This window comes from Sorex fumeus, unplaced genomic scaffold, assembly GCF_029834395.1.
Source record: "Sorex fumeus unplaced genomic scaffold, SorFum_2.1 ptg000044l, whole genome shotgun sequence".
Taxonomy (NCBI): Eukaryota; Metazoa; Chordata; class Mammalia; order Eulipotyphla; family Soricidae; genus Sorex; species Sorex fumeus.
Genome location: NW_026606101.1, coordinates 30,565,180 through 30,709,358, shown reverse-complemented (window position 1 = coordinate 30,709,358; position 144,179 = coordinate 30,565,180).

The following is a 144,179-nucleotide window of genomic DNA, read 5'->3' as shown; positions in this document are numbered from 1 at the left end:
ATATAGCTTTTAAAATTCTACACAGGTGCCTTATGGATGAATATGTTTATTGACTGGATTCCATGCGCATGAATATTTGGCTTCTAGGTGAGCTCACATAAGCATAACTAACTCCCTGTCATCTTGGATTGTGTGGTACCATTCAAGAGGACTGTAAGAGAATAAATGAACCCTACCTAATTGCTTCCATTTTCAGGAGATATCCTGAGAATCCCCCCCTTAATATTAATGTTCCTTTACCACTCTTCTCACCATATCAGCATCCAAACTCTATATCTCCTTTACATCACCTAAGAATTTATTGTTCTTAAAATGACATCATTTCTATATTTGTGAAAAATAAGACTAATATACACTGCAACAGCCAGAGTTAAATCAAGGAAAGAGAAATATTATGTGTGTTACAGTTATTTGACTTGTAACAATTCACTTACGGTTTATTAAACTGTGTTGAAAAGATATAGTGTTTTCAGCACCTGATGCTAAAACTTCAAGTCTGAGGGTAAGCTGTTGGTTAACGTTGACAGAGGTAAAATAGTAGATGCACGAAAAAGAGGCACTTTACTTCTCACCTGGGTGATATAGGTGTTTGACAGAACTGGGTTTTTTATTACTAGCTCTCGGACCCAAAAATTAAACAACGGGAAGTTCTAAAGCAGAACAGTTGCAAACCTATGTGCCTCCCCAGGACAGTATGAACCAGAAGAAAAACTTTGTGAATGACAAAAACATTTTCCCCAAATTTTATAAAGTCCAGGTATATAACAAACTCTTTTTGTAGCTTTCAGGTCTACAAAAATTTATGTGATGAGTCAATATAATCAGAATCACAAAGGAAAGAAATTCTGGGAAATGTAGTTTAGCCCAACCATGTTGATACATTTTCAAAACAGTATTTATAAAATCATGCTGATCTTCACCAAAACACCTTGATTCACATTCTAGATTAATTTGAAACTGGAGACTGACACAGAAGTTGGAGAAAGTGAGTAATTCTAGTACATAAGGAAAGTAGCACCAAATCTAAGAATATACACCATTCTCTATAAGGCAACCAATTCCATGCAGCTATTATGAAGATCCATCCTGCTCCATTATCTCATGCCTCCTTAGTTTTATTTCCAAAATCAAGTACATATATTTAGCCATTATCAGACACACATAAAGTTGGTTATTGTAGAAAAAAAAAGATGAAACTCACCTCGAAATATCTGAGTACTCTGATACAGAAGTTGTTCTTTTGAAAAATGAACTAATATCCTCTTCTAAACATCACACATCTTTCCTTAAGATGCTTATTATTAGACCAAGTTACTTGTGCCGTTGCTAAATTGTTTTACTATTTGATTTTGAGCAGTTTTTAAATACATTCATAACTCAGATTCTTTTGGGAAGTTTTAACCAGTGGAAAGTAAGTACAGAATCAGTATGAATGCCCCATAATTCCATTTACTATACAACACTACAGTGACTAAAAAATTCTTATGACATAACTTTGTGGATAATATATGTGTGTGTGTTGTTATTGCTATTGGTGTCAGTGAATGTGTAAATAAATGCAAGAATTTGATTGGTGGGAAAGAGTCTTAAATCTTATTTAAAAGTGAAAAAGTGCTTGAAAATGTAAGTGAAAGAAATAGGTGGATAATAATATTAGAGGTTGACAATAGAAGAACTATGAAAAATATTAACATGCATAAAATCAGGCCTAGGTTGATAATGTGAGTATCTAGCTTTTCTTACATGAAACCCAGTAATTGAGATAATCTATTAAAAAATCTAAGGATATATTTGGAAATTTAGAAATTATTTGATGGAAATTTTAGATGAACATACCAGATTAATAATAGAAATTAACAGAAATTATAAACATGAGAGCTAGTGCTGAGATACATTTAATATAGTAGGCATACTGAAGATATGGCAAGACTAGGAAAGTAAGAATTCATTATTCACCAATTTGAAAGGCAATTTAAAAAAAAGACCTGGTCATCAAATAATGGACAAATAATTCTAAATTCTTCTCTATTCTCAACTGGAAGAGCTTAGTGTTAGACTCTCTCCATAGATATAGTCAACTGCAAAGATTGTTGGCAGGTATTTGGTGAAAAGGAACTCTCATTAATTGTTGGGAATACAGTATGGTTCAGCTTCTATGGAAAACAGTAAGGAGATTTCTCAAAAAAAGTAATAATGGAGTTCCCTGATAACCCATTGTTTCCACTTCTTGGCATCTATACCCCAAACACAAAAACACAAATTTTAAAAGATATATGCACACCTATGTTCATCGCAGTACTTACTACACTAGCTAGGGTGTGAAAACAATCAAAATAGTCCATGGTAAATGAATGAAAAGAAACTGTGGCATATATACACAATGTAATAATATGAAGGTAAGAGAAAAGATGAAACTTTGCAGTTAATTGTAACATAGAAGGAACTGAAGGGTATTATGTTAAGTGAAAGAACTCAGAGGGAGAAGAATAGATGTCATTTAAACTCACTCATCTGTGGTATATAGAAAAACAAAACAAGGGAATGGACAGCAAAAAATTATGACAAATTCTTTACCCTGACTTACAAAATCCTATGGTGAGGATTAGATGGGATGAAATTAAGATGTGAACTAGAAGTAATATAAGGATATTGGTGAAGGGTATTGGTGGTAGTGGAGTGTGATAACTATATATAAGATCCATGAACACTATTATAAACATATTATCCTAACTACAACAATAATAAAATTAAAAGTATCTCTGCATATTAATTTATAATGAATGTATTTCTATACATATATAATATATATACCATTCAAAATATGCCATGTTATATGTATATCCATATGTATGTGTGTGCGCGCGCGCGCGTGTGTGTGTGTGTGTGTGTGTGTGTGTGTGTGTGTAGTCTCTCTTCTCCCTGACGAAAGGTCATTTTAAGTAACCAAGAATTAAGGGGGAAATTGTTCCCTATTCACCATAATAATGTACTGTGTCAAAGGGAAAGAGTGATTGTTCTTAAGAATGATAAAAACATGAAATTTGCTACAACATGGTTGGAACTGTAAGGTATCATGTTGAGTGAAGTAAGCCAGTAGAAAAGACAAACATAGGATGATCTCACTTATCTGTGAAATATAGAATACTGGATCAAGGAACCGGGCTGGAGTGATAGCACAGCGGTAGGGCATTTGCCTCACACGCAGTCCACATGGCCAACCTGAATTTGATTCCTCCACCCCTCTAGGAGAGCCCAGCAAGCTACCGAGAGTATCTTGCCCGCACGTGAAACCTGGCAAGCTACTAGTGATGTATTCGATATGCCAAACACAGTAACAACGAAGTCTCACTATGGAGATGCTACTGGGCCTGCCCAAGCAAATCGATGAACAACAGGAGGACAGTGTCAGTGACAGTGGATCGGGGAACCAATTGTAGAAAAAGGGGGATGTTTAGATTATCATTCACTCCAGTGTTTAGAGAGGAGACAGATAGAGAAGGAAAGAAATCAAAAGAGGAAGAAGAAACAACAAGAATGGTTTAACGGGCATCAGGGACTCAGGTATATCAGTGATATAAATAAGGGGCATAGCTATAGACCAAAACAGATTCAACAGAACTGAAAACATGAGGTTTAAGTCACAACCTCTAAAACTTTGCAATGTGCCTGTCAAGTTGGTAGGTAGGGTAGAGTGGGGGTTGGGATGGGAGGAAATTTGACACTGGTGGAGAGATTGGTGCTGAATTATTGTATGTCTAAAACACAGCTATTAGAAACTTTGTAAATAATGGATTTTTAATACATTTTTTAAAAGAGTGGTTGTTCTTTATATTCCTCTTTGGACTTGGTTGAGACATGACAAACTTTATATTCAAAAGTGTGTCCATATTGAACATACTGGACCGGATACTCCTCCAATGATAAGTGGGATCCTTTCTCCTCCTTAAGATTGGTAATCCTATGGCTATGACAAAATTTTTGCTACATCTCTTTTGAAGCAACATTAAAAAAAAGACAATGAAGGTTCATTTTTAGGCTCATTAATATTTTTGTCTCTTGGGACTTCTAACTGAAATCTCTAAGATGTCACATAATAATAAATCACCTTGCCTAAATCATCCATAACTAAGACATTATGGGAGAAGATGACACATTTACAAAGACACACTCAGAGAACTTCATATGTATTAGTCCTCAGCACAAACCGTAGGCACTTCTGAATTATGGAAATGTAATATATGCCAAAAGCAAGGATGGAAATGTATGCCCAACTGCAGTAGATGTGATATAATATGTATTGGTAGAGGTAGAAATCTTATTAGGAGTTTCAGTAGTAGTAGCAACATGATAGTAGTTTCATGACGATCACGACCATCCTGTTGTTCGTCGATTGCCTTGAGCAGGCCCCAGTAACGTCTCCTTCGTCCTAGCCCTGAGATTTTTTTTTAAAGTGCCATATTCAAGGCTCTTTCAGGGTTAGGAGAATGAGACCCAACATTGTTACTGGTATTTGGCATATTGGGTATATCACGGGGAGTTTGCCAGACTCTGCCGTGTGGGCAGGTTACATTCAGTAGCCTGCCAGTTTGTCTAAAGTAGGAATGAGATGATAAGATGTCGCTTCCGGGAGCTGAGTGTGATAATCTCTGGATCTTGGCCGTTGTTGGGGTTACACGGCAGTTGGTGGTTGTAACTGTCTAGCTACTGGCAGGTCCAGTCCCAAACCGTGCAGGCTTGGAGATCTCAGCCCCGGCTCCCACACACCTGGGTTCCTCTGCCAGTTCTTTTATGCGTGAGGCTCATCCAAGTGTGTGGAGAGTGGTCCCAGCATGGCCTTGGCTGGGGCCCTGAGGTCTTCAGCTGTTGGGCCCTGATGCAGACAGTCAGGCACAGGGTAGGAGTCTCTGCTTTGTTCTCTCCCGGGAGCTGAGTGTGATAATCTCTGGATCCTGGCCATTGTTGGGGTTACACGGCAGTTGGTGGTTGTAACTGTCTAGCTACTGGCAGGTCCAGTTCCAAACCGTGCAGGCTTGGAGATCTCAGCCCCAGCTCCCACACACCTGGGTTCCTCTGCCAGTTCTTTTATGCATGAGGCTCATCCAAGTGTGTGGAGAGTGGTCCCAGCATGGCCTTGGCTGGGGCCCGGAGGTCTTCAGCTATTGGGCCCTGATGCAGACAGTCAGGCACAGGGTAGGAGACTCTGCCTGTAGTTTAGGCAGATAGTAGTTTAGATTATAGTAATTGCAGAATCAAAATTAGTTAATACATCACTGTATCACTGTCATCCCGTCACTCGTTGGTTTGCTTGGGCAGGTACCAGTAACATCTCCATTCATCCCTGATGCATTCAAGGTCAGGGGAATGAGGCCCATTATTGTTACTGTTTTTGGCATATTGAATATACCATGGGTAGCTTGCCAGGCTCTGCATGCAAGATTCATATAATACATATAATATTATATGATATATGATATACACATATATCATATGTATATGTAACATACATATCATATGTATATGTAACATACATATCATATGTATATGTAACATACATATATGTGTATATCATATATAATATGAATATATATATTATATGAGTTAATACGTGGGCTGGAGCGATAGCACAGCGGTAGGGAGTTTGCCATGTGTGCAGCCGGCACGACTGAGCCAGGTTCGATTTCTCCACCCCTCTCGGAGAGCCCAGCAAGCTACCAAGAGTATCTTGCCTGCACGGCCAATCCTGGCAAGCTACCCATGTCTTATTCAATATACCAAACACTCTAACAACAAATCGCACGATGGAGATGTTACTGGGCCCACTTGAGCAAATTGATGAACAAAGGGAGGACTGTGACTGTGAGTTAATATCTATAATATAAATACATCAGATTTGTTCTTTGATTCTTTTCTGGTGTTGTTTTTGGGTCACACCCAATGTTGTTCCTGGCCCTCTGCTCAGGAATCACTCCTGATAGGGCTCAAGGGACCATGGGTGGTGCTGTGGATTGAACCCTGGGTCAGCCAATTGCAAGGCACGTATTCTACCTACTGTACTATCTCTTGAGGTCCTTATTTAATCTAATTCTTAAAACAATCTGAAGAAATATGGTACTTTTATTATTTCCATTTGACTAAGGAGGGAACTGAAGCAAAGAGAAATGAAAAATATGAAGGTGCTTATAAGTGGTGGTGGTTTCAGGTAGTCTGACTAGAATCTGCATACTTAGCTATAAATAAATATTTGGAGGTACTAGGGATATTAACACTGAATTGATAATAACTACCATTTGTTTAATACTCACACAGACTCCCTGCTAACTGTAAGATTAGGAGCATTGAAGTAACTTTCTCAATTGGAAATACAGGTTCGACTGCTGGTTAGGAGTATAAATGAGCTCAGAGGCCTGAATGGACTCTAGGGCAGAAGAGACAGGTGAGAAAATTTACTTTTCTTTAACTCATGAATTTTGGAAACTACTTAAACTAATGAAGAATAGGAATGCCTAAGAAGGTCATCTAAAGTCTAATAATCAGAGAAACAGTCATGAATATGCAGCAATAGCAGTGAATTTGAGAATTAAATCCAAGTTCTCCAAGTCATAGACAATATATGTGGCACTCATTAGTATCTTTTTATTCTAAGCTGACATTCTCAATAAATTTGAATAGTGCTAGAAGAGAATCTAATATAGAACCAGCCTGCAGGCCTAGTTGAAAAAAATCATTATTAATATCCAATGATGCAACATTCATTGTGAGTCACTCATAATAAATTTCAGGGATAGAATAAGATTATATCCTTTCTCATTTAGTAGAGCAACTCTTAAACATTAAAGTAGATGCAAATATGTGACTTGCCACACATTATAATTTTGCTATCTGACAAATCAAAGCCTCCATATAAATTATCATTTACTGCAAGATTAAATCTGGGGAGATGGAATAAGAGTTTTTCTCACTGCAATATATGTCATTTTAGTTCTCCCCTATATTGTGATATCTAGTCATGCCATTATTGCATTTATTCAATGTCATTGAATTTAGATTAAATTATGAACTTCTATAAGGTAAGTTATGCTTAATATATTCTTCATATTTCTTAGCTTTACACCTTATGAAGAAAAGAGCTATAGTAATGGCGGTATATGCTGTGGCACTTTTAGTTATAACTATAACTTCCTTACTCCTTGACACAGGGTATTTTTTTTCTTCAGATCAATTCTATGCCAGACATACAAAATGTATCTTGATTGACTTGAGAGCCTAGTCTATTAGACTTTGCCTCTTTCAGTTCTCCACTAAAACTACCATAGTAAGAGGGCATCAAAGAAAGAATCTGCCCTTACATAAAAAACTCTATACTGCCTACTCTTCTCCCTTCCTGTTTGGCATAATGCAGCAAGGAGATGTTATGTGTTTACTTGCCACAATGGAAAGAGAGTCTAAAATTTATAACAATAAATTAGAGAAGCACTAAAAGGTAAAATGATCCTGGGTTCTCAATAGTATCATCAAGCAAATGAATCTGTCATGATCATCACAGATATCTCATTTCCCATCTCATGACTTCTTATTTTATGTCACATTTGCTCCAATTTAATATTATTTGAAGTCAACCATATTATAAAGAGTGCAATGCTGCTCTGAGTATAGAAATATCATCAGTGAAATCAATATTAAAGAAATAAAAATTAGCATATTTCAAAACTGTATATTGTTTCTATATTTTCATGAAGATGGAGAGAAAACTTTGTAACCTGTGGTAGGAGGATAATTTTATCTGAAAGTGGATGTGCAGGATTCAGTGATAGTAAAGCAAGTAGGTCCTTGCCTTGCATGTGGTCATTCCAGTTTTGTTTCCCAACCCTACAGATTGTCCCCAGGCACTACCAAGAGTGATTTCTTAGTGCATAGCTATGAGTAGGTTCTAAACATTGCTGGATATGACCCTCAAAAACAAAAACAAACAAAAAAGTGGGTAAATAATGAGGTTCATAATGCTTTGAATTTTTGGCATGTATCTATTTCCAAAATTTCAGTTGTACATCTCATTCCCTTTCAAACAAATGAAAGATTCTACTCTAACATTCTCTAAGACACTACATCACTCTTAGAATCATACAATGTTTTCAATAATTTTTCATAGGCTTTAAGGAGTTACCATAGCGCTTTATAGATATCTATAATTAATAAATGGCTGTTAAAAAGTCTCAAATAGCTACACACATACAGGGAAGATCAAGTGTTTGCCACACAAGCAATCAAACAAATTGATGAACAGGAAGAAAATGACTATGGGACTAAAAATGTTCTATTATTAACCAGCAATCTGCATATTTTTCCCCAATTAATGCTTAGTATGGGATCTGAGTCAGTTGAAACCTAATTACTGGCATATCACTTTGTTGATTAGAAGACCTGCTGCAGTCACTGCTTATGCTTCATTTGCATGAGCCCTGCAAAATCTCCCCAATAAGATGTCAGTCACTACTCTGCCACCAGAAGTCTGGCTGCAAGCTAAACTTTTTTAGGGGAAAGTGTACCACATCCCCTGTCATTGCAAAGAAAACGATCGATCACTCAGTGTACCTATTCACTTAAGATGAAGACATCTCATGAAAATATTTTTTTCTAAGAACTCTTCTTATGCAATGAACAATGAAATACTCATCGTTGGTTTTCAAAAGTTGATAAACAGTAGTAGTTCTGGAGGATCAGGGTTTTGTAGCTGGTGTATATCAGATCAATAAACACATAAAAAAGCAAATCAAAATTTTTTTCCACTGATAAAAGATTCTATGGATAAATACTACAGGTGTATTTACTTTCATGGTCTAGGATATAGTTAACTGGTTACAGGTATAGGGGAACGAATACTGGCCTTACACTAGCCATACTCATAGGCTTTTCATAGCTTTTCCACTCAACTCTCCCTACGTGCCCCAAATTACCTACTTTATCTTACTTTATTTTCTTCTACCATCCAAGTGGAGTTTCCATTCATAGTGTAGTTTATTATTATTATTAATATTATTATTATTAGCGGGGTAAGTGGGATGGAAGCATAGGATGCACAACTGTGCTCAGGGCTTACTCCTGACTCTGTACTCAGGGTTCACTCCTGGAGGATCAAGGAACAGACAGTGTGCCAGGGATTGAACCTGGCTCCTCCAAATGCCAGGCAAGTACCCTACCCACTGTACTATCACTCTGACCTCAACAGTGCAGTTTTCTGTCCAACATAATGGGGATACTGAAGATAGTAGGGAAGTATAGATAGATTCCTTTCCTGCATATGCTCTGATAATTTCCTTAGCTATTCCCTTTTGTCTTTTCCATTTAATTTACTTAGACCTAGAAAATCTGTCTTTAGTGTCTCTGGATTATGCCTATTGCTAACTACCCCTTATGGAAGACAAAGATGTGAACAGATGTGCCTGCTTTAGGCAGGGGTTAGGCGGCATCTAGGGGATAAGAAGTGTTTCACTGCATCAAGTAAGCAGGCCTATTTGTAGGCTGAGCTTTTCTACCTCTTCAACAATTTTATTCACCCAGTTGTCTCATTCTGTGCACAGTGGCCACCTGTGTTCCATTAGTTGCTAGCATTGCTCCCCTAAGCCTGGTCTGGTCTCAGGACTTCTCAGATTGGTAACTTCTCTGTCTGATTATTATTTTCTGCTTCTTGAATACTGTCTTGACTTCAGTATTCACCTCAGATGCTAATTCCTCTTAAAAGTCTTCTTTGGCCCCCACTAACCACAAAAATCTAGGGAAACTATTCCAAAATGCTTTTGAAACTTCTCCTATGCTATGATCCATCAATATTTTTTGCTGTAAGTCTTTCACATGAACTGCAGTTCCATAGGAGCAGGATCATGTCTTTCAAATATAAAATGCCCGCTATTAGGCCTATTACTTGCCACAAGATAAAGACTCAATGCAGAGTTCATTAAGATATAAATTTAGACACTCACTGAAAATGTACTTTATACAAACTGTATTAACTTAATAAAAGAGTATATAAGTATATAAACAGTATCATGTTTTTCTTTTCTTTCTCTAAATAACAAACATGCTATTTAGCATAAAACCATGCATAGAAACCCTCAACTTAAAGGAGTTGAGATCTTGGGGTTGGTGATTCCAGACCTGCTATAGTATAGGAGTTAAGGTACTTAACTTGCATGCGGCTGACCTGAGTTTAACTCTCAGGACCTCATATAGTCCCCAGTGATGACCGAGAGTGATCCTTGAGCTCAGAGCCAGAAGTAATTGCTAAGTACTGCTTGGTGTGGTCTTCACCTCCCCCAAAAGTATAGTCTTCTATACAAGGTAACCAGTTTTCGAGTAAGGTCATGAAAATCAAACTCTTATGAAGAAGAGTCCCCTAGATCTATCAAATCCATCTACATTGGGTTTGATATAAATGGATATGCATTATTGTTGGTGATCTCAATAACTGTCATCTCAAATATCATTTTAAAATTATAAGCACTTAAAATAAATTTTTACATTATTATAATTGATCCCATCTCATTTTACAAGTAGAAGTTTTTGTGTCTGTAATTTTTAAAGTGTTTGTATAGAACCATACAAAATGTGCTAGCTGGTTGTAGATAAAAAAGAAAAAAAGGGGATTCTCAGCAGAAAACTCCTTTGTAGTTTTCAGCTTTTTACTCTTATTTTGAAGGGATGACCATAATATTAAAAAAATAGTGGAAAGGCTACAAAATATTTACCCACTTAAAAAAAATTACAGTATCTATCTGGAAAATAACATAGGCATTTTATCAAAGAAAATATATTCATTCAGTAAAACATGGCCTCTTTAGAGAAGTATAGATTTTCCTACCCACAGTCCCTAGGGAAAAAAGTAGCTCCCTGGAGCAGAGTGGAACACAATAATATCTAGTCACAGGAGCATACAGTCCTGTCATTTTCCGACAAGGGTGTTTTGAATGTAATCATAGTTATTAGTTGAAATCTTGCAAGGCAATCCAAGCAATAATACCAGCTCATCCTGAGCCCCTTTAGAGCCTGCATGCATGTGCTAGAAGGCTCCTTGGCAGGGTGGTTAGTACTTACATTTCATATAACCTCAAATATTGCTTCCTTGCCTCAGGACTGATTGATAATAGACTTTATACACCAGAGAAAACATTTAATGAACTCGATTCTTATTTTCTATAGCTGTCTAATCCTGAAACACCAAGCACCTCACCCAGAGATGTTTGCAGGTAATTTTTTTTTCTGCTGTCAGAGCATAACTTAAAATGGGGAATGAGGTTCACCCTTAATTCTGGCAGGAGAAGAAGGCAGTGCTGTAGTTTTTGTAAGCTCTGTACTTAATATGACTCAAGCATTTGGGTTATCATGGTGAGGGGTGGGCCCCAAAATAGGGAGTGTGACTTCGGAGGTGTAAGTCTTTACAATCAAATCTGGTTGCAGTGTGACAGACTATGGACCAGGAGAATACATATGATTTGTAGATAAAGTTTCTCTATAAAAATAGCTTGATGCAGTTTTTTAATAAGTAAAATAAAGCAAACTTAAGACACTGGTGTGCAATTTACACTTATTAAAAATAGACCAGCACGCCTTATAGTTAAATTATCATAAATTGGGATTTTAAAAATATTTTGACATGATTTATTTTCTTAACTAGGATTAATGTAATATCTAGGCTTTCATTTACTCCATTAATTTTTATAGTAATGTGAAAGAGTTGCACCACAGAAAGTATAAGTGTAGACTCTTTATTATTATTTTATATATGTGCATATATATGTGTATATATACAAATATATCCACCCATATATACATATATATGGTTGCAGAATCATGCCCAATAGTGCTGGCATTCAGTATCATATACTCCTTCAGTAAAAGAATGTGCTCAATACTTTGATTTATTTCTCTGCACCCGTCCCCCTCCCCATCCCCCCCCACGAGCTTTAATTATTTTTTTCCCCTACTGAGTTGTCCCAAGAAATTAAGGGTTTTCAATGGGATCATGGTCAGAGTATCTATCTATGAGGGTGGCAAATCTGAGATATTTATTGTGCATTTTCCATGTAGTTCCTTCTTACTGCTAGAATCAGTTCAACTAAGGAATCTAGGAAATTCACTGATTGTCTCATTGCTGCTGTGAAACTTCCAGTTTCCAATTGTTCTAGGCTTCAGTCCTGAGTATGACTTCCCTTATAAAGGTCAGACAGTGGCTACAATAATACCACTAGTGGCAGAATTCACCCAAATGATAGAATACTGGTCTATAAATAGGCTGCCCTTTCTGTTGGCTATAATCATAAGGTTCTATTTCCCTGAGTCTGATATTTTTTGTTTGTTTCCTAGGACAGATATTGCATTGCTTTCTAATCAGACTGTTGTTTGTCTGTGACTGAAGTTATTTACTCCACATCATACTTTCTTATAAATGGCCCAGAACTTTACCTAAGTGACCCTTTCCAAGTGAATGCCGTTCCGTTTTCCTACAAAGAAGCACTCATGAAAAGTCAGTGTCAGTTATCTTTGGCAATTAAAAAGGACTTCTCCTTGACAAGGGAGAACCGTTAAGATCTAGTACTTGCCAAAGTACATAGAAAGATTCTATGCCCTATTTGATATGAGATGAAGTGGTTAATTTCACTGAACTTGTCAAAATACAGAGAGCTTTTCTTGGGGGGATAACAGACCCAGGATTACTTGGAAATAACTAATCCCATACTCACCTTCTAGTATTTCCAAACTGGTGCAATTTCAGAATTCAAGAATAAAATAGCACAGTGGGTAGGGCGTTTGCCTTGCATGCAGCCAACCTGGGTTTAATTCCTCTGCCCCTCTTGGAGAGCCTGGCAAGGTACCGAGAGTATCCCGCCTGCATGGCAGAGCCTAGCAAGCTCCCCGTGGCATATTCAATATGCTAAAACCAGTAACAAGTCTCACAATGGAGACGTTACTGATGCTCACTTGAGCAAATCGATGAACAATGGGAGGACAGTGACAGTGACAGTGACAAACCAGGTCATGAGAAACAGCATTAAAAATAAGACTATTATATTTTGGTCCTCAATTTCTCCTCCTTTCAATATGTGATAGGCTTTGGTCCTCCAAGAGAAATATTATTACTTTAGGTGCTAATGAATCCAACACTGCATAAATATGAAGTAAAGTGTAAAATAAATAAACTTGTGGCTTTATTTTCAGTTGGGAACTTTAAAAAATTGGAGAAAATAGCTCTAATATAAGTCAAAATTGTCGCAAAGGCACATTTGGATTCTGGGATCCTCAAGTGAAGGTGTTCTACTTCTAATGTTACAAGTAGGGCAAAAGACAGAGGCAGGGATCTGTGGAAGGTGAAAGCCTCTATGGGACTGAGACTCAACTCATTTAAGAGTTTCCTTTTTCCTACTGTCTTCCTAAATAAATTTTTATCCAAATGGTGATTAAGTGGGGTTGTTTTGAAAGGGTAGTGTATGTTAATTTTCTAATTGAAATGTCTAAACTTCAGTATTATAATTATTATATATGTAAATGCCTGGGTATTGCCACCTGTATTTGTAAAATCACCAGCATAAATGATCTACAAGGTGTTTTCCTCTCAGTGTCGCAAAATATTTTGAATGATGTTTTTTACAGTTACATAGTTGTTCATGATTGGGTTTCAGTAATATAATGTTCCAACACCTGTCCCTTCACCAGTGTACTTTTCCTACCACCAATGTCCCCAGTTTCCCTCCTGCTCTGCCCCCTGTGCCCTGCCTCTATGGCAGACTCTCTCTCTCTCTCTCTCTCTCTCTCTCTCTCTCTCTCTCTCTCTCTCTCTCTCTCTCTCTTTCCTTTTGTGCACAATGGTTTACAATAAAGATACTGAAATCTTTACCTACTTTCAACACTCAGTTCTTGTCCAGAATGATTATCTAAATATAAATGTCATACTGGTCCTTTCTTTATCTTAACTGCCCTTTGTCCCCACATACTTATGGCAAGCGTTCAACGATGTCCAGTCCTGAGCCCTGTTTTTCCTGGACTTGGATATTAGTGAAGTGTTTTGGTTCTATGATCCTTTATTTGGATCATAGAAAATTAAATTTAAAATTCAAAAATGAAATAAAAAATTGCTTTCCTGTCTCTGTTTAAAAGTTGCCTTTTTTTGTGCAGAGAATCTTTTTTTTTTTCAACATTTTTAGCAGAATCTGAGTTACTTTGTTGTAGTTAAATACAAAATCTTAAGGGAAAGCTGTTATAAATCAGATAGATGTTAGAAAATTTCTTTAGAAAAGTATTATTAAATGCAATTTATTACAAGTGGTAAGATTGTTAGCAATCATTCTAAACATTAAGAATAATTTTGGTTAGTGGGTCACTGCTCTGATATTTCTCATTGTACCAGGGGCAGGTAAGATTCCTGTGGATAGTTAGTTCCTGGTCTCTGTGAGATGACTATAAAAATCACCATGAATATAAACAGCCCTCAGAGTCAGAAATTCTGATCATATGCCAAGACTCTCTGCAGGCAGGAAAAAAGTAATCAATTTGTGAGAATGAAGTTGAAGATACGGAATGAAAAATCCTTGATCTTGAGATGAGCAGATGCCCTCCATCTTGGGCCTACTCCAATTAAATCAAGAATTTGTTTGACTTTGTCTTTTAGGATGAAAAAAAAAAACCCTTGGCATTGAGTGCCTCTGAATCTTTTTTCAAGGTTGTGAATATGTATAGATGTATAGCACAGTTTCATCATTGCCATTCAGTTATGATGGGCCAAAAAGATGCTATAAATTTAAGCCCTAATATTATGTCTCTGTTTCCTGAAAAAATGTTTTAAGCTGAGTATTAAAACTGGTTTTATGCTTTCACTGATATTTTAACTCATCCTATAAAGTCAAAGATAAGGAACAGGGGAAATCAAGAGATAATGCATTTGCCTATCAAATCTTGACATCAAAAGATATTTGTTATTTGCTTATTGTCTGTAAAATTGTAAGACTCTCTCTATCAAAAGAGGAGGTAAGTCCTAACTCCCCAGTTCCTACACACTGAGTCTTGAGGAGACGTTACAGAAAAGGAACACTCTAGTAATGCTTCCATTCAATTATTATATATATTTTTTTATTTATTGAATCACTGTGGGAAAAGTTACAAAGATTTCAGGATTAAGTCTCGGTCATGCAATCATCAAACACATTTCCTTTCACCAGTACTTATTTTTTACCACCAAGAATCCCAACGTACCCCCCCTCCCAACCCTCCCAATGTTTGTGAGGCAGATGAATTCTAGTTACCTCTCTATCTACTTTGATTAGATTCATCGTTTCAACAAAAGATGCACCATTATTATTTAGAGTTTACACCCCAAAATCAAACCTGCTGAAAAGGCATTGCAAAACAATTTGTTTTATAAAGCTGGTTACAAAAACCAAATGATGTCGCATGGCCCCGATAGTGGCTGCGCGATTTTGGATTTCTGATATTTTACTTTTTAAGCCTGGAAGTATTTCTGCCGAGAGTCACATAATTATAAGATTGGTTTCTATGGCTCTAGAGCCATGGTCATGCTGGAGAGCCGCTCGTGGGGGGCAACTTGTGACCTTGGTATGACGTGAAGGATGAGCCAGGAATGCCCCTCTTCCCATGAGGTTTCAGTCACCCCATCACGACTGAATCATACCTGGCTTTCCAAAAAACTCCGAGGCGGCTGCCATCTTGCTTTCCAGAGGGAACCAATTTTTATATAGTTTTAATAGGAATAAAAAAGTTTCTGTTAGAAGACACATTGAACATGGAAAAGTCCATGAAATAACTAATTTCATTTTGCTTAGTTTTGTTCCTGTGTTTTGAAATGCCAATCAGCAAATAAATCAATAAATGTCTGTTGAATACACATACACACATGCACACATGCATATGTATGCAAACGCACACACAATACACACACACATACACAAAAAGCTCCTCAATGAGTTTTCTTTTTCCTTTTATTTTTTAACTCCTGAAGAATAACCCCTGACGGTGCTCAAAGCACCCTATGTGATGCCAGGAATGGAACCCAGGTTGGCGGTGTGCAAGGCAAGCACATTACAGACTGTGCTATATATCTGGCCCATGCTCAGGGAGTTGCTATTGCATTATGTAAATATACAAGCCAATAAAATGTACATATAAATATTAAGGTAGTATAAATATTTACATATTTATATAAATATAGGTATTTCTGTATTTATAAAAATATAAATAATAATTTTTATCTCACTAGATGAATATTGCTTCTAATACCATAACTTTTTTTTAAATTTTATTGAATAACTGTGAGATAGTTACAAGTTTTCATGTTAGGGTTATAATCACACAATGATCAAACACCCATCCCTCCACCAGTGCACATTTCCCACCACCAATATCCTCGGTATAACCCCCCTTGACAACCCTCCCTCTGCCTCCATGCAGACATTATTCCCCCATAATCTTTCTCTCTGGTTTAGGGCATTATGGTTTGCAATACAGACCCTGAGAGGTTATTATGTTTTGTCCTTTATCTACTTTCTGCACATATCTCCTATCCGGACTGATTCCTCCAGTCATCATTTTCTTAGTTATCCCTTCTCTTTTCCAGTTGCCTTCTCCCCTTTGCTCATGAGGCAGGCTTCCAGCTATGGAGCAATCTATCTGTCTTGTGTATGTACTATCCTTAGGTGTCAGCCTCTTGTTATGTTGTTTTATACTCCATAAATGAGTGCAGTCCTTCTATGTCTGTCCCTCTCTTTCTGACTCATTTCACTTTAGCATGATACTCTCCATGTCTGTCCATTTATAAGCAAAGTTCATGACTTCATCTCTCCTGACAGCTGCATAGTATTTCATGTGTAGATGTAGCAAAGTTTCTTTAACCAGTCATCTGTTCTAGAGCACTTGGGTTGTTTCCAGATTTTGGCTTTTGTGAACCATGCTGCAATGAATATATAGGTACAGATGTCATTTCTACTGTCCTTTTTTTAATCCTAGGGGTGTATTCCCAGAAGTGGTATTTCAGGGTCATATGGAAGCTCAATTTCTAGTTTTTGAAGGACTGTCCATATTGTTTTCCAGAGAGGCTAGACTAGTAGGCATTCCCACCAACAGTGAAAGAGTGTCCCTTTTCCCCCACATCCATGCCAGCACTGGTTGCTTTTGTTCTTTTGAATGTGTGCCAGTCCCTGTGGTGTGAGATGATATCTCATTGTTGTTTTGATTTGCATCTCCCTGATGGCTAGCGTTGTGGAACATTTTTTTCATGTGCCTTTTGGCCATTTGGCCATTTGGCCATTTATATTTCTTTTTTGAGGAAACTTCTATTCATTTCTTCTCCCCATTTTTGATGGGGTTGGAGGTTTTTTTCTTGTACAATTCTATTAAGTGTCTCTTATATCCTGGATATTAATCCCTTATCAGATGGGTATTGGATAAATATTCTTTCCCATTCTGTGGGCTCTTTCTGTATTTTGGTCCCTGTTTTTTTTTGAAGTGCAGAATATTATTAGTTTGATGTAGTCCCATCTTTTATGCATGAGGCTCATCCAAGTGTGTGGAGAGTGGTCCCAGCATGGCCTTGGCTGGGGCCAGGAGGTCTTCAACTGTTGGGCCCTGGTGAGGACAGTCAGGCACAAGGTAGAAGACTCTGCCTTGTTCTCTCCCGGGAGCTGAGTGTGATAATCTCTGGATCCTGGCCGTTGTTGGGGTTACATGGCAGTTGGTGGGTGTAACTGTCTAGCTACTGGAAGGTCCAGTCCCAAACCGTGCAGGTGTGGAGATCTCAGCCCCGGGTCCCACACACCTAGGTTCCTCTGCCAGTTCTTTTATGTGTGAGGCTCATCCAAGTGTGTGGAGAGTGGTCCCAGCATGGCCTTGGCTGGGGCCCGGAGGTCTTCAACTGTTGGCAGAGGAACCCAGGTGTGTGGGATCCGGGGCTGAGATCTCCAAACCTGCACGGTTTGGGACTGGACCTGCCAGTAGCTAGGCAGTTACACCCACCAACTGTCGTGTAACCCCAACAATGGCCAGGATCCAGAGATAATCACACTCAGCTCCCAGAAGCACGCGGCCACGCAACATTTTATCATCTCATTCCTACTTAAACCAAACTGGCAGGCTACCGAATGTAACCTGCCCACACGGCAGAGTCTGGCAAACTCCCCATGGAATACCCAATATGCCAAATACCAGTAACAATGAAGGGTCTCATTCTCCTAACTCTGAAAGAGCCTTGAATATGGCACTTTTAAAAAAAATCTCAGGGCTAGGATGAAGGAGACGTTACTGGGGCCTGCTCAAGGCAGTCTACGAATAACAGGATGGTTGTGATTGATTGTAGTCCCATCAAACTATGGGACTCATAGTTTATGTTTGCTTCCACTTGCATGGTCAGTGCTGCTTCATCCTTAAAGATGTTTTTAGCCTCAATGTCGTGAAATATTCTGCCTACATTTAACTCTGTGTACCTTATGGATTCATGTCTGATATTGAGGTCTTTAATTCACTTTGATCTGACTTTTGTGCCTGGAATTAGAGGTCAGCGTTCATTTTTTTGCAGGTAGCTATCCAGTTTTCCCAGCACCACTTTTTGAAGAGGCTTTCCTTGTTCCACTTCACATTTCTTTCTTCTTTGTCAAAGATTAAGTGGTCATATATTTGGGGGTCTATGACAAATATTTAACTCTGTTCCATTGGTCTGCAGGTCTGTTTCTAGCCCAGTGCTATGCTGTCTTAATTATTACTGCTTTGTAGTACAGTTTGAAATTGGGAAGGGTGATGCCGCCCATCTTCTTTTGCCCAAGGATTGTTTTTTAGCTATTCGTGGAGGCTTATTTTTCCATATGAATTTCAGGAGTGTTTTGTCTACTTCTTTGAAAACATGACATGGGTATCCTGATAGGGACTGCACTGAATTTGTATAGTGTTTTGGGCCGAATTGCCATTTTGATAATGTTAATCCTCCCTATTCATGAACATGGGATGTGTCTCCATTTCCTACTGTCCTCTTTTATTTCTTGAAGTAGTGTTTTGTAATTTTTCTTGTATAGGTCCCTCACCTCTTTAGTTAAACTGATTCCAAGGTACTTGATTTTCTGAGGTACTATTGTGTACAGGATTGTTTTTTTTTAATGTCTATTTCTTCTCTTTTGTTATTTGTATATAAGGACGCCATGGGTGTTAATTTTTTAGCCTGCTACTGTACTAAACTGACCTATTGTTTCTAGGAGCTTTTCTGTAGAGTCTTTAGGGTTTTATAAGTATAGTATCATATCATGTGCAAATAGTGATAGCTTGATCTCTTCCTTTCATGTCTATAGGCTCTTGATACCTTTCTCTTGCCTAACCGCAATGACCAGGACTTGCAGTGCTATACTGAATAGGTGTGGCGAAAGTGGACAACCTTGTCCTTGTGCCCAATCTTAAAGGGAATGCTTTTAGTTTTTCCCCATTGAGAATGATACTTGCCGTAGGCTTGTGGTAGAGTTGTCTAATTTCCAGGTATTTGATTTATTTTTATGCTTGTGTGTGTGATTTACTTTTAATTTCAGTGCTTTATGTTCTGAGAAGATTGTTGATACAATCTCTATCTTCTTAATTTTATGGAGGTATGTTTTGTGGCTCAGCATGTGGTCTATCTTGGAGAATGTTCCGTGCACACTTGAGAAGAATGTAAATTCAGCTTTTTGAGGATGAAATGTCCGGTATATATTAAGTTCCTTTCTACAATTTTTTTTCCTCAGATGAAGTATGTCCTTGCTAAGCTTGATTCTGGTTGATCTATCAAGAGGTGATAAAGCAGTGTTGAAATCTCCCACTACCACCATTTGTGGTATTGTGTTGCTATTGATGTCTTTCTCTTAAGTCTATGAGCAGTTGTTTTAAGTACTTTGCTGGTCCCTCATTATGTGTATATACATTTAGTATTGTAAGTTCTTACTGTTGTACAGATCCCCTGATCAATAAGAAATGGACTTCACTGTCTCTTGTGACCTTATTCAGTCTGAATGTGGCATGATGCTAGGATGGCTACCCCAGCTTTTTTATGGGAGTCGTTCTCCTGTAGGATTATTTTTTAGTCTTTGACTTTGAGCTTGTGTTTGCTCTGACTATTGAACTGTGTTTCTTGCAGCAGCAGAATGTTGGGAACAATTTTCTAATCCATCCTGCCACTCTGTGTCTTTTTATTGGTGCGTTTAGCCCATCGACATTGAGAGAGATTATTGTTATGGGGTTTTGTCCCATTTTTCTGTTGATATTTTATGTATTTGAGGGGCCTGTCTTGTCTTAAAATTAGTTGTTCCCGTAACCATGGTTTTGAGCCTATGAAGTTCCTGAGCTGTTGTTTGTCTGTAAAACTGTGTGTTGTTCCTTCTGTTATGAATGAGAGTCTTGCTGGGTAAAATATCTTTAGTGAGGCATTTATTTCATTGTTTTTTTCACTATATCCCACCACTGTTTTCAGGCCATTAGGGTTTCATCAGACAAATTGGCTGTGAATCTTAAGGATGCTCCTTTATAAGAAATTTCTTTCTTTGATCTTGCTGCTTTTATAATTTTTTCTCTATTTAAGGTTTTGGTCATTTTGATCAGGATGTGTCTTGGGGGATTTTTATTCGTATTTCTTCTAGCTGGTATCCTTCGGGCCTCCTGAATATTGTCACATGTTGTCTTCAGCTCTGGAAATGCCGTAGCAATGATGTCTTTGACAGTTTCTTCTTCATCAGGGTTTTCTTCCTGTCCCTCTGGGACTCCAATAATTCTTATGTTACTCCTCTTGGTTTCATCACGATCTTCTCTTGCCATCTGTTCCCAGATTGAGCCTCTTTTCCATCTTCTGCTCTTTTCTGGAGAGTCTCTGGACTTCATCTTCGAGCAGCTGTTACTCTGTTGCTGAGGCCTTCCACTGAGTTTTTCAATTCTCCTAGGAGGTTTTTCAGGTCTGCCATTTCCGTTTGTAATTTTGTTTGCATTTTCCTCGTTTCTACCTTCAAACCTCTTGTCTTTTATTGGCATAATTTTCCATTGGTTCTCTTAGCTCCCTAAGCATCCTCAGTAGCTCCCTTCTAAATTCCTTGTCAGAGAGGTTGTCTAGCAATTCATTACTCTTGGAGTCTTTTGGGCTAGCCTCTTCAATAAGTAAGCTTGGTGGGCTTCTGTGTTGCTTTACCATTGTGACCTGTGTGGTTTAGACATTCATGCTCACTGTTACTATTCTGCTTATAATGCAGAATTAATTGAGGTGGGCTTAATGAACTATTGGCTAATGTGTTTCTCGTGGTTAAGCTAACCTAGTGAAAGTTCCATCTAAGAGGGTAACTTATGGTTTCTATGGGATATGTAGGGGGAGAATAACTTGCAGTCATGTTAGCGGCTGCTGCTCTGGGAAGGGGCCCTGCTTCCGGGTGGGTACCTGGTTGAGTGATCAGAAGATGCCCGGAACAGTTCAGCATTGATTGGGTGTGGTGTACCTCAATTCCTGTCCCCCAAAGACCAAGGATGAAAACCGTCCATTCTCTTGTGGTCTAGTTAGACACACAGCCCCAGGAAGGAGCCCTGCCACCAGGCGGGTACCTGGGTGACTGAGCAGAGGGCGCCTGCTGGGACCACCAGAACATTTTCTTTCTTGTCTTTTATAGTCAGACTTCTTTCTATCCTTAGATTTCTTCATGTTATTGATCCCTCAAACTTTTCCCTGTTGCTCAATCTTTTTTCTAAAACGATATCCCAATATCTTGTTCAAGCACACTCTTTCCAGCAGGTAGGGTGTTTTCCTGCATGCTGCTAACCCGTGTTCAATTCCCAGCACCCCATATGGTCCCCTGAGCACCGCCAGGAGTAATTCCTGAGTACAGAGCCAGGAGTAACCCCTGTGCATCACCGGTGTGATCCAAAACAAACAAACAACAACAACAACAAAAAAAAAACAAGCACACTCTTTCTCCACTCTGCAACCAGTAGTCTTGTTCAGTACTTTTCCCCATAGATTATACATACCATATTCTGTGTCATTGTTATATCTCGTATATGTATCCCATAGTACTCCTGATAGATCTTTAGAAAAAAAAGATTAGGGGCCACAATCAGTAATGCTCGGGGCTTATTTCTGGCTCTGCACTCAGGAAATATTCCTGTCAATTCCTGGGGAACTGTATGGAATTTGGGGGATTGAACCCAGTTCAGTCTGGTGCAGAGAAAATGCCCTACCCATTTTACTTACTGCTCTGGTTCTAGATCTTAAATTTGTTTCCTTGGTTTCCTTCTGTGACTTTCGCTAGAAGGAAACTTTTCCAGGAGGAGAATTTTTTGTTGCTTTGTTATCCCATTTATATTACCCCATCCTCATGTGACCAGTGCCTTGGACAAAGAAGGTGTATTTATAGGAACTCATAGAGACAAAAACTTGACTTTAAGTAATTTGTATGGCTATATCCCATGGAACATAGGTGAGGGAGAGGGAAAGTTAGAGAGAGAGAGGGAGGAAGTACAGCTGATAAAGACTGTGCCATTGAGCTATTACCATTAGGTGTGACTGGAGCTTAACTCCATAGATCCTTCGGCAAGACTGTATGGAACCCACTTTACCTCTTATCTCTTTGATTCATGTTTTGTATAGAAAGCGTTAAGTCCTCAGTCTCTCTGAGAAAGTCTCTAGCAGAGAGTTCCAGATGCTTAAGTGAGGATTGTAAAATAAATCTGCAGATAATTTTTAGGAGAGCTAAGGGGTTATGACACCCTCATATCCTCTACATTATTAAGCAAATATGTGAGTGAATATGTAAATTACCCATCTGCATGAATAAGGAAACCTTGAGCATGTTTAAGAAATGATATGACTTATTACCAAAAATACAGGCCAAATGCAATAAAGACTTTTTTTGCTGATGTTTTGCAGAAAGACCCAAGAGTAAGTAAATAGTTGTGTTTTTTTTTTTCAGAAATCTTTTACAAAAAAAGCAAATTATACACTAATGGATCTGCATATTGCTTTTAGAGACTTATTTGACAGGGTATGTTTACATCTATAAAAATTAAGGACTAAATTTATTTAATAATTGATTGTCCATTTAGGAGCAATGCTTTGTTCTCGAGATTTTGTTTTATGAAGTCACTTCTGAGATGCTCATTCTCAGTCTGTCTCAGTTTGTTTCTTGCACTGAACATCATGAAGTGCCTGCTCTATGTTTTGAGTCTGTACTAAATTCTGGTCAAAGGGAAAAAGATCTAGTCTGAGGCATGAATCATGGCTGCACTTAGAAGTGATACACAAGGAATTTATCAGCCTCATTATGTCCAAGGTGCTCTTAAGTATTAATTAAAGCATTCCACTCTGAATAAAAGTAACACACATAAACACAGCTCAGCCTCATCCGATCCACTACTATTTCCATAGACAAAAGAAGCTACTACATTTTCATCATATAAGAACTGTGGAATGCTCTTTTGGATTAATTCTTTGTGGCTCTAATGTAAATTCTCAGATGCACAACTATTTCATTTAGAATTCTCTACTGGTGAGAACAGCATATTGAGGTAGTAGAGCAGATCTGTATGTGTGAACTTGAGACCTATTAAAAAGGTCCTAACATTTGTGGGGGTTTTTTTTGTCATTTTGGGTCACACCTGGCAATGCACAGGGGCTACTCCTGGATCTGCACTCAAGAATTACTCCTAGCAGTACTCAGGGGACCATATGGGATGCTAGAAATCAAATCCCGGTCAGCCACGTGCAAGACAAATACCCTACCGATTGTACTATCACTCCAGCCCCACATTTGTGTTTTTTAATTTTAATATTCAAAATTTTGTATGAATTTCAAATTTGAAGAAAAACTATAAGAATAATATAAAGAATATTATGAACTTGATACAGATTTTTAAATTACTAATATTCTGCTTCATTTATTTTACCTATTTGTTCTGAATGGTTTAAAACAACAAAACAATTATAAATATCAATAATCTACCTTTCAACACACTATTTGCTTTTAATCTATAGTACATAATTAATTTCAGTAAGTATGGAGCTATAGCACAGTGAGTAAGGAGTTCGCCTTGCACGTGGCCGACCTGGTCAACCCGAGATCAATTTCTCTGGCCCTCTCTGAGAGCCCAGCAAGCTACCGAGAATATCTCACCTACATGGAAAAAGCCTGGCAAGCTATCTGTGACATATTCGTTATGCCAAACACAATAACAACAAGTCTCACAATGTTAGTGGGCCCGCTCGAGCAAACAGATGAACAATGGGAGGACAGTGACAGTGACAATTCTCCTTTTATTATTCTTCATAAAATATTGACGCTTTTAAAAAGAATAAAGTCATCACACAGTTTTCAGGGTTTTTTTCTCTTTAACTCTTAATCTGGGACACTTAGTTTCTTTGTCCTTAGTAACTTTTTACATTTTTTAAAAGTAGACTATTGACAATTTGTTATTGGATGTCTTTCATTCTGTCTGGGTATCAGCCACTGTTGCAAAGACATAGAGATACATTCAAAATGCATTGCTACATCACATCATCATATAACAAATTAAATCAGCATTGAAAGTGAAGGTGATCAAATAACAAATTTTCAATGCATTGCTCTCTTCTCCAAAGATGTTACCATCTTTTTCCCTAGATATAGTAGCATTCTCATCTTAGCATCTTTGACATGGATAAGATTGACTCTTGTGTTCATGAATCTCATTGATCAAAACATATTCTTTAATAGTAATAAAAAATGGTATGTCCAGGGCATCAAGACTGCTCTCTAATTTACAGTGGACTTGATAGATCGCCTCCTTTTCTAGCTCACAATAAGGCACAAGGACCATTGTAAGTAATTACTCAAATATCTTGGTTTGTACCATGTTTTTGTTTTGTTTTTGTTTGATTTGTATTAACTCAAACATCTCTGTTTTCTGTGAGCAGCTATCAGGCTGACTTTAATCTCACATAAGGATTCCTTGAACAAAATCTCACACAATAAAAGTCTGATACATTAAACTAAAATATGTAAACAAAATTGGGTTAAGACTTTCCAAATACTTCAGCATAATTACAGTTGAATGTGAAAGTTGAATTTAATTATTCAATTGAAATTAATAAGCGTACTACTAGGCAAGTGTGCTGGAGTGATAGCACAGCAGGTAGGGCGTTGGCCTTACAAGCGGCCAACATGGCCGACCCGAGTTCAATTCCTCCGCCCCTCTCGGAGAGCCCGGCAAGCTACCGAGAGTATTTGATATGCCAGACACAGTAACAACAAAGTCTCCAATGGAGACGTTACTGGGCCCGCTCGAGCAAATCGACGATCAACGGGAGGGCCTTTACCTTTACTAGGCAAGTGTATACTGAAGTACATAGGAGGGTATATACTTCAGTGTGCATCCAGAACTTCTAGGTGGTAGTTTTTCTATACAAGGGCATGGATAGTTAGAGAATCACCAAATTGGAAGAGATGATGAGGAAGCTAGTAATTATGATGGAAGATAAGCCTTATGCAAAAAACTAAAGAGGAAAGAAGTTGGGAATATCAGAGGAATTGGAAGATTTTTTATAACAATAACAGAAACTATTACTATAAAAATGCTGTATAACAAGATATCTCAAAATTCAGTGACTTTCTACCCTTTAAGAACTTATTCTCAATCTCTAACTCTATGGACTATAGTTTGGATACCTATAATGAGCCCAACTAAAATGGGCTTGGATACAAGATTTGAATTATATACAGATATTCTCCAGTGTGATTATTCTGGAGATCATTATGATGGAGAGATATCCATCCACACAGGCATATTTGTTTCATTCAATACACAGAAGCATAAATCATAAAGCATATTTAAAATTCTTGCTCATATTGTGAATTAAGATACCTTATTGGCCAAAGCAAATTATACCTAAAAGCATAAACCAATTTGATTAAGAAATATAGTAGAAGAGTGTATGAGAATAAATATTCAATATAAATATAATCATCAGAACTAGTATGTCTATATAATATAGATTACAGTTCTATGTTGTTACTGTGTCTGGCATATCGAATACTCTCGGTAGCTTGCCAGGCTCTCTGAGAGGGGCGGAGGAATCGAACTCAGGTCGGCCATGTTGGCCGCTTGTAAGGCGAACACCCTACCGCTGTGCTATCACTATCTCGGAGAGCCCGGCAAGCTACCGAGAGTATTCGATATGCCAGACACAGTAACAACAAAGTCTCCAATGGAGACGTTACTGGGCCCGCTCAAGCAAATCGACGATCAACGGGAGGGCCTTTACTTTACTTTTACAGTTCTATAGTGCTACAGTGCTACTATATAGACTACAAAGAAATGGAGATATGGGGTCATATTACCTACTTTAGATTTTATTTATACATTTTCCTGTTAGAAGAGATAAACAGATTTATGGTTTAGTGTGATCAAATTGGTTATGATTAGGGTAAGAGTAAACTCAAGCTATGGCAGATACACAGAGGCGGGCTAGGGGCATGGGGGATGGGAGGGATACTGGGATCATCAGTGGTGGAGAAGGGGCACTGGTGGAGGGGTGGGTACTTGATCATTGTATGACTGAAACATAAGCATAAAAGTTTGTAAGTCTGTAACTGTACCTCATGGTGATTCATTAAAAAATTAAAAAATTAAAAAAAAACTATGGCAGATATATGGAGTATATTGATGCAACAGAATCACTTTTGAAACACTCTCCAATGAAGACAATATTTTAGCTACAGGATATCCCTATATTTATTGATTTCTTTACTTTCCAGACAGATTAAAACAGAATTCAGCAATAAAGGAAGGTTTAAAGTACAAATGCACTGATTCGAAATTAGGGACAACAAATTCATTGCATTATCCTTGCACTCTTTTACTGTTTTGTTGTTTAATATTAAGATGCCTTGCATTATTATATCCTTACTTTGTCATTTAAAGGCAATCATCATAATTGTGTCTTAGAGGATATTACTATTTAACCTATGGTGCCTCCATGAGAAGCATTGGTATCACTTGAAACTTTTCAAAAGATGCAGAATCTCTTGGTCCTTAAGGTAGACAAACAAAATTAGAACTACTATTATTCATGAAGAATAGGTGACTACTATGCTGATTAAAGTCTGATAAGAATAGTTATGATTTATTTAAGGGGCAAATACACATGGAATTTCTGGGTAACTTCAAAGTGAGAAAAAAACAGGCATAATTCAATGCAGAGAGGTGAATTCAATTCAGAGAGGAAGAACAAATACCTGCCAGGAGTGATCTCTGAGCACAGAGCAGGAGTAAACTTAGTACCATGGGCTGTGGCCTAAAAACAAAAAAAATTTCAATTTAAAAAAAAAAGTTTTTGTCTGTGATATTTGTATGCCTTGAAGGTGTAAAATCCTGTAGTCAATTTCCAGTTCTGAAAGAATATCATCATTTTGAATTTGGGGTCACACACAGAGGTGCTAAGCTTTCACTTTTGGTGGGCTTGGGGGAATCCTATGGGGTGTCAGGGATTGAACCTGGGTCAGACCAGTGCAAGGCAAGCATTCTACCCTCTGTACTATCTCCCCAGTCCCCCCCAAACTCTTAATTAAAATGTGGGGAAGAAAACAGAAATGTGCTAGAATCTTTTGCCTCTGAGTAAGAGTTGGGTTTGTTCTAATTCTTATTCTTAATTGTACTTGCCAAGGAATCTAAAATAAACACATTATTTTCATAATCTAATTTTTAAAAATCTGCAGACAAAAAGAATGTCCAATCTTTCGAAGTACTCCATTTTTATGTATCTCTTTTGAGTTTTGAATGTCATTCAACATTAAGTAACTATCACGTTCATTATAGGTACTAGCACCCACCAACATCATCAGGCTACAAAAATCAGTATCTTGGAATATCCTTCTCCAAGCCATGGAGACCCTATAACTCTCCATAAAGACACTTACAGTTGATTAAAAACCATGCAGAGCCTCTATCACTTTCACTTTCAAAACCACAATCTAAAATCCACTCCTGGCAGGCCATAGTGATACAGGGGATTGAACCAAGGTTGGCGTGGTACAAAGCAAGTACCCTACCTGTTGTATGGTTCTGATCCCTCAACATTTTTATTTAATATTTTTGGTTTGGGGCTGGAGTGATAGCACAACAGTAGGGCATTTGCCTTACAAGCAACCAACATGACCAACCCGAGTTCGATTCCTCCGCCCCTCTCGGAGAGCCTGGCAAGCTACCGAGAGTATCTTGCCCGCACCGCACAGCCTGGCAAGCTACCTGTGATGTATTCGATATGCCAAAACACAGTAACAACAAGTCTCACGATGGAGACGTTACTGGGCCTGCTCGAGCAAATCGATGAACAACAGGAGGACCGTGATATTTACTGTGATTTTTGGTTTTAGAGCTGCACTCGGCAATGCTTAGGGGTTACTCCTGGCTCTGCACTCAGGAATTACTTCTAAGTGGGGCCTGGGGACCATGTGGATCTGGGAATTGAATCCCAGTTGTTTTGTGCAAAGCAAATACCCTATTTGCTGAATTATCAAAACTCTCAGGCCCCACAATATTTTACTTTATTTGTTTGTTTTGGGGCTACACCTGGTGGTACTTAGGGCTTACTTCTGGCTTTGAATTACCGGGTCATTCCTGATGGTCATTCCTCAGGGGAATCATATGGGGTACCAGGGATTAAACCTGGGTCAAAGCAAATGCCCTACTGCTGTACTATCTCTCTGGCTTCCCCAATTAAAAAGAAAAAATTATATATGTATGTATGTATGTATGTATGTATGTATGTATCATGGCAGAGCCTGGCAAGCTACCCGTGGCATATTCGATATGCCAAAAACAGTAACAATAATAGGTCTCATTCCCCTGACCCTGAAAGAGCTTCCAATACGGCAACGTTGGGAAAGATGAGTAAAAAGCACTGTAGCACTGCACTGTCCTCCCGTTATTCATTGATTTGCTCAGTGGGCTCAGTAATATCTCCATCATGAGATTTGTTGTTACTGTGTTTGGCATATTGAATACGTCATGGATATTTTGCCAGGCTTTGCCGTGTGGGCAAGATACTCTAGGTAGCTTGCCGGGCTCTCTGAGAGGGGCGGAGGAATTGAACCAGTTTCGGCCAGGCCGGCTGCGCGCAAGGCAAACGCCTTACTGCTGCAAGGAGAGGCAGCTAAAATCTCAGGGCTGGGGTAAACGGAGATGTTATTGGTGCCCACTCAAGAAAATCGATGAACAATGGGATGACAGTGATACAGTGATACAGAACAAATACCGGCCTGTGAACAGAAGACTTGCATAAATATACTATCTTATAAAACAGGAATTGGAGTGTGCTTTAAAAGTTTAAATTAAATTACAGATAAAAGTGTAATATAGAAATAAAGAAACTAATGAGATTCTATACAGACTATTGATCTAAAGAAGTGGGAAAATATTCTGCCAAGGGCCATTTTGGCATTTATTTGTTTATTGATTTATTTATATATTTATTTATTTACAGAGCACTACAGGTACTCTGTTACTGTTTTCTCTTTAGCTATGATTATTGTTTCATTCCTCTAAGTTATACATGAGTGTTTGCTGCAGTTTCATTTGTATTCAATCAAACTAAAGACAAAATAAATGCCCAGTAACAAGTTCATTCATATTATAGAATATTATAGCATAATGTTACATAATAACAGTTAACAAGTAAGTGACCATACAATGCATACAGTCAAGCTACAGGCAGCTGAGGAGAAACACAAGTGCCTGTCCTAGCACATACCAGGGCGAGCGATATATTTCCCACTCCTGATATAGAGAGTGTATTATTAAGTCAAGGGAACAGGAACGAACTTTCTCTGTACTACAAATGTGATCTTTGGTAGTCATTAATCAAAGCTCCTGTTTCTTCTTTGGTGAAATGAGTCATTGTACATATCCTCTTTTAGTTTGCTAGAGAAATTGACCCTAATGAATCTTACTTTCTGCCTCCCATATCTTTATTTCAGTCCATCTTAACTCTAAACTTAGTCAATGGCTTGCAAATATAATGTAGGCAGAATCCTGTTAAGTTCTTACACACTGGGGTTTTCAATTTGAATGATTGAAAGTTCATGTGGAAGAAAGATTCAACCATTCCAGTCTTGTTCGATAGGTGTGATCCTTAGCCAACTTGCCACAAGAATGCAGCTGCATGAGTGAACATAGGTAGGAGAAGCAGAAAAACATCCTCGTTTCAATAAATGACTAAAAGAAGAATAACTAAATCATATTGCTAAGTGTAGGTTTATAGTTTGTTTGCTTTGGGACCACAACCACTGTGATCGGGATAATGAGATGTCTCCGTATAATGCCGTGCCAGAGATGAAACACAGGACTCCAGAATGACAAGCATACACTCATTACAGAACTCTGAGAAAAATCCTGAACTCCTTATATATAATATAGGACATTCTTAATCATGTTATAATTTGTATGTCTTGATATTTCTAGACTCTTCAAACGCCTAATAATATTGTGTCTTATATTCATTTGTTATCTCTTATTTTTCCCATCAGAAATATTGTTCAAAAATTTTCACTTTTGTTTATTGCTGTTTCTTTATTGGGTTTTGTTCTGGATATAAGTCCATTTTCAGGTGCCTTGTAACTGTTTTCTCTTTAGCTATGATTATTGTTTCATTGCTCTAAAACACACATGAGTGTTTGCTGCAGTTTCATTTGTTTTAATCAAACTAAAGACAAAAGACATGCCCAGTAACAAGTAAGTGGGTCAAATAAATTCTATCACATCTATTCAATAAAATGCTCCCTAGCAACAGGAAGAAATAATGTATTTTTATTTTTTGTATTAACAAAACATTTATTGTCTTAAGCCATTCACCTCAGGGTACATATCTCATAGATTGTTATACAAATTATTTCATCCGATCTTGATAGTATACATCTGTGCTATATTTGCATTCATAAGAACAATTAGTATATGTGCTGCCAAAGTGAGCAATTAAATGCATATTTAAAAATCTCTTTTTTTGAATTTTGAGGATTCCTCTTTTTGTTATTGCTGTTTTGTTTAGGGGTCACTGGCTATTCTCAGGGCTTATTCCTGATTCCACTTTTAGAGATAAATCCTCAGTGGCCATATATGATTGTGGGAATTGAGCCTAGTCTGCTGAATGCGAAGCAAATGCCCTACTCTCATACTCTCTGGGGCCTGAAAATTCTACTTTGAAAAATACTGATATTTTATAATAGGAAACTCTATTTGCTGTAGTCCAATATACCTTTTCTCTTTTCTTTTGTTAGATCGTTTTTAAAAAGTGAGGTGCTGGAATTAATAATGTTGTTAACAATAGTTTTCGGTTTTTAAGCTTACATCATTCCAGTACCAAACTCAACATCAGAGAGCCCCACTTCCCTCCACCAGTGTTCCAAGGACCTTTTCTCCCAAGCATATAATCTCTTGTCACTAAACAAAATCTCTTCTAATTAATTTGATCATTTGTTTTTCCCTTATTATGTTTTATTTTTATTCCACATATGGGAGATGTCTCTCTCTCTCTCTCTCTCTCTTTCTTTCTCTCTCTCACTTTCTCCTCCCCTCTCTCTTTCTCTCTCTTATTTTCGAGGTGGTGACACCCACGTGCGTATAAATTTTATCTCCTTTTATAATTGACTGTATATCTCTTGGGGATTTTTTCTTGTCTGCACACAGAGCTCTACCTCATTCTTTTTAATTATCTAGTATTCTATTCAAATGATGTTTCATAATTTATATAGCAATTTTTCTGCATATGAGTATTAGGTTTCTTCTCATTTTTTAAACTATTGTGGATCATTTTTCAGTGAATACATTAATATATATATTTCCGTGTATATTTGTGAATATAATTATAGCATAAATCCCTAGAAGTAAAAATCATGGTTTAAGGTGCATGTATATTTTATTGTGTGATAGATTTAGTCTATCACATTCATATTCAATGAGGTTGAAGCAATTTATACTCTAATGAAGATGATATGAAGCTACCTGATTCTTTAAACCAATGTTAATAATGTGATAAATTATTAAATCTTTTGGTAGCTTCCAATCTGATAAATGAAAAATGAGGCATCATTTTTGTTTTAATAATCCTTTCCTTGGTAGGAATGAGATTGAGCAACTTTATAAACACAGAACTATTTCTGGTCAGATATATTGCATATTTTTCCATGTCATTCTTCTCTTATTGATTCAGAAAGCTATTTCTAAATTAAGAAAACTATCCTTTTTATTATATGGTTAGAATATAACATATATAAAAATGCCTGTCCCACATTTTAATTTTATTTAAAACATGGGATAGATGTTACAGAAATTTTATATTTTGATATAGTCAAAATTATCAACATTTTATGACTCCTATTGCTATCTTTTTAGTTCAACTTCACTGAGGTCCTTTAATCTTAAATCATATTTTCTTTTAATGCAACAATTTAGATAGTGAACTACTAAATCATGATTTCAAATATCTAAGCAACTTGTCTCAGCTTCATGTATTAAAAATATATACATCAATCCACATTGATTTAGAAACATCACACTTCTGAAATGCTGAATCTGTAAGCATGTTTTGACCTATTTTCTATCATTGCTTCTTATTTCCAAACTGTGGTACCAATTAACTTAAATTGAAGCATATTAAAGTCATTGTCACTGTCACTGTCACTGTTCTCCCATTGTTCATTGATTTGTTCGAGCGGGCCCAGTAACATTGTGAGACTTGTTGTTACTGTGTTTGGCATATTGAATATGTCACGGGTAGCTTGCCAGGCTTTGATGTGTGGACGAGATACTATCAGTAGCTTGCTGGCCTCTCCAAGAGGGGTGGAGGAATCAAACTCGGGTCAGCCCAGTCTGCTGCGATGAGGCAAACATCCTACCCACTGTGCTATCCCTATTAAAGTCAGGTTAGTTTATTATTTGTTTTCTTCTCAGAATTGTATTTATTAGTTCATCAAGTGTATATTCCCATAAGCAAGGCCAATTTTAAGTGGGATAGGTAGTATAGGATTCAAAGCATTTACATTGCATGCATTTGACTTGGGTATAATACCCGGCACCCCCATATGGTCCCTGAGCACTGTGAGGAGAGAAGTGATCATTGAATAGAGTCGAGTCAGATATCAGAACTGTTCGGTTTGGCCCTCAACCTAACAAACAAAATAAGGCACAACTAATGTAAAAAAGAAAGAAAAAAAATGGTATTTGTTTTGCAAGTGCCTTACCTATTTTACTTTTTCTCTAGCCAAAGAGAAATGTACTTTTTTTTTTCTTTTTTGCTTTTTTATGTTACACCCAGTGATGCACAGGGGTTACTCCTGGCTCTGCACTCAGGAATTATTCCTGGAGGTGCTCAGGGGACCATATGGGATGCTGAGAACCAAACCCGGGTCTGCAGCGTGCAAGGCAAATGCCCTACCCACTGTGCTATCACTCCAGCCCCGAGAAATGTGCTTTTACAGAAGAAATTTAACTATACCATAAAATGGCAAACTATTATCACCAGGACCCATGTTCCTTAGCAGTGGCCTAAAGACACACTTGTTTTGGAAATGAAAAAAAGCCTTGTGGAGTCAAAAGGTAAGTAGTGAGGGGCTATGATGGTTACTTGTTTTCTGATAAAAATAAAAATAAAAAATAAAAGATTATTGCTGAATGCGACTCTTCCTGAATCTTTTTAAAATTAATTCTGAAGGTAAGTGAGAGAGCTTGTACCAATGTGCAAGTTTTATCCCAACATTACATGGCACCTGGCATCTGAGTGTAGCCCTCGTGTCTCCCCAGCACTGGGAGGCTGAGCTCTGAACTCTCAGGTCATTAGGCTTCGAGCCTTTACTGCTAGGCTCAGAATCACCAGAAGCCCCTAACAAGACATTAGTTTGGAGAATGTTTCCAAATGAGGTGTTCTAAGTGAATCTCAGCAACCTACTTACAACAGCTGCTTCTAGTAACAGCATTGGAGGAAAAATACTTCGCTGCATGTGTAACTTTTAATATACTAACTTAACCACCATTAAATGATAAAAACAATATAACGAGCAAACATGCTTAGTATGCTAAATAAAAAATACAAATTTTACATTCACCACGATTGTCACTAGTTAAAAATTAACATGTTGATGACAAAAGGGGGAAAAAAAACTCAAGGATAAAAATGGGGAGATTAGAAGAGATTTATTTTTCTTTCTTAAAATCTCAATTAATGTGGCTATAAAAGTGTTTATATAATAAAACAAATTAAGAGCTTAATTACTTTATAGTCTTATCTGCTGAGGAATAATCCTATGAGGCATACGAAGTGGAGATGTGATAAGGATTCTTATGTGTGGAATGGCATCTTAATGTAATAGCACTCACACAGAAACTGCAGTCTAGAGCTATGCCTGCTCCCTGGAACTGACCTGGCTCTTTAGATTTCGTAGAAAATGGTATAATTTGAAAAACTTTCTAGGGTTTATGGAGACATCTTCTTCCAAGTGTGTCCAGAAAACCAGCAATATCAACATCCCCTGAGATGTGTTTAAAATGAAGTCTTTGGACCCCATACCTTTAGCATTGTAGCACTGTCCTCCCATTGTTCATCGATTTGTTCGAGCAGGCACCAGTAACATCTCCATTGTGAGACTTGTTACTGTTTTAGGCACATCGAATATGCCATGGGTAGCTGCCAGGCTCTGCCTTGCAGGCAGGATACTCTCAGTAGCTTTCTGGGCTCTCCAAAAGGGATGGATGAATTAAACCCGGGTCGGCCGTGTGCAAGGCAAATGAACTACCCGCTGTGCTTGGGCCCCATACCACACCTCCATAATTGTATTTGAGGCTACACCCAATCAATCCGTTCTTTTCACGCCTCTCTTGGTGATGTTCAGAATATGTTAAAGTTTGAGCTACAGTGCCTTAGAGAACTAAAGGGATCTCCTATAACTGTAAAAGGAACATACCAGAAATAATTATCATTAAGTCAAACATACACAGTGAAAGGATAACAATGCAGGCTGGATGCTAGATATAATCAGTGTTCCCAACTTGGAAACTTGGTTCTGCATTTTTTAGAAACAACTATTGAGACATGGACAAAACTATTTAACATTTTGACATTTAATCTTAAGCCTTGATTTAAAAGTTGAAAGTTGAGCTGTGAAGATCTACATGGTGCTTAGCTTCTTGGAGCTTTTAGCTTCTTGACAGGCAGTAAGTCAATCCTAACATATGTAGAGATGTTTATAAAGGAGTCACCAGTTACTATGAAAACAACTAGTATGGGACTCTCATCAGATGAAATCGTCTGGGATCCCTGATACTTTTGGCCCTTATTTTTCTTATCTTTGGGACACATGTATATATAGATTTTTAATGTTCTGTAGAGATAGTTTTCAAGTATTTCTTGAAATTCAGATATTTTAGGTTCTTTGTTGAGATCAACATTGCTGGTCAGTTCATTATCATAGTGTTTATTATTTTCATGAGAAAAAAATCCATTTACCTCTTCTCTGCTAAGAATGTTTACTTTAGCCAGAGTTATCCAAGAACAGATGCCAAAATATGTATACTCTGCAGAATAAAGAGAAATATCTTTTTATTCCTCAACCATGAAAAACTGAAGGGGAATTCTCACTAGGCATGTACTCTGTCAGACACATAGCTGCATTGCTTTATTGCAAGGTTTAGATGTAGATGAAATATCCTAAGATGAGCTCTTAAAAGGACCCTTTTTGATATTTACCCAATACTTAATTCACATTTCTTTGAGATATGAGTGGTTCTTGGGATGTGAGCTTAAAACTCTCTCAGTTGATTAAAAGCAATGCTCAAATCCAGACCAATTAATAACAGAGTCCCCATGGGGTTAATATTAAGGGTGGCTGTTATTATGTTTTTCATCTTCATTTCTGTCTCCAAGTGGATTAATCAGCCCTCGTATGTTCATTCTACAGCCAGAGCAACAATTCATTCTGATTACTGTGTGGCAAATACCAGCGACATTCAATAGACCTTGCAGAGAAATTTTTTGTGAATTTAGGAAAATATCTAAGGAAGATCAGATAATAATAGCTGCCACAGGTTCTAGAACCTCACAATGTCCCTCAACAACATTCACTGAATTGGAATGTCAGCCTTGTGATTTTGTTCATACTCATTATCTAAATTGTCAAAAGTACGGATAGATATAGTTATGTGTATTTAAAATATTGACATTCATATTGTTATGCACTCCTGGCTGCTCACATAGTAGATTTCAAAGAGCTTTGAAATTAATTCCTAAATGCCAATAGTAGGAAGGTATATAGAATTTAACCCTGAGTCTTCTAAAATCTATGGAATATTTAACAACCTCAAATATGCAATAACCCAATTGCTTTTAATTTTCTCAGAACTATCACAGGCCATTTTCAATGAGCTACAATGTATTATAGCTGCTTGAAGGTTAGGTAACTTTCAAGAGAAGTCTCCATTGATGGATTGGATGGTTTCCAAATTGACTCAGGGGTCATCTCCATTTTTATCAAGTCCCTTCTACATTTCCAATAGAAGAATCAAGAGCAGTGGGCCTTTCACCTTGTAAGGTCTGGACATGCCTGGTTGGATAACAGTTATTCAGCTTGTGAGCCCAAAAGAATCACTGACCAATTAGCTGCTTCATGTATATATAGATTATCATGTTGAGTGATGGCAGTCAGAGGAAGAAGGTCAGATTGAGAATGATCTCTCTCATAAGTGAGATATAAAGAAACAGAATAAAAAATCAAGTAAGTGAAAGGAACCCAAACTGTGAACTGATCTTCAGTATAAAGCTTAACATAGGGGAGAAGGGCCAGAGAGATAGTTCAGCAGGGAGGGTGTTTGCCTTGCCCTTGGCCGACCCAGGTTCAATCCCTGGCATCCCATATGGTCCTCCAGCACCACCAGGAGTGATCCCTGAGTGCAGAGCTAACCCTTGAGCATTGCTCGGTGTGACTCAAAAAGACAAAAAAAGAAAAAAGGTGAGATAAAGGGAGGGTAACAGGATAAGGAGGGGGTGGGGCACTCTGGTGGAAGGTGTGATGTAGGACTGTGTTGTACATGAAGTCCTATCATTAACAGTGTTGTAAAATACATTTCCTAAACTAAAATTTAAACAACACACAAAAATAAAATAAAAATAGTTTACTTAAATTGAAAAAAAATAGAAACAAAATTACCTAGGGTTCTCACTACTTTTGTTTCTGGTGCTTTTATGAGGGCATGGATAGAGAAAAGGTAGTACTGACTCTTTAAATAAAGGTAAAGGTAAAGGCCCTCCCGTTGATCACTGATTTGCTCAAGCAGGCCCAGTAACATCTCCATTGGAGACTTTGTTGTTACAGTGTCTGGCATATCGAATACGTCACGGGGAGCTTGCCAGGCCCTGCTGTGCGGGCGAGATACTCTCGGTAGCTTGCCGGGCTCTCAGAGAGGGGCGGAGGAATCGAACTCGGGTCAGCCATATTGGCTGCGTGCAAGGCAAACACCCTACCGCTGTGCTATTGCTCCAGCCTCTTTAAATATCCTGTTGAATTGCATAACTAGTTCCATTATTTTGCTTACAGCCAGTGCCCTGAATTCTTCCACATCTCTGGAATTAAAAACACATGGAAACAAACCCAGATCCAACTCCATGCTGCAGGCAGATTCACTTTTACCCTGGTCAGACAGTCCAGAGTTAGATGGGGAGTCAGTTGACAGCAGGTTGTTGCTCTTCTCTCCCTTCCTCTCCAACTGTTTCTAGGAAACAAACAAAGAACAAAGAAGCACAAAACCAATGAAAAATATTTTCATCCCTTAAGTAAGAGACAGGAACTATAGGGCAGGGCCCTGTTCTTTTCACCCAGATCAGGGCTTCTCTGCAGGCACCCTGAACTCAGTCATGTTGTTTCAGAGAAAGCTTGATAATTTCAAAGAATCCCTGACTTTTATGCCCAGAGAGAAAAGGATAGAACTTCAGTGGGTTTGTATATAGTCATTTGAGACCCTTCATAGGTAAATCTGACATGGGCTGCATTATCCAGTAACAATGATTGCCAGGCAAAAGTGTTTTTGACACACAATCTCTAGACAATGAAAAACTGCATTGCTTACACCGATTATGTTCAACATGCTATTATTCTCGGATTTGCATGGGCATATTCTTTCAAAATTTCCTTCCAACTACATAGGAAATATGTAGCCTAATAAAGCTGTCATACAATACTGCAAACCGCAGTGCAAAACTTATTTATTTTTAAGAGAAAAGCCTCTAGTAGAAGCAGACTGGTGAGTGAGAGACAATTTGCAGAGGGGGTCATTGGTAGAGGGACGTGGACACCAGTGAAAATATGGGTGTTGAAATATTGAATGCCGGAAACCCAGTCAGGAACAATGTTGTAATTTCACAGTGACTGAATAAAAACATATTTCCCATCCAAAAACTAAGTGAATAAAATGAAGCTGTCACAAATTCAAAGAGCAATGACAATTGAATGAAAGAAAACTCAGCATAAGCTGATTCATCCCCCAGGTGCAGTATACCTAGCTTCGTGATTCAGCCAGAGTCCTGGCAGGTGGTCATAGTTTGGAATCACTGTTCAAGCCGCCTCATGTCAACTTGAGAGAGTAAAGCAGGGAAGTATAAAAAAAAGAAAATCAAGACTTATTATATAGGTAATGTAAATCCTGTGCTTTCCATATGGGAATTTGAACACTGGTGAGAGGAATGAGTCTCTCCTATCCCCTCTGTCGTGTTCTAACCTTTTCCTATCCTTTGTTCTGTCCTGTCCTTGTCCTGTCTTCTCCCCTCCTCTCTTCCTTTTCCTTCCCCATCCCCCCACACCTTTCTCCTCCCTTTTCTTCTCTCTCCTCTTTATCTTTTCTTTATCTTTCCCTCCCTTTGCCTCTTTTCCCCTTCCCTTTTTTCTATCCTCTCTACTGTCTCCTTACCATTCCTCTCTCCTCTCTTTTACTCTCTCTTCCCATCCTCCCCTCCACTTTCCTCCCTCCACTTCTATTACTAAGGAAACATATGTACAAACCTTCATCAGTTAGGAGTTGTAGACTGTATGTAAGAAACACTATGTGTTTTGCTAGTCTAACTTCTATCAGCTGTAAAATTAGCTCTTTAGCAGCCTATGGCCCAGTTAGACAGAAGGCTGGGCTTCTTTCCATCCTGCCAGACTTTTATGGTTTTCACTCTGTATAAGCCAGGAGAGAGATGATTCATGAATTCAATCAGAAATACAAACAGGGAAGAATGTTCAGGTATGTTGACCTATATTTCCTACAATCAAAATCCAGACTTAGTCCTGTTAAAGAATCATGTAAATTTTTCCAGTGTAATTTTTTTCAATCAATGCTATGAAAACCAAAAAGATTAACCCATTTTTGTTGTACATGGGATAAATTGCCTATATTGAATATACAGTTAACCAAAATTGGGGAATTAAGTTCAGGGTGTTAAATTACTATAAACATGTGTCCATGATCTAAAAGGAGAATATATTTTAAAGATTCCAAAATTTACTTGTCCTTGTTAAGCTCACTATGCTGTTCCTGAAGTTTCAACCAGTTTCTTACTTGATATGCCGAGTCCATATGGTTTTAGAGGCTGTCATGTATCGAATCTCCAGAAGTAGGAAAGCCAGCAACACATAGATAACTCTATTTAACACATACAGACTGATGTTTCCATTATGAGAAGAAGGCAAGGAAGGAAACAGATGAGGATGTTTGGAGGAGATAGGTAAATAGACTGTCCTCAGGAGATGGCCCTTAGTGGTGAAGACAGAATGGAAGTACTAATTTAGGCCACTTAGACAGCAATTTTTTTACCTTCAAGTTCAAGAACCCCATTCCCACTTACATAATTTTTATATTATATAATTTATTATCTCCTGGTTCACCATTCAGTATTGTCTTGAAATAACCTGATAAATAATTGCAAATGTAAAATGACTATGTATCAATTTTATAGCCTTTTATTTTATATCTTTTCTATATAAAATGCAAACTGAAATTAAATATTTCCCCAATATGCTCAGATAGTAAGACAATGTCACACTGGCATTGATAAGTCAATGAAACAAATCAGAGGAGCACATTAAGAATTATACTGTAGACTTGGGTATCTGGATTTATTCTCTCTTTCTTTACTCATTTTTTTATTCCAGGAATGACAGAAAGTTCCAGCTTGCCTTTCATTTCACTTTTACTTGATAACTGCACAAAATATATATCCATATCAGAAATTATAGAGAGGTCTAGATGTGAAAGGAGAATATTTAAGTTATTGTTTTGATCCAACTGTGTTTTATGTGACTTTGAACAAGGCAGCTAACTTCCCAAAGATTCAGTCCCTGAAAGTTTAAAATAGATTTTTCTATTACACAACACTTAGAGCTGTGTTTATACTTTATTGAGATGAACTGATTCCAAGGCTAGAAAAATAAAAACAACACAAGATAAAAAAGGTATAATTGTTCAGTTCTTGGTTCAGTCATAAATAGACTGGGAAATTCCTGTCTGTACTATACATTACCCCACCTATACAGCCTTGCTCTTACAGCTTCAGTGAATCTCAGTTCAACCCAAATGCTCAGTGTCCTGTATTGCTTTGCCTAAGGTCTTTCTCTAATTGCCGGAATCTATAATGACACCAGAGTAACATGAAAAAAAGTGCTGAAGGTGATATACACATATCAGAATGGTTTAAACCAAAGACTCATGGGGATGAATTATCCTTATATCAGCTCCTTCAACTCTCCGATGGGATAGCCTTAGGTATGTATTTTATGTTTCTTAAAGGTGATTAGTTTCTATTGCTCGTTGTGTAAATTTGAAAATAGCTCTCTCTCTGCCTTCTTCTTGTTCTTGCCTCCCTATACTCATGTCCCAGAACTCTCCCTCTCAACTAATAGGATAGCTGCGATAAATTTCTCTACTATTAGTACAATGAAGGTTTTTTTCATGGTCAGCTTCTGGAAGAACATGATCTAAATAAGATGCTGTTGGTTTTAATATTCTGCAAAGGGCCATAGTAAGAAAAAAATAATTGTTTCACTTTCATAACTATTTATATGCTGATCATCCATTCAATCACTAAATTTGTAAACATACAGCCAAATGTTCAATTTAACCAGCCAAAGTGTGTTTACTTAGTAAATAGTACTATTTACTAAATATTCTATTCTCTTTTTCACAAATATCTCAGAGTTATACATAATTTTTATTCTATACATTTCTTTAAAATGTTTATTGAGAATAAAGTGATGGAGACTGGATTTACTTGAGAATCAAATAATTTGGATTTAAAGTGCAGATTAGTTTCTCACAAAAACATTAGATATAAATCATACTGTTTAGAGAATGTAGTATATGACTCAAGCAACCCAGACTTACGTAGTTTCTTTTTTCCTCCTTTTTCTCTTTATTCTTGAGCAAGAGAGGAAAGGCAGAACATGGGGCTTTTGAATATTTGGTAATAATGAGTAAAGAGAAAGTCAAGGTTACCCTCTAAAGAAGAAATCTTGGGCAAGAGATGACACATGTGTTTAATGTTCATGAGAAAAATTATTAAATAAAATATTATGCAAAATTGAATCATTTTTGGGAAAGATCAGATATTTTTTCCAGTGAATCTTTATTCTATGTGTGCCTGGAATTTTCTCAACAACAATGGACACTCTGTTAGGGTTGAGAATAAAATCGTGTTTGTTTAGTCAAAAGAGTTAAATCTTATTCCATTTGTTCACTCACCCCTACATCTCTGACAATATTCTTTCTTCCACTCCTCCCAACTATTCTTTTTATCTTTTCTTTCAGTTCTAGATCCATAAAAAAAAGGTAAAGGCCCTCCCGTTGATCGTCGATTTGCTCGAGCGGGCCCAGTAACGTCTCCATTGGAGACTTTGTTGTTACTGTGTCTGGCATATCGAGTACTCTCGGTAGCTTGCCGGGCTCTCCGAGAGGGGCGGAGGAATCGAACTCGGGTCGGCCATGTTGGCCGCTTGTAAGGCGAAGGCCCTACCTGCTGTGCTATCACTCCGCACCTCTTTATATTCATGCTTTCATTTTGTTCAATGCGTAATTTCCTTCCCCTTCCTGTTCATTATCATCACTTTTTTCATTCTTTTTCATTCAGGTTTTTCTCTCTTTCTTCTGCTAATAATTTTTTCTTTTCATTATTGGCCAGGGGAAACAAGTCTACATCCAGCTCAAGGACTACATCCAACTCAGTGCTAGGATGCCACTCCTGGCAGTACAAGGAGGACAATTTGGTTTTAGAAATCAGACCAGAGGCTTTGTAATGAAAGTAGATTCTGTAGTCCTTTGAGCTACAAGACCTATAAGCTATGTGCTCCTCATAGCTCCCATGAAACTCTTAGGTGTGTCATTGAAACATGAAGGTCAAATACCACACTATAATCAAGATCCCTGGTTCAATCCTTAGTCAAATATTTGCTATACATATTTCCTGTGCAATTTTCTTAGTCTTCTTACATAAGAGTCCTGATTTTTAATCTATAATTTATAACTAATAATAATCCTTAACCCACTGGTATATTTTGAGGAGTAAATTAATTTATAATTTTGGGAGACATAATAAACTGAACTTCAAGTATTATAAATATTAGTTGTTATTAATATACTTCTAATATTTAATTAAATCAACAAAGATACATTTTTAAGAAGACCCTGGCTTATAAAGAAATTCTTATATATGAAGAAAGCTAGTACAGCCTCCAAGTATGAGCAAACAATTCTCTTCTCAATAGAAAGCTAAACCATTCTTTTCATTTCTTAAAGTGTGTAATTCCACATTATCACCTCTGATGAATAATGAACTATTTGAGGGTTTTGTGTTTCCAAAGCACAGTTGCTCTCTTACAACAGCTGACCTTTGCCCCATTCAGTTCCATTCTATCAAGTGTGCTCATATAAACCTTGATTTGTACACTCATTTTCTTGCCAGTCCTCTGAAATACAATTTAACATGAGAGGCAATATAATATCCTTGTTGGAAACAGCAGCTGTTCAATAGAATGGATCAGAACTCTAGCCAATGTGAGCATGATTTAGGTCTTGTTATAGGGGAAGCTCTGTGTGCTTTCTCAGCTCTATTGAAACAAAGCCTTTTAAACAGTTACAACTGATCTCATACCCTCAGTTAATTATTTTTGTCCTTGTGGCACTTCATGGCATTAACAATGAAAAAGGTGCAGGACTTGAATACGTTGAGAATTCCAAAATAACATATAAGAAATGTTAAGTGTTAAAGCTAGGTCAACAGCTTAGATAGTAGAACACTATGCCGACCTTAGGAGAGACCCTGAGTTGTAGACTTATACCATGACCCTCCACCCTCAGTATTATTAGCTTTGGTCCCAGTGGCCCCTGAGGACCACCAAGGCTTGCATCTCCCATACAGAAGGGACTAGTCTTATCTCCCCTCACTGTTGGAAAAAATGTTGAAATCTATGTTGAAAAGTTGACAAAGAAAAGCTTGAAATTTAATTTGGGGATTTATTAAAACTCCCACAAGGGCATTTGAATAAAATCTGGGTAGTATCCTCTGTATAGAATTAGAATCATACAGAATCACTGATATTCTCAGTATTTTTTTTCAGGACTGGGAACTTTTTTAAAGCTTTTTTTTATTTTATAAAGCAATTCACAATATTTGATTACAGGAGCAATAGCTCATCGGTAGGGCATTTGCCTTGTGCGCAGCCAGCCTGGCCAAGTCAGGTTCGATTCCTCCACCCCTCTCAGAGAGCCAGGCAAGCTACTGAGAGTATTCAATATGCCAAACACAGTAACAAGAAGTCTCACAATGGAGACGTTACTGGACCTGCTCGAACAATCGATGAACAACGGGAGGACAGTGTTTGTTTGTTTGTTAAATATTTGAACACCAATCTCAGCACCATTATATCTTCCCACCACATTTCAGATGTTTCTATCTGAATCCCAACCCGTGTCCCAAAGCAGGAAAAATGATTTATTTTGTATTGTTTGTTTGTTATGAAAAACGACTGGAAATGCTACAAAAAAATTTTCTTAGAGGAAGGTATGTGAAGATTGTTGTATTTCACCCAAGGACTATTAAGCCCATTTACAAGAGATCACTAATATGTTGTTAAAGGTTGAGATGTATATATATATATATACATATATATACATATATATGTATATATACATATGTATATGTATATATATACATATATACATGTAGATGTATATATATATATACATATGTATATATATAGGAGCGATAGCACAGTGGTAGGGCATTTGCCTTACAAGCGGCCAGCATGGCCGACCCGAGTTCGATTCCTCCGCCCCTCTCAGAGAGCCCGGCAAGCTACCGAGAGTATTCGATATGCCAGACACAGTAACAACAAAGTCTCCAATGGAGACGTTACTGGGCCCGCTCGAGCAAATCGACGATCAACGGGAGGGCCTTTATCAATATCACAGCAGTAGGGCATTTGCCTTGCATGCAGATGGCCCGGCTGAGCCGGGTTCGATTCCTCCGCCCCTCTCGGAGAGCCTGGCAAGCTACCGAGAGTATCTCGCCCTCCTGGCAAAGCATTCGATATGCCAAACACATTAACAACAAGTCTCACAATGAAGACATTACTGGGCCCGCTCGAGCAAATCGATGAACGGGAGGACAGTGCTACAGTGACAGTGTATATACATATATATATATATACATATACATATTTATATATATGTGTGTGTATGTATCTAGGGAAAAATATTTTACTGTAAGATTGGTTGCCTCCTACTTTAAACCCCATCAAATGTGGTGTGGTACTCTTGGAATATGAGTGGTGTTAGATGTGAGGTATGAGTTGTTGCGTAGTCCAGAAATACATACACTTCTGGAGAAGCCTCGACCCAAGTGTGTAGTGAGCAGCTGTGAGCATGGTGGTGGTTGAGTTTTGGAGGTTCTGGAGGTATTCGGCTGCCAGAGCTGGGTCCCTTGGGGTGAGGAGGGGCCTAACCAGCCCCCCTCTGGGCCACCCTGAATGAAACAGCCTGGCACAGGGTCCGGTGTCATGGTTGTGATGTGTCATGTTATGCTGCCTTCTGGGAGAGAAGGACAGTGCCTATTCTCAGTCTTTAAGGTCATTCAGAAAACAGATATTCATCACCGTCAGCTAGCATCTTTATTTTGAGGTGATTGCTAATGGAATCTGATATGGGTACCAAAAAGTGGCAGCAAATACTCCTGAAATATCAGTGGGTTATCACAATAAAAACATATTTCTGACTTAAGCAAAGTCTGAAGCAGATCAGTGGGTGAGCTCTCAGCCATTTTATAATTTATGTATCGAGTCTATCTGCATTCTCTATTCCACCTTATTAATATGTGACTGCTAAGGTTACTGAGGAGAGAAAAAGAGTAATGGTGAGACATTGATGTGTCTCTTAGCTGCCTCAAATGAAAGTAGCATCTATCATTTAGACTTAAGATCCATTGACAAACATTTGTCCTATGATTCACTTTAATAGAAAAATCTGAAAATTTCAGTTGAATGCAGAGGTGTGATGCATAGAATCATTTTCTTCATAATGGGTGTGGATGTACTTATTCTAAAGCCAGAAGAAAAAAAAGTAACAAATAGATAAAAAAAAAAAAGTGGAAGTGGTGAATTACTCTAAAGAACAATGAGTATGGGAGGATACTCAAAACAGACCAGTCCCTACCCAAACACATCTGAGAGCTTCATGGTTTAACTTTAAAATTAACCTTTTCGTGAACCTACACGCATACCTTTATCTCATGTCCCAGTGCTATAAAGGCCACACAAGTTTATTTTTGTAGAATCTCAAAAATACCATGTGCCCTTTCAAGCATTTGCCTTCTCCTGTTAAAGAAACAACTCTAACTTTTTATAAATGGACAATAAATGGAGAGCCATTTAATTTATAAGGAAATATCACTGTTAGTTTGAAGACCCTGACTTACTGTTGCAGATATTTTACCTGGATGAATTGATGTAACAAAGCTGTAGGTCTTTAAAATCACAATTCTCTTGCAAACTAGTTTATAGGTTATAACAGGGATTGTATTCTGGACCTTACACTTGCCCTGGGTTCCTTCTATGTTACCCAGCCATCTTTATCTCCTTACATGCTCAGTTTCATTGCAAATAATGAAACTGTTCTAAGTGGAAGGTCCCTTGGGACCCAGAGGGAGATTCCAGAGTTAAAACTCTGCTAATTAGTAACTCTCCCTTTCCTGCCCCCTCCCTAGTAGAGCCTTAGTTGTGAAGCCCTTCCTTATTGGGATGTAAATTCTGAAACCATTTGTTGACTCTTCCCTGCTGGGATGTAAATTCGGAAACCATTTGTTGGCCCTTCCTTATCTGTTACCTCTGTTAGGAACTTCTCCCTTATCTGTTTCCACAGGATCAAAGGGAGCCAGGTGATAATCAAATGTCTGAGTTACCAGATGCCCACCAGCCACAATGCCTATGTACCTAAATGCTGATCTTTGAATCTATAGGTTAAGGAGTGATGTACTTTCAAATGGATTGGTCAAGAAAGTATATGTTGTTACAAATCTATTGGCTATGAAATGCGCGGGCTTTGCTGTAATGGCCAGTGAAAGCCTATATAAGATCCCCTTTGAAGAAGTTCAAGGTCTTGCCTCACCTATCTGACCTGCGTGTCTGTGTAGGCGGTTCGACCCTAGCTAGCCAGTTTTACAATAAACCTTGCTTGCTGTTTGCAATCTCTGGAGTCTCTTTGTCCTTAAAGGAAGATCACGATCCGCGTCCTAACATAAGCACCTCAGCTCAGATTTAAGTTCTGGGCTTTAAACTTACCAACTTGCCCTTGTCAAGTGAATGCTTTAAGCTAGCTTCCTGGTCCCTTTATATGTATTTAAATAAGCTTATATTTTAAAATTTATTTCAGTTTCTAGTCACAAAAAGTACTTGTAATTTAGGATTAACTAAATTACTTTTATCCAAATTTTCCAGGATAGGGCTATTGTACAATGGGTAGGATGGTTGTGTTGCATATGATGGATCCACTTCAAACCCTGACACCCCATTTGGTCCATCAAGTCTTCCAGGAGAATTTCTGTGCCTGGTTCTAGGAGTCATCTCTGAGTACTATCAGATATATCAGATATGTCTTCACCACCCATCCCCTCCAAAAAAATAAAAAAAAAAACCCAGAACTTCTGTTTTCTTCAAAAGATTTTTTATTAGAGAAAAAAAAAACTCCTCACAACATAAATTCTAAGGACATACTCTTAAAAGGACCAATAAGGAAAAAGACCTTCTGGGAGGAAGTATGAGTTCGCCTAGTTTCTAGGTTTCTATTGTCTCTGTTTCCTCATACCTCACTTCTCACTCATGAATATTCTTTACTCAGAATCTGAATCCAAAGATGTCAGGACCCCACATTCTAGTCCTCTTACCTGAACTCTGAGACAGGCCTAGTTGCCTAGTTCTAGAAATATCTTCCACTTTGTACTCCCTTAGTCTCTCTGTAAATGTCCTCTACAGTTTAGCACTAAATATCATGTACTCTTGTGTACTGTCTACCATGACATGTAGTAAGGCTAGTTTGCATAAACAATACCAACTCCCATTAATCAAGTAGTCTATTTCTAGAAGAAAGACACAAGTAATATAGGTACAACAAAATGTTTCTGGATGCAATTGACAGTACAAAAAAGCAAAATGAAACAGTTTAACTATATAAAATGTCTATGGTCAGAGCTAACACTTAACATATCAAGGGAGTTATTCTTGTCTAGAAGAAAGGAGCAAATCAAGAGACTAAAACATTGTCTCATCTTTCTTTGAGGAGAAGGTTTTAATAGGCAAATGTTTCCAGGCACAGTTGAGATGCAGGGTGGAAAGACAATGTATTCTTTCTTCCTCTTCCTATATCTAATGATAATAATAATAATGTTAATAAAACACCAGAGCATTCAATTTTCTGATCTCTCTTTCTGTAGTGTGAATCCTCTGTGTAAACAAGGATTCACTTTATATTAAACGTAAACAGGGATAACCATTTTATATTAAATGTAATAACATACTATATTATAGAAAACCCTCATTGCTCTCCTTCTCCCTGACACTCTTCCTCCCCCCTCCCCACCACACGCACTCTCAAACTAGCATTTCTCCATGGGAGTAAATAAAATACTTGTTTTGAACTTTGGTCAAGTTTATGTGATCTAGCTTTCTTGTCTAAACTAACAGTTCATTACAAATTAGAATAGAAACAACAGCTCACTTCTGGATGCCCTCAATCAGCTAGGCAACATCCCCCTGACTGATTAAGTCACTAGGGAAAATATTTTCTATGGCCTGCGACTATTGATTGAAGGCACTAAAGCATCATGGCTGTTCAACCTCTGATTCAGAAAGAGCTATCAATTTCTGAAGAGCCCTAGGTTACTCTCCCCCATCTATTTCAATAGTTAGAGAAATTGTCTCAGAAATACGTGTGCTCACGCAATCAAAAAATAGCTCAGCAAAAGGTTTTGCCTACATTTTCTCTAATGAAGTTAAAAGAATCTTTTAACTTCACTGACCATGCAAGTGGAAGCAAACATAAACAAATGGTACTCATCAAACTAAGAAGCTTCTGCACTTCAAAAGAAACAGTGACCAAAATACAGAAGAGCCCACAGAATGAGAAATAATATTTACCCAATACCCATCTGATAAGGGATAAATGTCCAGGATATACAAGACATTAGTAGAATTGTACAAGAAAAAACCTCCAACCCCATCAAAAAATGCAGAGAAGAAATGAACAGAAGTTTCCTCAAAAAAGAAATGCAAATGGCCAAAAGGCACATAAAAGTGCTCCACATAGCTAGCCATCAGAGAGATGCAAATCAAAACAACAATAAAATGTCATCTCACACCACAGACTGGCACACATTCAAAAGAACAAAAGCAACCAGTGCTGGCGTGGATGTGGGGAAAAAGGGACACTCTTTCACTGTTGGTGGAAATGCGGACTGGTCCAGCCTTTCTGGAAAACAATATGGATAGTCCTTCAAAAGCTAGAAATTGAGCTTCCATATGACCCCGCAATACCACTTCTGGGAATACATCCCAAGGATGCAAAAAAGCACAGTAGAAATGACATCTGTACCTATATGTTCATTGCAGCACTGTTCACAATAGCCAAAACCTGGAAACAACCCAAGTGCCCTAGAACAGATATCTGGTTAAAGAAAAACTTTAGTACATCTACACAATGCAATACTATGCAGGTGTTAGGAGAGATGAAGTCAAGAAATTTGCTTATAAGTGGATAGACATGGAGAGTATCATGCCAAGTGAAATGAGTCAGAAAGAGAGGGACACACATAGAAGGATTGCACTCATTTGTGAAGTATAGAATAACAGAACATGAGATACCCAAGGACAGTAGATACAGGGGCCAGGAGGATTTCCCTATAGCTGGAAGCCTGCCTCATTACCAGAGGGGAGAAGGCAGCTGGAATAGAGAAGGGATCACTAAGAAAATGATGGCTGAAGGAATCAGTTGTTATGGGAGATGTTTGCTGAAAGTAGATAATGGACCAAACATGATGACCTCTCAGTGTCTGTATTGCAAACCGTAATGCCCCAAAGTAGAGAGACAGTATGGGTAATACTGTCTGCCATGGAGCAGGGGGAGGGTGGGGAAGTGGGGTATACTGGGGAGATTGGTGGTGGGTAATGTGAACTGGTGGAGTGATGGGTGTTTGCTTATTGTGTGAGTATAACCCAAACATGAAAGCTTGTAACTTTCTCATGGTGATTCAATAAAATTATTAAAAAAAAAAAGAAAAAAAGAGCTCAATGAGAATGATGAGGGAAGGGAGAAGGAGTTAAACAAGACACAGTCTCACCACTGTGATTAGCACTGAGCTCACTTGAAAGCAGTCAGCTTCCTTGTCTTCTTTAACACCATAGCTATCTTCTCTCCCTATCCATCCGCTGTGCACCCTGGTGCCACGTTGTGGAGGCAGATGGTATAACAAGGAAGAACGCGGGAAAAAGATGGACACCAAAAAGGTTAGGGAAGAAGGAAACAATTCAGGACTTTTAATATAAAATACATTGACAAAAATATTAATCTGGCACAAGATTTAGTAAATTGAGTCTTAATCCACTTTCCTTTACTTCTTTCTCCTGAATTTTTATTTTGTTCTTTCATGTATTGGTCTTATGGGTCACTGTATAGCAATGTTTAGTGTTTACTCCTAGCTTTGTGCTCAGGGATCACTCCATGTAGTACTCACAGGGACATATTCAGTGCTGGAATTAAAGTTGTGTTGTCCACTTGCAAAGCAAGTGGCCTAATTGTTGCACTATCTCCCTTGCTTCTTTCCTGAATCCTTAATGACAAAGGACTTGAGAACAATTTTCCCTGTTTGTCATGCAATGGGGCTGGAGTGATAGCACAGCGGGTAGGGCTTCTGCCTTGCACGCAGCCAACATGGCAGACCCGAGTTCGATTCCTCTGCCCCTCTTGGAGAGCCTGGCAAGCTACTGAGAGTATCTTGCCCGCACGGCAAAGCCTGGCAAGCTCCCCATGACGTATTCAATATGCCAAACACTGTAACAAGTCTCACAGTGTTACTGGGCCCGCTCAAGCAAATCGATGAACAATGGGAGGACAGTGACAGTGATAGTGACAGTCATGCAGTGAGCCAGAAAAAACAATTTAGAGAAGGCTATTATCAGAGTTTGTGACCATCAGTAGATTCTTTGAGGGTAGCCTGGGCAAGTTCTAAACATTTCTGATTTCAAGCCATATCATCTATATAAGTAAAGGCAGTTTGTCAAAACGTTGAAGTTCCTTTATTGTTCTAAAATGGCATGATTCCTATGCATTAGAAGCAATTGAGTTTAATTAAAATACAAAAAAATTGTCAGATATCATTTTCAATTTAAGTAACAGGCCCTCCCATTGATTATCGATTTGCTCGAGCGGGTCCAGTAACGTCTCCATTGGAGACTTTGTTGTTACTGTGTCTGGCATATTGAATACATCACGGGGAGCTTGCCAGGCCCTGCCGTGTGGGCGAGATACTCTCGGTAGCTTGCTGGGCTCTCCGAGAGGGGCGGAGGAATCGAACTCTGGTAAACTCTTTAATATCTTTTTATGCAAGTTAGTTCTCTAGTATGTCCTGATGTTAAACTCTAACTTGTTAGTTTGGGTCATTCTAACTAGAGGTAGAAGGGTCAGGTTGGAATAATACAAACACTAAAAAGAATGACACATTTTTAAAGTGTTTTATTGGTTCATCTATATAAAGTAAAGTAAAGTAAAGGCCCTCCCATTGATCGTCGATTTGCTCGAGCGGGCCCAGTAATGTCTCCATTGGAGACTTTGTTGTTACTGTGTCTGGCATATGGAATACGTCACGGGAGCTTGCCAGGCTCTGCCGTGCGGGCGAGATACTCTTGGTAGCTTGCCGGGCTCTCCGAGAGGGGCGGAGAAATCGAACTCGGGTCGGCCATGTTGGCCGCTTGTAAGGCGAACGCCCTACCCGCTGTGCTATCGCTCCAGCCCGGTTCATCTATATATGCAAATTATTTGATTAATTTATTTTATACTTTGTTCTAGAAAAGATATAAGGTGACCAAGGAATTCATGATAAAAAATTATCCAGAAACTAGATATCTCTCTCTATACATTTGTTTTACCAAGACCCCAATTTGATTTGTATTTATAATGCAAATATCTTAGTTGTTCTATGAAAATTGGTGAACTACTTAAAAATTGATGCTTCTGTGCCTGTTATAAAAAAGTTACATTTGATATTAATTTTGTCCCAGTCTCAATAAGAATCTAAAGTTGATCAGAATTGGCCACTTTTCAGTTATGTTCAAGCCTTATTTTCCAAGTGCAACTCGATATATAAAAAAGTTAAATATCTTCTTTGGCCACAGTTAGCGCAGAATCTAATAGTCAGAACAAATAAACTACATTTCGATAATGTAGCGAAGACCCTTCAAGGGCCATCACTTATCTTTCTAACATAGAAATGTACTCTGGAACTAGACATTTTGTACATTGGACACAACCATCTATTTAGAATGCTTGTCCCGCAGGTTTTGTTCCCTTTCTAGTATATCACACATTTTTCTCATTACACTTCATCGCAGTGCCCCTGAAATACCATCTAAACTTAAAGAAGATCAAAATAGTTTCCTGTCTCATATGTGAGGATGCTGACTATTTTAGAGTTCAAAGGTCCTTCAGGCTTTTATGAAATTCCTTGACCCAAAGTTTTCCTTCCATGATTGAAGATAGCATGGTGAAATACCTTTCAATTTTGGCTGCACAGTAGAATTACTAGGAAGCTTTTAAATGTTTTTGTACCCAAACAACATATCAGACTAATTCTAATAAAGCAGAGCCCCCAGTAATGGGACACAAGAATAAACCGAATATTTCCATTGTCCAACCAAAATGGAAATTCTTCATCTTAATGAATATTAATGACTTAAAAGAGTAACATTTAGAATTTTTTATATTTATGTTTATATTTATGTTAAGGTTGCAGTAGTGAATATTATTTACTTTGATAAGAGGTGGATTTCAATAAAGAAAAGTTCAAGAATTAAAAATTTTAAGGTTATTCACCTGATCTCTTGAGATTCAATAACTTTGGTCACTGACAGTGGCAACAAAAATAGGAATATTTAACAGAACCAGAGAGCTAGTCTGTAGTGATAGCACAGCGGTAGGGTGTTTGCCTTGTGTGCAGCCAGCCTGGCTGAGCCAGGTTTGATTCCTCCGCCCCTCTCCAAGAGCCGGGCAAGCTACTGAGAGTATCTCTCCCACATAGCAAAGCCTGGCAAGCTACCCAGGCAGTAATAGCAAGTCTCAAAATGGAGACGTTACTGGGCCCACTTGAGGAAATCAATGAACAACGGGAGGACTGTGACAGTTTTGTGACAGTGACAGAGAGATAGTCAATGATTAGGGCACTTGACTTGATTACCACTGACCTGAGTTTGATTTCTAGCACCCCATCTGTTTCTCCACACCCCAAGAGGAGTGATCTTGAGCACAGAACCATGAATAAGCCCAGTGTTCTGCCAGGTATGGATCAAAATCAACCAAACAACAACAAAGAACCTTGTTAGGTCTTTCAAAGATTTCTACCTTAGTGTATAATTTTAGTCTTAAACAAGAGTATCTTAAGTTCTACTGTAAAGATGTGGAGAGGTTAATAAATTATGAGAAGTAATTTATGAAGACACAAATCAAAAGTATATATATTTTTTAACTTTATGTTTTATCCATCTTTTCTATCCAGTATTCCTTCAGAGGACCTAATAGCCTAATTTAAAGGATGGTGGCAAAGGACATGTATTACTTCATAATAAAAGCTCAATAAATTGGGGACAGAACAATAGCAAAGTGGGTAGGGTACTTGCATAATACATTGTTGACCTAGGTTTGATCCCTGGTATATCATACATGTTCCCTCTCCCCACGATTTCCCCCACCATAAATGATCCTTAAGTTCAGAGGCAGGTGTGACCCGAAAGCAAAAGCAAACATAAGAAACTGAATATACTGATCTCCTTTACATACTAGTACAACATTTCTTATGCTACTCTCCTATTTAGGAAGCAATTCCAAAACTGGGGAGAAGCATAGTGGGAGAAGACTAGAGAAAGAATAAACATCTCAGCTTTTGCAAGTATAACAGAACAACAAGGGCTTTTGGCTAGTTGGAGGCTGGGGGCTGTGGTAATTTTATATGCACAATGTACGCGGAACAAAGGGGGTGATGCCAGCTCCTTGCCTGGATAGATACCTATTGAAGTGAATGCAGAGGATGTTGATTGCCTACTGATAGCTTCTAAATATAAAGTCAGCTCATAAGTAGACACAAAGACTTTCAGCCTCCCTAAATGACAGGCTGTCTGGCTGTACCAATCTAACAGTGATTGCATTAAAGTCCGGCCTCCAGCTCCACGCTGTCAAAGAGTATTGAATTTGCTGTATTTTCTGAGCAATAAAAGCAGACTTTTAATTTAATTAATCCCATCCGTGATTGCATTAACTACGCATGCGTCGTCCAGAAAGTGCAGCTTAGACCCTCGCAACCAGGCATTGCCCGCCATTAACCTCTCAGGCATTGAATACTCAGGGATTTTATCAAGACACTGATTCATTTCGTCTTTGATCAGATGTTTGATCAACAGATGACGTCCACAAATATTCTGCTTGCTTTAGATACTGCTGTTAAGAAACTAAATTCTAATTAGGGGATAGAGCCGACAACCTAAATATTTTTTAAAGTCTTTTGATCTGAGAAATTCAGAACCATTTTCTTTGAACTAACAAAACCTTTTATCCTCAAAGGTACAAAATTTATCAGAAAGCAAAATGTTTATTTCAATATGATAAACATTAGCTGTGTTTGATCTTGACATTTTGGATATGGGGCATTGGTAGACGGAACTGAATATTTAGAGATCAGATGTTGCTGACAGAATCAGTCTATTTTTAACCCAAATTCAAGCATGGGCTTGCATGAAATCTTGTGATATAGAGAATATTGAATGATAATATCCAAAATAGTATATAGATTGAGTAGATAGGGAAAATGTGATGATGACACACAATAGCAAGGACTTAATTTTATACATTGAGATTATAAAGCCCAATCGAGAGGCCAGAGTGGCCAAAGCATTAGCCTTACATGCATCCAAGCTGGGCTCAATCCGGGGCACTCCATATGGTCCCTTGAGAACCCCAGTCAGGATTCCTGAACTCAGATTATGATCAATCCTTGAGAAAGTCTGTCAGTGACCCCCCGAACCCAAAGACAACAACAAAACATAAAAATAAACAAAACTCAATGGATTGTCGTAGAGGGAAATTAGCACTGTGTTTATGAATTTGGTCATTTTGTGATCTTAAATATAAACGTTCTTGCTAAACTATATTTCCTAAATTGAAATAAAAGTAAAATAAAATAATCTGCACAAAATAATGAGTTATTAACCATAAACAGCAGTAATAGTAATAGGGGTCAAAGAGATAGGTCCTTGGGTAGGATGCTTGCCTACATGGCTGACCCAGATCTGGTCCCTAGCATCCCCTATTGGTGCAGTAAGCACTGCAAGGAATGATTCCTATGTGCAGAGCCAGAAGTAACCCCTGAGCATTGCCAGGTGTAGCCCAAAAATGTTAAAAAAGGAAATAAATAATATAAAAAATGCCAAGCTTAACAAGAAAGGAAACACAATATAAGATGTGATTCAATTGATAGAAAATAATGTCATGTTAGGTCCTGTAAGACAAACTAACAGTACACTGCCCAGATCTCCTTAATGGAGTGACATGATTCTGTCTCTAGCATCTTTGAGTGTTAGAAACTCAAAGTTCAGATATTGATGGTAGCTACAGCTATTGCCTAAGGGAAAAATTCTCCTTTAGGGTAGCCTGCAGCCAGCATCTAATGGAAGTATAGATATAGCAGTTGATAATATCCCATTGGGAATGAGATCAAATTTGTATCGCATTTCACCTGTGAGTTCAAGTTGGATTTGAACTGAGACCACATTATATGTTCCTTCTCGTAGGTAACTAGTTTCCCTTGCTTCCCTCCATCTACAAGACACCTTTCAGATAACTATTACCCTCTTTAAACAACTCAGGCTTTGCTTATTGTAGAGGTAGCCTAAAACACTCTGCATTAAGAAAAATACCTTCCCAGGATGGTTATGGGGTATCTTATCAGTCTGCCTTGTAGAATCTGAAAAGGTTTCCTTGATTTTGTACATCTCATCCAAAGAGGTAATGGTCACAAGTTACCTAGAAAGTTAGAAAATTTCAACAGGGAAAAAATGTCTTTGACATTTAAAAGTTGACTTAGAGATAGTGAGTGACTATGATACACTTTTGAAAATATCTAGCATTGTGTGACTATAAAAATACTAAACAATAACAACAACAACAAAACCCAGTAGCTTCTCTTGAAGAAAAGAATACTTACTAGACTGCCTGAGCTTTTGTAGAAGTATCTCTAACGACGACCAGGTCCCTTTCTTACACTACTTTCTCTACTATATTCGATATGCCAGACACAGTAACTATATTCAAAATTCAAGTAAAAAATTTCAAAAATAAATCCCACTGTGTGCAGAATGAACAAAACCATAAAATATAAGAAAGCATCAATTTATATTAAAAATCAATTTTTATGTTTACAAAAGCATTTATTTCAAGGCACTGGGCTGGAGTTATAGCACAGCAGTAGGGCATTTGCCTTATGCGCTGCCAACCTGACTGACCTGGGTTCAATTCCTTTGCCCCTCTCAGAGAGCCCGGCAAGCTACCGAGAGCATCTTGCCAGCATGACAAAGCCTGGCAAGCTACCAGTGATTTATTCGATATGCCAAACACAGTAACAAGTCTCATTATAGAGACGTTACTGGGCCTGCTAGAGCAAATCGATGAACAATGGGAGGACAGTGACAGTGTTGACAGGAGTTAAAAATGGGTCAGAGAAATAATATAGGTGTAAGACTCTTGCCTTGCATTTGGCTACAACCACATTTAGTACTCCCAGGACTGCAAGGGCTCACTCAAACAGAATCAAAATGCCCCTGAGCACCCCAGAGTACCCCCAAACCAATCCCACCATAGATAGAGAAAAATATTCATAAGATTAGAGAACCTATCTCATTTTATAGGTCTTGTTTTCCCAAATTAGGCAAAGATTGCATGCAGGAAAGAAATTTCTTGCATACTTTAGTGAAGTGTTCTTTACCAGGGACCATATAGGCACCTATGGAATTCCAGGATATTCAAAGAATGTCACAGACAAAATTTAAGCTAGATGAAGGACTGAATGCACCAAGGGCAAGTGGTGAGCTATGTGCTACCCTGGCATCAAAATGGGTCTGGCCAAAGTGCCATAATGCTTAACTATAAGTTAAGTATGAATGCTATCATGATCCAAAAAGCAATAACTAGATTTGGACCCTTCTAGGGTTAGGAATGATTCATCCAGCCTGAGCACTGTAGTCTGAGTCCATGGCGAGATGTACTCGGGAGAGCCACTCTGCAAGCTCAATGTATATCTTATTGTGTCCACACAAAATAACTAATGTTACGAAGTAGAGCTAAGATGTTAATCAAGATGTTAATTAAGTTATTGGACTAAGGATAAGAGGGAAGGCCCCCAGATGGTATTTGAACCCTTGAGCCTGGTGGGCCCTCAGGAAGGGCTTTCTTATGTGAATTTTGCTACCTGACTTGGTATAGCCTCTACTCCCAATGCCAGAGAGTTGGAGAGACATGAAGGAGACAAGAGAGTTGGAGAGATGAGTGAGAGAGCTGCGTAGCAAGATGGAGTGCAGAGAGACTAGCAAGGGGGACAGAGAGAGAGCGCACGCACAGGCTGTGAGATGGAGTGCAGAGAGATGAGTGGGAGAGACAGGAGGAGACAGGAATGAAGGGCAGTGTGAGCCTAGAATAGGGGGCTTAGAGAAACTGGAACAGGTGCATGGGGAGAATGGAATAAACCGCAATTGGGCACCAAAAAAAAATTATGTTAGAGTGGCCACAGCAAGAGACCAGGAGGTCAACTCGTAGGTCAGGCGGTCAGGAGGGCCATAGAAATGAAACAAGTTTGGAAGAAAGCCACAGGTTACAAAAGAAAATGCTGAGAAATATTCCTCTAGGTACAGTGCTTATCAAAGCACTTAGGTATGAAAAGTTAAAGCTAGACTTCATTTTCAAATGGGTAGAAACACGAAGGTAAGAACAAAAGATCATGATTTACAAGAAAAAGTCCTGATAAAGCTAAACTTAAATGACCTATTTTCTATTTTGTACTTCTAAACATTCTCAAAGCAGGAACAGAAGGATTCAAGCTTGAGAAAATCTGAAATTAAAGGAATTATTTTTATCTTCTGTTTAACAACTTTTTCTTTTTTATCCCCCGTTCTCCATCCAAGCACCTCCCAAAATAAATATAAATTTGGTTAATCGTAGAAATATTTGAAACACAAGGATCCCCTGATCAAATTAGTCACCATTCTAAGTGACCTTAGATCAAATCATTTGATGACCACTGTAATCCTACTGCATATCTTGCTTGGCCACCATTACAGCATTGTTTTCCCTGGGCATGTTCTCAATTTGACCTCTACCATCAGGATCTCAACTTTCCTAGCATTAGTAAAATCCATTTTAACAGTCTTTGTTGTTATTGTTTTATTTAGGGTCATATCCAGCAGTATTCAGGGCTTACTTATGTCTCTGAGCTCAAGGATCACTCTTGGAGGAGTTCAGTGACCACATGAACCAGTGATTGGGGGTCAAACCAGGGTCTGTGTGTGCAAGCATGCCACCCACTATTCTATCTTTCTGGCCATGAACAGTCTTCCCTTTCACCGATTAACTATGCTCCAGGATCATTGAGATTCTTTTCAGTAACTTCTTCTGGGGTCTGTGGAGGGGCATATTTTGGGAAGGTCCAACAAATCATAGAAAATAGCTCTTACTTTTTATCATTTAATTCAGATTTCTATTAAGTAAACTAGTAGCTCCTCCCCCGTGCCTGGCTGTCCTCACTGGGTCCCCTTGGAGCGGGGAAGGTTGAGTTTCTCTCCCCCCTCTCCCCCACCCCGAACAGAGCCCCAGCAGCTGAGGACCTCCGGAACCAGCCACGGCCATGCTGGGACCACTCTCCACACATCCGGACGGGCCTCATGCATGAAAGAACTGGCAGAGGAACCCAGGCATGCGGGTCCCGGGGCTGAGGTCTCCAAGCCTACTCGGATTGAGACTGGGCCTTCTCCACCTAGACCCTCCATCTTCCAGTAGGTAGGCATCACACCCACCAGCTGCCGCCAGTGCCAGGTTAGTCCCATCAATGCCCAAGACGCAGAGACTATAAAACCCAGTTCCCAGAAGCGCGCAGCCGCATTTGTGTCTGCGTCACATCTTATTATCTTATTTTTTCCTTTGGAGAACATGGCAGGCTACCAAAAGTATCCTGCCCGCATGGCAGAGTCTGGCAAACTTCCCGTGTTGTATTCAATATGCCAAATACCAATAACAATGATGGGTCTCATTCTCCTAATCCTGAAAGAGCACTGAAATGGCTCTTTTAAAATCTCAGGGCTAGGAAGAAGGAGACATTACTGATGCCTGCTTGAGGAAATCGACGAACAACAGGATGATCGTGATTGTGATCGTCAAACTAGTAGCTGGTAACACTAGCAACTGTGAGTATGCACCAGGAATTAGGATCCTGAAACATTCCATCAGGAAGACCAAAGTTTATTTTTATTTCTCTGAGTTAATATTATTGAAATACATTCTTAATGTTATTTAACCCATTTTGTTGATTCAAAAAATAGCACAATATCATGTGTTCTTTGTTTCAGAGCTATTTTCTTCCTATATTTGACTTAAAACTTGGCTCTGAGTGATTTCAGAATATGAGTTTGCTTGGAATGTAGAAACTGGCAGAGATGATTGGGTAAAGAGAGAAGAGGATTTAGTTCTCCTTGCAAAGGAAGTTCCTGGTGGAGATACTTTAGTATGTCTGAGTTACCTTATCAGATGTGAAGGCTAATTTCTGTCACCTGAGGCTTAACAGGGAATAAGTATTCAAGACCTTGCAAATTACCGGCAATCTCCTACATGCTACTATCCTTGATCTCAAGTCTTACCTGATGAGACCAAATGCCAGAAAAGACCGGAAAAAAAAAAGAATTGAACATAGCACTGGGGCTGGAGCCATAGCACAGTAGGTAGGCGTTTGTCTCACATGTGGCTGATCTGGGTTTGATTCCTCAGTCCCTCTCAGAGAGCCCAACAAGTTACCGAGAGTATCACACCTGCACAGCAAAGCCTGGCAAGATCCCTGAGGAGTATTCTATATGCCAAAAACAGTAACAACAAGTCTCACAATGGAGGCGTTACTGGTGCACTCTCAGCAAATCTATGAATGACGGGAGAACAGTGCTACAGTGCCACAGCAATCATCAACCACCCCAAGCAAAAGAGAATAATTGCATATGTTGGTGAATCTATGACAAAAAGTCTTTGTTTTTAGCCTACATTATAAGGTTAAAATTAAGAAATGTGACTATGTTGACCTCTTTTTTCAAGTGTAATTTCATTAAACACAATTCTTTATCCATAGATCTTAAATGTGTGCTTTTTGTTTTGTTTTCAAGCCACACTCAGTGGTGCTCAGGATTTAAACCTAGTTCTGCATTCAGGGATCACTTCTTGGGGCTCAAGGAATCATGTGTGGTTCCAGAGTTCAAACTTAGGTTAACTGCGTGCGAAGCAAGCATCCTACCTGATGAACTATGTCACTAGTCCGCCTTAAATATTTTTATATTATTTCTGTAGAAGTAGTCAGTTCATCACTCAAAGGTTTGCCTTCAAACATATTGACTTTAGCTGAGCGTTAAATTAATTTTTCCCCATGCTTTGCCAGAGTCCATCCCATAACACTAACTGAATTCTCACTTTCAATATTCCAACCAAATTAGAAAATCATTCTTTTATTTTCCAGATTGGCGCATCATCTTCTGCTGCCTGACTACTTTTGTTACCATTTTCCATATCACTTAGAGGATTTAATTACTAGCTTTGAAAAAAATCTGGATTAATTAGGTAGGCAATGCATGTTTAGAAAATATAACACTGGATGGCTCACTAAATATTGGAAAAGAAAAGAAACAAGAAAAAGCTTTGCAGCCCAGGCAATAACCAAATATATGGCAGTGGAATAAATAGTAACTGCTATGCCCTTGGTATGGTAGTGAGGACTGTTGCTGTTAGTACTGCTACTGTTGCAGTTAGTACTACTACTATCTCCAGAATCATGATATTCTTGCATTAACCTCCATTGCTCATACTGTACTGAACACTCTCAGAAATGGCTACCGCTGGTCTGAAATCCAATGGTGCATTCTTATTCCCTTAGGCTTAGCTGTTTGGATCAAGACTTATGAGATCAGTAAGAACAGTATAATGAATAGGATGTAAGCACAGACGCTTGAGTGGAAATTCTCCTATTCTTTGCACCTTTTTTGCCCTCATCTTCCTTTGCTTTGGCTTTTATAGCTTTTAACAGAAGCAGAGTGGATTTTCATGATCTTTGACATTGGACTCACGCATCCGATTTTTCTGACATTTACAACACAAGCAAAGGTGGTTCACCTGACGTTTGTGGTTCCTGTTGTACTATAACAGTTTAAAAAACAAAATTATAATGAAAAGAGATAAAAAATTGACATGTCATTAAATGTCCAAGTGAGTAATATTTATTTGTTGATAAATAATCAAAGAATAAGGAGATAAATGAGGGGGGAAATAACAAAGTAATTTAGGAGGCAGAAAGTAACTGAATCTAAAGAATTTAAGAAATTGTTACCACTGGTGATTAGGAAATCTAAAAACAAAAAATATTCAAAAAGATATATTGCAGCTAGCAATATATAAAGCATCATCCCCCATTATCTTCTTTCCAATCCCAAAAAAATGTAACAATAACTAAATACTGCCTCTCTGCTTCTTTATAACTCATAATTGCAATGCACTGTTTTCCTTCATGTCATTCTACAGAATAAAATAAATACAGTTGAGTGCTGTAATAAGAAGCTATCTGGCCCAGCTCTGTGTGTGTGTGTGTGTGTGTGTGTGTGTGTGTGTGTATGTGTGTTGATCTAAATATTTTGATGGAGTGTTCATCAAAGCACTTAGGTAGGGAGAGTTAAGTTCCATTATAACTTGGTAGCAAAACAAAGGATTCATAAGAATATGAGGTAAATAAGTTGTTTAGTTTCATTGAATTTATATGTGACTATTCTTCCTTTAGTCCCTGAGGAAAAACTGGAGACTTTTACCATGTTTCTAGAACTGAAAAGCAAAAAGAAATATAAGAAATGATTTGTTCTGGAGTTATTTGAATTAGATATTTTTATTTTCTAAAGCACAACTGTCTCAGAAAATTCACATTTAGTAGGGATCTCACTTTTGTAAAATGAAAGACTATTCAAATTTATTAAGAATCAATTGTTATGCTAGAACATAAGATTTAGGAGGCGTAATATTAATCTACATTTGTATAGAGTTCAAATATTCAACTATATGACCCATGTGCTTAGTAAATATTGTTTGGAAAATACTAAAAGAATAATTAAAATTCAACTTGAACCTGTTTTCATTTCAAACAATTTCCCTTCTTTTGCTTTTATAATTGTTGCTTTTTTAATTGTTGTCTTCTCTAGCAAATATCTAATTTGATGTCATGTCTGTATATCCTTCAAAACAAACTCCTGTATTATTATATTGTTTAATACCAATTGTGACGGCTACAGAGTTGAATTCTTTCCCAAGAGATCATTTTAATTCACCAAATTGAATTCATTAGGTAAAACAACCTCCTGATTAGTCAGCAAGCCAATTATTTGATCATTTACCGTGAGACATTGAACCAATTGGGCCAAGCAGGCACCTGGATTATCTTAGCCACTGGCACAAGACATCAAAACAATTCCTAAAAATGCCTTGACATATGACAGAGAAATTAGAAAAAAAGTACATACATAATTTTCTTCTAAAAGTCAGTGAGTTAGTGATTTCTCTTACATAACATAAATTGTGATATTTTTATTTAAATACAGTTCTCCATATAAAAGCTGCAATTTTCCACATACATAATAAAGCCTCCGACCCCTCTTGTAAATTAATGGTGCCTAAAATATACTTTTTAGAGCCGGAGAGATAGTGCAGTGGGGAGGGCATTTGCCTTGCACACAGCCAACCTGGGTTCGATCCTCGGCATCCCATATGGTCCCCCAAGCACCACCAGGAGTAATTCCTGAGTGCAGAAGCAGGAGTAATCATCAAACATACCTGGGTGTAGCCCAAAAAGCAAATATGTACTTTTCTAGTAAGGTCTTTTCTTAAACCAGTAATCTTTTATTTTTTTAATTTGTATATTTTCCTGAGAGATAAAAGTTAAGATCCTATTACCAACCAGTGGTAGGAGAAAAGGAAAGAAAATCTGATTAGGAGAAAAGAAATAGAGATGGTGATGGAGGGTTGTGGGCACCTTGGTGGTAGAGAAGTATAATAATTTTCTATAACAAAATTAAAATGTTAATGCTATTGTAACTTCCTAAACTCTTATGCATAGAATTAAAAGAAAAATTCGATCCGCTATTTTGGTAAGACTCCAATTTTTCCTCCAAATTTTCCTTGAAATAATTTTTCCTTGATTCACTGAAAATTTTTTGTTTATTCATTTATTTTGTTTTGTGGCCACAATCATCAGTGTTGAGTTCACACTTCTGTCTGTTCTCAGAGTTGGTTTTTAGAAGGAAACATTTTAGGAACAAAATCAGGATTGACTGAGTGCAAAGAAATTGCTTTAATCCTTGTACTATCTCTCTGATTTTAACATTTGAATCTTAACTATGGAAATGGAGCATTTATGACTAGTATTACTCTATTGAATTAGGTGACACACTTGGGGCCTAAAACTCAGTCAAGAGAAGGGATCACTAAATCAATGATGGTTGAAGGAATTGTTCGGGATAGGAGATGTGGTTGAAAGTAGATAAGGACCAAATGTGATAGCCTCTCAGTCTCTATATTGCAAACAATAATGCCCCAAAGTAGAGAGAGAGTATGGGGAAATTGTCTGCCATAGAAGCTGGGGAAGGGTTGGAAAGGGGGAAGGGACACTGGGGGGTATTGGTGGTGGAGAATGTGCACTGGTGGAGGGATGGGTGTTTGGTCATTGTATGACTGAAACTCAAACATCAAAGCTTTGTAACTGTATCTTATGGTGATTCAAAGGGAAAAAAAACTCAGTCAAGAATTAGTGTCTCATTAGGTGAACTTCTATCTGTCATTCTCTGGATGTGTGTATGGAAGAGACTTGGATGTCAGAATCATTGTCCTGTTGACAGGGGTCCTTGGTCCATTTGGGATAGATAGACATTCCCAGGCTCCTAGACAGGAACAGATTGCAGACAATCCTCGGACAATAATCAACAGTCTTTCTTGCCAATTCCGCAGACCAGATATAGGGGAGAGATGGAGAGATACTGCTGGAGAGTGGGGAGCAGGGTGGGGGCAGGGAGTGCTTGACTGGGAAGCAACACAGGAGAAATGTAGCACAAAGGAGAAGTTTAACACAAACAGGATTGTGAGTATCCTTGGGGAGTCCATGAGCCATGGAGCACTGCAGTGGGTGAAACGAAGGATGGCAAGTAACTCAGTTAACATAACTTCCCAGTAGACACTAGCTGAGCCAAGCCCAACCGCTTATGACAGAGGAGAAATAGTCACAGATTATCCTGTTCCTTTTGGCACTGTCCTTTTCCTCTGAGGCAATGTCTTCAAAGTTCTCTTGCCTCAAGGAGAACCCTGGGATATATAATCTACAGGACAGCATCTCCCAGATGGTTCAGGAGCATTTCCCACTGGGGATCTAACACTTTGAATGGGAGAAGTATCAGATCTTAAACTCCATGAAGAATGCTTGTCACTATATTCACAAGACTTAAGTTCTTTGTTAAAAGAGAAGCATACTGGGGCCAGAGAGATAATACACGGTAGGTAGGGTATTTGCTTTGCATGCAGCTGACCCAGGTTTGATACCCAGCATCCCATAAGTTCCCCTGATCACATACATGAGTCATCTCTGAGTACAGAATCAGCAGTAAGCCCTAAATACTACCAACTATGACCCCCAAGCCAAGAAAAAAGGAGGATCATACTAAAAACTTGGTTTTATCTCTCAGGTCACACCATCAGTTGACATTCAAAAGTTCCTGAGTTTATGTTATCAGATTATCATGTTTTGTGGACTATACGCAGAATTTGCATTCAAATCTCTTGAAAATAACTCCTACAGAAGAAAAAAGAAGTAAAAATACAACAATATTAGAAAACATGATTCTGGTATTTTTTTTCAGTATTGAGGGATTTTGCTAAAGAATAAATAAAGATGTAATTGAGAATTTATCAATGGTTCACTTACATTTAAACATTATTGGCAATGTTTATTATGATTGGGTTAGAGATATAATGCATGTACCAATGTGAGAACATGATAGAAGCCTGTTACATTCAACTATTTTCTTAGATGTCCAGAAAATGTTGATTCTGCAGATACTTCACACATGAATGTCTACTGTAATCATCTAGGAATTATATACATAGAAATATAAAATCTAATGTCGGAATTCCTTTCATTTCCATGTAGAAAGTGAAAATAAACACCTAATATCCAAATATATTTAGAACACATCCTGATAATTCTCTCTTTATTCATGGAAGAAACAACTTTCCTCCCAGTAGTATGAAGGCTTATGTGCATTAATACAATGAACATCTCATACAAATTTAATTAAAAAATGTAAAATGAAATTCGAAACTATTAGAAAATACTGGGAAGTATCATTGGCCAAAAGACTAAGGACTAAAAGCAGAAATACAAAGGGGTAAATGAGGAGTGAAGACTTTTGGTGCCCTGAAGATTTATCCTGATTCACACATTCAGGGAGTTCATATATTACTGTCAACACAGGATATAGAATAAATCTAAATATCATCTGAAACAGAGTAAGTTCAGAATTGCAGAAATCTAAGTCATTATTTAATGTGTGAAAAGAAAAAAAACACTATCTCTGAAAATATAGGTAAGACCTTCTAACTATCTTAAATTTATTAATAAGTAGAATATAAAAGCCTTGGATAATTCAAACCACAATAACCCATTCCTCATTGGGATTTTAAGGTTTACTCAACCATACTTCCCCATTTTCTGGGAAAAATAAATCAACCTAAGAATTTAGTGTTCCTGTGAAGCAGATATGGATAAAAGCTGTACCTTTTGGATGAGTGCACTTCCTGCTAGGCCTCAAACAAGTGTTAAAAATAGACTTGAAATACTTGGTTCACAGGAGAGCAATTTTAACTGCAGTAAAGAAAATTAAATACAATACTTATATAATTTATATTGATAGATAGAAACAGTTTTATATATAGAAACAGATAAATATATGGGAGAAATAGACATAATTAAACACGAACATTAACTTATCTCAATATTGCAGTATATTTAGAAGTGTATACATATCCAAATAAAATGTTTGCTTTATGTAAAATGTACAAAGGGGCTGGAGACATAGTTCAGGGGCTAAAGCACTTAACCTGCATGTGGCCAACACCCTTTAATTTCAGAAGTGACTAAGGAGAACAAGGCCAAGTGTACACCTTGAGCACTACTGGTCAAGACCTGAAACAAAAATAAAATGATAAATAGAATAATAATAAAAGTAGAAGAATGAATAAGTATCAGAAAGATGAAATGTACAAAATACACAGTTTTGAAAATACCTTTTTTCAAATTTATATAGAATAAAAATAAAACAAAATGATTGAAATATAAAGATTGCAAAGCATTGCCAAAAAGGTCTCTAAACTTCTTGGATGATGCTATTGACACTTCTGTTATTTTTCAAGGTTCTTTTAAGTCTAATCAAATGCCCAATACATCCACATATTTTATAAATGTTTAGAGCTAAATACTTAATAGGTACCTATTATAATATCTTTGAGTTTATTTGAAAATTAATAAGAATAAATAAGAAAATATTATATAATATATAGACCTTATAAATAATGAATGTTGAACCTGTGTAATTTTCAAATATCTATCAATTGAACATGATTAGCCTTATTTCTAGTTTCAAATTGTTTTTGGTATTTGCTGTGATTACAATGCTGCAGAATGCATGCCACCATCAAAGAAATGTTGAAACTGTAGTCTCTTTCACAGTAGCAGCATACCGCCTTACTCTGTTGAGTTTTGCTGTGATTTCACTGTGTCACTAGAGATAAGTTAGTGCCATGAAGTTTATCAGCTTGTCAAGTCTAGATTCAGAAACTGCTAAATGGAGAATGAGAAGGTAGAATATAGTTGTGGAAAAATTATGCAGATTCAGATATGAAAAGAAATCAAGAAATTAAACAACTTAATGGATTTGATGAGAATGTTTTTTAAAAACTAGAGAAAATAAGAGACAATACAGTGGAAAGATAATATTGAGCTACGCAATATTTGACAATTCCTAGAATTCATTAAAGCCCCATAGTCATTAAGTTAAAGAAAATTGACTCCCAAGCAGAGCAATTAAAAACAAAACAAAACACATTATCACCTGAACCTGAAAATTCCAAATTTGTGGGACAAAAAAACAAGTAATAATGAAAGCAACTTTACATAAAAGTGAAGTTGTATTAATTAGGTTGACTGCTAATTGTTTAGCATTAACAGTTGAAACCAGATATTTTGAATGATGATATTCTTCAAAATACCACTGAGAGAGAAAAAGAACTGCTAATTAGAATCCCTTACATAGTGAAATTACTTTTTGAGATCCTTGGCAAAATTAAGGCATTTTAAGAGCTAACAAAACCTGAATATATTTCTAAATAACCATCATTAAAGAGTCTTCTAAAAAATGCACACTGGAAAGGAAAGTGGAGGAAGAAATGATGGGTAATTAAACTGTCTAATATGTGGGTAAATAAAATCAAGTGCTATATGCCAAAGCAATAGATATAATGCCTTAATCTGTGTTAAGAACACGATAAAATAATTAATTTGGTATTTTTTATCTAAAAGAAAAAGAATTTAAATGGCAAAGGGTTTTATAGAATTAACTTAATTCTGAAAAAATTAATATGTGAAAATATTAATTTTTGACTTTCTAGAACTGTCTACAAATGATAAAATACTCAAAATAGATGCAAAATGTGCAAAAAGAAATACTAACCCTTTCTACATAGAGGTAAGAAAAGCACACATACACACACCAAATTTTATGCAGTGATACATTAAACATTGATCATCATGTCAACAGAATGGGGTATAATTCTTATTTCTCTTAAATATTTCAATAAATGAGGCACAAATCTATATATATTAATTTTTTAAAAAATGCATTTTCAAAGGAAACCTAGTAATTAGTAATTAGTAAAAGTAATCCTTAATCTGGTAAGTTTAGTTAAAAATCAAAACAAAACAAACAAAAGTCATACTTTTTTATGTACATTAGTTAATATCAAATATTTAAGATATTTATTTTAAAACAGAAAGAAGGTTAGTATTGAAATTTGTTTTATATGGTTTAAGAGCCCCTAGTTAGTGCCCTAGGGCAAGTAAAATTGCATGTGAATTGGAAAATAAGAAATAGAAAGCTCTTTATTCACAGTTCATATGTGAATTTACAAAATGCAAATGGCATAGGTGATTTATTAAAAATAATGAGCCAATTTTGCAAATTCTCTGCCTATAAAATCATTACACATTACATACGAAAGAAAATCACATTTGTATTCTCCAGTAACAGGTTTCAATTTAAAAAATACAACATACGATCATTCAAAGAAAAAAGAAAATTCTTGTAAATAAATCTAACAGATTATGTGCAGACAAGCCATTTATGAACAGCTAGATATATTAAGAAACATATTTAAATGATTGACTATTTTTATATCACATTTTTTATTATAAGATTCAAAACATAAAAATATAATGTTTTCCTCCCCCACAAGCTACTCTCTGGCAAGGCCATGGCCCTAGAAGCATTTGGACCTAATTCGGAACCCAGCAGCTTTTGGCAGAAATGAGAATGGACTATGCTTTAATCTACGGTGCCGTGCCCCTCAGGAGGGAAAGGGTGTCTGTCTCTTCTGCCTTCCCCACCCTCCCCAACCCCAACCCGCATCACGATGGCCGCCACCTCAGTGCATAATGGACAGCCAGGTATGAGTCGGCGGTGACAGGGAAACTACGGCCTCATGGGAAATGGAACCGGCATGGCCTTCTTACCCCACTGAGACCATGACTTTCCCCCCATGAGCGGCTCTCCAGCAAGGCCCCAAAGCCACACAAACCAATCTCAGAACTATGCGGCTTTTGGTAGAAATCCCTCCAGACTTAATTAGTAAAATACCAGAAATCTGAAATTGTGTGGTCACTATTGTGGCCATGCGGCATCAAATGCTCTTCATAACCAGCAATAGAAAACAAATTATTTCATGATGCCTTTTCAGCAGGTCTTATTGTTGGGGGTCACTGTCACTGTCACTCTCCTCCCGTTGTTCATCGATTGCTGAAGCAGGCCCAATAACATTGTAAGACTTGTTGTTACTGTGTTTGGCATATTGAATACTTCACGGGTGACTTGCCAGGCTTTGCCGTGCAGGCGAGATACTTTCAGTAGCTTGCCAGGCTCTCCGAGAGGGGCGGAGGAATCGAACCCGGCTCGGCCGGGCTGGCTGCACGCAAGGCAAATGCCCTACCGCTGTGCTATGTTGGGGGTAAATCACAAATAATAATGGTGCATCTTTTGTTGAAATAATGAATGTAATAAAAGTAGAAAGAGAGTTAACTGGAAATTATCTGTCTCACAGGCAGGGGGAGGGGTAGGATGGGGGATATATTGGGGTTTTTGGTGGTGGAAAATATGCACTGTTGAAGGGATGGGTGTTTGATCATTGTATGACCAAGACTTAAACCAGAAAGCTTTGTAACTCTTCTCATGGTGGTTTAATAAATAAATTAAATATATATATATATATATATAATGCTATATAATGCTTATCCCAAATGATCTCTGTTAACAAACTTTATAAAGAAACAATAGTAAATATTTTTGACTTCTGAACTGTTGAATTGCTAACACACCTACTCTATTTTGCCTTTATAGATAGAAAGCAATAAGTTGCTAAAGAAATTGTTCCTATAAAGCCATACTTTCAAATAAAAACAAATGATGCCTGATCAGGCTTAGCCCACGATTTGTTGTTTGCCTGTAAAGTTCTGATATTTAAACTCTTTATACAGTGCAATTTTAGTCAAAATTTGGACACGTGCGTGTGTAATTCAAAAGGCTTATTATAAAGTTTCTCTGACCAAACACTAGCTTAAGAAGTTTCCTCGACAGCCCGCCCCCAAGGGCTCGGGTCCCTCTCTGGGCACGCGCAGCTAGAAAGAGCCCCTAGACAGCCGGTTTTCAACCCCTGATCTGCGTGGGACGGGCACAGATGCCCAGTTCTGGGCAACAAAGCTGAACGGCTCCAATTCCAACAGGTACAGCCCGCCCCCAAGGGCTCGGGTCCCTCTCTGGGCACGCGCAGCTAGAAAGAGCCCCTAGACAGCCGGTTTTCAACCCCTGATCTGCGTGGGACGGGCACAGAGGCCCAGCTCTGGGCAACAAAGCTGAACGGCTCCAATTCCAACAGGTACAGCCCGCCCCCAAGGGCTCGGGTCCCTCTCTGGGCACGCGCAGCTAGAAACAGCCCCTAGACAGCCAGTTTTCAACCCCTGATCTGCGTGGGACGGGCACAGAGGCCCAGCTCTGGGCAACAAAGCTGAACGGCTCCAATTCCAAACAGGAGACTTTCCCAAATCCTCGCCTAGTGCCAGGGACTCTTTCCGGAGCCGCGGCCGCTGACGTGGCCGCGAAATATTTTCCCACTACATATGCCATAGGAACCATAAGCTAACTTCTTAGATGGAAACTTCTCTATTTTAGCTCAGCCACTAGAAACACAGTAGCCAATAACTCATAAGCCTATCTTAACTCACACTGCATATCAAAGCAGAATAGTAACAGTGAACGTGAAGGACTAAACCACACCTCTCACAATGGTAAAGCAACGCAAAAGCCCACCAAACTTTCATATTGAAGAGTCTAGCCCAGATGACACCAACAGTACTGTAGAGTTAGACAACCTCTCTGACAAGGAATTCAGAAGGGAGCTACTTAGGATGCTTAGGGAATTAAAAGAAACAATGGAAAGCAATGCCAATAGAAGACAAGAGGATCTGAAGGCAGAAATGAGGAAAATGCAATCAGAAATGTCAGACCTGAAAAATCTCGTAGGCGAATTGAAAAGCTCAGTGGAAGGCCTCAGCAGCAGAGTAACAGCTGCTGAGAACAGAATCAGTGACCTCGAAGATGAAGTTCAGAGACTCTCCAGAAAAGAGCAGAAAATGGAAAAGAGACTCACAATTCGGGAACAGATGGCAAGAGAAGATCGTGATGAAGCCAAGAGGGGTAACATAAGAATTATTGGAGTCCCAGAGGGACAGGAAGAAAACCTCGATGAAGAAGAAACTGTCAAAGAAATCATTGCTACAACATTTCCAGAGCTGAAGAAAACTTGTGACCACATTCAGGAGGGCCGAAGGGTACCAGCTAGAAGAAATCCGAATGAAAATACCCCAAGACACATTCTGATCAAAATGAGCAAAACCTTAGACAGAGACAAAATTCTGAAAGCAGCAAGATCGAAGAAAGAAATCTCTTACAAAGGAGCATCCTTAAAATTCACAGCTGATTTTTCTGATGAAACCCTCATGGCCCGAAAACAGTGGTGGGACATAGTAAAAAAACTCAATGAAATAAATGCCTCCCCCAAAATACTTTTCCCAGCAAGACTCTCATTCATAATAGAAGGAACAACACACAGTTTCACAGACAAACAACAGCTCAGGAACTTCATAGACTCAAAACCATGGTTACAAGAACAACTAAATGGGCTACTTTAAGGCAAGAAAGGCCCCTCAAATACAACAAATTTTAACAGAACAATGGGACAAAATCCCATAACAATAATCTCTCTCAATGTCAATGGGCTAAACGCACCAATTAAAAGACATAGAGTGGCAGGATGGATTAGAAAATTGAACCCAACATTCTATTGCCTGCAAGAAACGCATCTCAATAGTCAAAGCAAACACAGACTCAGAGTCAAAGGCTGGAAAACAATCCTACAGGCAAACAGCTCCCATAAAAAAGCTGGGGTAGCCATCCTTATATCAGACCACATCGATTTCAGAGTGAGGAAGGTCATAAGAGACAGTGAAGGCCATTTCTTATTGATCAAAGGATCTGTACAACAGGAAGAACTTACAATAATAAATGTATATGCACCTAATGAGAGACCAGCAAAGTACTTAAAACAACTACTTATAGATTTGGAAAAAGACATCAATAGCAACACAATACTAGTGGGAGACTTCAACACTGCTTTGTCACCTCTTGATAGATCAACCAGACTCAAGCTTAGCAAGGACATACTTCATTTGAGGGAAACAATGGAAGATATATACAGGACACTTCATCCACGAAAAGCTGAATACACATTCTTCTCAAGCTTACATGGAACATTCTCCAAGATAGACCACATGCTGAGCCACAAAACATGCCTCCATAAAATTAAGAGGGTAGAGATTGTATCAACAATCTTCTCAGACCATAATGCGCTGAAATTAGAAGTAAATCACACACAAAACAGAAAACTAAATCAAACACCTGGAAATTAAACAGTGCACTATTGAACAACGAGTGGATTAGACAGGAAATCAAAGAGGAAATCAAAAGATTCCTAGAAACGAATGAAAATGAGAACACGAGTTACCAAAACTTATGGGACACAGCAAAGGCTGTGTTAAGAGGAAAGTTTATAGCTCTACAAGCATTCCTTAGGAAGGAGGAGCGAGCACACATAAGTAACCTAACCTCACAGCTTAAGAGCTTGGAGAAGGACCAAAAAAAGGAGCACAACCCGAACAGGAGAAAGGAAATAATAAAACTCAGAGCAGAGATTAACGAGATTGAAACCCAAAAAACAATCTGAAAGATCAATGAAACCAAAAGCTGGTTCTTCGAGAAAATTAACAAGATCGATAAGCCTCTAGCAAAACTCACAAAGAAAGGGAGAGAGAAAACCCTAATAAACCGAATCAGAAATGAAAAGGGGGTCATTACAACAGAAACCACAGAAATTCAGAGGATCCTCAGGGAGTACTTTGAAAAGCTTTATGCCACGGAACATCAAAACCTCGAGGAAATGGATAAATTCCTAGACTCCTACAGACTCCCAAGGCTGAACCAAGAAGACCTGGAATACCTGAACAGACCTAGTAACTCGTGTTCTCATTTTCATATCACCATCAAGGAAATTGAAATGGTAATAAAAAGTCTCCCCAAGCGCAAAAGTCCTGGCCCGGATGGATTCACTAGTGAATTCTTCCAAATCTTTAAAGAGGACTTACTCCCGATGCTCTTTAAGCTTTTCCACGAAATTGAAATATCAAAAACACTTCCGAACAGTTTCTACGAAGCAAATATCACACTGATACCAAAAGCAGACAGAGATACCACAAAGAAAGAGAATTACAGGCCGATATCCCTGATGAACACAGATGCAAAGATCCTCAACAAACTACTAGCAAATAGAATCCAACTACTCATCAAAAAGATCATACACCATGACCAAGTAGGATTCATCCCAGGAATGCAAGGATGGTTTAACATTCGGAAATCAATCAACATAATCCACCATATCAACAAAAGAAAAGATAAAAAGCATATGATCATATCAATAGATGCAGAGAAAGCATTTGATAAGATCCAGCACCCCTTTATGATGAAAACCCTAGCCAAAATGGGTATAGAGGGGACCTTCCTCAACATAATCAAAGCCATCTACCACAAGCGTACAGCAAGCATCATCCTCAATGGGGAAAAACTGAGAGCCTTCCCTCTAAGATCAGGGACGAGACAGGGATGCCCACTCTCTCCACTGCTGTTCAATATAGTACTGGAAGTACTTGCAATAGCGATTAGGCAAGAAAAAGATATTCAGGGCATTCAGGTAGGAAAGGAAGAAATCAAGCTCTCACTATTCGCAGATGATATGATACTCTACTTAGAGAACCCAATAACTTCCACCAAAAAACTCCTAGAAACAATAGACTCGTATAGTAAAGTTGCATGTTATAAAATCAATACCCAAAAGTCCATGGCTTTCCTATATGCAAACAGTGAGAGAGAAGAAAGCAACATGAAAAAAACAATCCCGTTCACAATTGTGCCCCAGAAAATCAAGTACCTAGGAATCAGCTTAACTAAGGAAGTAAAGGACCTGTACAAAGAAAACTACAAAACGCTACTTCAGGAAATAAAAGAGGACATGAGGAAATGGAAAGATATCCCCTGCTCATGGGTCGGGAGACTTAACATTGTCAAAATGGCAATACTACCAAAAGCATTGTATAAATTCAATGCAATCCCTATAAGGATACCCATGACATTCTTCAAAGAAATGGAGCAAACACTCCTGAAATTTATATGGAACAATAAGCCCCCACGAATAGCTAAAGCAATTCTTGGAAAAAAGAAAATGGGAGGAATCAACCTCCCGAACTTCAAACTGGACTACAAAGCAGTAATAATTAAAACAGCATGGTACTGGAACAAAGGCAGAACTGCAGACCAATGGAACAGGGTTGAATACACTGACATCTATCCTCAATCATATGCTCATCTAATCTTTGATAAAGGTGCAAGTAATGTGAAGTGGAGTAAGGAAAGCCTCTTTAATAAATTGTGTTGGCATCACTGGACGGCTACATGCAAAAAAATAGGCTCAGAACTCTGCCTAACACCATGTACAAAAGTAAGATCAAAATGGATTAAAGACCTCAACATCAGACCAGAAACCATAAGGTACATTGAAGATAAAATTGGCAAAACCCTCCATGACATTGAAGCTAATGGTATCTTCAAAGAAGCCACGCCACTGGCCGAGCAAGTGAAAACAGAGATAGATAAATGGGACTATCTTAAACTAAGAAGCTTCTGCACCTCCAAAGAAACAGTGACCAAAATACAAAGACAGTCTACAGAATGGGAAAGGATATTCACCGAATACACATCTGACAAGGGGTTGATATCCAGGATATACAAAATACTGGTTAAACTCCACAAGAAGAAAACATCCAACCCCATCCAAAAATGGGGCAATGAAATGAACAGAAACTTTCTCAAAGACGAAATCCGAATGGCAAAAAAGCACATGAGAAAATGCTCTACATCATTAATCATCAGGGAGATGCAGATCAAAACCACAATGAGATACCATCTCACACCTCAGAGACTAGCCCACATTCAAAAGAACAAAAGCAACCGATGCTGGCGTGGATGTGGCAAGAAAGGGACACTCCTTCACTGTTGGTGGGAATGTCCACTGGTTCAGCCCTTCTGGAAAACAGTATGGACGATTCTCAAAAAATTAGAAATTGAGCTCCCATTTGACCCAGCAATACCACTCCTGGGAATATATCCCAGAGAGGCAAAAATGTATAGTCGAAGTGACATCTGCACTTGTTTGTTCATTGCAGCACTCTTTACAATAGCCAGAAACTGGAAGAAACCTGAGTGCCCAAGAACAGATGACTGGTTAAAGAAACTTTGGTACATCTACACAATGGAGTACTATGTAGCTCTTAGAAAAGATGAAGTCATGAAATTTACATACAAGTGGTACAATATGGAAAGTATCATGCTAAGCGAAATAAGTCAGAAAGAGAGGGATAGACATAGAAAGATTGCATTCATCTGGGGGATATAAAGTAACAAAGTATGAGATTAATACCCAAGAATAGCTGAGATCAGCACCAGGAGGATTACTCCATAACTTAGAGGCCAGCCGGGTATCCTAGAGGAAAGGGCAGTTCAGATAGAGAAGGGAGCACCAAATAAAGGATGTTTGGAGGATCCTCCCAGGAGGGGAGATGCATGTCGAAAGTAGACTATGGACTGAACATGTTTGCCACTCAATGCCTCTTTTGCAGACCACAACACCCAAAAGGAGAGAGAGAACACAGGGGATTGCCCTGCCACAGAGACAGGGGGGATGGGGGGATGGGGGTGGGAGGGATATTATCCATGGTGGTGGAAAATGGGCACTGGTGGAGGGATGGGTATCTGATCATTGTATAATTGAAACCAAAACACAAAAAATTGTAAATCTACAACTTTAAAAAAAAATAAAATACAATAAAGGGAAAAAAAACAAACAAAAAAAAGAAGTTTCCTCATGGGGCTGGAGTGATAGCACAGTGGGTAGGGCATTTTCCTTGCAAGCGGCCTACTAGGGTTCGATTGTCAGCATCCTATATGATTCCCTGAGCACCAGCAGGAGTTATTCCTGAGTGCAGAGCCAGGAGTTATCCCTGTGCATCATCAGTGTGGCCCAAAAAGCAAAAAAAAAAAAAAAAAAAAAAAAAAAAGAAGTCTCCTCATACTAGCAATGGGGACATAATAAAATTACAGGTATGAAGAATTGAGAATTCAGGTACAAAGACCAAAAGACCAAGTAGTCAAATAGATGATTGCCACAAGACATACAATTGTAGATGGCAGATAATGAATTGATGAGTTGATCAATCTATGGCACAGAATTTTGCAACTGAATTCAATTGAATTTCTATCACAATTCATAGACATTTGGCAATGTGAATTACTTTTTTCAAAATGTATTAGAGCACTATAATTTACAAAGCTATTCATTGTTGAGTTTTAAACATAGAATATTCCAGCACCAGTCTCACCACCAAGTCAATTTCTGCCCACTCATATTTCCAGGTTCCCCCCAATACTGCCTCACTCTTCCCAGTCTACCATTTTGATAAGCACCTTTTTCAAGTTTGTTTTTTAAAATTTGGGTCTCATTATTCCAGTGTTGTTTACCATGTAGTTTGGATATTTCGCTCTTTAATAGCTTAAAACCCTAGTGAATCTGAAGCCCTTGCTTCCCCACCCGCCATACCCACATACACTGTTGCTTCTCTTGTATCTCTTCTTCTCTCTCTCTACTTCTTTATTTTGCCCCCCTATACTTTGGGACCAAGAATAATCTAGCATCCACCTTTTAAACCATTGCATTCCCTTATCTAGCTATTGTAAATATTACGTATAAATGAAATCATCTTGTGTTTATTTTTCTTCTTCTAGATTACTTTATGCAACATGTCTTCCAGTTCCATCTATGTTGCAGTGAATTGCTTGATTTTATTATTCCTTACAACTGTGCAGTATTCCATTATGTATATGTATCACATCTTCATGATCCACTTATCTGCTGTTGGAAACCTAGGTTGATTCCAAGTCTTAGTTAATGCTGTAATGAGTAATGCTGTGCATATAAACTTTTGAATGGATTTATTTTCTGTTCTAGGATAGATATCCAAAAGTAGAATTGCTGGATGATATAGTCACTGGACTCTGAGTTTACTGTCATCATCAATTTGCTCGAGTGGGCCCAGTAACGTCTCCATTGGAGACTTTGTTGTTACTGTGTTTTGGCATATCAAATACATCACAGGTATCTTGCGAGGCTCTGCCGTGCGAGCGAGATACTCTCAGTAGCTTGCTGGGCTCTCCGAGAGGGGCAGAGGAATCGAACTCGGGTTGGCCATATTGGCTGCATGCAAGGCAAATGCCCTACCGCTGTGCTATCGCTCCAGCCCCGAGTTTACTGTGAATTATATAATTTTGTTATATTTTTCATGAAACTTTAGTGTGAATTGCACACTTTAAAATTAAAGTTAATTAAAAAACTTAGAATAAGAAGATCTCTTTCTCATGCTTGAGAAAAAGGAAGTTTCTTAAGTAGAATAAAAAATAAACTTGCAAATTTTGAAAATATAGTAATTATGTTAAAGTTAGACCATCTGCTGATCAATAACAACTTAATAAAAAATTGTGTGAACATTTTTGCACATATAAAAAAAGACCCACAAGGGATTGATATCATAGAAGATATGAATAGCTTTTAGTTAAAATTAAAGTAGAAAAAGAGCATAATAAAGCACAATCTTTTTTTTTGCTTTTTCTGTCACATCTGGCGATGCTCAGGGGTTACTTCTGGCTTTGCACTCAGGAATTACTCTTGGCGGAGCTCGTGGGACCATATGGGATGCTGGGAATCGAACCCAGGCCGCCTGTGTGCAAGGCAAACACCCTACCTGCTGTGCTGTCTCTTCAGCCCCAATAAAACACAATTTTAAGATATAAAAGTCCTTTTAAGGACTTTATATTTTAAGTCCTTTTATTTTATAAAAGGACTCATAAATTGTGAGTAAAAATTGTGAAAGATAATATTTTTTAAATAATTATCTGGAAAATTTAAATTAAGTCTGCATAATTTGAATTAAGTAATATATGCATTAAGTTATATATTACAAGCACATGTGTCAAGAAGCAAAGATTGTGTACCAACATTTGGCTGAGATATCACTATTAAAGAGTGTACATTATTATATTCCATTTAGAAAATACTTTGAAATTGTTCAATAAGGTTAAAGGTGTTAATGAATCAGATAAAGACCTGATATCCAAGATCACTAAAGCACTCACAAAACTCAACAACAAAAAAATATTCAACAACCTATACAAAAATGATAAAAAAAAATGGATATTCAAAAGGCATATGAAAGCATCCATTCTTACTCGTGGCAGGAAAGTGCAAATCAAAATAACATTGAAATATCATCTAATCCCAGTTCTAATGGCACATTTCAAAAAGTCTTGAAACAGCCATGTTGGTGGTAGTAATATCCACTGTTATAGGAATGCCACTTGGTTCAGCCTCTAGGAAATGCAATATGGAAATCTCTTTTAAAAATAGAAATACAATTCCCCAATCACATAACGATACAACTTCTTGGCATCTAGCACCAAATCATGAATAATAAAAGATTAATTTGAAAGGATAGATGTACACCTACATAAAAATGGTCACACTTATTACTATAGCTAAGACACATAAACTACTCAAATGCCCAACCACAGAGGAATGGATCAAGAAGTTGTGGTACTTATACAGAATCAATTCCATGGAGCTCTAAGGAAAAGCAAAATCATAGAATTTTCTACAGTATAGATAGGACTAGAAGATATCACGCTGAGCAAAGTCAGTTCCAATGAAAGGAATAGAAACAAAAACAAATCTTCCTCATTGAGGGGCTTACCCTTACTCAGCAAGACAGCAACAAAGGGCCAAAGGCAAACACTTTGGGAAAACTGGTCTACAGAATTGGGTGAGTGAGTAAAGGAGATAGGGGAAATGGGACTCTGGGGTCCTGGGGTTGGGGGAGGGAGGTGAGTTCAAAGGTGAGGATTGTTTTGTTGGAATTATGTTCATGGAAAATCACCAGAAATGTTATTGTAAACCACAGAACCTCAGTCAATGAAAAAGTTTAAGAAATGTTGAAGGTTTGATATCCTATGACCTTGTTACTAGATGCACCACTTCCTGATTATACTATTCAGGCATTAAAAATACTTAATAAGACATGCTGACAAAAAGAAGTGCACTGCAAAATAATCTAAGTTGAATAAAGGAACAAAGCAATTAAGAAATCTTCAAATAGCAACGTTTCCCAAAGTACCATTTTTATGCAGAGTGTTGGAACTATATAAGGTGATGTCAGTAGCCTAGGGTATAAGGAGAGGTGGATTGCTTTCTTTTTGTCTGATTAAAAAGATAGCATTCCAGGGGGGTGCTGAGTGATGTGTGTAAACTAGTTTTTTCCTGAAAAGGGACCATAGGGAAAATAGATTTGAGATTCTCTGATGGAATACTATGAACACTATAAGCAGTATAAAAGAAATAATTACAGATACTTGTAATAACTTGGATAGTTATTAAAAGCATAATATTTAATAGAGCCAAGTTCTCACTGTACCAGAAAAAGTACATTAGATTCTATGTATTTAACCATAAATATGTAAAGTAGAAGAATGCATATTTAAGGATACATCAATATGTATTAAAACTATTTCAGATATAAAGCAATTTTGAAGAATAAAAATCAAATGTGTAAGGTCCTATTTTTGCATAATCCAATAATATAGAGATTCTATTGGAATGAATAGTGAAGATGAGTCAGATCCGTAATATCCTTCCTTCACATTAGAACTCATAAGGAGTTTTTAAAATTAATGGGACTGGAGATGTACAATAAGTAAAGATCTTACTTTTTTCATGACCAACACTGAATACCCAGCTCCCCGTACAAACCCTAGCCCCATCAGGAATGATCCTTGAATGCTGAGTCTGTGGTAATCCCTGAGTACCACTGTGTGCTGCCCCCACACCCACATATTTAACACCTTTGTAGACAAATAGGATAGAGATCTCATAAACTTAAAGCAAACATTTTAAAAGAGTTTCTTAGTTGATTCAAATGTGCAACTGTGTTTAATTCTTCACCAGTCTAACAGTTCCAGGTTTGGGCTTTTCAAAGTGCAACAAGAAACTGCATAGCATTTGGAAAGCAAGTATAAGGACAAAAGATAGATATGTTCATATTATATGTATATGTATATATGCAAGCAAATTTTTTAAGTTTTTTGTACACACTTCTAAATCAAATGTAACATCATTTAAATAAATTTCCTTTGAGTCCCTGAAGCAACTTTGCTCTCACATAAACAACAATTTTCTCATTTATCATTATTAGCTTACTGATTTACATAACCATGAATCACATATAGTAGCAAGCATAGTAACAATTACAGAAACAACCATGTCTGGTCACACTGGATTTGGTGGGTGGGAAGAAATTGTATATTGGGAGACACTGAAGAAAAGAATAGGGAATCCTGGATAACATACTATCATAAATGCTTGTCATTCCATAGTGTTTTATTCAGAATAAACAGAGAGCTTTTAGCAGATTAAATAAGACCATTTGGAAAAAAAGAAAGACAGCAGGACATAGTGAATGAAAATACTGTTTTTAAGTTGTTTAAGTAGAGAAGGGAAAAGAATTCTGGAACCACCACATTCAAGAGTGGCAGAGTCTACAAAGTGAGAAAATATAGGCTTTGAGCACTACAGAATCCATCATACAAAACCTTACAAATACTGAGAAAATGTTATGAATTTTGCTTGACCTATAATTGCAGAGGAAATGCTTGGCCTCAAAGGAAGCAGAGTACAGAGAAATTTAGACACCTCTTTGTATATCTCCCCCTTGTAGGTGGAATAAAAAGGATTAAAATCTACATGGAACAAAAAAAATGTGAACAATACCAGTCCATGTCACAAAAGTGATCATCTTCCCAATTAGGGAAAAAATAAATAAACATTGTTTATTTGACATATTAAAGCCAGTGAATAACTAAAAGTTTTACTACCATTTAAGTAGAGACTGTGCTTTTCCAGTTTGTATATGTTTGTCTTTCTTGGAGTTGTTTTGGTTTATAGATTCTCAAAATGAGATCCAGTGCATATAATTTATTGGAGGGGTTATTCTGGAAAAAATTTCCCCCCACCCCAAAACCAGTAATAAAATAGAGAAAAGAAGCTAATTAAGAATGTGCACCTAATGATGCTATCACTGAAACAACCACAGTATCATCCTGCTGGGGACCTTGTGACATCTTATACAGCACACTGCAGGGATTCCACCCAAGGGCACAAGATCTGGGAATTTATCACCAATACTTATCCATCACAGGCTGAGAGCTACTACTGTAGTCATTAACTCCTAAGGCTATGTAAGGACTCCTTCAGGCAGGAAGAAAAAGCCACAGGTGTTCTTCACAAGCTGTCTTTGTAATATATGTGTAAGGGCCAAGGTGAGAGAGAGATTCTGCTGTCATCTTTATCATAGTCAGCATTTTCTCTTAGATACTGTATTTTCTTGGTTAAAGATATGACTCTGAAGGTGACCTCTTAACCCTCTTTCTGATGGTATTTATGTAGCTGAGATTTCCTTAAGTGAAAGCAATGGGGACATGGCAACTATGCCCTATTCTTTAGATACATTCATTATTGGTGCCTATCTTTTATTGCTGTGTTCATGCAGGATTAGGAAGGATTTATCGATATTAGTTTATTGTAACTCTTTACAAAAAGTTGGATATGTTCAAGTGAGTTGTGAGGATGCTAAGGAGAAATATGCATTGAGAAAAGAATGTGGGATGTTAGGTGAATCATGTGTATATAGCATGAAACCACAAAGTATTAAAGTTTTACTCATTTGATTTTTCTGATTATGTTACTACATGTTATTTTCTTGTAAGAATATGTCACTTACAGAATTCTTGCTCCTGAAAAAATTGGGACTTTGACCTTCCTAAAGATATTCCATAAATACTTCTAGGATTCCACAGAATTTTATTCTATGTAGTTACATAGAATCTCCTACTCATTGAATGGAGAAAGCAATCTTTTCATCTCTGCTCTATAAAATGATAGCGATAGTTACCACAGTTTTAAAACATTTCTACATGACTTCGGCCAGGTTCATGTTTTAAAATAATTATATGGAAAACAACGTGGCTATTCAACAAGAACAGAACAGCAGATGAAACATTAAAAATAAAAGATTAAAAAATTAGAATTGAAGATAGAGTTGAGCACTTTAAGATGCCATTGAGAATAAAACAATGTCAATTAAAACATATGTAAAACTTTTGTATGTTAAAATATTTTCCCTGACCCCAAAAGCAATTTGATTAAAAATATTAACATAAATATGGAGAGAAAATACATCTGTCCTAGCACTTGCCTTCCCAAGAACCCCACTCAGTTCCCCGAACTCCATCAGGAGTGATCCTTGAGTACTTCTGTCACCCAAAAAACAAACAACAGGGCTGGAGTGATAGCACAGCCAGTAGGGCGTTTGCCTTGCACGCGGCCAACCCAGGTTTGATTCCCAGCATCCCATATGGTCCCCTGAGCACCGCTAGGAGTGATTCCTGAGTGCAGAGCCAGGAGTAAACCCTCAAAAAAGCTAACAAACACTGTCCTCTCATTGTTCATCAATTTGCTTGAGTGGGTTCATTAACCTCTCCATTTTGAGACTTGTTGTTACTCTGTTTGGCATATTGAATACATCATGTGTAGCTTGCCAGGCTTTGCAGTGTGGGCGAGATACTCTTGGTAGCTTGCCGGGCTCTCTGAGAGGGGCGGAAAAATCAAACCTGGCTCGGCCGGGCTGGCTGCATGCAAGGCAAACACACTGCCACTAAGCCCAGCAAGCTACCAAAGTGACGTATTCAATATGCCAAACACAGTAACAAGTCTCAAAATGGAGACTTTACTGGACCTACTCAAGCAAATCGACACAAAAAGAAAAAAAAACACAAAGCTACAGTCCCACACTTATGTGAATAGCTTTAATTATTTGTGTTATACTCCTATGTTCTTATTATGCTCATATGTATTAGATTCCAAGTGAAACAAAAATACCAAAATATGAATATTTTTCATGCTCCTTTACAAAACCCAGAACCAGACTGGGATTAAAAGAGGTAACTCAAGATTTACTTGGTATCTGCCCCATGGGATTTTAATCTGTAAGATGATCTTGATGAATATTTCTAGGATTTCTTTGAAATTTTATTCCCTGTTTTCAAATAAAATCTGTCTCTCTATTGGATGAACAAGGAGATTACCCCATGTCTGTTTATTTCTTTTATAAAGTTAAACAAGTTTATTTATGAACCAAGGGAGGGAGAGAGAGAATGAGAGAAGGAGTGAGGGAAAAAGAGATGGAGAGAGAGAGAACCCAATTTAATTTTCTATAGAGTGGAAGAAGCATAGGCAGGGTTGTATGTAAAAGTGACATGAGGTAAGGAAGTGTACATTACATATAGGGTCTGACCAAAAGTGGGTATAGAGGAGCAAACTTTTTTTTGCTTATCTAATGAAGCATATATACACCACGGTCTATGTCTACTTTATAAAACTAACAAGAAGTAATTAATCTATTTGTCAGTCTATCTAATATGGTTTAAATGCAAGAAACTTAGAGTAGTCAACTCAAAACTACTATTAAATGATAATAAAAATCTCAGAATAAATGTACTAATGATTTTTCTTATATATTACAAGTGGTACTTCACATAGAATCACGATCACGACCACCCTGTTGTTCGTCGATTGCCTCGAGCAGGTGCCAGTAACGTCTTCTTCATCCTAGCCCTGAGATTTTTTTTTTAAAGTGCCATATTCAAGGCTTTTTCAGGGTTAGGAGAATGAGACCCATCATTGTTACTGGTATTTGGCATATTGGGTATACCACGGGGAGTTTGCCAGACTCTGCCGTGTGGGCATGTTACATTTGGTAGCCTGCCAGTTTGACCGAATTAGGAATGAGATGATAAGATGTCATTCGCGGCCGCGCGTTTCCAGGAGCTGAGTGTGATGATCTCTGGATCTTGGCCGTTGTTGGAGTTACACGGCAGTTGGTGGGTGTAACTGTCTAGTTTCTGGCAGGTCCAGTCCCAAACTGTACAGGCTTGGAGATCTCAGCCCCGGGTCCCACACACCTGGGTTCCTCTGTCAGTTCTTTTATGCGTGAGGCTCATCCAAGTGTGTGGAGAGTGCTCTCAGCATGGCCTTGGCTGGGCCTCGGTGGTCTTCAGCTGTTGGGCCCTGGTGGAGACAGTCAGGCATAGGGTAGGAGACTCTGTCTTGTTCTCTCCCAGGAGCTGAGTGTGATGATCTCTGGATCCTGGCCGTTGTTGGAGTTACACGGCAGTTGGTGGGTGTAACTGTCTAGTTACTGGCAGGTCCAGTCCCAAACTGTACAGGCTTGGAGATCTCAGCCCCAGGTCCCACACACCTGGGTTCCTCTGTCAGTTCTTTTATGCGTGAGGCTCATCCAAGTGTGAATATGTAACAAAATTCTGTTTATAAGAGTATCAAGGAAAACCTTCATGAGAAGTGTGTAAACTATCTGAGATACTGAAATAAGACTTAAAAGAGATAGATATGAACTTATGGAATGACTTAACCTGTGCCTTGGACAAAAATGTTCCTTGTTATGGAGGATTTCCAGTATGTCACATGTTAAAGCATAAGCGAGTTTAATTCCTGCTATAATGCCCATGTGTGCAGAATGAAATTTGGACATCACTGCGTGACTTCTAGAGTACCACAACCTAGTTTGGGACCAGTGGATAGTAGCACAACCAAAATTTTTAGGTGCACCACAACTAAAGATTGCAACTCCTGGCAAATGTGTCTAGAACCACAACAAAAGATACAGACCTCAGTAAGAATCAGGGCCAAGTGTGTGAGAAGTTATGTGCAACTTACAATCATTATAGGAAGAAAAAAATATAAAGGATTGAATATTTATTTTTATTTTTATTAGTGAGACACCATGAGGTACAGTTGCAGACTTACAAGTTTTTGTGCTTGGGTTTTAATTATACAATGATCAAATACCCATCCCTCCACCAGTGCCCATTTCCCACCACCAAGGATCCCAGTATCCCTCCCACCCCCCCATACCTCCCATCCCACCCTGCCTCTGTGGCAGAGCATAACCTTTTGTTCTCTCTTTTTGGGTGCTGTGGTTTGCAAAAGAGGCATTGAGTGTCAATCATGTTTGGTTTATAGTCTACTTTCAGTATGCTTTTTCCATCCTATTGAGGGGCTTACACAGCCCTGCAGTCTGAAGACTTTCACAGCTCCCCATGAGTATAGGAATTTTTTACAATTTTGCATTGACAAAGAAAAATAATAAAGGACCAAAGAGATAATACAGAGGTAAAGGAGTTTGTTTCACACTTTATGAACCTCTGTCTACTGGTCTCCTGAGAAACTTCAAGAGTAATTCTTGAGGACAGAGCCAGAAATAAGCCATAAGCACAGTTGGCTTTGGCCACAAGGCAAAAATAAACAAGTGGAAATATAGCAAGAGTAGTTAGGAAATCAAGAAGAGGTCTGGTAGCAATACAGGGCAGTGGGCAAGGTCCTTGGTCCTTCTATGTTATAGAGGTTAACTATCTATAATATCTAAATGACTAGATTCAACACTATATCCAATGTTACTGCAAACTTGAGAAACAAACTACAACAATTAAATTTAAACATGTAACGGTCAGGGATTCAGGATGGGGACATGGGCATTATGATGGGGCATGGGAGGGAATCTGGAGTGAAAATTGAAAGAATTGAGACAGAGTGGTGGAAGTAGAGTAGGGAACATTGTATGCTGGAAAACCCAGTTTAAACAATCATGTAAATTATGGTGTATTTATTTATTTATTTATTTATTTATTTTATTAGTTAAACACCATGAGGTACGGTTGTAGACTTACAAGTTGTTGTGCTTGGGTTTCAGTTATACAATGATCGAGTACCCATCCCACCATCAGTGCCCACTCTCCACCCCCACCAATCCTAGTATCCCTCCCACCCCTCCCATCTCCCATCCCACCCTGCCTCTGTGGAAGGGCACTCCCTTTTGTTCTATCTCTCCTTTTGGGTGCTGTGGTCTGCAGAAGAGACATTGGGTGGCAATCATGTTCTGTCTATAGACTACTTTCAGCATGCATCTCCCATCCTGGGCGGATCTTCCCAGCACCCTTTATTTGGTGCTCCCTTCTCTTTCTGAGCTGCCTTTGCTCCTACAGTGTGCGCCTGGCTTCTAAGCCATGGAGTGAACAACCTGGTATTTATCACAGCTGCTCTTGGGTGTTAGTCTTTTATTTTGTTGCCTTATGTTATCCAGATAAATGGAATCTTTCTATGTCTGTCCCTCTCTTTCTGACTCATTTCGCTTAGCATGATATTTTCCATGTAGTACCACTTGTATGTAAATTTCATGAATTTATTTTTTCTAACTGCTACATAGTACTCCATTGTGTAGATGTATCAAAGTTTCTCTAACCAGTCATCTGTTCTCAGGCAATCAGGTTTTTTTCATATTCTAGCTATTGCTGGAGCGATAGCACAGCGGTAGGGCATTTGCCTTGCAAGCAGCCAACATGGCCAACCCGAGTTCGATTCCTCCGCCCCTCTTGGAGAGCCCGGCAAGCTACCGAGAGTATCTCGCCCGCACGGCAGAGTCTGGCAAGCTCCCCGTGACGTATTCGATATGCCAGACACAGTAACAACAAAGTCTCCAATGGAGACGTTACTGGGCCCGCTTGAGCAAATTGATGATCAACGGGAGGGCCTAGCTATTGTAAACTGCTGCATTGAACAAACAAGTGCAGATTTGACAAATTATGGTGTATTTAAAAAGTAAAAATCAATTAAAAGTAAAATATAAAAAGCAATGAGGAAAACTGACCCCTACAGAAGAAAATAGCTGACATATGATCACCTTAGTTAAAAGAGCAGGGTATTGGCACGTGAACGGTCAAATAATGAGACAGAACACAAGAATTCTTTCAGATACATGTAGTATTTAGTAGCTGGCTAAGGTAACATCTCAAAATAGTCAGCACAGACAATTTTTTAAACAAGTGATACTATTGTAATTGGATGATGATGGAAAAGATACTTGATTCATGTTTTAAGTGTTATTATAAATGTTGACTAAAGTAATTTTATAAAAAACTGAACAAAATGTGAGCAAATATATATGTACATATATATTGAAAGCAGTAAATTCTTGCTAAAATGAATAGATAAAATGATAAATATTGTAAATACATTTTTTAAATTATAAAAATTAGACTTTTATTTGCTTATTTATTCTTGCTCATTTTTCAATTTTGGGCAGGGAAACACCTGAATGTGCTCAAAACTTACTTCTGGCTCTGTGCTCAGCAATCACTCCTGACCAGTTTGGAGGACCATATGGGTTGCTAATAGCTCGAACCTGGGTTGGCTGTATGTGTAGCAAGTGCCTTACCCACAGTATTATTTCTGGCCCCTAAAATTTTTAGTTTTAAAGATAAAATACAGGAAATGTTAAAAGAAGTATAACAAGTTTGAAAAAACAAGTAACATGCACAGATGACAAAGAACTTGAAATTGAATATACAGAGAGATGATAAAATATAAAAATTATAAAATCCCAACAGGAAAAAATGCAATGGCATGAACAAATAGAAACAATTTACAAAAGAAAAGAAATGACCCTTAAACCATTTGTGCATTACTTCTCAAGAAAAGTGAAATGCAAATTAATACCATATAAAATACTATTTTTTATTAATCAGATGGAAATGATTCACAATCTGAAAGCACATACAGTCTCATATATTGCTGTTAGAATACAAAATAGTATGTAGAAAACTTGGCAACATTTATCAAAATTATAAATCCATTTGTCTTTTTTCTCTTCCAGTTTCCATAATAATAATATAGCTACAAGGTTGTTATTTATTAAAGCTTTGTTCTTTTATATATATATAATGTAAGATTGCTGGTATTTATTCACATTGATTAAGCTGATTGAATTGGGCATGAAGTCCAAATTACTTTTTAAAAATATTTTTAATTTTATGTTAGTTCACAATGTTTGATTACATTCAATATTCAAACACCAGTTCCGCCACCATTATACCTTCCCACCACAAAATTTGAGATCTTTCTATCCCAAACCCTAATCTGTCCCAAAACACAACCTAAATAATGTATTTTGTATTGTCTGTATGAAGAACTGCTGAAAATGCTTACAAAAAAGTGTTCATATAGGAAACAGTGTGACGATTGTTTCCTATTTTGGCAGGAGCCAATAAGATATTCTATAAGATATCACTATCATGTTGTTAAAGTTTGGGTGATGTGAGCTTTGACATATATATCTGAAAAAATATATATATGCATATATATGATATATATATATATATATATATATTTCCTTCTATGATTTGTTGCCGACTAGCTGAACCCCATCAAATGTGGTGTGGAAATTATGGTGAATTGGTAGGGAGTGTTTTATGATGGTCCAGGAATATGTTTACTCATATGTGAGGCTCAGCCAGAGAATGTGGGGAGCAGCCTTGAGTGTAGTGGTGGTTGGGTTGTGGAGGTTATTGCATGCCTGGAGCTGGGTCCCTTGGAGTGGGAAAGGTTTTCACCTGCCCCCCTCTGGGATGCCCCGTGTGAAACAACCTGGCGCAGAGTCCTGTGGCATGGTTATGGGGGCCTCATGTTATGCTCCCTTTAGGGAGAAGTAGCTGTGTGATCTGGATGGTGGCCAATGAGAAGATTCTCTGACGCTGGCAGGAGGTGTCTTATGGGCGTGATCCCTGGGTCACTGGAGACTAGGGAAAGCAGGCAGAGAATCTCTGCTCCTTGTCCTGTTGAACCCAGAATCCAAGGTCACAAAGTTCTGCATTACCTGGTTTCATAGAACTTCACTCACGCGTAAGGCTCAGCTGAGTGCCTGGGGAGTGCCCTTGAGTGTGGCAGCACTTGGGTTGTGGAGTTTTTTGGTTGCTGAAGCTGGGTCCCTTGGGGCGGAGTAGGCTCTCACTTGTACCCCTCTAGGGCGCCCCTGTGAAGACAGCCTGGAGTGGGGTCAGGGCATTCCATTTTAGTTTATAGTCCCTGGGTCTTGACCATTGATGAGATTACATGGCACCAGGGGCAGTTTGTGGGTATGATTGTCAAGCTACTGGAAAACAGGGAACCTGGGAGGGAGCGGCCCAGTCCCGATCCAAGTGAGCCTGGAGCTCTCAGTCATGGGTTTCTCTGTACCTCTGCACTACAGGCCCTAACTGCATCTTTTAATCTCTTTTGAGATTTATGGGTCTCTGAAATAAGGCCAATAAATGAGCTTATATAGCTGAGCCGGAGGTGGTTTCTGGGTGTGTTTCCCACATACCTAACTTTTGGCCTTTTAATTTCTTTGTAAACTTGACCCCAAGTTGTTGGGTTCTGGCCAAATGCACAGCAGCAATTTTGGGGTATCTGGAAGTCTGAAGGCACCATCAGGCTGCTAAGGCTCTCACCCAACAGGTACAGGTTGACCTGCTGGCTGCAGCATACCCCCTTAAAGCTTTGTTCTTAATAAAAATATTAGAATCAAATATATCCATCACTACAAATTTGATGCAATAAAATATGTCACATCCATTATATATATGTACCTATATATATAATATATATATGACATCAGCTACTATACAGCTTTAAAAAGGGATAATAAGAGAAAATTCCATTTTAATGGCAATGTGTCTGAGTTGTTATTCCAAGGAAAAGAGAAAAATAAAGAAAATTATATGTGACATTCTAATTTTTCTAAAAAACACGGTGTAGACAGCATTGTATCTGCTTGTAATTGAATGAATATTAAAGAACATACAGATAAAAATGTATGCAATTGACATTTTTATGGGCTTATGGAGTAGACAGGAGAAAATGTAAAATGCGACTTTAATTCATTCTGTGATTTTATATTTCCGATAGTTGAAACATAAAATATGTTATCTATTAAAAGCTAACATATTTAAGGAGCCAGAGAGATAGTGTAATAAGGTAGAAGTCATTCTTTCCCAGAAGGGAGCATAACATGACACACGCCATAACCATGCTGCCAGACTCTGCACCAGGCTGTTCCATTGGGGTGGCCCAGAAGGAGATGGGTGAGAACAGTCTCCGCCCCCAGCGAACCAGCTTTGGCAGCTGGAAACTTCCAGAATTCAACTGCCCCCTGCTCATGACTGCTCTCCACACACTCAGGCAGAGCCTCATCGAGAAGTGAATGTATTTCTGGACCGTGCGACATCTCATGCATCATATCACACATACTCCAAGAGTACTGCACCACATCTCTTATAGAGGGGCTGAATGGCCCTGGGTGAAATACAAAAAATCTTCACATTCTTTCCTCTAAGGAAACACTTTTGGAGCATCTTCAGTGGTTTATCATAACAAAAACAATATAAAAGAAATTATTTTGCTTCTGCTTTGGGGCAGGGATTGGGGTTTGGAATGGAAACATCCAAAATATGGTGGGGGCAAGGTGTAATAGTGGTGGGATTGGTGATCGAATAGTAAGTGCCATCAAATATTGTGAACCACTTTATAGAATAAAACATTTAAAAAATAAGTTAGGAGGTTGTCTGGCATACGCCTGAAGCAGTGATACTCGACACTCTATATTTTCCCCTGAACACCATGAGAAGTCATCCCTGAGCACCAAGTCAGATATAAGCCCTGAAAACAGCCTAGTGTGGCCCCATAACCAAGATAAAAGAATGAATGATTGAATAAATAAAGTATGGCGGGGGTGGGAGAAAGGAGCTGGAGAGATAGGTATGGAACTCTCCTATCTGCGGCCAAACCTGGTTTGATTCCAGGCATCCCATATACTTTCCCAAGCCCTGCTGGGAGTCATCACTGATTGCAGAGCCAGGAGTAAACTCTGAGCATTGCCAAGTTTTCCCACTCATCAAACTATAAATTTAAAAAATGATTTTAAAAAAGAGAAACAAAGCTGAAATATCAAAGAAAAACGGTAAAATATAAATTTAGAAAAAAATGTTTGCAAAGTGCATTGAATTTAAAGTTATTTATTATTACAAAAAAGAATCTCACAAATCAGTAAGGAGCACTTCTTTTTAGAAAAGGCAGAAAGGGCACACCGCTTGCCTTTTCTTCCCTTACAGTCATAGTCTGCCAGAGTTCCCACAGGTCTAAGGACCTAGTAAAATATTCTTTGCCTTGCTTGTCTACTAAAAGTACCATAATATTCAGCCTAAATCTCTCCCAATCATCTGTTTGTGGAATAGGGATCAAGAAATCCATGGAAGATATTCTTGTCTGTACCTCCAGAAATCATGAATAGACACTATACTTCTATACTAAGCCTTATCCCCTATAAATTCCCTATAAATTGTAACCTAGCACGTAACTGCCAGTAAGCAACCCAGTGAATGACTAGTCTGAAAGAATTAACACCAACAAATTGAATAACCCAGAAGAAATGGGAAATTCATAAGAACAATCTGCCATGAAAGATCCATGATGTAATAGAATATTTGATACATATATAATGCTAAGTTTTCGAAGATAGGCGATTTTTTGTGGCTATCTCTCTCTTGGCGTTCCTCGCACATTCATGGAGGTGCAGAACCAGTCGATCGTATTCCTCGTCAATGTTGTCAACAACGGCATCTTCCAATGTTGCCGCAATAGTACCAAAGAGTTCCCAGTTGGTGGTCATTCTGGGAGTTCTCTTTTTGAACTTTGCAGCCCTTTCTCCCCGCTCTGTGAAGTAGAATTTTGCACGAAGGAGACGGTGGTCCGATCCCGTTCGAAATTTTGGGACAACAGCGACATCAGTAAGGCAAAACCGTCGATTGAATATGATGTGGTCTATTTCGTTGTGGAATCGTCCACCGGGAGACTCCCATGTCCATTGTTTAGATTCTGCCTTCTGGAACTGTGAGTTACCATGAATGGTCTTGGTCGACATGATGAACTCAGACACTCTCTCACCCTGTTCATTCCATTCTAGGCCATGGGTCCCGATGTGAAGTTCTTCAGCTGATCTTCTTGGTCCTATCTTGGCATTAAAATCTCTTGAGCTAATTCGTCAGCGTGGTTTGGCGCATGCCTCAGGCAACCGCAAGCTAACGTCCGAGCTCGCAAAGCAGTGCAGAGATGCGATCAAGGAAGACCTCAAAGAGAGAAGAGCAGAAGTACTGGTAGATGCGGCAGAAGCCAGGAAAAGTATTCGTAACGCCCGCCTGTCCTTTGCCAACTATAAGACCAAGATGACTACCCTCCAACGTCCTGATGGATCCATCACATCCTCCAGAACGGCAATGGAGAAGATGATCCATGACTTCTACTCAAATCTCTTCGATAGCCATGTCCACTTGCCGACATACCAAATTCCACAGGATGGATATGTCATTCCCAACGTTCTCCCTTCCGAAATCCGACATGCCATTTCGTCGGTAAAGAAACAAACAGCACCCGGCCCAGACAAGGTCAGACCTGAACACCTGAAGAACCTGCCGTAAGTACTCATCAATACACTGGCTCGGCTCTTCACTTGCTACCTGTTTGAATGCAAGGTTCCGTCCCAGTGGAAAACCAGCAGAACCGTACTACTGTTCAAGAAGGGAGACATCCATGACATTGGCAACTATCACCCGATCTGCCTATTGTCTGTCATCTACAAGTTGTTCACTCGAGTCATCCTAAATAGGATTGGCAGAACACTAGATGAAGGACAACCATGCGAGCAAGTCGGGTTCCACAAAGTATTCAGCACCATCGACCATATCCACACGATAATCAAGCTCATTGAGGTTTCTCGGGAGTTCAAGATGCCACTCTGTTTAACGTTCACTGATTTAAAGAAGGCCTTTGATTCTGTTGAGATGGAAGCGGTCATTGAAGCCCTAGCCAATCAGGGCATTCAAGCCCAATACATCAGGATCCTCCGTGAGCTGTATTGCAGATTCACTACCAGGATCTCACCATTCTACAAAGAAGTGATCGTTGATGTCAAGAGAGGGGTGCGGCAGGGTGATACCATTTCACCGAAACTCTTCAGTGCCACCCTCGAGAACATCATGCAACGACTGGAATGGGAAGGAATGTGAGTGAAGATAGATGGTCGGCAATTACACCACCTCCGCTTTGCTGATGACATTGTTTTAATAACACCAAACATCAGCCAAGCGGCACAAATGCTGGCCGACTTTGACCGTGAGTGTGGAAAGGTAGGACTATAGCTGAGTCTTACGAAGACAATGTGTATGAGAAACAGCCTTGTTCCTGACGCCCCATTCGCTCTCAATGGAACGGCCATCTCCGAATGCAACAACTATGTGTACCTAGGTCGAGAGGTCAACATGAAAAATGACCTGGCACCCGAGCTGCGCAGGAGGAAGAGAGCGGCTTGGAACGCCTTCAAGAACGTCGAAGAAATAGCTAAGAGGACGAAGAACCTCCGGCTCCGGGCACATCTCTTTGATTCCACTGTTCTTCCTGCATTAACATATGCCTCAGAGACCTGGGCCCTACGCAAACAAGATGAGAACGCTATTCAGGTCTCCCAAAGAAGAATAGAAAGAGCTATGCTTGGAATATCACGATTCACTCAAATGAGAGAACGAATCCGGAGTTCTGACATCCGTCGACGATCAAGGATCAGGGACGCTGTCTCATCTGCCAAGGTGTCGAAAATCAGATGGGCTGGTCACGTAATGAGATTTAAAGACGACCGTTGGACTAGAGCTGTTACTGATTGGATTCCATGGGATGTCAAAAGACCGCGTGGCTGCCCACCTACGAGATGGTCAGACTTCTTCGTCAAGATCATGAACGATCGGTTTGAGGCCCTTCATGTTCCCGGAGTGAACAGATGCCATTGGGCTACACTAGCACGCGACAGGGACAAATGGAGACGTTACTGGTGCCTGCTCGAGCAAATTAACGACTAACGGGAAGTTAAGTGATTAAGTGATATAATGCTAAGAAAATAGAAGTCCATCAACAACTTTTCAGCCAGGAAAATTCCAAGAGCACATGGTTTCATATATGAACTCTACCAATATTTAAAGAAAATAATGATAATTGTTCACTTATCACTTAATCACTTAATCACTTAATCCCCGTTATTCATCGATTTATTCGAGCGGGTGCCAGTAACGTCTCCATTCATCCCGGTTGCGTGCTAGCGTAGCCCAATGATATCTGTTCGTTTTAGGAACATGTAGAGCCTCAAACCGATCATTTAGGGTCTTGACGAAGAAGTCTGACCATCTTATAGGTGGGCGTCCACGTGATCTTTTGATGTCTCGTGGAATCCAATCAGTAATGGCTCTAGTCCAGCGGTTGTCTGTAAACCTCATTACGTGTCCAGCCCATCTGATTTTTGATGTCTTGGCAAATGAGACAGCTTCTCTGATTCTTGAGCGTTGACGAAGATCAGAACTCCGGATTCTATCTCTCATTTGAGTGAATCGTGATATTCCAAGCATAGTTCTTTCGATTCCTCTTTGAGAGACCCGAATAGTGTTCTCATCCTGTTTTCGTAGGGCCCAGGTCTCTGAGGCATATGTTAATGCAGGAAGAATAGTGGAATCAAAGAGATGTGCTCGTAGCTGGAGGTTCTTTGTCCTTTTAGTTATTTCTTCAATGCTCTTGAAGGCATTCCAAGCCGCTCTCTTCCTCCTGCGTAACTCAGGTGCCAGGTCATTCATCATGTTGATTTCTCGACCTAAGTATATATAACTGTTGCATTTGGAGATGGTGGTTCCGTTGAGAGCGAATGGAGCGTCAGGAACAAGGCTGTTTCTCATAAACATTGTCTTCGTAAGATTCAGCTGTAGTCCGACCTTTCCACACTCACGGTCAAAGTCCGCCAGCATTTGTGCCGCTTGGCTGATGTTTGGTGTTATTAGAACGATGTCATCAGCAAAGCGGAGGTGGTGTAGTTGCCGACCATCTATCTTCACTCCCATGTTTTCCCATTCTAGTCGTCGCATGATGTTCTCGAGGGTGGCACTGAAGAGTTTTGGTGAAATGGTATCACCCTGCCAAACCCCTCTCTTGATATGGATGATTACTTCTTTGTAGAATGGTGAGATCTTGGTAGTGAATCCGCAATAGAGCTCACGAAGGATCCTGATGTATTGAGTTTGTACGCCCTGATTGGCTAGGGCTTCCATGACCGCTTCCGTCTCAACAGAATCAAAGGCCTTCTTTAAATCAATGAACGTTAGACAGAGCGGCATCTTGAACTCCCGAGATACCTCAATGAGCTTGGTTATTGTGTGGATATGGTCAATGGTACTGAATCCTTTTCGGAATCCAGCTTGTTCACATGGTTGTCCTTCATCTAGTGTTCTGCTAATCCTATTCAGGATGACTCGAGTGAATAGTTTGTAGATGACAGACAATAGGCAGATTGGGCGATAGTTGCCAATGTCGTGGATGTCTCCTTTCTTGTATAGTAGTACAGTCTTGCTGGTTTTCCATTGGGATGGAACCTTGCATTCAGACAGGTAGCGTGTGAAGAGTCGAGCTAATGTATTGATGAGTACTGATGGTAAGTTCTTCAGGTGTTCAGGTCTGATCTTGTCTGGGCCAGGTGCTTTTTGTTTCTTTACCGACGAGATGGCATGTTGGATTTCAGAAGGGAGAACTTTGGGAACGACATATCCATCATGTGGTATGTGGTATGTGGGCAAGTGGATGTGGCTATTAAAGAGATCTGAGTAGAAGTCATGAATAATCTTCTCCATTGCCCTTCTGGAAGATGTGATAGATCCATCATGATGTCGGAGGGCAGTCATCTTGGTTTTGTAGTTTGTGAAGGACAGGCGGGCATTACGAATGTTTTTCCCAGCTTCTGCTGCATCTACCAGTACTGCTGCTCTCCTGTTTTTGAGGTCATCTTTGATGGCTTTTCTGCACTGTTTTGCCAGTTCGGACGTTTGCTTGTGGTTGCCTGAGGCACGTGCCATGCCACGTTGGCGAATAAGTTCAAGAGTGTTCGAAGAAAGACGGTTTTTTGTGGTTATCTCTCTCTTGGCATTCCTTGCACAATCATGGAGGTGCTGAATCATTCGATCGTATTCCTCATCAAACTATTAAAATTGTTCACAAACTATTAAAAATAATTCAAGTAGTGGAAGGATTTCAAGCTCATTTTAAGAAGCTTTTATTGTCCTGACAACAAGGCTTTATAAGGAATCACCAAGATATCAAAATAAAAGAGACAAAAAACAACAATAAAAAAAATTATAGCCAATTTTTAGTCCTGTTATCTTAATCAGGTAGACAATGGTAAGAAGTTACATGAGTAGTGGGAGAAATGCTTAATTATTGCAGGATTTTGGGAGAACAAAAAAGAAAAATTCCATCAGAATGTTTTTCATTGTTTTGTGTCTGTGCCACACCAAGCAGTACCCGGGAGTTACTCCTGACTTTACTCTCAGTAATCACTCCTGGTGGTGCTTGGGGCACCATATGGGATGCCAGGGATCAAATTCAGGTCAGTCATGCACAAAGTGAATGCCCTACTCATTGTAATATTACTCTTGGCCCTTCATCAGAATTTTTATTACTCCTATTCTTATAATTAGACTTTTAACTTTATATATATATAATTAGACTTTTAACTTTATATATATATGTCCATATATATATACATATATATATATATATATATATATATATATATATATATATATATATATGTCCTTTTCTGCAAACTGCGGGAAAGGCATGTGCAAGAACTGCAGCAGAATAATAGGTGGAATACTAGAAGTTTTATCCATGGAATCAAACAAATCTCTAAGAGCTTCAGTAATATACTGTGCTGAAGCCATTTCCCCTGAAGCTCTCAAGGCACCTGCATACCTTTTAAGGGCATCTTTGAGTTCAGGCACAGAATGAATGCACTGAACTGTAGCATACATGTAACAAGTGTTACCAAGATTTGTCAATCTGCATGGTAATTCCATAGCAGATGCTAACTATTCTTCTGTCATATCTTCTACAAAGACAGTTTTAGCCAATTATTCCTCAGGAAGAGCATCTGCTGAACCCATCGTTAGTAGAGGTGTAAAGGTAAAGGTAAAGGCCCTCCCGTTGATCGTCGATTTGCTCGAGCGGGCCCAGTAACGTCTCCATTGGAGACTTTGTTGTTACTGTGTCTGGCATATCGAATACTCTCGGTAGCTTGCCGGGCTCTCCGAGAGGGGCGGAGGAATCGAACTCGGGTCGGCCATGTTGGCTGCTTGTAAGGTGAACGCCCTACCCGCTGTGCTATCGCTCCAGCCCCGTTAGTAGAGTCATTCCATTTTATATTTTGATATGTCCCCAATCATCATCCTTCATTGTTCCTCCTTTCACCATAACTTTCTGTCTGGCTGGTTGGACTCCAGTCAGTGCAAAAAGCTGAGCCTTGAACACCACTGGAAGCTCATCAGTGTTCAATTCTACACCTTCAAACTTCTTCTTTCTGCATTTCACAGTAACCAAGTAGAGCGGAATGGTGGGGCGGAGGCCTCCACTACCTCCAACACCTAGCCACCACCACGCTCCAGGACGCTTTCCGGATGCTTGGGCCAAGACTCACTCATGAGCGAAGACCCACAGAAACAGGTAAGTGGAATTCTGTGACCTTAGACTCCAGGCTCAACAGAATCCAGGAACAAAGATCTTCTGCCCACTCCCACCAATCTCTGGGCACCAAGAGAAGCCCAACCATATCCTGCCCTATATGCTTCCACCAACCTCCGGTGACCCAGGGATTACACACAGAAGACCCACCCTGAGGTACCAGAAAAATACCTCATCAGCAGACCTCCACTACCTCTACTAACTCCACTACCCAGCTGCCACACTCCTGGACACTTTCCGGACTGGCAGCCACTTGCGGCCATGCAACACATCATAAGATACTTAATACCCATCTTCCAAGATTACCACACCAATAGTAATATGGTTCAAATGATTCAAATATGGTTTAAAGCATGGGAACAGCTAGACGGGCAATTAGAGTTCGGCCTAAAAGCCTCTATCCCTCTCGGAGAGCCTGACAAGCTGCCGAGAATATCCTACCTGCACGGAAGAGCCTGGCAAGCTATCTATAGCATATTCGATATGCCAAAACCAGTAAATACAATGGGTATCATTCCCCTGACCCTGAAAGAGCCATCAACATGGCAGCATTAAGAAGGATTAGGGAGGAGAGACTGATAAAATCTCAAGGCTGAACTAGGCTACCAAAACAAAGAAGGACAAAAAATACTGTCTGTACTTTCAATGCATGTATGCTGGCATCAGATGTATCCATCAAGGACCTGATCATGCAAGTGCAAAAGATCCAGTACGACATCATTGGTCTGACCAAGATAAGAAGGCATCAATCACATCATGCGGTTTTCGACACTGGAGAAAAACTATTCCTCGAAACATGTGACAAAAGTGGCGTCGGTGGTCTTGGTGTCCTTGTCAACACAAAATTGGCCATGAGCATTGATTCATTAGAATGCCTAACAACCCGAATTGGACAATTACACTTAAATAGATGTGTCTCACTGCCAGCATTTCTATCTACATTGTCTACGCATCAACATCCAACTATGATGAAGAAGAAATTGAGAAGTTCTACATGGAGCTGGAGAAGTTCTATAAAGAAAAAACACACCTTCTACAAGATCATTGTTGGTGATTTTAATGCCAAGATAGAACCGAGAAGATCAGCTGAAGAACTCCACATTAGGATCTAGGGCCTAGAATAGAATAAACAGTATAAGACACTATCTGAGTTCATCATGTTGATCAAGATCATCCAGGGTAACTCACAGTTCTAGAAGACCAATTCTAAATGTTGGACTTGGGAGTCTCGTGGTGGACGGTTCTGCGACGAAATTGACCATATCATATTCAATCGATGGTTTTGCTTGACTGATGTCACTGTTGTCCCAAAATTCGAAATGGGAATGAAACACCATCTCCTTCTTGCAAATTTCTACTTCATGGAGTGGGGAGAAAGGTCTGAAAAGTTTAAGAAGAGAACTCATAGAATGACCATCCACTGGGAGCTCTTTGGCACTATTTCGGCAACATGAGAAGATGCCGTCGTTGACAACATTGATGAGGAATATGGTTGACAGGTTCAACACCTCCATGATTGTGCAAGGAATGCCAAGAGAGTGATGGCCACAAAGAGATGCCTATTTTCAAAAACTCGAACTCATTCACCAATGTGGCATGGCACAAGCCTTAGGCAACCACAAGCGAACGTCCAAGCTTTCAAAGCAGTGCAGAGAAGCGATAAAGGAAGACCTCAAAGAGAGAAGAGCAGCAGTGTTTGCAGATGCGGCAGAAGCTGGAAAAAGCATTTGCAATGCCCGCCTGTCCTTTGCCAACTACAAGACCAAGATGACTGCCCTCCAACATCTGATGGATCTATCACATCTACCAGAAGGGCATTGGAGAAGATTATCCATGACTTCTACTCGGATCTCTTTGATAGCCACGTCTACCTGCCCACATACCAAATTCCATAGGATGGATATGTCATTCTCAATGCTCTCCCTTTCAAAATCCAACACACCATTTCATTGGTAAAGGACTGAATAGCACCCAGCTCAGACAAAGTCAGACGAACACCTGAAGAACCTGCCTCCAGTTCTCATCAACACACTGTCTCGGCTCTTCACATGCTACCTGTCTGAATGGAAAACCAGCAGGACTGTGCTACTGTACAAGAAGGAAGACATCCACGACATTGGCAAGTATTGCCCAATCTACCTGTTTTCTGTAGTCTACAATCACTCGAGTCATCCTGAATTGGATTGGCAGAACACTAGATGAAGGACAACCATGTGAGTAAGCCAGGTTCTGAAAAGAATTCAGCACAATCGACCATATCCACATGACAACCAAGCTCATTGAGGTTCCTTGGGAGTTCAAGATGCTGCTCTGTCTAACGTTCATTGATTTAAAGAAGACTTTGATTCTGTAGAGACTGAAATGGTCATCAAAGCCCTAGCCAATCAGGGCATTCAAACTCAATACATCAGGATCCTCCTTGAGCTGTATTACAGATTCACTACCAGGATCTCACCATTCTACAAAGAAGTGATCATCCATGTCAAGAGAGGGGTTCAGCAGGCGGATACCATTTCACCAAAACTCTCCAGTCCCACCCTTGAGATTGTCATGTGACGACTGGAGTGGAAGGAATGGGAGTGAAGATAGATGGACGGCAAATATGCCACCTCCACTTTGCTGATGACATCATTCTAATAACACCAAACATTAGCCAAATCGCACAAATGCTGGCCGACATCGACCGTGAGTGTGGAAAGGTCAGACTCTAGCTGAATCTCACAAAGACAATGTTTATGAGAAACGATCTCATTCCTGACTCTCAATTTGCTTTCAACGGAACGAACATCTCTGAATGCAACAGTTATGTGTACCTAGGTCAAGAAGTGAACATGATGAATGATCTGGCACCTGAGTTGCACAGGAGGAAGAGAGCGGGTTGGAAGGCCTTTAAGAGCATCAAAGAAATAGCTGAGGACAAAGAACCTCCATCTCTGGGCACATCTCTTCAATTTCACTGTTCTTCCTGCATTAACATATGCCTCAGAGACCTGGGCCCTACAAAAACAGGATGAGAATGCTATTCGGTTCTCCCAAAGAGGTATCAAAAGAGCTATGCGTGGAGTATCACGCTTCACCCAAGTGAGAGAAAGAATCAGGAGTTCCGACCTCAACCAACGATCAAGAATCAGGGACTCTGTCTCATTTGCCAAGGCGTTGAAAATCAGATGGACTGGACATGTAATGCGATTTGGAGATGACCACTGGACTAGAGCCATTACTGACTGGATTCCACAGGATGTCAAAAGATTGCGTGGCCGCCCACCTAAGAGAAGGTCAGACTTCTGCATCAAGGCCCTGAAAAATTGGTTTGAGTCTCTTCATGTTCCAAGAATGAGTAGAAGTCGTTGAGCTACACTAGCAGGGACCAATGGAGACATTACTGGCTCCCGTTCTAGCAAATTGATGAGTAACGGAATGTCAAGTGATCAAGTTATATATATACACACATGTGCAAATTTGTGTGCATGGATGTGTTAATTGCTATATTTTTCATAGTGATTGAAATACACAAACAAGCTGGAAACATATTAAATGATTGTCAACAGTAACTAATTCTAAATACTATGCAAATATAAATATATATAAATATATAAATAAATATATAAAAATGTTCTTGTTACTCCAGATGTAAAACCCAGTGTCAAATCCATTTTCTCTGAATGAAGCAAGAAAGTGACAATGCTGACGTATAAATAAGTTAAAAGCCACAAGAACCAGGGATATGGCTCAGTGGTATATCACATGCTTCATATTTGTGACATCCTGGGTTTGATTCCTGGTACCACAACACAAGAGCATGCATAAAAACCCAAAACAACATTAAAAATGTTTTTCAAAACTTGATTTCCTGTGCATATCAGGGGCCAAACTAGTTTCAAGTGAGGTTAGAGTGGTAGGAGAGACGAGAGAAACATAGAGGGAAGAGTCACCCAAACTCTTCCTCCTTATCATCTTCCTCCTCAGCTGACAAACTCCTTAGATCCTCTACAGGAATCAGGAGTCAGCCATGCAGTCAGAATGCATGATTACTTTCATGGCCTAAGCACTGGAACAACAATTTTGCAGTTTAGTTTGGTCCAACATATTACCATGTGAATGTCAGTATCTCCAAGACAACTAAGTTGACGAGTAAATTCACATGAGCAGAGAGAGGTTAATAAGAATGAGTTTTTATTCAAGTGCATCTAAGACATAAATGCACAGAAATAAATTAGGGACAAAAATTGAGAAAATGGGTAGGGACGAATAAAAGCCAACCAATATAAGTAGTAGAAGTTGTCATCCTGCCAATTTAATTCTGCGCCCACTGCAGAGCCTGAGCCCGTCAAATTAGAGACATCAGTCAATGAAAATACATCACTCTGGTGAATCTATAAGTCAGTTTACTGATACTTGAAGTCCAGTGCTCCATGACATCCAATGCACTCACTTGCTGGCTAGAATGTTGGACTCTTGAGGTCTTGAGATGTTGGGAATGACCTTCTTCAAAAATACCACCCATGGTCTGAGAGGAGCCCACTGCAGAGCTTGAGTTCGTCAAATTGCAGACATCAGTCAATGAAAATACATCACTCTGGTGAATCTATAAGTCAGTTTATTGATACTTGAAGTCCAGTGCTCCATGACATCCAATGCACTCACTACTGGCTAGAATGTTGGAATCTTGAAGTCCTCAAATGTTTGGAATGACCTTCTTCAAAAATACCACCCATGGTCTGAGAGGAGTCCACTGCAGTGCTTGAGCCCGTCAAATTGCAGACATCAGTCAATGAAAATACATCACTATGGTGAATCTATAAGTCAGGGAACTAATGTTTGAATTCCAGTGCATCATGACATCAAATGCACTCACCTGCTGGCTAGAATGTTGGTATGTTGAGGTCCTCAAACGTTGGGAACGGAGCCAGGTTCTGTAGCACTGTCCACATCTGTTTGTGTCCATCTTTGATCAGGGGATAGGCAACTCAAAAGTCAAAAACATTACAAAACTATTTTCAAGATTGAAGATCCCAGAATGCCCAGTTTCATTGGTGCCACTGAGGACCAACAGGATCAAGAAAACCACCTAACCACCTACACTTGTAAGAGTCACCAGAACAAATAAGAAACGTGTCCTTGACTGCATCAGAGAACCTGGGGCTCACCTAACCATGGAATATCCATTGTATGTCCCACTGTCAGCTCTGTCTAATTTTCATACTTGTCTGCCCCCTTCTGCATGGTTAGGTGAGTCCCAAGTTCTCTGATCCAGTCAAGGGCACGTTTCTCATTTGTTGCAGTGAGTCTTACAAACGTAGATGGTTAGGTGGTTTTTCTTGATCCTGGTGGTCCTCAGTGGCACCAGTGAAACTGGGCATTCCAGGATCTTCAATCTTTCAAATAGTTTGGACTGCTTTTGACTTTTGAGTTGCCTATCCCATAATCAAAGATGAACACAAACAGATATGTTGAAAGATGGTTCTTAAAGTAGTGCTTGTCATTCATCTTCATCTAATCACTTCCCTTTTGCCTGTTGGGTCCTGGGACCTTTGATTGATCACACAATTTTAGGTCGTGCACAGCAGCTGGAATAGGTAAGGCAATGGGACAGAGGATGGGAAAAGGGTGACATGTGGGAACAGTGGGACAGGAAGAATAGGGTTCCACGGTACAGGGGACAGATGGAAAGGTAAAGGCCGTTGGGGGAAGAAGGGAGACAGGGGAAACACGGTGGAAAGTGTGCACAGAACAGACAAGTGATGTTCCAACTGGTGCTGTTCCAAATGAAGGTGTTTCTTGAAGTTCTTCCATTGTCAGAAGGATTTTTCTTTCTTTAAACAGCATCTGTTAAATTAAAGGATAGACTGGCTCCCTGATCAGTAAGAGTTGCCTTGTTCTTTCTTTACCGTAGTGAACTGTGTGACCATGGATGAGTATGGTCTGAAGAGGGTAGGTTGTTCCCGAAGTTTCCACCACTCATTGGGATTGAGGGCTCTATGAATACAGATGATTTCTTACTAGCAGCAGCAGACTTTGCACTTCGGTCTCCAGTGCTAGGTATTCTCTGGGTCTTCCCCCGAATTAGTGATGATAGTACTCTGCATAGAGGATCTTGGACTGATGCAAGTTTTGTACACTCTGTTGGAGCTAAATTTCAGTTGCTATCAAAAAGCTGCTGTGTGTCTACTTAACGCTCATCCCAGTTCAGTACTGGACAGTTTGATGGGACTGATTGGGAATTGTAGTTTGTATGTCCACTGATACTTCTGGCAGATAGTTCAAAATACCGGAGAAGGACACGGGTTGCAGGACATGGTAATTCTGCATGTTGTTTTTGGGCTTCACTTCAGTTGCGTGGCAAAGAGGTATGTTGCTTCTAAACTCTCCTCCCAGGTGAGTACCTGGAGGAACTTGGACTGTCAGCAAAAATCTGGTTCCACGTTGACTGGCACAATTCAACGTACAAAGTCTAAGTTCACTGTTCTGCCACTGGGTCAGCTGGTTGCGGCCACAGATGCAAGTTTTGTACACTCTGTTGGAGCTGAATTTTGGTTGCTATCAAAAAGCTGCTGTGTGTCTACTAACGCTCATCCCAGATGAGTACCGGACAGTTTGATGGGACTGATTGGGAATTGTAGTTTGTATGTACACTGATACTTCCGGCAGATAGTTCAAAATACCGGCGAAGGCCATGGATAATTTTTTCTCAGAACGGGTTGCAGCAGATGGTAATTCTGCATGTTGTTTTTGGGCTACACTTCAGTTGCTTGTCAAAGAGGTATGTGTCTTCTAAACTCTCCTCCCAGGTGAGTACAGGACATTTCCAGGGGACTGAGTGGGAATTGTAGTATCTATGTCCATCGACATATCAGACAGAGAGGTTGAGCTCCGGTACCCGCATGTCGCTGACCTGAAGGCACTCAGGGCCAGCTTCTTCCGACCGGCCCTGAAAGATGGGATGGCCCTTTTGTGCCGCACCCTCTTGGAACCCTCACTGTGGTTGGCTGCCTGGAACTTTTTGTTGAGTATACAGGGGAGTTTCGGAGGAGGGGGAAACTCACCGTGGCCCCACTGCCGGGGCAGTTGGGGAGGAGGCAGCTGTGGTGCCTCTGGCATAGGGTGTTTCCTTTTGCAGGCCCTCTTGCCTTCACATTACAGAGCAGCACTCCCCGGTGCAGGCTCTGGAGGCTTCTTCTCGGTCACGTTGGTTCTTGTTGGTGGACCGGCAGGGCTGCGCCGGGCGTCTGCAGGCTCCTCTCCTGCTGCTGACGTCCCTGGCAGTGAGCAGCAGGGCACGGACCCCACCGACGCACAGGCCGGAGGCTCTCCAGGAGGCTGGACATGTGCACCCCGGGGCGGGGCAGAGGGCTCGGGAGATGCGGCCGAGGCTGGCTCTGCTTCTGCTGGCAAGGCCTGGAGGTGGAGAGGCCGGGGGCGGGAGCACGTGGGGCAGGTGCCACTGGACTGCAGGCTGCTGGTCCAAAGGGCCTTGGCGCTGTGGGTGCCCTCATCGTCGTCCTGTTGTGTCTTTGCACCCTCTTCCCGGTGTCCTGCCCTCTTGGGGGGGTGGTCTTGGATCGTCTCTGCTTTGGCCCATTGTGGGAGTTTTGTCGGTTTCATGATCTGAACGGATGGGACGCACAGGATGTCGAAGTTGCGCCCCGCAGCCGGGATTTTGACATTACTCCCGTACCCGCATGTCGCTGGCCTGAAGGCACTGAGGACCAGCTTCTTCCGACTGGCCCCGTATGATGAGAGAATCCCCACCCGGGAGTTGGTGGTCTGCGGCAGGGGACAGGGCCCCCTGGGCGTGATGGTGAAGGATGTGGGCGGGGGCCTCCGCGGCTGGTGTGGTTGGTCGGCAGGTGCCGGAGCCCCGGGGTGGCCCCGGCCAGGGCGAGCAGCGGGGTTTCTGGAGACAGGAATTGGCCCCGGACGACCCACTGGGGGACATCGGTGATGGCTCAGCAGGAGCCGAATCCGACTCAGAACACTCAGAACGTTGCCCATGTTTCCAGGCCACAGTCCCAGAAAGTGCGGTGGACCGTGCTGGAAACTGGGCTGAAACCAGGCTTCTGACTCCTGGCCTCTGCGTGGTCAGGATATACTGGGAGGTGATTGCGACGTTGCCTGCCCCACGTCACAGCGGAAACAATGTAGCAGCTTGTCCACCACCCATACACGGCTCAGGGAAGACGTGCAAGGGCAAAGCGCTGAGGCCCCATTGCCCAGCCCCTTCAGGGCTCTCCTGAGCCTGGGACTTGTACTGTGGAGGGTGGGTTGGCACCTAATCGAATCCGTGAGGGGTCTGCTGGGGACTGCGCGGGTCTCTCTGCCAGGGCACACGTTGCTGAGAGTGTGGTTTCAGCGCCCGGAGTCTGTGCATGCAAGGCCCTGGGCGCCTGGTGCTGCCCCCTCCCTTGGTCCGGAGAGGAGACCCCAGATCCTGTCCTCCCTCCGTTTCTCTGCCTGGCTTGGAGTCACATGTACATTCTCCCAGGCTCACTCAGGCCTCTGAGTTTCCAAGTTTCCAAGGATGGATGAGTTGCCCAGACCTAACCTCTCACTCCTTCTCCACTTCATTCTACACATTGTTGATTTTTTTTGGGGGGGGGCAGGTGATTAACTTTTTTTTAGAGCATTTCAAAGCCATTCATGATTGAATATCAGTCGGACAGTATTCCAACACTGATCCCTCGACCAGTGTACATTTCCCAACACCAATATCCCCAGGTTCTCTCCCATCACCCCACCCATGAACCCCCATCCCTTGCCTGCCTCTTTGGCCGGCGCTTTTACAGATTTTAAATCAACTGAAAACATGTAATTACATCTTCAGCTGTGCCCCTAGGTCAACCCAGGTGGTCGTTGGTCTACCCAGGATATGAACTTAGTCCGAGTTATCTGACTGGTCAGGGCTGTGGGGTGGCTATCACAAGCACATCCTGTGTGTCTATTTAGTTACTGTAGTGGAACAAGACTGGAGAGAGAGTACATGGGTACAGCACTTGCCATGTGTGAGGACAGTGCAGGTTTAGCCCCTGCCATTCCTACAGTCCACTGAGTCCAGCCAGGAGTGATCCCTGAGCACAGAGCCAGGAGTAGCCCTGAGTACAGAGGCATCTGGCCCCAAATCAACCAAACAAAATTCTTCTACTGGAGATTGTCATTATGATCACAAAGCAGCTTGGTGCAATCTTCACAGGACCTTATTGGCAACTAAATCTGTCTCTAGATACTCTTCTGCAGCTTGTTTCTCTGGCTTATTTCACTGGGATCTTTCATCTGGCTGCTGCTGAGTATAATGGCATATGGCAAGCAGAAGTTACGGACCCAAAAATCATACTGAGCAGTAAAAATACGTTTCAGTGGATGGAGACAAAATTCAGCAGGTAAGGGCATTTGCAATTATGGGAAATCCGGGTTCAATAGCTCTGTTCACCAGATGTGAGCCAAAAACAGGAAAAAAAAACTTTTTAGTTGACAATCTATGTAATGTTGGATATTGGTCATATATGAAACGAACTTGTGACCTTTGTTCATGAGATTTCTTGAAAAGAGCATTGGTGAGTAAATGTGGACTTCCACACAAACTTTGAGGCATGGTAAATCATATTAGGTTTTGCTCACATTCAGAATGATTTTGAAATGTAGGGTATAGCATAGGACACAGAAACCTCTCCATGATAAGAAAATATTTACAACTATAAATTTAAATTACAATTTCTTGTTATCATTAGAGATTGTTCAATAAGAACCAATTTCTTAATTTTTTAATTTAATTATAATTTTATTTTATAATTTATAAAATTATAAATATAAATAATAATTTTAATTTAATTAATTTCTTAATTAAACTTGCATGAACACACATGGCATGCTCTCATACTAATTTTGAATGAAGATTTTTTATTGTAAGTTGCGTTTTGCTTTATTTTATTGAGGTATCATGGTTGACATTCATGTTCATGTTATACTTCGGTGGACTCTGATTGCACTCCACCATCACAAAAGTACCAGAGACCCTCTACCACTGTCCTGATGTTATTATTATGAGCAAGGTTTATCACAGGAATTCTGCAAAGTGTTGAACACAAGAGTGTTGCATATGCTAAACTGCCTTGAAAACAATCAATTATGCTGCTTTTAAAATCTTTGAGTGGGATAAGGGGGATGGGGGGTGGGAGGGATACTGGGATCCATGGTGGTGGGAAATGAGCACTGGTGGAGGGATGGGTATTTGATCACTGTATAATTGAAACACAAGCACAAAAATTTGTAAGTCTACAACTGTACCTCATGGTGTCTCACTAATAAAAAAAAATAGTTATGTAATGATAACATTGTACCCCTTAACTTAAAATCATGTGCACTTTTTTGAGATGATGTTACCTAAAGAAAAAGAGAAAAAATTAGAACGTCTTTATAATGATGTCAACTATTATAATATCCACATGCAGAAAAGTGTACCTAAGATAGAAAAACTAGAGTAACCATAACAATGAAAAATTATACAGTACTAAAGAATGCAAAGTGTTTGTTTTATTATTCTATGAAACTTGTAAAATACCATGATGTGCAGAAAATTAATAAGTTTATTGCTACAATTAAAAAAATCTTTTTCCTGAGATTGGGAAAAACTATGTATGATGAGTGTCGAGGATTTGGTATGGTAAAAGAGAATTGAAAGAATGGTATCCCAGAAAAATCCATCACCTGATTTTTCCTGTCAAACGGTTTGCTTGGGCAGGCAGGAAGGAGTTAGAGAGGGAGAATCCAGATTTTCTTCACTAAAACAAAAAACAAAAGAACAGCAAAATTTTAGTAATAACAGATATCATGCCATTGGCCAATGTGGGGGTACGAACCCACGACCCTGAGATTAAGAGTCTCATGCTCTACCGACTGAGTTACTGACATCTTATCATCTCAAACCTACTTTGGACAAACTGGCAGGCTACCGAATGTAACCTGCCCACACGGCAGAGTCTGGCAAACTCCCCGTGGTATACCCAATATGCCAAGTACCAGTAATAATGATGGGTCTCATTCTCCTAACCCTGAAAGAGCCTTGAATATGGCACTTTAAAAAAAAAATCTCAGGACTAGGACGAAGGAGACGTTACTGGAGCCTGCTCGAGGCAATCGATGAACAACAGGATGGTCGTGATCATGATCATGAAGCAAATATGCACATTAAGGTTTGAATAACACTGTACTGTTATATAAAAGGTATGTTCACCATATATCAGATAAAGACTAATAATAAAGTTTGCCTTGCACAAGGCTGACCTGGGTTTGATCCCCAGCATCCCATGTGGTCTCCTGAGCACCGCCAGATGTTATTCCTGAGTACAAAGCCAGTAGTAAACCCTGTGCATCACTAGGTATGACCTAAAAGCAAAATAAATAAATAAAAGTGTGTGTTGTAGCTAATAATGTTTGGATGTGGACAGAGTATCAGCTTTTTTTTTCATTCATTTCATATGATGCTGAAGCCATTTCCCCTTGCAGCATACATGATTGTGGGGGCTGGGACATACCAAACAGTGTTCTGGGGCTACTCCTACCAGCTATGTTCTCAGGTCACTGCCTGACAGTATGTGGGGGATAATGTCAGTAATCAAATTTTGACCTCCAACATGTGGAGTATGTTCTCATACCTTTGAACTATCTCCCTAACACACTTATTATTACCAAAATAAATAATAATCTTCCCTAACAGCATAAGTAAATCTCTCCATTTTTTTAAGTTTTGTGCTTTTAATCTATTGTGGTCTTTCTTAGCCAGTAAATCTTGGCCATAATCTTATATAAGAAAGTTCTCTCATTCAACAATGGTAAACCCTAGAATATAATGTTCCATACTGAATTTTGGCCTCTACACGACCATCTGAAAAAATTCTAATGAAATTTTTTTTTATTTTACTCTTGTAAGAGGGCTGGAGTGATAGCACAGTGGTAGGACATAAGCTTGCACACTTCCAGCCTGGCTTAGCAGGATCCAATTCCTCCGAGAGCCCGGCAAGCTACCAAGATTATCTCGCCTGCATGGCAAAGCCTGGCAAGATCCCTGTGACGTATTTAATATGCCAAATCAGTAAAAACAAGTCTCACAATGGAGATGTTACTGAGCCTGCTCGAGCAAATCGATGAACAATGGGAGGACAGTGCTACAGTGCTACTCTTTTTAGTAGAGGGTGTAATTGCCCTTATTTCAAGCATACATAAAATGAAAATAAATCTCCAAAAATGTAGTTGAATCATGAAATTATTCTATGGAGGAAAAGAGCAAGGAACAATTGAAAAAAAATTGGCATCTAGCCCAGGTAGATTTTAGTTAAGCAAAGGCACACCTGCTTCTTCTTGATTAGTTTTAAAAGATGGGTGTACAGTGGAAAAGGATGTACAAATATGGCCTCTAATACCCTGGTTGACGGAGACATAGTAGTTGAGAGAAACAATATCTATACATTGCCATCTTTTCCCAAGGTTGGTAGACTGATCAAAAGCACAATTTATGACTAGTTATTGTAAATCATTGTGGGCAAAGGACCAAGTTTTTTTCTACAGCATTTCCCAAGACTCTTGAAAATAAAAGATTTTGGAAATTATATCAAATTCTGAAGGCAGCTAGACAATGGTCCCAAATAGAATCCTCATTTGAGAATGTCAGAGAAGAGCCAACACAGCCTAAGAATATTTAAGCAAAAAAAGTTCACATTTTCACCCTACTAATAATAAATACAAATACTCCACACATGAATCATTATAAAAGAAAAGACCAGAGCCTCTGAAATCTAGGTGACTACAGGTATGTTTACCTTTTTTTCATTGTTACCATCGTTCCAAGTCAAAACTGCTCATATTTTGACTGTTGGATGCTAAACAGTTTGGAATTGACTACATGAAATTAGAATAAAACTATATTGCACATAACAATTTAGGTTCAAAGGTGGTCATTAAAGTAATTTTATATGCATAAAAATATTCGCAACAATATAAATGGGCAACAATAGTACATTGAGTAAAGTAATTATGGTGCATCAGTTACAGGAAAATTTCAAAACCATGGTTTTGAAAAATAAGCAATAGGTTTTTTATTAAAGTATTGGACATTTTCTTCTTTATATATGTAAAATGTAAAATCAGCTCTTTTCGATTTAAAAGGATACAAAGGATATAAGTAGTGAACAATTAGATTTAGCAAATCATATGAAAAGATGATTACTATAAGGGCAGGTAAATGACCTTGTTTGGGTTAGATCAAACCCAAATGACCCATCAGTTTTATAGTCCTACCTGTGTGCATCAGGGTGGAAATACAGAACAACTTAACATTGAGTGTCAACGCCTGTGATATGCTATAAAAATAATGTATTTCATAAGAAAATAGCTATTCTAAACTAATGGTGTGCTAAATGCAACTTTTGGAAAAAGGAAGATAATTTTTTCCCTGGGAGGAAAGCCAATGAACCTAATCTAACTTTATTTATGTATTGCTGTATTTAGGATTGTTCTTTTGCCCCCAATAATCTAGAGATTCTTTGATATTTACGAGCTTTAAATCTCTTTTTCCAAGCTGTTTGACTTTTAAGGCCTGGCAGTATAAGAGTCTCTTGTTCTTTTGAAAGCTTTAGGAAGCTGCTGTTCTTGCAGTTTTCTCTGAATCAAAAAGTGCGTGTGTGTGTGTGTGATCTGAAAATGTGCTTCAGTGGCAACAAGTTGATTACTTGAAAAATTTAATGTATTTAAGGGAGGTTAAGAGTGAGATGAGATTTTCTGGCATGGAAATGGTATACAAGAGGACCAAACATGTATGCATCTGCAACAGAAGGTCAAGTTGTTTCTCTGACCTAGTCAATTATCCCTCAGCAGCATCTTCTGCAGAGGCAATATAAGGGGATGCTTATTTTTCAGTTTTTTTGACTTTTAATACACTTTTCAATTTTACTTGCTATTGTTATTGAATAGATCCATTTTGTTGGTGAAATAACTGATTGCTTTTTGTTTGAGGTTGACAGTTTAAAAAGAATGGAGCAGAGTCCAAAAGGAAGAAATAACTATGCTGTAGGAGAGTGAAGCTGGAAGGATGAGGATGAAGGTGAAAAAAAAGGTCATTGATTACCAACCAAAAAATAAATAAATAAAGGGGCTAGAGTGATAGTACAGCAGATAGGGCATTTGCCTTGCACGTAACTGACCCAGGTTAGACTCCCAACATCCCATATGGTCTTCTGAGCACCTCCAGGAATAACTTCTGAGTGCATGTGTCAGGAGTGAGTCCTGTGCATTGCCGGGTATGACCCAAAAAGAAAAAACAATAATAAATAAATAAAAATAAAAAACAAATTTTAAAAAAGCATAGAGCAGTGTTCAAAACACAGGCAATGAGCTAAGCAGGAGAATTCAAGAATTATTTGTATGGGTTGACTTGTATCAGTACCACAGACATGTGGATTCTAACCCAGTGTACCTAATTATGTTATATTATTTGGAAATAGTAACTCCATGGTTTTAAATAATTTTATATTGAAACTATTAAAATATATCTAACTGATGGCTATATATGAGGAAAATGTTAATTCGATGACACAAGCTAATGTGAAAAACATCAAATACAGTCAGAAGTAGAGATTGAGTTTTGTAGCTACAAATAAGAAACACCAAGGGTTGAGGCAAAAAAAATATGCAGCAAAGAAGACAGTGCATAAATGCAACCCAGGTTAGTTCCCTGGAACCCCATAGGGTCTCCAAAGGCATGTAAGAGTGACTCCCTTGAACAGAGCCAGGCATAAACCCTGAGTATAACCTAATGTGACAAAACAAAACAAAATGAAAGAAACACCATGGGTTGAAAACCATCCAAGAGCTTGGAAGAAATAAGTAAGAATTTCCCCCCAATGAAGTTTCTGGAGTAAGAACAACCTTGCTTTTGGATTTTTAAGCAGAGAGTTATGAGATAATATTAATTTTCTATGATAATAGACAATTAATAGTACTATGTGGTAGCATATGTTAACATACCAATACATGGTTCAATAAGTAGGATTTGCTTTCTTTTGCTTTTAATATTTATACTAATCCCAAGCAGTGTAATATCAACACTATTAATGAGTATTTCAAATGAAATTCAGCTAGGCTAAGAAAATATTCCAGGTAATCCAGATAATACACAGAGATTTGAATATGGTCTTAGTAAAACCAAAGCCTGAAGAATGAGCCAACCAATACAAATGAAAAATTATTTAGCTCTTTTAGGGAACTATTTGTGTTACTTCAACATTTCTCTTTAATAAAAAACCATTATAATACATTATATTATTTGCAATCTCTGGACAATTCACTTTCTGCTTTCATTAAACAGCAATTTCCCCATAAAAGTTTTCTTTTGATTGCAAACTTGCCAAATACCCTAACAGAACAATACACTAAAATTCCCAAATCTTCTTTGAAAAAAAGTGCACACTGTCCACTGTCTTCCCATTGTTCATCGATTTGCTCTAGCGGGCCCAGTAACGTCTCCATTTTGAGACTTGTTACTGTGTTTGGCATATTGAATATGTCACAGGTAGCTTGCCAGGCTTTGCCATGCGGGCGAGATACTCTTGGTAGCTTGCTGGGCTCTCTGAGAGGGGTGGAGGAATCAAATCCGGCTTGGCCGGGCTGACTGTGCGCAAGGCAAATGCCCTACTGCTGTGCTATCACTGCGATTTACAAGAAGATTTAAGAGCCTGACAGAAATAGGGGAAATAAAAGATGGGCATAATATTAATTTCTTTGTCAAATATTCACTTCTTCCTAGGAAGCTCTGACAAGGTATATTGTTTTCAGTGATGAAATGGTAAGATAAAGGGTAAATAATAGTCTTAGTAAATTCAGTAAATGTGAGTAGCAGACCACCTTGTTGCAAACAGTAAACACAGCCAAAACTGGGTTTTCAAGCAACTTTTGCCTTATTGTCTGACAAGGAATACAAAACAACAACAACAATAATAACAAAAAGTAAGTTCCTTAATTCTCCCCAATCCAGAGACTCATAAATAAATCTCAAGAGAGACCAACAAGATGCATATATTCTTCCAGATCTTGTGTAAGGTTGAGCCATCGGGGTACTCTGGAGAGAGTAGGGTGGGCCTATGATCTACTCAGTGTTCCGGCAGCTGAAAACCTCCACACTCCACAATCCCTGCCATGCTCCTGGCTGGACTCCACTGTTCGGGATGAGCCTCATTGAGAATTAATCTGTTGAAAAATTCAAGTATCGGTGTTTTGTGACTGAAATCCCAGCTCTCATGGAGTCAGTGTTGGGCTACCCACCCCCTTGCCCTGGAAGGATACTCCTGGAAGCCCTGGGATTTAAACACACACACAGACACACAGACACACACAGACACACACACACACACACACACACCACTCCCAAACTCCACCCAATTAAAAATTTAAGTCCAGCTGTATCACCTTATTAAAATTTTTAGCTTCCTGGAGTGACACCTCAAACTCTACAACACTGATAAACCAGGATTAGCACACCAGATTGGATGGGATGTAGAAACATACAATCTTGATAGGCAAATTATCAATACAGAAGTTTTAGCCAGTAACAACATCTTAGTAACCTCTAATACAAGGGTTTAATAGCTCCGTGGTGAGATACACAATCTTCACTAACTTTCTTCTGAGGAAACATTTTTTGATCTTTCTTTCAGCAAATTATAACAAACAATATAAAATAAATTATTGAGGGTCTGCTATGTGGGCAGGGTTAAAAGGTGGTTGGGAAAATTTGAGATAATGGTGGTGGGATGATGCAATGGTGGTGTGATTTGTGTTGGTATATTGTGGACTGTAATTGTTATGAACAACTTTGTAAACTACCATATTTATATAAGGTGTAAGGGAAAATAAAATTTAAAAAATAAAAAGATAAATATATGATATGGCAACTGTGATATTTTGATCAAGAAAAGTTAAAATAAAAAGAGGCATTTAGACTTAGAGCGGAGGCTAATGTCATTTGAAGTGTGTCATCAGAAAATATCTGTTTCTGGGATTTAAGTTTTCTAATGTAAATTATGATACAAGTTTCACTTTTTTACATATGCTTTCTGTGATTGAACTTAATGTTCTAATCTAAAACACCATACTCTCTCCACAGCAACCAATAGAAAATGTGGTTTTAAAAAAGTGTGTGTCTGTGTGTGTGTGTGTGTGTGTGTGTGTAGTGTGTGCAACACCTGTCAGTACTAAGGGCTTATTCTTGGCTCTTGATTTAGGGACTCATAGCTGTGATTTGGGGATCATATAAGGTGCTGAAGATCAAACTTGGGTTATCTGTATACAAGACAAGTGCCCTGCCTACTGTGTAATCACTCCAGCCCCTTAAAATGTAGGTTTTATTTTTGGTAGGTTATTATTCCTTGTTTAAAGTACTGTTATTAAAAGGCTATACATTTTAGTCATCACTTACAGAAAAAAGTACCCGCACACATTGCAGTCATTCTACTCCAAATAAGTGGGTTTTGTTAAGTAATTTAAGTTTCTTAGATAAAAGGTAAAGGTAAAGGCCCTCCCGTTGATCGTCGATTTGCTCGAGCGGGCCCAGTAACGTCTCCATTGGAGACTTTGTTGTTACTGTGTCTGGCATATCGAATACTCTCGGTAGCTTGCTGGGCTCTCCGAGAGGGGCGGAGGAATCGAACTTGGGTCAGCCATGTTGGCCGCTTGTAAGGCAAACGCCCTACCCGCTGTGCTATCGCTCCAGCCCTAGATAATATGCCACAAATGTAATATATCTGTCACATCTGATGCAACAATGGTGTGTTAAATGCTGACTCAAATTCTCGTCATATTGAATACTATTACTTAAAGGAAACATCCATTACTTAAAGGAAAACAACTAATATTTTCGGAAAATTGTGACCAAGATATTATTTGCTGGTTAAAGTAAGACTAAGTATGTAAGTATATAATGTCTGTTCTCTGAGGGGTGGGGGAATGCCAAACCCAATATTGCTCAGAGTTTATTTCTGGTTCTCTACTCAGGAATGACTCTGATATGCCTCTGTTCAGACCCAACCACCTCAGAACTGAGAGCCACAGATAACCTAATCTGCTGACAACTCCGGGTACACAGGTCTTGATGGCTGAAAACTCTAAGCCTTCTTGCAGTCCATGTGGTGACCTCTCCATACCTCCACAGTTTTCGAAGATCCAGCAGCCACTAAATATTAACTGCTCAGTTAAATATTCTGGGTTTTCTTGAAGTCATGGACGCGACTTACATGCCCCCAAACACTACAACACCGATATCCCAATAGTAGGACACCAGATTGGATAGGACGTAATGCAGGAGCCAACCAATGCTGAGTAACAAAAACATAGAAAGCTTAACTTGCAACAGCCACTTAGTAAAACCTCAGACAAGGACTTAATGTCTTTGCTGAGATATAACAATTTTTCTTTCAACAGGAATAATTTTTGATCACTCTTTTGACATTTAATGATAAAGAGCACTATAAAATAAATTATTTTGAGTCTACTATGGGGGCAGACTTGAGGAGCAGTTGGGGAAATGGAGGAAGTGGTGGAGGAAAGGTGATAGTGGTGGTGAGACTGGTCTTGGGATACTGAATACCTGCAACAACTCATCATGAACAACTTTGTAAAGCATGGTTTCATTTTTTTTCCCTTTATTGTATTTTATTTTTTTTAAAGTTGTAGATTTACAATTTTTTGTGCTTTGGTTTCAATTATACAATGATCAGATACCCATCCCTCCACCAGTGCCCATTTTCCACCACCATGGATAATATCCCTCCCACCCCCATCCCCCCATCCCCCCTGTCTCTGTGGCAGGGCAATCCCCTGTGTTCTCTCTCTCCTTTTGGGTGTTGTGGTCTGCAAAAGAGGCATTGAGTGGCAAACATGTTCAGTCCATAGTCTACTTTCGACATGCATCTCCCCTCCTGGGAGGATCCTCCAAACATCCTTTATTTGGTGCTCCCTTCTCTATCTGAACTGCCCTTTCCTCTAGGATACCCGGCTGGCCTCTAAGTTATGGAGTAATCCTCCTGGTGCTGATCTCAGCTATTCTTGGGTATTAATCTCTTACTTTGTTACTTTATATCCCCCAGATGAATGCAATCTTTCTATGTCTATCCCTCTCTTTCTGACTCATTTCGCTTAGCATGATACTTTCCATATTGTACCACTTGTATGTAAATTTCATGACTTCATCTTTTCTAAGAGCTACATAGTACTCCATTGTGTAGATGTACCAAAGTTTCTTTAACCAGTCATCTGTTCTTGGGCACTCAGGTTTCTTCCATTTTCTGGCTATTGTAAAGAGTGCTGCAATGAACAAACATGTACAGATGTCACTTCGACTATACCTTTTTGCCTCTCTGGGATATATTCCCAGGAGTGGTATTGCTGGGTCAAATGGGAGCTCAATTTCTAATTTTTTGAGAATCGTCCATACTGTTTTCCAGAAGGGCTGAACCAGTGGACATTCCCACCAACAGTGAAAGAGTGTCCCTTTCTCGCCACATCCACGCCAGCATCGGTTGCTTTTGTTCTTTTGAATGTGGGCTAGTCTCTGAGGTGTGAGATGGTATCTCATTGTGGTTTTGATCTGCATCTCCCTGATGATTAATGATGTAGAGCATTTTCTCATGTGCTTTTTTGCCATTCGGATTTCTTCTTTGAGAAAGTTTCTGTTCATTTCATTGCCCCATTTTTGGATGGGGTTGGATGTTTTCTTCTTGTGGAGTTTAACCAGTATTTTGTATATCCTGGATATCAACCCCTTATCAGATGTGTATTCGGCGAATATCCTTTCCCATTCTGTAGACTGTCTTTGTATTTTGGTCACTGTTTCTTTGGAGGTGCAGAAGCTTCTTAGTTTAAGATAGTCCCATTTATCTATCTCTGTTTTCACTTGCTCAGCCAGTGGCGTGGCATCTTTGAAGATACCATTAGCTTCAATGTCATGGAGGGTTTTGCCAACTTTATCTTCAATGTACCTTATGGTTTCTGGTCTGATGTTGAGGTCTTTAATCCATTTTGATCTTACTTTTGTACATGGTGTTAGGCAGAGTTCTGAGCCTATTTTTTTGCATGTAGCCGTCCAGTGATGCCAACACAATTTTTTTTTTCATCACCCTGTTATTCGTCGATTGCCTCGAGCAGGCCCCAGTAACGTCTCTTTCATCCTAGCCCTGAGATTATATTCAAGGCTCTTTAGGAGAATGAGACCCATCATTGTTACTGGTATTTGGCATATTTGGTACGCCACAGGGAGTTTGCCAGACTCTGCCCTGTGGACAGGCTACATTCCATAGCCTGCAAGTTTGTCCAAAGTAGGAATGAGATAATAAGATGTCATAAAAAAAGATGTTCTGATAAGATGTCGTGTGGCCATGAATGCGGCCGCGCGGTTCCGGGAGCTGGATTTTATAGTCTTTGAGTCTTGGCCGTTGATGGGATTACATGGCGCCAGTGGGCCAGGTGGTGGGTGTGACCCCCACCTACTGGAATTTGGAGGATCTGGGTGGAGGATGCTTGACTCCAATCCGAGTTGGCTTGGAGATCTCGGCCCCGGAACCCGCGTGGATTTGTCCCTCTGCCAGTACCTTCATGTGTTCGGAGAGTGGTCTCAGCATGGTGGTGGCTGGTCCTGGAGGTCTTCGGCTGCCGGAGCCCTGGTCGGGGCAGGGAGGAAAGCTCACCCTGCTCCCCTTTAAGGGGCCCCGGTGAGGAACAGCCAGGCGTGGGGGCAGGAGACTGCACTATTCTCGTCCGGGAGCTGGATTTTATAGTCTCTGAGTCTCGGTGTTTAAATAAAATGTGAAAAATTAAAAAATCTATTTGGAAATTTATTGATAGTTGAGCTTCAGACATAATATTCTAGTACCAATCCCTCTGCCAATGTCAATTTCCCCCCTCCAGTGTTCCCAAGTACCTTCTTGCCCCCTGAACCCACTAACTTGATGGATGCAATTTAAAGTTTGCTCACTATAGTTTGGATCTCATGTCTTCAGTGTTATTTCTATGGTTTGGACATTATCCATTCTTATTAAATAACTTCAGTGCAGTCACATTATCAGTTAGCATTAGCCTAGGTTTGTTCTTCCCCAAAAGGAAAAAGGGACAAGAATTTTTTTGTTTGTTTGTTTTTCTTTTTGTGTCACACCCGGTGATGCACAGAGATTACTCCTGGCTCTTCACTCAGGAATCACCCCTGGCGGTGCTCAGGGGACCAGATGGGATGCTGGGAATCAAACCCAGGTTGGCTGAGTGCAAGGCAAATGCCCTACCCACTGTGCTATTGCTCCAGCCCCCAGGGACAAGAAATATTTTAAATACAGAATTTAGGTAAGAAATGAAAGACTGGGTACACAATGCAATGGAAAGCTTTGAATAATTATATGTATATATGCATGTATATATACATATATATAATGTTAGAAAAGTTGGAGATATGGTGGAAACAAAAATATGAGAGAAAATATATGATATCAATAGATATTGAGGAGAGCAAACGATATTAACTTTTTCTTTGTGGGAAGATGGGTATTTGGGGTCTTTCCTGGATGTGCTCATGGGTCATTCCTAAAAATACCAGGTATTAAACCAGGGTCAGTCACATGTAAGACAAGTTCCCAAACCATGTTCATTTTAAAAACTTTTTCCTAGTCCAAACCTTGTGTAAAAATAACATGGGATCTATCCTTATCTCATTCTCTTCCAAACTATCTGTGGGATAAACATTTAAAAGCTGACATTCTGTCCTATAATCTCAACACGTCTATCTAAACCCATGTCTTAATGAAACAATAATTCAGTTTGAATTATTTGTGAATTTTTAACTCCTAAAATGGACTGATGTTAGGGAAAATTGATTGCATTTCTTTCTCACATTGTTTCTCACATTCTTCTGTTTCTAAGACAGACTCCCAAAATTTCCCTAGAGATTAGACAGACTTCCCAAAGTTTCTCTAGAGATCCACCTCTTTTCCAGAGTCAGTTATTGTAGTTTAAGTAGAGTTGCTCTTTGAGTTTTTCTAAAAAATGCACTTGAGGTACAGATGACTCTTTCTTTCGTAGTCTACTTGGGATATAATTCCAGAAGAAGGTTGAGGAGTAAGAAGAAAGAGAGAAAGAATAAATATCTAGAAGGTCTGTTATTCGAACTGGCTTTCACAATAGGCAAGGAGAACACCATTCTACTGGAAAACTTCGAAAATTTATAGAATGTACCTAATAATTGTCAGAAAGCTGTGAAGTGGAGGATCTTATTCAGAAACCATTCCCCACTGGTTGGAGAACATAAGGTGTCAGTGCTGGTATCCATGACTGAACTAAATTTATGCTAAGAGGGTCTCCATGGCTTTAAAGAAATAAACCCTGTATGTCAACAAACAGACATTGCAGGAATCTAAATCACTTAAATCCAGGGGTAATTCCAAAATATTTTAAACTGATTGGATATTACAGCCCTAGAGTTATGTGAACAGTGATTGATTGAATATATTTGTGTTACTCAACTATAGCCAATAACAGTGAAAAACAGTTTCCAACAGGTAGGGGAACTAAAAATATTCTCTTTCCACATTGAACTTGGAAATGCAATAATGTAAGATCTGGAGCAGCATAATTCACCATGTCTCCTGAGGGAAGTGTAGTATAGAAGATATGGAAACACTGTAGCACTGTAGCACTGTCCTCCGGTTGTTCATGGATTTTCTGGAGCAGCCCAGTAACTTCTCCTTTGTGAGACTTGTTGTTACTGTTTTTCCCACATAGCCGTATCCCACAGGGAACTTGCCAGGCTCTGCTGTGCAGGAGGGATACTCTCAGTAGCTTGCCAGGCTCTCAAGAGGGGCGGAGGAATCAAACCTGGGTCAGCCGCGTGCAAGGCAAACACCCTACCTGCTGTGCTATCACTCCAGCCCATGTGGAAACAGAAGAGAGAAAATTTGGATTTGCAAGGACTAATTGAGAAGATGGCATTTGCAGTGTATCAAAAGAGGCTGGTTTTATAATTTTGGGGGTGTGGATGCACACAGATTGTGTTTTGGGTTATTTCTGGTTCTGTCCTCAGGAGTGATCCCAAAAGTTGCTCAAGGGACCATATGTGGTACCAGAGATTTGAACCAAGGTTTCTGTGGTTTCATCCATATGTAAGGCAACTTCCATACCTTTCTTGCAGATTTGGAATTTTAACCTTTGGTACTCAATACATTTTCTATTTACTTAGTCGATTTGAATTGGATTTTGAATTGAAAGATTGTTTTTTAATAATTCTATATGGTATTGAATTGAATATACAATGTAGTCTAAATCCAGCTTCTGAAATGATTTCTTTCTATTTCAATTAAATCACCATGAGATAGACAGTTACAAGGATGTTCCTGATCAGGTTTCAGTCATACAATGTTCTGACACCCATCCTTCCACCGGTATATTTTTCCCACCACCAATGTCCTCAGATTCCCTCCTGCCACGCCCCCAGTCTGTCTCTATGACAGTCACATTCCTTCTCTCTCTCTCTCTCTCTCTCTCTTTCTCTCTCTCTCTGTCTCTCTCTCTCTTCCTCCTTTACCTACTTTCAGCATGCAGTTCTTATCCAGAGTGATAATTTCCAACTATATTACTCATAGTGATCACTTCTCTATCCCAAATGCCTTCTCACTAAGCACTTGAAGCAGGCTTCCAACTGTGGACCAATCCTCCAAACCTGACAATAATTCGATACCAGACCAATAACATCAGGATCATGTGAGAAATTGTTGGAAATGTAAAGCCCCAGACATTATTAACCCAGATATTCATTCTGAGTTTCTTAAAATACAGTCCAGAAACCTATATTTAAACTCTCCCACTGGCCACTCTTAGGCACACTGAACTTGAAGAACCGCTGCCCCAATTGATGCACTAGGTTAAGCTGCCAAAGGCCACAGCACTGGTAAATGGAACTTAAACAAACAAAAAATCATCACTTGAAAAAAAAATCCAAAAAACACAAAAGCAATTTTAAATGTAATTTAAAATTTGGAGCAAGTATATTTAAAAACACACACTAAATATATCCAGCATCAAGAACAAACACAATAGCTCAAGAATCTCAGGGTGACCTAGAAGGGCATTGCAGAGGCAACTGCCATCTATTTTTCATTTTTTTCTTATTAAAATTTTACATTTGTCTGCACAGCTCTGCCTCATTAGAAGACTTGAAGGCTAAAAAATGAAGACAAGAGCTTTAGATTTATTTCTTTGGTTTTTACTTGTTCTGACCCAGACCAGACACCAGAACAATTACAGCTGATTTTTTTTCTTTTTTCCTTATGGCAAAAGCATCTGATGAAATTTCATTTATGTCTTTTAAGCCCCCTGGGCTTGCTAGCGCTACAAAACAGTTGCCTTTCAGACTTTGGGTGATACAGAATAACTACTTTATATTATCAGATTCTGTGAAAATAAACACTTTGAAGAATTATTACAGAGAAATAAAAACTGAATTTGATGGTATTGTCCTCTCTAGCTATGCCAGGGAACAAAGCTCGTTTTATTATCTAAGATCATGGCTGCAGTCAAATCTCATTAATTTGGCAGGGTTTGGGGAAAGAACAATGTCAATTAAAAGAAGTAAAATATATAAACATTTACAAAACATATTTTGTACTTTTATAGGCCTATTTAAGTCTTTTTAAAAATCCTTTTCTCTAGCTTTAGATTTGTGTACTTGTAGGAGTCATCTAATCATCTACTTTATTCTCAATTTTCTCACAATGCGAAATCAAATATTTATCTTAAGCATAATGCTATATATTAATTTATAGGAAAATTATTTCATAATAGATTTAGGAAATTTACAATTATCATATGACTTCTAATACCAAGACTTTCCATAACAGCTTTTAGAATTTTAGAAAAAATATTTTCAAAACCCTTGTATCATAATTAGACTTTTGGTGGTGGTTTTGATATAATGTATTCAATTACCAGATTACATGAGCTGCACACATAAAGCTCATTAATGTTATAAAGCAAAATTTTCTCAATTTCTGTTTTTAAAATATGGGCTGGAGCGATAGCACAGCGGTGGGGCATTTGCCTTGCACGCAGCCAGCACGGCCGAGCTGGGTTCGATTCCTCTGCCCCTCTCGGAGAGCCCGGCAAGCTACCGAGAGTATCTCACTTGCACAGCAAAGCCTGGCAACCTACCCATGATGTATTCGATATGCCAAACACAGGAACAAGTCTCACAATGGAGACATTACCAGGCCTGCTCAAGCAAATCAATGAGCAATGGGAGGACAGTGTCCAGTGGCCAAAATATAGTTATTTCTCTAATCAGTAATATAATGTATTCAGCTCACAAAATTCTACTTCCTCTTCCCTCTGAACACACAGTTAAGATACATTTTTCAAGTTGATCTTTTTCAGTTAGGTAATCACATGCAATCTAACTCAGGTTGAGGATAAAAATGCTATGTACTCCTTCCATGTCTCTAAAAATATCTGTTTTAGAACCAGATCCTCCCTGTTTTTTGTTTCTTTGACAAAAGCCAGTGTAGAATTCTAAAGTTACAAGATTACCATTTGCTTGCAATAGTCATTGATTATAAATAAAGTTTTATTTTAACAGTCTTTATCAGAGTATATATTGTTTATGGAAGCTTTCTCACAAAAGTAACAGAAATTGCAATATAGATTGCATTACTCACAGTGCTAAAATTACTGACTCTGAAACTTTAAAAATAAAGTTTGCCAATTGCTGAAGATTGTGAAATAAACAGGATGCTCTCCAATAGATGAATGCCCTTCAGTACATACAGAGAATAAGTTATTAATTACTAGAAAGAGTGTTGAAGAAATAGTACATGGATTAAGGTATGTATACCTGCCTTGTATGTAGCTGACCCTAATTTGATTTCCAAACCCACTGCCAGGGTTAACATCTGAGCACAGAGCCAGAAATGGCCCTTGAAAACCACTAGGTATGGTTCAAACTCCCATCCTAAAAATAACTAAAAAGAAGTTATATCAAACCATAAAAGTAAGAAGAAATATTCAACTCTTATTACTGCATGCAAGAAAGATCAATTTGATTTCAACTATGTGCCAGTATGAAAAGACCAAATAAAGAAAAAATATATATGAAGGTCAGTGGTTGCTAGGAATTGAAAGGAAGGCAGAGATGATTAGGTAGAAGTTGGAGAATTTTAAAGCAATGAAAACTACTGTGCTCTGAAGGCTTTTATATATGCCATTACAATTTTTTCTAAACATATTAATATACAGCAACCAGAATAAAACATTAGGGGGAATTGTTAGTCATTAATAAATGTTTATATACAATACATTGATTATAACATGAACTGTTTTACTGGGAATACTTATAATGGAGGAGATTGTGTATTTGTATTTGTTGAGATAGGAAGAATATAGAAAATCTCTGTATGTTGTGATCATTTATTTTCTCTAAACCGAAAACTGCTTTAAAGATATTATATGGATAAATATATATATACACATATATATATACATACATAGACAGACCATAGTAATGTTGTCTTACTCCTTTCTAAGAAAATTTTAGTACTGTTTGAAGGATGAAGAATGAATCCCTAACTGCCCTTTGATTTTCCACTGACATGAATTGAATTATAATGAAAAGAAAGAAACACATTTTCATTATGTTATTAGTAGGATCTGAGGCTTCAGTAGCAGATATTGGTATTTTTTATAGGATTTGGTTTGGCTATGTAAATATAAGAACACCCACAAAATAATTTAAACTCTGGTTTTGATAATGTAGCAAAAATGAACCCTGAATTATTCCACTTTTTTACATACCCAGAATATTAGTGATATGTTTCTTCCCTAATAGGCCCTTCCTATGTCTGAAATAGAACCATATATAATTAAGAAAGACATTGGTTCCCTGTTTTCCAAGAGAGGCAGATTGAAATTGAATGATATCGATACTGAGGAGAACTTTAAGAAGTTGGAACAAGTACAGAGGATGTCCATTATTTTTACATAGAGATTGTTTATAAACTGCATTCATGTCTTGGCCTCTTTCCACGCTGAAGAGGAAATGTTTAGAGGAAAACCTGATTCTAAATACCAAAACCAAGGTCCTGATTACGTATGTATGTATTTGCTTGTGTGTGTATTTGTAAATAGCAGTTTTGTGTCCAGAGATCATATCCTTCATAAAACTTAGAAATACATTATTCTCCTGTCCTCTGTAAAAAGATGATATTTTTCCAAGCCTTTATTTTTCAATTCCCATGACTGTAATTTACCCCAAGAGCTCTGAAATGCTTAGATTTTATTTTATTATCTTTCCTGAAACACATATTTCTACATCTTCCTTGTATTTCTCTGGCACAATAACTACTTTGGAATGAATCCTAGCATCTCCAGTGTTAAGCCCTGAGACTTAGAAAACAGGCTAACCATTTTCTCTACATTAATAAGCAGAAAAGCTCTGTCCTCAGGGTAGCTTTCTGATTGCTGACTATAATAACCAGTGTCACTTACACAATAAAAAGTTTTATGTGAATTTTTTATTGTCTCCCTTTTGGAAAATTATAGTCTTTGCTCATCCAACAGATGTGTGAGGCCGTGGGCTGAGTGCATCTGTTTCCCCTTTACATGGTCACCCTTGTTGCTACCCTAGCAGGGAGATGAATTTTCCAAACTGTCCCTGTAAATCAAATCTAAATAACAGGACAGTTTCACAAACTTATGTGTTGCTTTAATTCCACTGGTTAAAGCAATCTCAGCTCATCTGTTGTCACTTACGGCTGTAGAGGTCTTCATCTACTCTTAATGTCTCATATAGGCAAAACTGACCATGTGTAAGAAGTTCAGTGTAAATAGTTTATCTAAGAATTATCCCTAAAAGTTTGGTAGGATTATGGGAAAAAGAAAATTGGAAAATAATAAAGCAGTTCTTCAAAGTGTATGTTAACATATTTACCACCACTGTGGGCTCAGCCCTAGTGAGGAGTCCTCAAAGCCCTTAGAAGGACAAGTTTCAGAGTCACCTCACTGAAGAACAGGGAGTTAATTCTCACCAGCCAAGGAAAGCTTCCTTCAAGTGATATCAATTCCCGGCAACTCTAGGCTGTTTATGGGAGTGGTCAAAATGGGTTTCTTGACCAAGAGAAATCCAATGGGAGAAGAACGGCAGGGAGGCTTACAAATTGAACTGTTGTGTGCTGACAAGTTAAGAGATCCGATGGGCAGGAACGGAGGTGCCTCTTACAGTTTAAAAGAGGAACCAGTGTCCCTCAGGGTTCTCCTCAGGTCTGATGATGAGTGTCTTAGATACAAATGTTCACTCAACCGAAGGCATTTGAGTTTTTTTATTTCTCACCTTCATTCAGAAGATAATTGGTAGGTATAAAAGTTAAAGTGACACCTAAATAATGATAATGGGAATGTGGAAGGATACTTCCCCTTCCAGAATTTTTTCTTCTCAGGACTCAGAAAATTCCAAAGTTCATCGGTTCATTAACAAATGCACCAGATGCACGAGAAATAAATCAAAAGATAACATATATCTTTAGTATGAATAAACTTGTTGAAATTTCTTACAGAGAGGTTTTTATTGGAGAGACCTAGTGAAGATGGATAGGCTAGTGTCTGATATACAATGGGGTATGTGTTACATATGAAGTATGTGTAAGTGGGTGACGTGTACAGTGCACGTGTGTGTGTGTGTGTGTGTGTGTGTGTGTGTGTGTGTGTGTGTGTATGTTGAGAGCGTGAGTGGTGTTAAGGTTTTATTGTGAGGGCAAGGCCATGACTGCAATACCTGCATATGTGACTTTCACCAAGGAGAATAAATATTCAAGGTTCAAAACAAACTTTCTATATTCTCCATAAAGACTTATGACTGGAAATCCCTTAAATGTTCTTACTTGTAGCTTACTGCCATACCCTATCCATTGATCTTTAATTCCTCCTATTTTCAATAAGTTCTGCTGGCTGGGCTTGTAAGAGAAACTTTGAGGTATTTTTATATTCTTAGGTGACTCAGTCATGAATCATAGTTTCCATAGACCAGCATAAAAGGCACAGGCCCTGGGCCATGACACACAAGCACCATAAATGCTACTTAATTTAAGTGAAAAATGCATCCAAGTTTTACATTTGATTAAAGTATCTTTAGAAACAAAGATAGACATTTCTGGAAACTTGGAGAAAGTGAAACAAGAGTCCCTGGACAACTTGGGAATTACCTGATTCTAGCAACAGTGCTCGTCTTGTTTCCAGTTTCTTTAAGTCCAGGGATCATAACCATTTCCTTCCTCCAGCTGATTAAATAGACTGTTCCATGGCCATGGCAAAGTCAGAAGTTGCTGCCATCGTTAAACCCCTAAACATTGAAAGCACATGAAAGTTTCTAAATGCTGGTTCTTTTCTTCACCCCAGAGATTCCTATGTAATTCATTTTAAAGCATCTTCAACTTGAGCATTTTTAAATTTTGGCAGAAAGTCCACATGTGGAATTAAGGCACAGAAATAGGTGAAGTTCAGACAGGGAATCCCAAAGGGAGTTCTGGCTCTTGCTGAATGTCTGATTGTTATGGTCACATTAAGATTTCCAGAAACAAACTCATAATTTATCCTCAAAGCTGCTTCTCTCATAGTTTTATTTTTATTCAGAATAAAATCTTAGCATTATCTTTGACTGTTCTCTTAATACACATCCAGCTGACAACAAAAACTGAAAATTCTGCCTTTCAAATATAGTTGAAAAGTTAAACCATATAATCATTTATACTCTCAACCATCTAGCTCAAATCAGTATAATATATTTATGTGCATTATTGAAATAGTCTCTAGTTCAATTTCTTATCTTTTAATTTCCTTGAATCTTTATTGACAGCAATCAGGTCAGTCTTAAAAATAATAACAAATTAAGTTCTACACCCATTCAAAACTTTTCAATAACTTTTCATCCAACTCTGAGCAAATATCTGTGATCCATATCTGCACTCCAACTCCCAACTATGAGAAACATAGATAATAACCGAATTAATGCCATAGTCAGTGAATTGAAGAGTTAATAGCATCAGACTTGACCAGAAAGTAGTATAGAAGATAAGGTATTTGACTTGCACATGGTCATTTCTGTTTCAAGGAAACAAAGAGATATCTTGAATACTTCTAGAAATGACTCCTGAGCACAGAGTTAGGAAAAATTCCTGAACCTAGCCTGGTATTGTTCCAAAAAAATCAAATAAAACAAAATCTTTTGGGGGGAAGGAGGGGCTGGAGACATAATACACTTGTTAAAGTGCCTGCCTTCCATGTGGTCCACCAGGATTCCATCCTCTGCGCCATTTATGGTGCCCAAAACACTCCCAGGAGTGGACTCTGAAAAATAGCCATCAATAATTCTTTTTCACAACTGTGTGTGGCCCAAATAATGAAAAGAAAAAAACAAACAAATAAAAAACTTAAAGTTAATTACATACGCTTAGTAGGACTTATCAAATCCAAGAATAGATTGAATGCAGGCCTTGCAAATTTTGCCGACAGAATATGTTTTTTTTTTAAAAAAAAACAACCAAACAACCCACTATGCCCAGTTTCCATTGACACTGATGTTTACCAGGTCTCCTTGCTCATGACAAAATAAAATGGACAGGAAAATCCTCAGAAATCCCATCACTTCGGCAGAACAAGAAGGTCCTGAAGACTGTGGTCAAACTCACTTTCACAACTCAACACTAGTGCATAAGTCCCCTGAATATCACCAGAGTGATCCCTGTGTCCAGACTCAGGAGTAAGCTATGAGCACTGCTGGACATGGCCCAAGACTAAACAAATATAAAGGAGTATAAATGAGAAAGTGAAGAGATAGCTCAAAGGAGTAGAACATATGTGTTGCATGCAGGAGACCGGGCTTGACTCACTGAGCTCCATGACCCACTCATGTAGGATAACATTGGTTTGTCCTTTTTCCCTTGCTGCAGGGAGAGAGCTCAGTTTTATTGGCTTATAACCATCATGGTGCTCCCAAGGCACTCCTATTCCTCTGTGTTTATTTTCAACTTCTCCTCTGTGCTCTCTTCCCCTATCTACTAATCACTTATATCCCCAAATCAGATCCTGTGACTTGTAAGGTCAGATCCATCCAATGACTCTGAATATTGTATTTGTAAGTGATGTATTGCTTTTCTCTTTCCCTCATGTCCGTTGTGATGTTGGTGCGGCCCACAGGTAGCTTATGAGAAAGATGGCCACTTTCTCCTCATCTGTCTCTGCCACCTGGGGCCCACCTGGGCCTTCACCTCACAGAAAAGAATTTCAGGAGTAGATAAGCAGTGAAGTAAAGCTGGTTTTATTTGGAGGTTTTGAAGGGAAAGAGGAAGAGAAAGTGGGAGAGTGTAGATTAATGTGCTCAAGAAAGAGCACGGGCTTTTCCAAGAGCAGAGAGAGCCCCTACACATATCCTAGCATGAGATATGAAAGTGTGAAAGTACATATCTCAAGAGGGGAGTTGCAGGTCACACATGTGCTTGGGCACCACATGTGCTCGGCCATGTGGGTGCAAGCAGCTCATGGCCTCAGGTAGCATATGTGTGTCCTTCCTTTGTTCAAGATGACTTTTTTAGGGATTTTCTGACTTGCTCCCAGGTGAGGCTTCTATCTAGGTAAAAGTCTGTTGTTAATGAAGTTACCAAGTGGGGTAGATTTGGGAGTACTGATGGTCTTCTTTGAAATTCCTTTTCTGAAAGTTTGTTTCTGCTGGAGCTTCTCTGGGTCTGTTGCTGGTGATAGGTAAGGTCTTATTAGGCCTAGTTCCTGTTTTCTACAATATTAGCTTTCACAATTTCAGATCTATTATTTCCTAGGAAATTTACTACCATTGCCTTGGGAGGGGGCATTCTCTATCTGCTTGCCTGGCTACATCAGTTTACATAATTTACTTCAGAGTAATGTCCTTTTTGTATAGACACAGGAAGAGAGTTAATCTATGCTTTTGTAATTTGGGAGTTAATTGATTCCAAATAATATTTACTCCTGGGCATTTGTCATATTTAATAGACTTAAGCCTCAGTTGCCCTTAGTTCCTAGCACCACAAATGCAGGGTCCTGACGAAGGAACTGGATGGACCCAGGGCAAGCTGTTAAATTACTCTGGCATACAGATGGGACAGGCTAAGTGCTATTAAATATAACAGTAGGTTAAAAGTCTGGTCATTGACAAATTCTGTCATGATCCAAAGAGAAACACCTGGATAAGGACCCTGCTGGGGTTAGGAAGGACTAATCAGCCCTGAGAACTATATTCTGGGACCTCTAGTGAGATGTCTCCAGGAGAGCCACCCTATAAACTTAATATATCTCTTACTGTGTCCATACAAAATGACTAGAAGTAAACTCAAAATGATGTTTCAAATGGTTATGAACTAAGGAAAGCAGAAACATGATTTTAGATGAAATTCTGCCCTTGAGCAGATTTCCTAGCAGGAGATCTTTGCCTTAGAAGAGCTTCCCCTGAAGGAAGGGCTTTCTTATGTTGATTGTGCTATCTGACCTGTGTATAGTTGCTACCCCCAACCCTTGGTAGTTAGGCTCTTGACCAAGGCAGTGAGACTGCATGGGGGAAAGGGAAGAAGGGAATGAGAGACAGTGTGAGACTAGAATGAGGTGCTCAGTGAAATTGGAATAGGCGCATGGGGAGAATGGAATAAATGGAGGGATGGAGATTGGAATCAACAGCAACTGATTATCAACCAGCTCGGCAGCCCTCTCCCTCCTTCATGAGTCTGTTGGTGGAGGCGGCAGCCCCAGGTTTGTGAACACACAACCCCCTTTATGTTTAATTATAGTGACTCCTAGAAACACTGGAGCTGAGCAGCATGATGTCATAGGTGAAGTTTGAAACAGGCCAGGGATATCCCAATGCTTGGAGCACGGCTGTGAAAATTACTCTAGAAGAATAGAAATTAGTATAATGCTATGGGTAAAACAATGGTGTGCCTATTAAAAATTATAGACAAAAAGACAGAGCCCTTTAAAATATATTTAAAGAATATATGTATCTTAGCCAGACTTAAGAAATACTACTCAAGTATTCTCAAAGTCCTTACAAAAGTAGCACTTTAGTAAATTGATATCAATCAAAGGTGTCACTAATGTTGAATTTCCTGAGAAGTTGTTTGGAAGATAGAAATCAGATTACTCCAGAACTTTATTGCTCTTGCTCATGCTTGTAACTGGAATAAGGTAAAGAATTTTTCTGGCATAGACATAGAGAGAATATTTTCCATCCCTATGTGGATTTAACCGCTCTAGAATCAGTGACAGTTTGAAACCCAGAAATCACTTTGAAACCTTCATTTGAATCTGTATAGAGTAATGGATTTTGATACGGCATAGACATCGTGTGAATGTAACAAGAAAAGTATTAGGTCTAGTTCTGACCCTTCTATCCTACAAGTCCTTCTATTTTATTTCTGGCCTTATTTTAAGACCAGAGAAACAAAGAGTCTGAGACATAACCTGTTCCAGCTGCCGTCTTGAGATCCACGCCTGCAGCTGTCTAAATGACCATTTTTCTTTCTTCAAAAGTTGATTCCTCATCCTATTTCTCAGCTGAGCTCAAACAAAGAGCAACAGATGACATATTTTTACAAACATAGCTAATTTGTTTTGTTGTAAGTATATAAGGAGATTAGGAAAGTTAAGACAAAATTTGCAATGTCAGAAGTAATACCAAGACAATGTCATTACATTATAGTTCCTTCACACACGTGTGCACATGCATACACACCAGGCACACACACAGACACACACAGAGACACACACACACACACGAACATGCACACAGAAAATTCTTGCTAAATGTCATAAAGATAGAACATAAATTTATCTCTGTAACATATTATAGCCAAAGAGTACAATTCAATGCCATGAGGAATGAACGTACTTCTTTGAAGTCAATGGATTTCAGTTAGACATCTATCAAAGCAATTGGGGTAATTCTAATTCTAAATTACCAGAAACAATTGTGTATACATTACTAGCTGGAGTTACTTTGCCATTATGAAATTATTCTCAAATGTCATTTGCTTATATTTATAATTGTTTTGGGAGTTTTTACAAAGTTTAATTCTCAGAATTCAGGGCTTAGAACAACAGATGTTTCTATTTTTGTTGTTCATTGATATAATATTTATGTAGTAGAAGCTACAATAAGTTTCTTCTACTATTTTCTATTGTAGCTAGAAGCTACTATTTTTAGCTACAATAATTAGCTCCAACTAATAAACCAAAGAGATCCAATAGACCTTCAGACCGTTGTGATTATGTTGGTTTTAACCCTGGGGAATTGGTGCCCACAAGGCAATTTAGGGCAAATATTTAAACGTGATCTGATTTGTTTAATAAGTTTGAGTTATTGTATTTTTTTGAAGTTAGACTGAATTACAGTCAGAGTCTTGGAAATTAGTTTGAAATATATAAAGTTAATGCGGGTAAATAATAAGTATGTTATATAGTGAGCCATACTAATGTCTATAGTGTTTGGAGAGGTAGAGCAAAGTGAAAAATGCCAATAGCATAAATTTTATTCATACAAACAAAATATCTGTATTAACTGATACCAAATATTTGGACTCAGCATGTTTTTTTCATTACTCAGTGGAAATTCTTTAGAGAATAGGACTGGGAGGAGATTATGAGAAGTGCTATTCTTGACATATTAGGTTTTAGATGCTTATTAAGTCATCCACGTGAAGAATCAAGTAAGAAGCAGAATGTATGAGTCTGAGATTCAGATAAGTAGTAACAAAGAATGAAATTTGAAGTCAATAGCATCAGATATTTTAAAACAAAAATTGTGGATGAGGTCAATTAGAAAATAAATCTGGTGATTTTAGAGTTGAGGCTACTGAATGCAACCTACCCACACGGCAGAGTCTGGCAAACTCCCCATGGCATACCCAATATGCCAAATACCAGTAACAATGATGGGTCTCATTCTCCTAAACCTAAAAGAGCCTTGAATGTGGCATGTTTTAGAATCTCAGGGCTAGGACAAAGGAGACGTTATTGGTACCTGCTTTAGGCAATCAATGAACAACAAGATGATTGTGATCATGAGAGTTGAGGTGAAAATCCTTTCCAATACTGAGAGATTACAGAGATGTAATGAAACAAATAGTACAAAGGACCTGGCAAAAAAGTAGGAGGAAAAGATTAGAAATAATAAGCATGGAAAATCAAATAAAGGTTTTTTTAAGGACTTTAGGAGGAGAGTTATTGATTGTGCAAATATTCTGTCAAGTATTTGCAAAGGCTCCATCATAGAGTGTGGAATGCAGAAGTCACCAGTGACATTGACGAGCAGTTTGATCTTGTGACTCAGTAGGGGGAAATCCTCATTAAAGAGGGCTTCAGAAAGAATTGGAAGTAAGCAATCAGAGATTTGAAGAATTGGATATTTCTTTTAGTAGCAGTTCGAGTGTACAAGAAATGAAGCAGTGGCAGTACTAGAAGCATGAGTTTTATTTTGTTTGAAGATGGAAGAAATAACAATGTTGCAGTATAATGGTGAGAAAGATCCAGTAGAGAGGCAAACATTTATAAAGAAGATAGGGAAAAATGTTTGTCACAGTGATGCTTTGGGGAAAATCTGAGTGGATAGGTCATAGCATGTAAAGATGCAGTTTAGCTTATTTGAAAAGCTTACAGCAGAGTATTCCACAGTAATGGAGGAGAAAACAGGATTGATGTGACAGATGCATCTGGTCAGGCAAGTGTGGCAGGTATGATTATGGAAGTTTGTGAAAGGTTTTTTTTTTGTGAGAGTTTTTATTCATTTACTCGAACAAGGAGCTATATGATCAGCTGAAAGTGGGGATGAGGAAAGCAGTATTTGAGGCTTAAGAAGAAAGAGGAGAGCATGAGACAGTTATCAAAGAGAGAGAGTAAATTGACTAGAGATACAGAACATTCTTGCCAGCAACATTAAAAGCCAGCCGTGCTCAGATAAATGGGCACATAAGATGAATGGGTGGAGAATTTAATTTAATTATGGCTGGAGTTTTGCCAAGAGAATAGGTCAAAGCAAGAGAGAAACAAAGGAATTGAGAATAGGCCTAAGGTAGTGACTTTAATGATTCACTCTAGGATTTCAGTCAGGTAAAGAGGGTTATGAGGTGATGAGGTTTGGGATAGTGAAAATGTGGTACAAGTCAACAAATACTGGTCCTGACCCAAGACTTAAAGAATTATTGGAACTGTACTAGTAAGAATGGTTAGAGAAAGAAGCAGAACATTGTGATTGAGATGATAAAGATCTTGAACTAATGATGATAAAATGGTCTAAGTGTGAGCATGAATTTTCTAAGGTGGAGGGTTGACAATAGGATCACTCAAGGGAAAGAGGTAAAATAATTGACAGAAACTGTAAAAACTATCTATGATAGTGTCATTCAAACAAGAGTAAAACCACTCACATGGAAGTAGAACAAATTTAATATATATATATATTTAAAGTTTTTATTTTTGAAAAAAATTACATTTCTACAAAATACTATAAAAGTAGTAGAGGAAGTTTCTGTACTATTTCCCTTGTTATTAACATCTTACATTAGGATGGTATACTTGTCACTATCAATGAATTAACATTGTCAGATTATAAAGTCTATGCTTTATCGATATTTACTGACTTTGGAACTACCATACCATTTTATGTTCCAGGATATCACATTACAATAAGTCATTATATCTAACTCAAACTTCTCCTGGCTGTAACAGTTTGTCAAACTTCCCTCATTTTTTGCTGATCTTGGTATTTTTGATCAGTATTTCTCATGTGTTTTGTAGAATGCCCCTCAGTTGTGATTTATCTGATGATTTTCATCATAATCAGGCTGTAGTTGTTGGGTGGGGGAATAAGAGTCACTTTACTTAGGAGAAGTGCCATTCTTATCACATTATATAAAGGACAGGTGCTGTCAACATGATGATCACTGTGGATTCTGATCTTCATAAACTTACAGGAGGAGTGCTTATCACACCTCTCCACTACAAATTGATTCTTTACTTTTCCTGTAGGGCTGGAGCGATAGCACAGTGGTAGGGCGTTTGCCTTGCACACAGCCAACATATCTCGGAGAGCCCGGCAAGCTGCCGAGAGTATCTCACCCGCACGGCAGAGCCTGGCAAGCCACCTGTGATGTATTCGATATGTCAAACACAGTAACAACAAAATATCCAATGGAGACGTTACTGGGCCCGCTCGAGCAAATCGATGAACAACGGGAGGGCCTTTACCTTTTACCTTTACCTTTACCTTTTTCTATAGAAGATCTATTCTTTGAAAGAAAGTCATTACCTGTAGCCCATACTTAAAAAGGAGTGAAGAGTTACACTGAAGAGCAGAGTAGCTACAGAAATTATTTTAAATTCCTCTGCATGAGAAATTTGTCTATTTTCCTCCATTATTCATTCATCTTGTTAATATGCAACATTATTTTTTTCACAAATTATTTTAGCCTTTGGAAGTCTTTCCTGTCTTTTATTTTTCATATTCTTTTTTCAATTTATAAAACAATATGGACATTCCTCAAAAAAACTAGAAATTTTGCTTCCATATGACCCAGCAATACCACTTCTGACAATATATCCTGGGGGTGCAAAAAGCACAGTGGAAATGACATCTGCATTTGTATGTTCATTTCAGCACTGTTCACAATAATTAGAATCTGGAAACAACCCAAGTGCCGTAGAACAGGCTACTGATTAAAGAAATTATGGTACATCTGTACAATTGGAATATTATGCAGTTGTTAGAAAAGATGAAATCATGAAATTTGCTTCTAAATAGATGGACATCAAGAGTGTCAGACTGATAGAAATGAATAAAAAAGAAAGGGACAGACATAGATTGACTGCGCTCATTTGTGGAATGTAAAATAAAATAACATGAGACTAACACCCAAGGACAATAGAGACAAGAGCCACGAGGATTACTCCACAGTTGGAATCCTGCCTCGTGTTGAGGGAGAAGGCAATTGGGATAGAGAAGGGATCTCTAAGTCAATGATGGTTGGAGGGATCACTTGGGATGGGAGATATATACTCAAAGTCGACAAAGGATGGAACAAAATGACCTCTCGGTATCTGTAGTACAAACCATAATGCCCAAAGTATAGAGAGAGTAAAAATAAAAATGTCTGTCATAAATGCAGGGGGTAGGGTGAAGTGAGAGTGGTTGGAGGGATACTGGAGACATTTGTGGTAAGAAATGTACATTGGTGTAGGGATGGGTGTTTGATCATTGTATGACTGGAAGTCAATCATGAAAGTTTTTTGACCACATCTCAAGGTTATCCAATAATTTTTTTGAAAGCATGTTTCCTATACAGGGTTTTTAAAACTTTTTTAATATTTAACTTTTTATTGAATCACCATGAGATAGTGCATTGCAAAGCTGCCCATGATTGAGTTTCATTCATACAATTTTCCAAAACCCACTAGTGTAATTTTCCAGCACCAATGTTCCCAATTTTCTTCTCACCCCACAAACCACCTCCACCCCTCTCTGCCTGTATGGCAGGCACCTCTCCTCTCTCTCTTTCTCTCTCTCATTTTAGGCATTATAGTTTGTGATACAGATACTCAAAATTTATCATGTATATCTATTTACCAAATTTCAACACTCAGTTTTGTCCAGAGTGATCAATTCCAACTAATATCGTCATAATGGATCCTCCTAATATTGTCATAATGGATCCTCGCCGGGGTCCCTTGGAGGGGGGCGGGTTGAGTTTCCCTCCCCGTCCTGAGCAGAGCTCTGGCAGCCGAAGGCCTCCAGAATCAGCCACAACCATGCTGAGACCACTCTCAACACACATGAAGGTACCAGCAGAGGAACAAAGGCATGCGGGCTCCGGGGCTGAGATCCCCAAGCCTGCTCAGATCGGGGCTGAGCATCCTCCACCCAGATCCTCCATCTTCCAGTAGGCAGGGGTCACACCCACCAACTGCCCCCTAGCGCCGTGTAGTTCAATCAACAGTCAAAACCCAGAGCCAAGCCGCATTTGCGACTGCACAACATCTTATTATCTCATTCTTACTTTGGACAACCTGGCAGGCTACCAAATATAACCTGCCCGCATGGCAGAGTCTGACAAACTCCCCGTGGCTTACCCAATATGCCAAATACCAGTAACAATGATGGGTCTCATTCTCCTAACCATGAAAGAGCCTTGAATATGTCACTTGTTAAAATCTCAGGGATAGGGCGAAGGAGACATTACTGGTGCCTGCTCGAGGCAATTGACGAACAACAGGATTATCATGATCATGATTGTGTATCCTCCTCTGTCTTAACCACCTCTGACTCCCACAGCCTTGTGGTTATTTTCAACCACTGACAAGTTCTCCTGGAACATTTTCCCTGGCCTTGGACATTATTTTTACACTGTTTTTTTTATATCTCACAAATGTATGCTATCATTCAATATCTGTCCCTCTTCTTCTGACTCATTTCACTCAGCATCATACAAAGTCCATCAATTTGTAGGCAAACTTCATGACCTCATTTTTCCTAACATCTGTGTAATATTCCACTATGTAAATGTATCATCATTTCTTTATAGTCTGTTATTGGTCACTGAGGTTGTTTCCAGCTTGTGCTGCAATAAATAAAGAAGTGCAGAAGAAGCTAGCCCAGATGACCCAACAAAATAATGAGCCATATAACCTCTCTGATAAGAAATTTAGAATGAAATTATTAAGCATACATATGGAGCTTAAAGAAACAATGGAATGCATCATCAAGAAAATACAGGAGGATATGAGAGCAGAAATGAGAAAAATGCAAATTAAAATGCAAGTAAAATGACAGACTTGAGAAAACCAGTAGTTGAAATGAAAAACTCATCAGAAAATTTCACTAGCAGAGTAGCCGCTGCTGAGGCCAGAAAGCTCCAAGACAAGGTACAGAGAATCTCTAGACTACAGCCAAATATGATAAAGACCCTCAAAATAAACGAAGAGATCACAAGAAAAAATCAGGATGATGCCAAGAGGAACAATATATGAATTATTGTAGGACCAGAGGAGCAGGGAGAAAATCCGGATGAAGAAGCAACCCTCAAAGCTATCATTGCTGAGAAGTTCCAGTGCTGAAGAGTGCATGCACCCAAATCCAAGAGGCCCAAAGGACCAAGATCATAGAAGGAAATAGCTTATATAAAGCATCCCCAAACTATTATAAGCTCTATTATATAGCAGACTTATCTCATGTCTTTACCATGCGGTTAAATAGAACTCCATCTTTGTAGAAATTTACTCCTAGTGTTTAATTTATGATACTAGAATACGGTACAAGTCCATCTTCTGTGCATTTTCTGTCTACCTGAGACTCAGCTATTTCTCCAAGAAACACTGCACTGTAGCACCGTAGCACTGTAGCACTGTCCTTTCACTGATCATCGATTTTCTTGAGCAGGCCCAGTAATGTCTCCATTGTGAGACTTGTTACTGTGTTTGGCATATCGAATACGTCATGGGTAGCTTGCCAGGCTTTGCCGTGCGGGAGAGATACTCTCAGTAGCTTTCCAGGCTCTCTGAGAGAGGAGGAGGAATCAAACCTAGGTCAGCCTCATGCAAGGCAAACGCCCTACCAATGTGCTATCACTCCAGCCCCCAAGCACCACTAGCTCCTTTTATTAGAAAATGGTATTAAAAAATCAAGATTGGAGTGTTATATGTGACATCTTTGTTGGTTTTAGGGTTTTAAGGAAACAGAGCAAAGACATATGTGCATGCATATTAACTATAAATATACACCCATGTATATTTATTTGCATGCATATATACTTATAATTAATACTATTGCTGTATCTCTCTATATACATACATATCTATATAAAACCACTTGGATTCATATTAAAATAAACATAAATTCATATGATGTCTCTTATAATCATTTCAGTATTACATTCTCCATTCATTTGTTTTTCTGTGACCTTCCAACTCTTTGGGGGCATTTTCAAACCAGAAAGCGTTATTGACATTTAGGGAGTGAGATGCCAATGTCCTGTATCACAATGAATAGTTTCATATGAGTAAAGACTTTTCCCACAAATGGCATGTGTCTTTAGGAACCACGGCTCTATGTGGATATCACAAACCCTCAAGGGGTCCAGTAAGAATAGCATTATACAGAGTGACTTATACTGACAAAAAACTTCAAGAAATGGAGTCAGAAGTGATAGTACAGTGACTAGGCACAGCGTCACATGCTGCTAGCCTTATTTGATCTACCATACCACATACGATCCCCTAAGCATCACCAGGAATAATCTCTGAACACAAAGCCAGAAGTAAACCCTGAGCACAACTGGTATGGCCTCAATATAAAAACAATACAAAACAAATTTCAAGATATGATGAGAGGCACTTCAAGAAATAATAGGGTGAATGACTGGGCTAAGAGAACATAATCAGAGAAAGATGTTGCATGTACCAGTTTGATGAATGGCCTCAGTTCTCTATTTCGACCAAAAGTTTCAAGTCCTTTCAAAAAGGGGCCCTTGACTTTTCTTTTCACAATGGAATATATTTTTTGCCGTCCTTGACTCGGTTGAACTTGTACATTGTTTTGGCACATAATACACTGAGTGAGAGACACTCTGCCCACTGTAATCCTGATCTACAGGAGACTAGGTATTTCTACTTGCTCTATGACATTTTTCAATATCAGATCAAATTACAAGCAAATTTTGCAGACGATAGAATAGACAAGGTTTTGAATAAAGTCACCACAGAGCCCTTGCAGATCAGCTAACAATGGATGAAATCAAGATAAATGAGCGTAAATTATATCAGAAGAAACTGACTAACATTCTTGAGTTGGGGGTATTCAGGACTGATAATGATTTTGGCCTTTATGTTCATGAGTTACTCTTTTTCTTTGATTACATGCTGTACCTAGTGACTCTTTTCAACTGATGACTCTAATGTGGTTTATTTCATTTCTAAGAGTAGTTTAGAAACTTTGATTTCTTTCTTACTCGTGTTTGCTTTCCCTCCTGTTCCTAGGATCTGGGGAAGTAAACTGCTGAGTTTTGCATTGCAAGCAGTCCTGTGGAGCAATGGGAAGAAGCAGATGTTTCCAAGGACTGAACGACTACCCACACACACCAGAGGAAATTCACAAGTGGTCTGAACCCCATTTGAGCTTTGAAATTACTGCATTCCTGGCCAAAATATCAATTGCATCTTGTGAGTTGGCCAGAGCCAGAGGACTTGACTAAGTTGCGCCAGATTTCTAACTCAAATAATTTGTTATTCCTGTAGACAACAAATGTATTTTGCTTTAAGCTACTAAATTTGGGGGTAATTTGTGATGTGGCAATAAATAATACATCAACCCCAATCAGAAACATGAAGAACTAAGAATTAACCAAATGCTCATTGCTTTAAGCCTCTGGCTTTGGAGATGCCTGGTTTCGCATCATTATCACGACTAGAGACAACTGATGAAATTCACACTTGACTGTTTTGAGAAGCAGAAAAATTGGTTGGATTGTAAAGAATGGCAAAAAGAATGACAGATAAAACATCCTCACTTCCAGTCCCAGGGCTATGAAGAAAACATTCTGTTTTTCAGTTTGATTTCTGTATATAATTTTGAACACCATGTTAATTGTTTAATAGATATATTGTGCATGTAAAAAACTCTTATTTGATGACAAAAATCTTACAAATCAAATACTTAGGCTATAAATTATGACAAGACAGAAAACAATCGTACTTATTTTTCTCATAGCTGAGATGCATTCTAGTCTATTAAAGTATGAGTAATGTTGTCTTTTATGTTTAGCATATTAGACCAAAAACCATATTGCAAAATTATTTAAATATATCAATGATATACTTTAATTTGCTTTTTAAATGTCACTTAGAGAAGTAGCTGTAGAAAAATTCAGAAGAATGAATATAATCTGAAAACACCACAGCATTCAAGGAAAATCTGAAATAGGTCATACATAGATTCAAGCAAATTAAAAGATTTTTTTATGACAAATTGTTTCTCTTCATCCAGAGATACACAAATATTGAAAGTATAGTGTTATTCCAAGCATAGTGGATACTGTTGGTCTCCTATCCAGACATTCTTTCCCACAACAGATATACTCACCCCCAACTGTGGAGTTAAGCTATTCTTTAGAGATTGGTCTCATGCTTATAGTTTGTTTATAGGGAGGTTCTCTGTCATTGCCTTCTAGTAGTCATCAAGGATACAAGTGCCTGCCTGGGCCCTTGACTCAGCAGAGATCATTCTGAGAAGTCATTAAAGCATCCTAGGCAACCTGGGTGGTGAGGCTGAGATTACACATCAAATACCATGTTTTTGCTCAGCTACCATTATTATTCCTCCCCACTACTGCCCTGACTGCTCCTGAGAATTTTCTTCAATAATCACTTACATTGAAATCTCATGTCAGTCTCTCTGCCCCTAGGATATCAGATTTAAAACCTTATGCATGATGTTATTTCACTTTTTGTTTGTTTGTCTTGCCTTTTATTCACCTCTTATCTTGTGGGGTGGGACTTGAGGGCAAATCTGGCTACTATATGACTCTGCACTCATATGAAACTCCGGGTGGTACTCTAGGGACCATATGTGTACCTGCAATCAAACGGGGGTCAGCCCCTTGCTGGGGAGGTGCCTAGTTATATACTGGTTTGGGGGGCGCAGCTGGGAATGCAAAACTTATTCTTGTTTTGATAATCAGGGGTCACTCCTGGCAGTGCTCAGGGGATCAATTGGGGTGCCTGGTATTGAATCAGGGTTGGCTACCTGCAAGTGTACTAACAATTATTGCTCCAGCTCCTAAGCAGGGGAAGTGTCGTCACCCCTTTATTATCTCTCCAGCCCCACATTTAACTTTTAATCTTATTTCTTGAATATTAGAGTACCAAGCTGGGAATGCATTGGTGTCTGTGTGTGTTCTCCCTGGACATGTCGCCATTTCTCTCACAGACAGCAATGCCTGACCACCTATTCCTGACTCATGGTGGCTGGTTACACTGTTGTTCTGCACCAACCTTCAGTCTCTAAAGGCATCTTCTTGTCTGTCATGGACCAAATGTGTTCAATCAGCAGGAAAAGAAAGATAGCCCAATTTATTGTGCAGCACGACACTGTTAAACTGGACCATTCCTCTAGTTCATCGTGAGAGAGAAATACCTGCTGCAGTCTGTGCTTGGTGGTCACAGTTCCAAGGGACCATTCACGTATTATTTACTGTGACATTTGTCTCTGCACTGTTCATCCTTCAGAGACTGTATGTGTCCTTAAGATCAAAAGCATCAGCCTGAAAAGCACTGGCAGGGGATGTTTCTTAAAGGTACAGTGTTCCCTTTATGTGCATTTTTCTTCCTTTACTATTTCCTCCATAATCAACCTCCTGGGTGAAAGGAGGAGATAATGGAGACTCCGAGCTGATTGGAGTTCCTAGTGGAATTGCTGACACCTCCTGTGTAAAGTGACATAGAATTCTAAGCAATGGCAGCTGAGAGAGAGTTTCTGTAGGGTATAAATCTTTTGATAATTTTCATCACAAGAGCCTTGGTAGAACAAAATAATGAGTTTTCATTCAGACCAGAAAAGGAAAAAATCCTGCATTTAAAAATACCATATTAGTATGTCATGATGCTAAGTGCATGTGATACATATGTAAATATAGTTGACCATCTCATATTTTGTTAAGATCCAGAGTCATCTATCATTAAACTATGTGGATGTAATAGGATGTGCCTAGTTCCTAAGGAAGAAGCAGAATTAGAGTAAAGAAGTGTCTCAAAGTTGAGGTTGAAAAAAAATTGAAAAGTTAGCAGTGTTGGATGATATCATAGACATTAGTCCTACTCTTATCCTAGATAAGTTCATAATTCTAATTATGACCTCATGAAATAAATATCAATTCAATCTATAGTTTATAGATGGAGTATTTATAAAACTTTAAATAACAGTTCTACAGTCACATAATTTTTACGTCTAAGGTCTTTCTAACCCCTGAAATTATTCTTAGTGAGCAAGATTAAGACAGAAGTATGACCAAGTGTGAGAAAGATTTGTTAAGTATGGTGTGGGATGCATGGAGAAATATCTGTACTAAAATCCATAGCTAAAAGGCCACTGAAATCTTTTTAGCAGTTAAAAGCAATATGCTATGATGAGAAGCAGTGGAAGCTATTCTTTTACTTTGATTTTTCTGATTCAACTTTGAAAGATGATCTTGTACAAATTGATGAACTCTAAGATTGGTTTATTTATCAGTTAGTACAACAAATAAAGCTTTATCTTTAGGGTTATTATGAATATTGACAAATGAATCTGTGCAGTTTTTACATAATAGATATGAGGTAACAATTAGTTTATTTGTTGAACCAACTCTGAACAATATAGCCCTAACCCTATAAGTAAAAATTTAAGGCAGTTGAACTGCAATATTATTGGAGAAATACATATTATACTAGTGAAATACAAATTGTCAAATGAAATCCAATTTATATTTCAGAAATCAGAGATTTATTTTAAATTCCAGTCACAAGTGAAGTTAAGTTTCTTTACTGCTTTGCGTACTCTCTTTTTCTTTTTATTTTTTTATTTAGTATATGTGATGCCAAAGGGAGCACATAACACAGCGGTAGAGCATTTGCCTTGCATGTGGCCAACTTGGCTGACCTGAGTTCGATTCTACCACCCTTCTCGAAGAGCCCGGGAAGCTACCGAGAGTATCTTACCCGCACGGCAAAGCCTGGCAAGCTACCTGTGACATATTTAATATGCCAAACACAGTAACAAGTCTCATGATGGAGACGTCACTGGGCCCACTTGAGCAAATCGATGAACAATGGGAGGACAGTGCTACAGTGCAGAATTTTTTATTAATGATTTTTTTATTAGTGTAACTATACAGTTGGGCTGGGTGATAGCACAATGGGTAGGGCGTTTGCCTTGCACGCAGCCAACCTGCATTTGATTCTTCAGTCCCGCTTGGAGAGCCTGGGAAGCTACCGAGAGTATCCTTTCCCCACAGCAGAGCCTGGCAAGCTACCCATGATGTGTTCAATATGTCAGAAAACAATAACAACAAGTCTCACAATGAAGACATTACTGGTGCCCACTGGAGCAAATAGATAAACAATGGGAGGACAGTGCAGTGGTAACTACGAAGTTACAGACTTACAAACTTTCGTGCTTGCCCTTCAGTCATACAATGATCGAATACCCATTCTTCTACTAGTGCCCATTTTCCACCACCAATGGTCCCAGCATCCCTCCCACCACCTCCCGCCCCCCCCCACCCCCCCCCCCCCACCTCTGTGGCAGGGCATTGCCTTTTTCTCTCTCTCCTTTCAGGTGTTGT